General features: G+C 42.3%; 6 protein-coding genes across 8 annotated transcripts; 5 read left to right on the top strand and 1 right to left on the bottom strand.

Annotated features, from left to right (window-relative positions):
- Window positions 1-3,968: 3,968 nt before the first annotated feature.
- Window positions 3,969-22,966, bottom strand: maea (macrophage erythroblast attacher, E3 ubiquitin ligase). Of its 2 annotated transcripts, none has more exons than XM_080774824.1 (9): window positions 22,873-22,966; window positions 18,040-18,222; window positions 14,342-14,545; window positions 13,446-13,568; window positions 11,532-11,608; window positions 11,164-11,272; window positions 10,134-10,267; window positions 7,404-7,599; window positions 3,969-6,123 (listed from the first exon to the last, which is right to left on the bottom strand). In XM_080774824.1, the coding sequence occupies exons 1-9, from the start codon at window positions 22,939-22,941 to the stop codon at window positions 6,028-6,030; spliced, it is 1,191 nt and encodes a 396-aa protein (XP_080630950.1). In that variant the 5' UTR covers window positions 22,942-22,966; the 3' UTR covers window positions 3,969-6,027. The 2 variants fall into 2 exon arrangements, with proteins under 2 accessions (XP_080630950.1, XP_080630949.1); XM_080774823.1 differs by lacking the exon at window positions 22,873-22,966 and adding an exon at window positions 21,485-21,686.
- Window positions 22,967-26,889: 3,923 nt separating this feature from the next.
- LOC308322786 (C-terminal-binding protein 1) lies at window positions 26,890-58,065 on the top strand. Of its 2 annotated transcripts, none has more exons than XM_080774234.1 (11): window positions 26,890-26,929; window positions 44,017-44,171; window positions 46,261-46,405; window positions 46,795-46,898; window positions 47,504-47,606; window positions 48,116-48,240; window positions 48,758-48,847; window positions 49,828-49,958; window positions 51,168-51,295; window positions 51,584-51,698; window positions 54,113-58,065. In XM_080774234.1, exons 1-11 carry the CDS (start codon window positions 26,923-26,925, stop codon window positions 54,306-54,308), a joined length of 1,299 nt encoding a protein of 432 aa, XP_080630360.1. In that variant the 5' UTR covers window positions 26,890-26,922; the 3' UTR covers window positions 54,309-58,065. The 2 variants fall into 2 exon arrangements, with proteins under 2 accessions (XP_080630360.1, XP_080630359.1); XM_080774233.1 differs by lacking the exon at window positions 26,890-26,929 and adding an exon at window positions 31,222-31,536.
- Window positions 58,066-84,706: 26,641 nt separating this feature from the next.
- On the top strand, window positions 84,707-96,481 carry spon2b (spondin 2b, extracellular matrix protein). Its single transcript, XM_080774665.1, has 6 exons — window positions 84,707-84,820; window positions 86,041-86,309; window positions 87,223-87,446; window positions 89,766-89,957; window positions 90,785-90,971; window positions 95,338-96,481. The coding sequence occupies exons 2-6, from the start codon at window positions 86,060-86,062 to the stop codon at window positions 95,514-95,516; spliced, it is 1,032 nt and encodes a 343-aa protein (XP_080630791.1). The 5' UTR covers window positions 84,707-84,820; window positions 86,041-86,059; the 3' UTR covers window positions 95,517-96,481.
- A 1,709-nt stretch (window positions 96,482-98,190) lies between these two features.
- Window positions 98,191-98,463, top strand: LOC308322367 (barrier-to-autointegration factor-like; the record flags this gene model as incomplete). Its single annotated transcript, XM_080773572.1, has 1 exon — window positions 98,191-98,463. One exon carries the CDS (start codon window positions 98,191-98,193, stop codon window positions 98,461-98,463), a length of 273 nt encoding a protein of 90 aa, XP_080629698.1.
- A 3,751-nt stretch (window positions 98,464-102,214) lies between these two features.
- LOC308322446 (transmembrane emp24 domain-containing protein 11) lies at window positions 102,215-105,182 on the top strand (the record flags this gene model as incomplete). The annotated part of the gene is made up of 5 exons (XM_080773723.1): window positions 102,215-102,344; window positions 103,002-103,096; window positions 103,429-103,554; window positions 104,014-104,160; window positions 104,952-105,182. The coding sequence occupies 5 exons, from the start codon at window positions 102,215-102,217 to the stop codon at window positions 105,099-105,101; spliced, it is 648 nt and encodes a 215-aa protein (XP_080629849.1). The 3' UTR covers window positions 105,102-105,182.
- Window positions 105,183-106,084: 902 nt separating this feature from the next.
- On the top strand, window positions 106,085-110,829 carry rnf212 (ring finger protein 212; the record flags this gene model as incomplete). The annotated part of the gene is made up of 8 exons (XM_080773352.1): window positions 106,085-106,193; window positions 106,988-107,049; window positions 107,504-107,578; window positions 108,179-108,235; window positions 108,977-109,077; window positions 109,182-109,244; window positions 110,303-110,352; window positions 110,762-110,829. The coding sequence occupies 8 exons, from the start codon at window positions 106,085-106,087 to the stop codon at window positions 110,827-110,829; spliced, it is 585 nt and encodes a 194-aa protein (XP_080629478.1).
- Between the last annotated feature and the right edge of the window lie 5,106 nt (window positions 110,830-115,935).

Genomic DNA, 115,935 nt, shown 5'->3' with positions numbered 1-115,935 from the left:
TACCAACTCCTACTGTGCTGGCTAATTTGTATATGAATGGTACTGTCATGCAAGGTCCTCACCTGGGACAGATGTGTTTTAGCATTTGATATGCAGAATTGTGTGCCTCAGGAAGAGGTATCAAGGCAATTGACAAAGGTAACCTTCATCTTTCTTCATCATCACCACTCCTTTATGCAACTGAAATAACCCACAGATTGGGTGAAAGTTACAAATGCACACCTGGTTATGAAGTAGTGGGCAGTGGTTACAAAAATATTTGTTGGAACTTTATTTCATGACATACTAGGCCTATTTGTGACTTTATGAATCAATAAAGTGTGCTTATCAAAAATATATTTGTCAATGTCTGTGATGTGATGTGGAGGGATTTTAAGAAGGTAACATAAGATAAGAGCATAAAATGTCTCCAATCTAAAGTGCTACAGTGGGTATGGTTTTGCACACCAAGGTTAAGTTTATGAAGCGGGACACATTTTCCCCACAATAAATACTGCAGCCAAACATCATCCACTAACAGTCTAGAGTCAACATGAGGCCATATTGTTTGTTTATCATAGGATTCGTTAAACGTGAAGCCTATATGACACACAGAAAACTGTACTTTTTAAATTGACATTTGTCTATAACACTGTGGTCCGGGACCCATTTGTGGGACACAGACCAATTTGTATGGGTCACAATTAGAGTAAAAATCCCATTTACTTTTCCTACATTTAAAAATATAAAGTATTTTTTTCAAAATGTTTTTTTTCTTCATAAAATAAATAAATTATTGTATACATTTTAAAACAAACGAAAAAGTAGGGTTAGGTGAAAATAGCCGAAAATATATGACATAGGTATCGGCATACGCTCTACCAAGGACTATTTGCTGTAGGGTAGTTTTTCCAATTAGAGATTAGCATCCTTTCAAAGGACTTGAGTTTGTTGATTAATTTTCACACTTCATATTTGCATGTGATACCTGTAACAAAGAAGAACAGTGGTTTCTGGTGACACTTGTAAACATTTAAATAAACGGGATCGCCCCCCCTGGAACACATGACAATGTTGACTGATTAAATAACTACAGAACAGTGGCAGTAAGGTGTTAAGAATTGGAAATGTATAGCAGCCATTGTGCTTGCTGACTGCAGACTGCAGGTTTCTAACTCACATAATGACTGAACCCTGCAGGGGACGGCCATTGCCATGTTCATTGTTAGAAAAAATTGTTGGACTGACTTCAATCAGTCGGACTGTATTGTTAAACTGAATAAATATCAATAGTTCACTAAATTAACCCAGTTTTACTTGGCAGTCCACAATGACTTGTTCTTAGAAAATCTTATATCAAGTGCACCATCTCAGGAACCACATGGGAATGCCATGGATCCAATTGTGGATCTTGGACTTCATGTGGCCAGCCTTTGACAGTCCTCTACATGTCAGCTGTCTGACTTTATATGTATCTATGACACATACCCAAAATTTGGGCAAGGTTTTCAGCCTGATTAGAGCCCCATTGACTTAGATTATCCATTATTCCCTTTTCAGTTAAATATTTGGAAATGGTAAACATTTGTGAAAAAAGATTATTGTATGTACTTCTGTGGTAGTGTGTTCAAGACATGTGGCACTGATCATTACAGCATCACCACAGACATACAGACAGACAGACAGACAGACAGACAGACAGACAGACAGACAGACAGACAGACAGACAGACAGACACTCCTGCAGAGCCACACAATAGAAAACAAAATCATCAGAGATGGTAATCTATTGCATTGTGTAAGCATCTTTGTTGTGGTACTACTGTAAGTGCACTGTTCAGGCATAACAATTTCCCCTGAGAAGTCCACTGAATACTCTGTTAACTTCAGCATATTATAAGCTGGGTCATAGGTCATTAAATATCAAGACTTGTTCAGTTTACCGAGCAATCTCCTTGAATTGAATTGTCCTTGTCATCTCAACACGTCAACGCCAGAGGCAGGGAGTTCAACAAACCATGTACAACCCAGATTCGGCACAAACAAGGGACTAAATTAATTCCACTCCTATGCCACCAAAATGTGGAACGCTCTACCAACAGTCATTCTTATTATCTATCAATCAAAAACGGTCGGGAACTAACTTATTTTCTAGCATTTTGCCTACATTAAAAGTGGAGTATTCAGCATTCTTCACCATGAGTCCCTCCCTGTTTACAGTCAGGTGCAATTCCTCATATCCCACCCACCCCCCAAAATCTCAAATAAGTGAGCTTGCATTCTCATTCTCCTGACATGAAATGTAGTTAATGATATGTCAGTTTAACATTTAAGACAAGTTCCAATGCATAACTGAAGGGGGTGGTGGGTCTGAAACTGTGGAATTGTTAAACTAGCAATCAACATGAGTCAGTGTGACTGTGACTACATCTGGCCCACCAACCGCTACTGTGCTGATTGATTTGTATACAAGGTCTTCACTTGGGACAGATGTTAGAATTATAGCTTTGTGTATACTGAAAAAGGGTAACCTAACCTAATCTTTTGTATCACTCATATGGAGCTAAAACCTGCACCCACATTACAGATAGGATGCAAGTCACATACTTTGCATCTGGTTATGAAGTCTAAGAAAATGATTTATTTTTTTGAAGTGATGAGCAAGGAAGAGAAGAAATGCAGGGACTTAAATGTCTATCTCTACAATAAGCTTCTTCAGCCTCAAGGAGAAGTTGAACAGGTGCTGGACACTGCTACTAACTGTTCAGTGCATGTGTTACATTTAAGAAGTGACACATTTTCCACTAGAATATTTTATATTGAGGTCTGCAGTCAGAAACTATGCACAAAGTTGTTGTTTTGTATTTTTTTAAATAATAAAAGCTGAGAATTTAACAACATTGTTACAAGAAGGCAAAAGGCTAGACACTGATGATTTGTTACTATTTCACTAATTCTTGGGCTTTTCACTTCCAGTGAAGTCCAGCAGGGTCACAATGGAAATAAGCCTTAGGGCGTTACTGTGTTTTAATCATCGGTGTCTGTCTGCTGTATGTATTGAAGTGCTCTTTCCTGTTATCACCAAATAAATTCAATCATTCACTCATTTTTGTTGTTGCATTGCAGTACTTTCAAAAGAAAGTGAATTTGAATTACAATCACTTCATATTTGCATGCGATACCTGTTCAAAATGTGCTACCATTTCACAAAGAGGAGCAGTGGTTTCTGGTGAAAAGCATACATTTCCATGTCAACTAAAAACAGGCCAGGCCCCTGTGATCACACCCTTGGAGCATGTGTAAATGTCGACTGATTAAGTACCGGTATTCACAGCACAAAGTGCCAGCCCAGTGGCTAGAGAAAGAATCACTGAGATCACATTTCAACGCATATTTCCGATTAAAAGCGAAACCCCATTATATGAACAGAAACACAGTTGGCGTTTCAAAAACACATAATACTGATAAAGAATGGATGCAATTACCTCCATTATAGATATATTTTTAATATATACTGTAAATGTAAGAAGGGATAGTGAGTAGTGACACAACTGACCTGTGCATTTTTCAATACCACTAGGTGTAAACAAACATCTAAAAAGGTATAACCTGAACTATAATATACATGCCAATCTTTTCTGGTATTTTTTAATAAGGCAGATGTTTATTTGCATTTGAGCGGGAGGGTTGTCCGCACGCAAACACGTTTTTGTCCACTGAAAACGTTTAAAAAAATAACTATCCCATACATCCCCCTAAGCCCAACAGAGCATACAACATTGTATTCATGCAATTAATATGGTCAAAATAGCCATATAAAATGATGGTAAATAGACAAGCAGCCCTCCATTGTATTTTGCTGGATATTAAAATGATAGTGTGTAAGGACTGGAACCAAGATGGGATTGAATAGCTGTTATTCCCTTAATGATTAAACCATGAAGCTTGTGACAAAGCTGCCGTAAGAATAAGCAAAATACAGGAAACAACTGACCACAATCCTTCTCTTTATTGTCATGTTCATTGTTGAAAAAATATGTATGAAATTAAAAGACAGGTAATGTGGGACTGACTTCAACAACTCAGTCAGATTTTTAAACTGAATAAATATCAAAAGTTCACTAAATGAACCCACTCTTTTCTGTTGGTTGAGGGAGAGAAATAACAAAGTCAAACCTCACACACACAACCAAGGAAGACCACTTGTTCTTTAAAAAAAACACATCAGAGATGGTACTCTATTATATTGCGTAAGCATCTTTGTTATGGTACTAAGTACACTGTTCAGACATTACCAAGTTCGTCAGCAAACCTAACAATTTCCCTAAAGAAGAGAACTGAATACTTTGTTATTAACTTCAGGATATTTTAAACTGGGTCTTAGGTCACAAAACATCAAGACTTGTTCAGTTCAGAGGAATGTCCTTGGAAGGTTTGTCCTTGTCGTCTCAACACGTCAACTTTTGACGATTATTTTCTAGTATTTACATTAAAAGGGGAGCCTTCAGCACTCTGCCTGGCTTTAGCCAGAGAGGACACAACGCAAAATGGCCACCAGTTCCAGGGTCAATTCCCCAAACCCCACCTTCCCCCCAAAATAACACACAAGATGGCTACACAACAAAGGAAGTCAACAGGGTAGTGCATCTTACAATGAGATGCCACCATGTGACCAGTCAGCCAAGGGTTTTGACAAATAAAAGACAAAATTGTCCAACCCCAAATGTAGTTATTTATTTTAGTCAATGAATGGAATGTACTCTGTTGGTTAAAATCAAAAGGGGTCAAAGTAGCATCAATGCTTTGTTTTAACCAATTAAAACTGGGAAAGCATACGTGTCATTTCAGATTTTAGCTATACGAGTGTCAACATTTTAGGGGGTCCTTGGCATGAAAATGTTTGAGCGCCACTGATATAGCAACATAGGTTTTTGAGAAAACTGTTAGGATTTAAAAGACATGCCTCAGATATTAATGGGTTAATGAAATCAAAAGTTCTACTTTGCTTAATTTGCCCCCTCAGTCCTTTCCTGTAGTAGCTTGCCTTCAGAGATTGATGGCCTGAAGAGTCATGGCGATGCCGGTTAAAACAAATCGTCGCTCTTGGGAAGAAACCTTGTATCTCAAAATGTCATCTTTCTATGATTATTTTTCCAGCTCATAGATCTGCTACTTTTGCCATTAAAGATTTGTTTTCTCTCGCCCTATACCATGCCCAAAATGGGATCCAGGTGTAAGGTGGTTACACATGTCTATGGGCATTTACAAACATTTAACCAAACAAGAACAAGAATTGGATCAATTGGAACACGGTTCCTTTTTCTCCATTTCCTGAAAAGTCAAGTTTTTTGGACATCCAAGGTTTCTGCCCAACACTGATGATGTGCTTCAATGGACAGGGCAAGATGTAATACATCTTTCAGTCTGCTGATGAAAATACATCGTTCAATCTGCAGGCAAGACAAAGATTGAGCAAGGAAGAGGCCAGTTTCAGTATAGTAGAAATGTAGTGTGGGGAGGGAATGGGATTGGTAGGTGTCTACTGTCTAGGTACTTCATTACATTAACCTATTCAGGGCGGGAACCCCTTTTGGTGTTTTAAGCATTTAAACTACTTTAGCTATTGAAGAATAGATATAGATAGCAGATCTACAAGCTACGAGCTTGTAGATCTGCTATTTTTCAAAAAATCTTGAAATGTGGCTCATATCTTTGAATATATATTCTTTCAGAGTGAACGTTTTTAACTCAAATCTTTGCTTCTAGGGGTGACCCTGGAACAACATATTTTCAGATAATTCTGGGGCTCCATGACATGAAATAGTCTGATATAGAACTGATATAGAAACGTAGGTTTTTCTGAAAACTATCATTTTAATTAATTAACACAATTAATTAATGTCCTTGGGAGGCGGTGGGTAGAAGGCAGAGAGCAGGGCCATTGAATTGAAGATTCACAGGCGTCTTTTTGACAAGACCAGGTCACAGGTGACGAACAAGGGGCAATATCTAATGGTGTTGATGCTCAGCAGGAAGGCTATCTGACCCATCACATGATGTACACCTTCTCAGCCTGAGAGAAGTTAAAAACCTCTTTGGTTCTGGGGCAGATCACCTTGTCATCTTGGCGGATGGATAGAAGTGACTGGAGAGAAAGAAAGAAAGTTGTCTTTGGCCAAATTTTTTAAGTAATGAAAATAAATATGTAAAGTAAAATCTGACATGTGGACTAAAATTCCAAATAGTTATGAGCCGGATGGTTTGGAGGTCTGAAGCTTTGTTCATTGGACTGGGATTTGGAAGTGTGCAGAAAGATGCACATCTTTTACCCAGCTATGGGCAACCCCAAAATGAGTCGCAATGCAAATGTCACAGGCCAGAATTAAATGTGTGATATAGCACTAAATCAATGAATATTTCAAAACATCAGCAAGTGAAAGTAAACTTGTCAATATCAAACAAAGGCAGTGCTGAATCAAGTTGTTGTTACTGAACAGCTCATGTCTCAATACAAATGTTTTCAGAAACATATTTTAAGTATGGTCTCTAAAAAGAGATCATTTGTTTACAGTCCACACTACATGCGACACCGCCATCTAGTGTCTAGAATAAAGAATTACAGTTCTGTGTGGGAAATTGATGTGTGGACTGTGGATGTCATGATGACACACCTGCTGGTATAAACATGCATGGTGACGTTTGATAGGAATATTTAACCATTTCCCCATTATGGCCATGACACATTTCAATTACACACTCCATGAAGCCTTGAATGCATGGATTTTTTTTGTTTCAAAGGGTCTCCAACTGACCGATGACCATCAAATTATTGGCTTAGGAATGCGACAAAAACAAAAACAATCGGCATGAATTTAGGGCTTCATTGAGTGTGTAGCTATTTTAAATGTACGCACAATCGTTTCTTGTGCATAGAGTGGATATGGGACAGTGGGGGTCCATTTGAATGAATTTAATATTAATCGTATTAAAATAAAACTGGAAAGGAAGAAAGGTTATATAACTCTGTAATCCTGCTAGTGTATGTATTAACATTTTCAGTTCCAAATATAGCTTTTCTAATTTTATGCTTGTTGTGTTATGAATACCGTTGTGTTTATGAATACCCCAAAAGCTAATTGCCCCACATGGGCTATTAAAAGTAGTACTGAAGTGAATTGAATGACCTGAAGAAAAAAAAATCACGTGGATTTCTTTTTTCTTTTATCTCGATAGGGACAGAATAATTACCTGACCACATGCCATAAACGTTTCCATATTGTACACCATCACTAAAACAATAAAACAAACAAAATCCACGATTTGCCTGCACGCTCACATTTTGGCTACTGTATAAGGATTGGTTTACTGACCACTAACACGGTTATCGTCAGAAGAACCACAGAAGCTTCCACGGTAAAGACTCACGTTGTAGCCGTAGACGTATCCGTTGGGCAGCATCATGGGGGGGTTGTTCTCGTTCATGACCTCCCCAGAGATCTTACACACCAGTCTGGAGTTGGCACAGTGGGCCATGGGCAGAGGCTGTGCCAGCTTGTTCAGAGACTTGCTGCACACTGGGCAGTCGGGGTTCTTAGAGGTCCCGTCCTCCTTGTAACACTGACTGGAAGTAGAGTGGCGTGGTTAAGGATTCAAAGGGTGCAGTAAAGGCTCATACATAGTCTGGATTTTCGGTGGTTAGGTGACCACCGAACTACAACATGACGTCACGAGCCGCGGTGAAGAGCAAACCACCGCCACCGCTCCAGCCCTGTTTTTACTCACCACCACTCAACGTTATTTTGCGGTGGTCAGCTCACCACCGAAAATCCAGACTATGAATAGGCCTTTAATCGAACCAATCGATTTTACTAGGGGTGTGCATCTCTCCTTTACAAGATGATTCGATACGTATCGATATGCATGGGCTACGATGCGATTCAGAGACGATACATTTATACACAGAACGATTCGAATTCGATTCGATTCGGTGGAATTCGATGCGATTTCGATTTTGTGGAATTTCGATGCGATTCGATTCGATACGATACGGTGCGATCTGACACATTTAACCTTTTTTAGATTTTTAATTTGAAGCTAGATCTATAAAGAATAGGGTTGGGACTTTAAAAAAAACATCTAATTAATTGGAGGATTTGTGATTAATTAATCTCAATTAATCACATTTTAATCGCATATCAATAGGCCTATTTGACCTGATCAGTGAGCTTTTTTCAAATGGATTTGGATACGAGTGAATCAATGAATGAATAGGCAATTAAAAAAGTAGTAATAATAATAGTGATAATATTATTATTTATATAATGCTTCTCTGAGTACTTAGACGCTTTTCAAGGGGAACATTAGAAAACTAATAAAAACAACTTTATAAGAGAAAAACTAAGACTATGGAATAAAATAAATGAAAGTGGAATGAGATAGCTGGGGAAAGACATTCTGGGTTTGAATTTATAGGTGGTGGCATATCTCTGAGCTTTGGGAAGTGCATTGTTTTGACAGGTCTGCCTGCTGTGGACAGTGAAACCAGACGCAACGATACAGTCATACTGTCGATGCAAACAGACGTGTACAGTAGCTGCTCGGCCTGCTCCAAATGATATTCCCATTCGTCTTTGTGTCTGCCAGTGTAAACGCAGAATCGAGTGTGAGGGTTGGGGAACGAATGGACCATAGAGTTATTAAGGAGGACTCCTTCTAACGATATGGACCAGAGTTAAACTAATGTTAGCTCCCATGCTAACTAGTTGCTACCCTCGTCAGAAACAACACGACCATCCAGATCGGGTGGAAGCTGTTGATATCACGTTGCTTGTGCCCGTGGATGGGAAATGAAATGTAAAAGGCTATAGAAGCGTGGATGAAAGGCAAAGCACAGATGTGCAATAATGCTGTGTCGTGACTCGTATCTGCGTGTGTATTCCGTCTGACAACAAGTGGTTTATGCTGCTATAGTGCTCGTCTGTTGTTGCTGGCTGCTGATGCATATAGAGCGTCATCATAAGCATGCGCCCGTCCTGCGCTGGAAGTAGCAGATCTACAAGCTATCTACCCGTCGCAATGCACAGCGCTTTGGGCTTGTACATCTGTGTTTTTCCCGCAGTTAGTTGAATTATATCGATTCGCAGCTTTAGGATCGAACCAACGTCCGATGCAGACGCTATTTTGACCGATCCAGACACACGTGCATCGATGTAGTCGCATCGTTAATGTTAAAATCGATTATCGATTCATATCGATATTTTTTGACACCACTAGATTTTACCCATTTTGACCTGGGAACGATTCTATAAATGTCTTCTAAATCTGAAGTTTTCTGAAAAAGCTATGTTTCTATGTCGATTTTTCAAAAATATCAGACCTACAAGCTCGTAGCGTGCCACTTGGTGGCGCGCTATGAGCTTGTAGATCAAACACCAAAAGGGGTTCCCGCCCCAAAATGGGTTAATAGATCATAAATAAATCAAATAAAAACGATTGTTGGAAACGATCGTGCACAGATAAAATAACACAAGGGATCCAGAAACAGTGGATTAATACAGAAGATTTTCCAGCCCAAAAATACAGCACTCCTCCGCACATCTGTAGTGCAGAGGAGCCGAGCGGGGCGCTATTATATATTTAGGACATTATGATCACAAAAGCATATTGCTATTACTGTATAACCGACACGACACTGTGAGAGCCAAACCAGGGCACAGCCAGGACCACCAACGTACAGTAGATACACTGGCAGAGCTCATGATGCTAGACAGGAGGGATTCAGTAGTCTTGAGTTGGTGTTTGTTAGTTCTCACTCTTGCATTGGATAGTGGTCATATCTGAGATACCCCCATTTCTATATTGCAGCTAATTTTTAAATCCGGCCATTTGAAACAGTGTTGTATACAATATTCCTAATAAATCAGGCCATATTTTGTGTAACCTGCCTCTGTATACAGCATCACAGTTAAAGTACGGTATAGTACAAGTGTACGGTAAACCCTACTTATGGAAACTAGTATTGCAATATCCATATTTATCTGTATAATTATGGACATAATGGACACAATTTCAATATTGTGCATCCCTTCTTCGTACTGCAAATATCAAATAAGATAATACATATAATTTACTGTGCGTCATCTTCTGGTGACTTACGGTGTCTTGATGGCAGAGAGGCCAGCCTGTAGGGTTATGGTGAAGACGGAGTTGTTGCCCAGCTGATGCAGCCTATAGTTGTCATATCGAAACTGTTGGATCAACATCTTCCAGCGGGCTGGGTCCAAAAGGTCCTGGATATTAACAGAGAAAAAGAAAGTGTGGCATGATACAAATGGAAAGGAAAAAACAGAAGACAAAGATGTAGACTGAAGAGGCTCCACAAGCTCTATTCGACTGCAAGAATTAAGTGAACCATGCCATGACAGTGAAATGTATTTCACAGGTTCTAGACTTTCCATTCAGATAAGGTTGTCAGAACCTAATCTGGGCCCTGCTCAGGATGCAGTACTAACCCTGAGTTCTGAGAACCCAGAAATCACCACTTCATTTTTTTCCCCTTCAGTAAAATAGCAGATCTACATACAAGCTCATATCTCGTTAGTCCATTTTTGTTTTCTTTTTAAGTTTCTTTTAAATGGCATACCACCCCCTTCCATGAAGGTATTACATGTGGTCCCTGACCATGCATTTAGTAATGTAGGATTTGTTGATATTCTTTTCTTTCCACTAGTTGAGAAACCGTGAACTGAATAATCTGGTGACCTATGATGACCATCCATGTAGTCAAGTTGGAGGTCAAGAAATTCAACAGAAAAAGAGTTACAATATCAAGAGGGCTATAGTTGGTTGAGAAACAGTGGGATGTATAATGGGATGTATTTAGGCCAAATTACTAAATTGTAATTGTATACACATGGGATGCAGAACAAGTGTTACAAAGGCACTAATCTTAGCCCATGCATATCCCCACTCAAAACAGTCCCTAGGTTGATTCTAAGTCAGGGTGGTGGTCCGTCGTTCACAATCAGTTGAAAACCCCTGAAATAGATCATCACAGAACTTCACAGGAACATTTCAGGTTCTGGCCTGGGTTGCCCTCGATACTTGGAACAGAGCCACCCCATAGAGTGGTATAAGTATAGCGGTAAAGATGTTCCCAGATATTTTCACGTGCATATAGTCTTACCTTATAAGGGGAGATATGCGTGTCTGAGGGGAAGGCCAGCATGCCCATCACTTGCCGAACCTCATCCAGCTGTCCTCCCTCTGCTTGGCTGAAGTGTTTCCTTGCATGTCTGGTTGTGGACACACAGGTAATATGTTGGAAAATATGTTTTTTTCTGACAACCACTTGATTAAACCTATTTTGAGAATATTTAGTTAGGTATCAAGGGGCCAATATCTCATATTCTGTACATTTAGGGCTTGATTGGATTCAAGCATTGAGTGTGTGGGGACTCAAATAAAGAAATTTAAGTGTGTGTGTGTGTGTGTGTGTGTGTGTGTGTGTGTGTGTGTGTGTGTGTGTGTGTGTGTGTGTTCTATGACCCATACCTTACAGCGTCCATGCGTTTGTTCTGTCTGATGAGCTCGATGAACTCCTGAATTCTCAGACTGAATTCCAAACAACTCTGCAAAGCAAAGGACGGCACACTTTGTCAGGTATGTTGTGTCACCAGTGTCATGCACATGACATTCGATTCTGTTTGTGTTGTGTCTCCATTAAATATGTTTATAGCCTAGTAGCCAAAAAGTGTACTCAACATTGATTGAGTACACCAAGGTTTTATGTTAGAAATGTTTAGTATGGGTCTGCATGTAGAAACTGCCGGATGCTAACTTGCATATGTTGAGCAATTTTCATAATTGGCATAATATGTGACCATACTATTAACAACCTATAGAAGGGAAAATATTCAAAATTTCATCATGCTTTATCTAGCATGTGATGTGTCAAACTAGGGGGTTTTCATGATGCTGAATCCATTCCAAGCATTAGTTGGGCTTAAAACGGCCATGCCCACTTTGTGATGACGGCATTGGACGTTTTTAGCCCAATGAGTGTTTTTTTTTGCAAAACTAATGCTTGGAATGGATTCAGCATCAGCACCCCTAGTTTGACACATCACATGCTACATAAAGCATGGTGAATTTTTGAATATTTTGCCTTCTATAGGTTGTAATTGGTATGGTGACATATTATGCCAATTATGAAAATTGCCCAACGTTAGCATCCGGCAGTTTCTACATGCTGGGGACCCATACTCAACATTTCTAACATAAAACCTTGGTGTACTCAACATGTCCGGGTTCACAATGGGGCTCTATGGGCTGGCTACTAGACTATTATGTTATTCAGGAAAAATGGACAGAACACATTTTCTTATCCATACCACATAAAATAGTATCAGGAAAAAAATGCTGTCCATTAAAAAGACATGTTCTGTTTTTCTATGGTTAATATTGAATTATTCCATTTTATCATATAGCTGAAGTTGGCTGGCACATTGCCATGGCTCTGAGCTGGTTGAATCATACTGCCCTCTAGTGGATGTAATGTGTGGTGAACCTCATTATATATAGAGCATTATTATATAAAATGACCTACTAGTGGCTATTTTACAATTACACTGTGTGGACTGGATGGCGGCTAATTTCAATGTCAGAGAGCTTGCTTTTCCATGGTAGAATACATTTCAATGTTTCCCCATGGCATGTGGGATCCCTGTTGAAAGCATGCAGCTCTCTCTGTATAATGAATGTCAACACGTGTTACTAGTAACTCGAGTTGAAGGAGTTGAAGGTGTTCCAAATTACTTCTGGCTCAAACAGTACACCATCCTTTACATTCATACAGCTAAAAACATTAACATTACGTGAGAACTGCCCAGTCCAGCTGCCTAGAACTAGGTTCTCAAAAGTATTTTATGCCAACTCTAGGAAATGGAAATAAGCAATCATATGGTGTAATAAGGAGGAACTTACACATGTGTGCTATCAATGCCCCACACAGATTCGAGCAAAGGACATGACAAAAATAACAGATCTACAAGCTAACAACGTATCACAGTGCAACGTGTTATTAGCTTGTAGATCTTGTAGATTTGTCCTGTAGTGTATACATAATGCCACACGTATTTCACGTAATGCTAGACATGTTTTGGTTTTGGGACATGCATATATGAACAAAACCAAAAGCATTCATTCATTCCAAATCTTTTCCAGGCCTGGATTTTCATGACCGTGGGAACCCTGTCAAATAAGACTTCAACCCCGTCACGGCATGGCTCAATTCTGAATAAGCCGCACACACGAGGCTGCATGTACAAAGTGAGGACAACAATTGCATAACACTTTTTTTGGCAGCCATCCTGAAATGCAGCCCCTTCTGCTCAGCGGACATTATGGTTTCACGGGCTCATAAACTTTGCGTGTGCGTCTATTAGAATATATTAGACTTTCACTGACTTTCATCTTGCGGAGACGGGACTTATTGTCATGGCACCAAGCCAGGCAAGTGGCCGTTTCCTGCCTCTCCAGAGACTCCTCCACTTCCTTGGCAGTCAGGAACATCTCAATGTTCACCAGGTCCTAACACACACACACACACACACACACACAGGAAGAGAGTGGCTATGAAGGACTGAAGTCTGTCTACAACGCATGAGGAATCAGGAGACACTGTCCGATACACAGCAAAATTGTATGTGAAAGTTTATAAGGCTGATCCATAACCTATGCAAAGTTTCATGTTAAAGTTCATGTGAGGCAGATCCATAACCTAAACAATGAAACAAACAAACGTAAACAAGCAATGAAACCCATCAACATTTTGTTCAACGAAGTCTTCATCAGGGTAGCTTTGGTACCAGCTACACAAACACGCAATCCATCTCTCTCACATACAGTACATGGCATGCACATAATACTACTACTAGCTAGACTACTAGATTGTAGCTTTGGCTATTCAAAAATAGCAGATATAGGCCTGGGCCGTGGCTCAGCAGTCCAGGCACCATGGCTGGTAATCCAGTCTGGCAGTGTGCCGCGGGTTCGACTCCCGATGGCCTTTACTGCATGTCTTCCCCCCACCCCCCATCTCTCTCCCCATTTCCTGTCAGCCTACTGTCTGTCCCTCCATAAGAAAATATAAAATAAAGGCGAAAGCCACAAAAAAACATTTAGAAAAAAATAGCAGATATACAAGCTCACAGCGTGCCACTTTGTGCCTCAATGCGAGCTTGTACGTCTGCTATTTTTATATTATGTTTTATCTTGAAAGTGTGTCAATTACTGATTTAGAAGTCATTCGTAGAATCGGCCTCAGGTCTTCATTTGAATACATACAGACTGTACAGTCCTACCTCTATGCCACTCTGTCTGGCCAGTTTGACGGCTGTGTTGTAGTATCCACAGCGAAGCAGGTGCTCCACCATCATGCGGTCCATACGTTTCTTCTTCCACAGGCTGACAGAGGCCGGCTGGTCACTGCTGTGCTCCTTTAGGTGCTCAATGCGACGCTTACACAGCTTGGCACTCTCATCTTCAGCTTGAATGGACTCGGCAGCCTGCGGGGCAGACACACGCATGGACATTGAGCACACATTCAAGATCAGGGCTGCACGATATTGACAACAAGACGAGTCATGTTATACTTATGTTTCTGTGCTCTGTTAACATGTGTTGTATGCAATATTCTTGTTTCCTATACAACTGGATAATCTATTCTGTAATGTCCACGCCCCACCACCTGGTGATGTCATCAATTAGTAATTAGAAATTCTCAGCACCTGAGCTGTATTGTTTTGGAGCTCTTTAAGAGCAAGTTCTTTGTCTGTGAAAATCATATAGCACTGCTTTTTAATTGCACTTTGAGCACAGAGCACTTTATGAGCATGATAAAATAAAGGAAAAAAGTTTTACTTCTAGTTTCTATACGGTGAGAAAGTATTTTTCTGTCAAAGAAAGGCGCAACAGTTTTCTCAGTGCTTCATACTTATTTAGCCAAATAATGTAGTTGCAGTATTTGGCATGAGAAGGTGATGAGGGGTACATTGGGAGAACAATGCTGAAAACGGGACAGCCAGGTACGAGGAGGAAGAGGAAGTGCCAAGGAGGAGGTTTATGGATGCGGTGAGAGACGACATGCAGGAGTCACAGAGGAAGACGCAGAGAACAGTGGGGACCCCAGTGGGATGAAGCCAAAAGAAACATAACTTATGTACTATATAGACCTATATAGAAAATGGAAAATGGAATTTTGGTTAACCCATTTTGACCTGGGAACGATTCTATAAATGTCTTTTAAATCCTGACAGTTTTCTGCAAAAGCTATGTTTCTATGTCAGTCGTTCTTCGATTTTTCAAAAATAGCAGACCTACAAGCTCGTAGCGCGCCACTCGGTGAGCTTGTAGATCTGCTATTTTTCAATAGCTACATCATAACATAATGCTAACAAAAGGGGTTCCCAACTTCCCGCCCATGGGTTACATGGAATTTTGGAATAAGGGATACCGTAGTGTAGTGGCTTTAGAATGTAACGGTATATGCTATTGCTAACAGTTTGAATACCAGTATACAAGAATATTAGAAGAATATTTCCTAGTAAACCAGGAATTATCATTTTATTGTATTCTTCCACTTGCAATAATATAGATAATTGCTGACATTATGTCCCTGGTTCCATTTTCTTGGAAGGTGTTGGCTAACATAACAACTTGCCCTGCAGCATTCCACTGCAGACAGACACCAAACATCCCAGGCTGCAGCGAAAGCATGAGCTGGAAGCCACAACAAAAGCGCTGTACTGGAGAAAAAGGCATGTCTGTAGCTGCAGGGGCAGGAATGTTTTTCTTTTTGAATGAAATGAGAACTTGGCTTCCAATATAGCGTTATCCTCAGAACTTTGAACGCATGCTTTGAATGCTCAGGCAGCAAGCCAACATTTTTAATGATCTATTGAAAAATAAGAATTGGTAATCCTCTCTCCCATTGCTTTACATTGAACACGAAAAGGATTAGTGTGCTCTGGGAAAACTAGACACGGCACCAATATCCAGATCACGCTCTTTTCTCTTCTTAACTAATTTACTGCCCGATTTATTTCGCCCCCCCTTCTCCAGTTGCCAAGTTATTTCAGAGCAAGCTCATATTTTCAAGACCATTAAATCACACGCCGTGAACCGGAAGTAAAAACGATAACAGCAATAAAAAGATTTATTCGCCCAAAATGTAAATGTTGTAACCGCGATCAGCCATGCTCTAGTTATGACTGAGCCATGAATAAAGCTTAGTTCAGATCAAAAACACAATCTGGGAAAATAATCAGATAAATCGAATATTCAGTTAACATTGAAGTGGACGGAGGATAACTTTTTCACCGGCGGACCGTTTCCAGTTTCGATCGCCTAGTAGTGGCCTCGGAAACCGCAGGTGTTTTGTTCTGAAACAGAGAAAAAAAGCCTGGGAGAGAGGTCTGTGAAATGTGGCATAGCGCTAAACCCATAGGCCCTCATTTATCAACCGTGCGTACGCCAAAATATGGGTGCACGCCGAAATTGCCGACATTTTCGACATTTACGATTTCCGGCAAAGCTTGAAATTGAACTTGAAAACCCACGTCTGCTCGGCAGCTGGCGTAGCTTTGTCCTTGGCTGTTTTTCTGTCTTACACAAGCGGAGCAGCATTGTCTGAACTGCTGACACGCTGTCACAGGCATCTAAACATATGTTTTCACTCCTAAAATGTTAATATAAAACAGTATGTTTATGTAAAAAAAAACTTTACAAGTAATTAAAATCGCGCAATTAAAAACAATATAACATGTTTACAATGTATTAGTTTGTGCTTAATCAAACAGTGCTTTACTGGCCTTGTTATGCAAGCGCACTTGTGAGATGATTTTGGAGCGCATGCGGTGATGCGGCATGTGTGATTATGATATTATTATTTTTTTAAAGGCATAAATGGACTGCACGCCTTTATTTCCAAGTGACAATGACAAGCATACAGCTTGCCTATTTGTAGTAAGTACTAGCAGGCTATAGGCGTAAGGGGCTTAATCATTCACCATTTAAATAAGTGCTTAGACAGGTTTTGACAGTTCAGATAAAAGCGAGATCATTTTCGGGGGTCGGGAGGACGGGACCGCGGCGTGCGTCACCAACACTTACCAGCACACATGCAAGCGGCAAGCCTTCATCCATATGTTTATGATTCGTTCATCAATGATCAAATCACTACATAAACTTGGATTATGACTGCCTTGACGACATGATAGCCTATCTCTCATGCAGGCATCACTGAGTCATCCACAGGACTTTAATATCACAGCAGTGCGCAGCATCACGCCTTTGCCGTGCACTGCGCACGAATGGGTAAAATGTATATAGGCCAGCCTACAAACTAATTCCATTCATGGCGATGTCGATGTACGTGTCATGTAGGTGCGTGCGTGGACATGACAGCAAGGCAAGCGAGGTGAGAGGGAAACAGACAGGGTAGGCCTACAACTTTATTTAATTCATGCAGGTGTTCGTTCTTTATTTATTTAACAAGACACCAGTTAGTTGGGCTTGCAAGTTGCGTGTGCTTCTGTGTGTGTGTGTGTGTGTGTGTGTGTGTGCGTGTGTATGAGAGAGGTGGGTGAGACGGGCAGCAAGGCACGGGAGAAACTTTTTTCCATGGTTTCCATGGTTCCCACAGGTCGTATTTAATGTCGCAAAAGCGAGGGCGAGGCTTGATTTCATAGGGCGTGCCAGATAGATTTCAGCCGTCACATTTATTAACGTCAGAACGAAATTAAGGAAGGATCAGCTGTTTGCGATCACTTTATAAATGCCGTGGCGACGTGGGTGTACTACGAAACCTGCACTCGAATCTGTGGCAGATTTTACACTCGATTGATAAATGAGGGCCATAGAGTATAAAGAAAGATAGAGACTTATCTGGAGCGAAGCTCCACCCCCACCGCGACTCGGTTCAGTCTTTCAGGTTTCTGTTCCTGTAAAGTGCGTGTGTGTGCGAGTGCATTGTGTGTACATATCTCTGCGTGTAACAGACCTTCCTCTTGAGGGCGCTCAGTTTCTCCACCACGCCGTCGAGCAGCGACACCACCGAATCCACCACTGGGAAGCTGCTCAGGGTCTTTTCCAGCTCAGCGACCACCATGGTCACGTGACTCGTCTCCCGGTCAATGTTCTTCTGGGCCGCCCGGAAGCGCTTGTTCAGGGTCTCGTACGGGACCTGAAACACACAAAGGATCCATGGGAGATTGAATTAGGCATTGGAGGGCAGAATAAGAATATGCATAATGTAGTCTCGACTAGTTCAACGGGTGTCTGGATAATCACAAAGAAACAAAATCAAACCAGACCTTATCAATACACCCATAGATTATATACACGGTTGACAATGGTTGCCCGAGTGCCCGTGGAAAGTAAATAAAACGTTCGGGCAAGTGGAGTTTGCTTTCATGTTGCACGATGGGCAAGTGCGTTTGAGTGGGGATTGGGGAAGCAACTGTCTTTAGTTTGCACACAACAGGTCTGTGGAATTTTAAACAAGTCATATTCTATAGATATTGAGATATTTGGCATAAATATTGAGGTATGTCCATATCTCACAGCCCCAGAAATCACAAGTAAATGATACGCCCATATATGGGCATTACTGATGACATAAGGGAAGTCAAGGATCAAGGATCGGATTATCTACAACTGAAACAACGTAATACTTATACAAGATCATTTTAAGGAACATAGGCCACAAACACAGTCAATGAACAGGACCTCAATTGATCCTGCCAAATGTATTGAAATTTCTATCAACTCAATACTCTTGTTCAAACCAACATACAAAGGGAGAGTGCAACAGCAGAATGCTTCATTTCTCAGATTCCAATCCTAAATAGTAAGGACAAAGGTCAGAGCCACACTGCCCTGGCTACAACATTGCTATGCTCATTTCTTAGCCTAGACCTAGTACCAACAAATGACCCACTTGAAACCTAGCATTCTGGATAACGTAGGATAACATTTGGTAAAAATAGTAGGTCTACAAGCTCACACTGAGCTATTTTTGGGAATGGCAGATATTTAGTGTTGAGTGAGAACAGGTGGGGACTGGGGACCTAGTATAGAGCCCTTGGGAATAGAGCACATGTCTCTCGTTCATCCCCTGGTTCGTGGAAGGTTTTCTCAATGGAGAAAAATATTGGGTTTCGTTTTGGTAATCGTCTCATATAAGCATTGTGGTCTGCGATATTGTCGGGGGGTGGCCCTGTATCGTTTACGATAGTCAAGACTCATATTTGAGTCTGTTTCTTGTGAAAATGTAACTAATGGGCGGCAGTAACATTAGCAATTTATCAGCGTCAGTTGATTTTTTATTTCCATATGAGTGAAACCGCTGGGATCATTTGTTTTTTAGAAGACAGTTCTTATTCGAGGCGAATAGGCTATATAAGAAAAGTGTATGGGAATTCAGAATGGGGGAAAAAACGCAACCCAGTAAGGATGTGGAAATTACTTCGTTGCTCATCTAGTCAATATGCCGGTTTTGTAAAAAGCATTTAAGTGGTTATATGGCATTGACAATTTGACAGTAATTAACAGCTCAATGACTGATTCCAGTAATAATCTTTTATTATTATTCAAATTAAAGTCTTATTTATAACTCTGCGTGGTGTTATGCGATGGATCTGCGGTGGGATGATTAGCCAGTAGTGAGTTGCTTGCGCATACCGTGCGCGAAGTTGCCAAGATGATTTGAGAAATGCCATCAGCTCATGGAAGCCTTTCCCCAACTCGGGGCACACTATGCGCAGGCAGGAAGTAAACAACTGCTCACCTGGTCCGCTCTCTATATATTTTATAATTCTATATGAAGTCCGTGCCGTGCACGACGAGACAGCAGCGTCTGTCGACGTAGCCAGACAGACTATCACTGCGTGGATTATTATTTTTGCAATGTCAGATTCGTCTGGCTACACGAGGCAAGTGAATCCTACTGTTGTAGTCTACGGATTAAACAACGATTCCGTGTTTAATAAACACATGTTTTCAAAATACAAAATAACGTATTTTTTATTCTGGCTTTGATGCAAATTCTAAACATGATGGATGCAGCTGTTGTGCCGAGTGCAGTCAATGCACTGTTGTGCTCTCCTGTCAAGTGTCAACTGATGCACAGTAACAACAACAAAAAGAGAGAAAGAAATATCGATCAACACATCAGTAAATGGCCGCGACACGTCGACTCGCCAAATACTGAGTTTACCCCATCCCTAGTGAGGACATACGGTAATGACAGCAGGAACGCCCACTAGGAGATTTTTATCGCCCAGAGTCGCCGCTGTTCGCCCGCTGTTAAAACATAGGGTTAGATTGGATCAGTGTTTGCCAGTCTGCCATTTATGATGAGCAGAAATGCCTCCACAATCTGTGATGTCATAATAATAACACTGTAGGCCACAGCCCCAAAAAAGGAGGGCTGACTAATGCTACCCATGGTCACGTGAAATATGGAGATATCTTCCTCCTTTCAGTTCTTTGGGGTTCATTAGCAGTAGAATTAATTTAAGTAAATGTGAATGTGAACTAAAGCACTTAATCCCAGCATCCATATTGTGGGGTGCAGCTCGACAAACTCAACTGTTCTATTTTCTGTGAAACTTTCCCCACAATAACAGAAAACACACTAATATAGAGCCCTGGGAGACTCCAGTCAACCATATAGGGTTGAAGTGGTTAAAGGCAACCATTACACTGCTCCAAACACCAAGTCTCAAATACACTGTCAGCTGAGTTGTCAATACTGTATGACTGTATTGTATAATCACCATCACTGTGCCTTCACTTTTCACCTCTAAAGTACTAAAAATGGATGAACTCTAGCCGTCTCTGATTGATTGAAATTTGTATTCACAGTATGCAGAATGGGTACATTTCAAACGAAAGCACAAGTCAATACAAAAACTGTTACTGTGACCTTAATAAAGGCTTGGCTATGCTTGGCCTTTTTCCAAGTCAGCAAACCAGTTCAATTTCAGATGCCCCCAAACTGTAGGACTAACATTGAAATGATTGTAAGGACTACAGTAGATATTACACTTCATGTCTGAGGAAAGGCCATCATTGAGCCACAACACGCAGGCAGGGCATATTTTAATGTAATTAATATCGACCAACAACTGTCTACCATCGTGATTTTACTGATCATGATAGTCCTTTTTTGCTTGATCCCATTTTCTCCACCATGAGCCAATTTCCCCCATCATCACTGCCTCAAAATGGTTCCTTCCCACCAGTAACATCACCTTTACTGCAAAATCCAGGCAAAAAAAGACAAAGGAAATGCTACAAGTTAACCATTTAGCCAGCTATATATATATAATATAACCCTAAACTGAAACGTCTCATTTGAACACCAACAGTGACACACACCATATCAAACCATTCCACAATTACATCAGCATTAATAACCACCCATGTTGCTTGCTACTCACATCCCTGCTTATATCACGACGCCTTCTTTGATGGCTGACAAAGGAGACAGACAGAGACGGTTTAATTTCCACTCGCCCCTAAAAACGGCGTGTCGCAGTAGTCTATCTCTGTAGGTGGAATCACGGATCTATCACAGAGTGTTTATTAATGCGTAATGTGCGACAGCAGCAGCAGGCTGTGGAACAGGAACAGCTCGCTGGCCATTTTGAAGTGGAAAGAGGCAGTCAGTTGCAATGTGATGACACTGCGCTAACTCGGTATGGATGGAGTGCTTCCATGTGCACAGTGCATTCCTACATACCTCAGGTTAAATTAACCCCAGTGTAAAAGCATAAGTCACGGCTGACTACTTCCAACACTGGGTATTCATACTAATGATACATCATAAAGATATAGCTATATGCGCCTATATATGCCAGAGATGCTGTGTGTTTTCGTGTATTAGTAACGTCGTAACATCAACTACGTCTGAATGCCATCGATCCATGTCTAGGCTTTGACGTCGTTGCCTGGATGGTTCATTACGATCACCATTACAAGAATCCATCCATGTCGTGGCACGTCTGCATTTAAAATGTAACAGCAGTTTCGACATTCGTCGCCGGACGACGAATCCATCAGCGCCAATTAACTGTATATAAATACTAATGGGATCCAATCAAGTTGCCATTTCGGTTAAATGCAATGATCGTCCGGCTAACGCCCAGCTAAGGCTACTAATGTAGAAAGGGCAGTTTTAGGCAGCCAGCTGAGCCGTGTCTCCGGGTTTAAAGGGCAGCTGATGATCAGTACTAGGCAGACAGAAGCTAGTCATCTTTAGCCACTCAGCTTATCTTTGCTATTGTTTTCTAAAGAGCTAGCCATGGTTTGGCTGCTACATGGAATTCCAAGGACGGTACGGTGACGTCACAGACGTCCAAAGTGTTCGTCAAACAATGTTGCTCGACGACAAAAAATAAATAAAATAGATACGTGTTTATTTGTTCTTTCAGTTGAAAACTAAGTCAATCGTTCATCACCGTAGATCGGCTAACATAACACTGGCCCCGCCGCGACACCACCGTACGGCCGAATATAAACCGGGCTCTCTTTTTTATTGAGGCATATAAAAGGCACATCTGCTACGGTCAGCTTAGCTAGCTGGGACGTCACGGTCGAATCCGTGGCGATCTATCGCGCTACTACTAGCCCAGCAGAGCTAGTTCAGCTAGCCTAGCCTCCCTGTCAGCTCCACATCTATCTCTATGGTCAGTTCCGCTGGCCGAGTTCAGCTTCATAACATCACCATAACGTCTCACTGATCCGGTCATGCAAACACACAAAGCTGTGAGTTGATCAGCCATGGTCGTATCGCTATCTGCCCGTCGCCACATTATTTGGGGGTTACCTTTAATGTGGGATATTCTTGCACTTTGAGAGCCATGGAGAGTTGGGAAGCTGTTTCTTGCACCGCCATCTTCGTTTTGTGATTTTTCTTGTGGTTGTTTTTTCCCCACCGTCAGTGTGGTTTGGCCTCGGTGCTCACTACTGCCACCCGGTGGGATGGTGTAGGTATTGGTGTGTTATTGAATTAGTATAATACACTAATACCATACTGACATAACGAAGAACTATCAAGATACATGTATTTTATTACACATTTATTTTCACAAACCACAACAAAAGTTGCAAATGTCAAATAATTGTGTATTCAAGTTGGAGTGTCACAGGCCCATTTCCTCCTAAATAATTGATCATTGGATTAATTTGGATACTACTTATAAATCCCAATAATTATAATTGCTTTCTTCCAAAAACTGTACATTCATTCTACATCATCAATTATTCTTTGATCCGGTGTTTTGGTTCACGTGATAATCTATTCTGTCGACCATGGCTTGCCAACTTGGATGGTGCATGCTTTCGTCAATGTGCAAGGTCATCATCGGCTGTTCAACATGGGCAATCGCTCGCCTAGCGCCTTGCTTGGGAGCACTTCACCTTGCATATACATACACCTTGCATATTCACAGGACATTGAGTGAACCAAAACGAGTGCTCTCCCAAAACAATTTCCTTAGACAAGGCATACATGAGTCGGGACAAAGCGGTTTGGTCTGCAAACTTTCCTCTTTCTGTAACTTTCCTCTTCTACCGATTTGAAACCGGTTTCCTTATTCCTGACATTTTTACCATTGAGCTCTATGGAGCCTGCCTGCTTGTTCAGGGGATGAATTGAATCTTGAAAATGCATGTAAAATCCTGTGTCTAGGTGAGACATGAAATTATATTTAATTAATGAAAAAGCAGAGCTACATAGCATTTGTCCAGTGGCTCTGGAGCTGAGAATACTTTGGGCCCGTAAGGCCCCTGTTTGAGTTAAATCTATAAACGTAAAAACACATATTACACTCTTGCCATTTGATAGCATGAGGTGAGTGAAACTTCCCATAATATTGTATTTACAAACTGAACTCCCTGGGCAACCAGTGACCTCCAGGAAAGTCTGGATGGCAACCGAGGAAGGTCGGTGACGCTGGAGAGACAGCTGACCTCCAGGAAAGTCTGGCAGGGCAACAGGGGTTAGTAACCTCTGTTGCAGCACTCGCAAGAGGGCACCACGCAAGCTACAGACCGTACAAACGAGCAATACCCCAGAGTCTCCCGAGAGTGACGAGAGACTCGATAGGACAGATTCAACGACAACAACTATGACAGTGACACAGACACAGAGAAGGCTCCCTTGACTCAAATACACCAGAGTAAGGCCAAGTGTGGACAAGGATGGACGCATGCCCACCGCACAGACGAACAGTCTGGTGAGGCGTAGGAGGACACTAGGCAGGAGGCAAACCATAGTCCTAGAGACCTCTCAGTGCCTGCTATCCCCCAATAATACACAAGGCAGAGAGAGCTTCCTGCTGGTTCTGGCAGGAGAAAAAGCCCTGGGCGCGGCGGTCGCTGGGGTGTGGCCAGCACTGGTTTGCTGCACCTGGCCGGCAGGTTTTGAACCATAGCCTCCCGGTGCTGGTTGCGCCTCGGTGATGGCTGCGCCCGGGGTTCCCCTCCGTGGACTTGTCTATAGAGCGGCGCAGTCCCTCCCCCTTTCAGAACAACGAACGGCCCAGGAAATGAAAACGCAATGCATTTCCCTATAGGCAGTTTTTATTTAATAATTTTATTTAAAGACCTTTTAAGCGTCGTACGAAGCCAACTCTTGTCGTGACAAATCATGACAACACACACAATATTTCGGGCCAAACAAAGAATTAGAAAGTAGGAAAAAACGGCAGGTTACAACACTTTCTTTGTTGTTTTTCTTCTTTGTAATTATTTGTTTGGTCCAAAATATTGTGTGTGTTGTCATAATTTGTCACGACAAGAGTTGGCTTCGTACGACGCTTAAAAGGTCTTTAAATAAATTAAATAAAGACTGCCTATGGGGAAATGCATTGCGTTTTCATTTCCTGGGCCGTTCGTTGTTCTGAAAGGGGGAGGGACTGCGCCGCTCTATAGCTGGAAGCCTGGAGGAGAGGAGCAGTGACTTGGCCAATCACTGCTGACCCGCCAACTGGAGAGTGTAGTGGTTGAGGGTTGAAACACTCTAAGAAGGTTGGAGACCACCTGATGACCTCTCTTCCAGGCCAAGGCATCCATTAGAAATGGATTATATTCGCATCTTCAATGTATTTACAAACCAAACTGATAACTTAAAGGCACGCAGTAGTAACTCATTAAAAAACATCTGTATACATTTCTGTCAATACATTGTCTGTAGGGTACAAAGTAAGAGAGATCCTTTTTAGAAGAAAATTACCAAAGCACTAAGATTTGAAAGTAAAATTCCCATTTAGTAATGTGATTGCAGGTCATAACCTACAATGAATAAAAAACAATGGCAAACAAGTTAACAACCAACACTTTGTGTATCAGGTAGGTTCTACATGATTCACATGCTTGCCCCAATACAATCCTATTTTTCTCACAAGTCATAGTTATTACAACTGTGATAACTGAAGCACACCGACATGGCACAACATCAAGAGAAGCACTCCTTGATTGTCTCTCGCGATAGAGGTTTAGAGGTTGTCTTGTATAAATCTGTTGTTGCGAACGCAGTGAGCACTTACTATGAGACCTAGAGTTTAATCCCTGGCCGAGTCATACCAAAGACAATAAAAATGTTCCCCAAACAATGCATCCTGCTTGGTACTCAGCATCAAGGGTTGGATTGGGCTCCTACAACAGACTCGCATCATGTCCAGGTGGTGTACTTGTACATCAAGCTACCTCATGCTACAGAAACAGGAGAACTACTATGGATCATACTGTAGGCGCCGAGAGGGGGTCATTTGGGTCTAAATATTTGGGAATGACTGCTCTATTTATTTATGTATTTATTTTCCCCCGAACGGCACTGGTGGTCTCTCTAGCACCGTTCCAATTTGGTTGCACAATGGTTGTGTATTGGCTGCCGCTGCATGCTTCCCTCTCACCGCAATGACCATTCGTTATCTTTCACATCACCGGTTTACAGTACACGTGTAAAGAAGTAGGTGAAAAGTGTTTGTGTTTTTTAGGAAGAGAAAAGAAAAGGGGGCAGGAAGAGCAAGGAGAAATAGATGATCAAACGTCAAAAAGAAACATATCGAGGCTATAGGCACAAATCAAAGATACATGCATTATATACACACTGTATAATCCAGATGGTGCAGTACAGTTCTGTGCATGAGGTTAGACAAAAGGTGCATAGAAATTAAGACACAAAGATAGCAGCTCTTTGGTAGGTCCACATAACAGCCGGTAGGCCTATGTACATGACAGATTAGACATTAAACTGCAAAAGAGTGTCTGCACATAATCTCATGTACAATGCAAACAGAACATTAACGTATGGTCAAGTCAACCACATAGTCAACAAGGGATGTAACTTCCACATGGTAGAGATCCACAAGGGAAAGTAAAAGTCCAACTTGGACTTGTATACGAGTACAAATATTTGGTTTTAGTTATAGCAATAATAAGGAAGGAATAATTAAGAAAAGCATGTATGTATTTGTGCAGTGTGTGTGTGTGTGTGTGTGTGTGTGTGTGTGTGTGTGTGTGTGTGTGTGTGTGTGTGTGTGTGTGTGTGTGTGTGTGTGTGTGTGTGTGCGCGCGAGCGAGCAGCCTATAGATAACCAGTTCTCCAACCTGACAAACACCCACCACCCCCACCTCTTCTCTTTCAGTTTCATGCCTGCATTTCTTTTCCTGTGTGAGAGAGCGAAAGAACCCTCCCACAGGTCTGCTGAACATATTACCATTGGACACTCTCCAGAGGCAGCCCAGGCTGATTGGCTGGCATGTAAAGTTAGCTCCTATGATTGGTCAATTCTTTACTGCAAGCCCCCCCCCTCCCCCCCTCCCTTAGCCTTGGAACATAGTGGAGCAGTGGACACAAACAGAGAGGAGGGTGATGCAAGGTTCGTGTTGTATTTTTGCCCCGTATTCGGTGGTTCCTGTGTGTGGTGCGTTCCTGTTGTGTGTTTTGTGTCAGTGTAGCATGCGTGTGTGAGTGTGAGCGTAATAGAGCTGCTCTCTGCAGTGCGTGTAGGTGACGAATAGACAATGCTGACAAGTCAAAATCAGGTGTAAATGGGAGTGTGTGTGTGTGTGTGTGTGATAGAGAGACAGAGAGAGAGAGAGAGAGAGAGAGAAAGAAAAAGTGTGTGTATGTTGGTGCGCATGTTTGCCTTTATGTGTGTCAGTCTGTTATTGATGACTTTGCCGTTTAGCCAGGCTTGAGACTGAAATATTATTGAGCCAATGGATCAGCACTGATCAATTATGTGGGTATCCTCAAAATAGCCTATTTTCATGAATGAAATGCCGATTTTTGTGAATGAAAATAGGCTTAGATGCTATGTCATGCATACATAACATTTCCAAGTATTTACATGCAAGGGAAAATGCTGGAGCCGGAACATTAAGCCTGAATTATACTTAAATTACAAAAAAGTCACTCAGAAGAGAATACACTGTCTGCAATACAATGTTACTTTTTAAAAATCTAGCTTTTTCAAGGGAGCTGTTTTTGTGCACCGCATACCTATTCTCTTTGAGTTATTCACAACTCTGTATGGGAGATCTACAGTCTGCTCCTGTTGGCCATTTAGCAACATCACTGGAACAGATGCGTTGATTAATTGCCTTGTTCAAACCCTTAACCTTAAGCCCTACAATCAATTTTAATGTAAAGGGTCGGTGTGATATGAATTATTATTAGGCCATTGTCCCCATGCATTTAATATGATTTTTATCTCTGGGACGCAATCTACACTGTAAAATCATTAACGATTCAAGTTTTTTTTTGCTTCATTCAGACAATGCGGCAGCATAGCTACTAATACTACTACTAATAATAATAATAATAATAATAGTAGTAAAACAGTAAATAAAAAGATCAGAGAAAAAGAGAATAGGATTCGATAGGGAATCTAAGCTAATAGAAACGGCAGGCTTTCTATTCCTGAAAAGTTGGAAGCGATAATAAAAATCTAAATATAGTTAAAAAATATATTTGGACATAGTTACAAAATATGCCTACAATTTACAATTCAGGCATTTAGCAGACACTCTTAATCCAGAGCGTTTTACAGTAAGCAAGAACAAAAACATCGCAATACATCATATACATAAAAAATAGTCATCATGAATCATATAAGCTAAGAACAGTGGAATATCTATATAATGAAACTATGCATATATAATATACTATATAGTCCTATGTCTAAATAAAATGCTATCTAAGTTACAAAAGTTGAGCCTTTGCATATGCCTGTAAGGTCGTCTGGGCTAGAGCAAGTGCTACGGCAAGTGCTATGGGATAAGATGGAGTCTGAACAGGTGGGTTTTCAGACTACGGCGGAACATTGGGAGTGAGTCTGCAGTTCTGATTGCAATGGGAAGTGCATTCCATGCCTAACGATGATGTCACTGGTGGACGGGTTTCTGAACTGCCCACAGCCCTCCTATGAGACGCAGAAAAATTGTGCTATTTTATCATGAACATTAGTGAGGACCAATTATATGAAGATAGGTTGAAAAATGGTGAAGTGGTCCTTTAAGTTATTTTAACAAATGGGGTCCACTCGAGGAACCCACAAGGATACATTTGGGTCCATTTATACACACTCCAGCCCCTAGGTAGCCCCTAGGTAGAACCTCCTCAAGAACTCATGGGGGTCCAGACCCCATACTAGTCCTTTTCTGCCCGGCCCACTCATCTCACCTGCCCTGCTTCCTCTTTTTCCAACTCATTCCCTTGTTTGTTTGTAGTCTTATAATCTCCTGTGTCCTCCTAGTCTCTATTATGTAACTTGGATCTACATGTCTCCACTTCACCTGCTTATCTTGGACATAGTAATAAAGACTTGTCATGTATATTGAATTCTTTATAACTATAGTGAGGGTGTCTGGGTGGTGCAGGGGTAAAGTTCCTGCCCACCACCCTGGAGACTGAGGCTTGATTCCTATTTCCTCCATGGCAATGGGCAATGCATTCTGTCACAGAACCAGACAGTGGCCTTGTGGTTAGGTTAGAGTGTCCGCCCTGAAACTGGTGGGTCGGGGTTCGATCCCTGGCCGGGTCATACCAAAGATTGTAAAATGGGACCCAATGCCTCCCTGCTTGCCACTCAGCATCAAGGGTTGGATTGGGGGGTCAAATCTACTAATGAAATGATTCCCGAGCGCAGCACGGCTGCAGCTCAACGCTCCTTGGCTGTGGCTCACCGTTCCAAGAGATGGGTCAACTGCGGAAAACAATTTTCACTGCGGTAACGTGTGTGACAAATCGTACGACTTTGACTGTTCTAGCGCCTCCTCCAGGTTGGTTGTGGCGTGTGTTCAGCAGGGAGGGAACTGCAGCGGGAGACATATATTTTGCGTGTCTTAAGTACCAGGTCTTAAGTTAAGTAATAAGACCTGGTACTTAAGAGTAAGACACGCAAAATACAACCCATAGTGTGTTCCTCCACTTCATTGTTTATCTGGTATCCTAGTTCTTAAGGCACTCTCTGCATTCTACTTATGTGATGATGTGCCTTTTTTGTTGTAAGTCGCACTGGATAAGAGTGCAAAATTGTAATTGTTTACTGTTCCACTATGTATATGTGACTACATTGCTATTCAGGACTTTTGAGCCTCGGTGTATTATCAGGTTGTCTGTTAAATACAATAAATAGTAGATTAGGTCCCTGGCTGATTGTTGGACCGGTCGCTCTCCAATAAAGAAGCCTCCACGTGGTTCTACCAATCACAATCCAAAAACACTGCCACATTTGCATCTATGTCCCGTGTTCAGTTTAGTTTAGTTATTTGTGTATCCATACAGTATGTGTTCATCTGTAGCTGACAGTGTGTGTGTGTGTGTGTGTGTGTGTGTGTGTGTGTGTGTGTGTGTGTGTGTGTGTGTGTGTGTGTGTGCTGGGGCAGAGAGGGTGAAGTAGGAAGGACAAAGAGGTGAGATGGGGAGACAGACCGGAGAGAATAGGGTTGAGAGAGAGATGGAGGTAACAGCGTGCAAGGGAGGCAGACAGGGAAATGAAAGACGACTGACAAAAGAGGGTTTGACACCCCCCCCCCCCCCCCACACACACACACACACACACAATATAACAATATGCCCAGCCTTTCGTGTTTGTGTAAAAGCAAGACAAAAGTGAGGACACAAATTGTGATTGGCCAGAATGAGATGACGTATGACGACGTATATAAGAGCGCCCCTCACTTCACATGGGTGTGATTTATTTTGTACTTGCCCAGTTTAGGATTATTATGGCAATTATCAGGACACGTCGGAGGCATATTTTTCAGTGCCGGTAGTGGTGGGCCGGGCCGGGCCAAATGTCAGGGCCCAATTTGTGACGCAGTCCAGCCCTGGCGGAGTAGAGCAGGGCTGGGGGGCGTCAGCCCACTCTCTTCTGGCAGAGAGGTTGTGAACATTCCCTGCTTTGTGACCCCAAGTATTTGAAACACTCCCGTGTGCAAAAAAACAAGCGTTTAATTTCTCACGGGGGAGAGAAATACCATGTCTTCTCCTCTCTACATCTCTGTTTACATCCTCTACCGGCGTCTACCCATTACATGTTAAATGTATTCATTTTTTAAATCAATTTTAAAGTTCATAATGTAATTGTCATTCTGGAAACACAGTGTGAATACAGTACAGTTACAGCTCATTACTTTATATAATCTTGTTGATGCTTGTAATTCATTTGATTTGCGATTTAGTCATTTCAAGCATAATTACACTGATATAAGACCAGATGTGTGACTATTTAAGAATTGGACAAGACTTTGTTAACTTGAACTCCATATAAACAGATATTTCCTAGTGCAAGAACTTTACGAACATATTCTTTATTTAAGCCCACATCCGGATAACGGAGCATATCATATCATAATATGTTTTTATTTTGGTTCACTACGAGGCTTCCAATTTCAGCCCGTCATAACTCCTCTGTTCTTTTTCCGCTGTCTTTCAGGAAACAAAAGATTAATTTCGGACAGATTTAGCTCCTCCCTATTACTGCTTTCTATTTTTTTTTATCTTGCAGCCACCCCTCTCTCTCTCTCTCTTTCTCTCCCACACGCACACAGTCATTCTCACTCTTTTTTCTTTTTCAATCTTGCTCCCATAAATGCAGTGACACTAGCATTCTGTGAGTGCATGTGTTACTGACACAGAGAGAGAGGGAAAGTCAGTGAAAGGCGGTAGGTTAGAGAGCAGAGGGAGTGAGTGAGGGAGAGCAAGTAAGCGAGCAGAAGGAGGCGAAGGGAGGGGGAGTAGAGAGAGAGAGAGAGAGAGAGAAAGAGAGAAAAGGGATAGGGGGAGCACATGTGTATGCTTGTCACTATAAGGGGCTGGGAGACGGAGTGAAGGAAGCGAGGTATAGCTAGCCACAGCCGCCATATGCTGAGTGGATTCCTGTCCATGTCTGCTCTGGGAGGACTGTAGGTTTCTGCGCTGTGTGCTGGGAACACGCCATGGGAAGCTCACATCTCCTCAACAAAGGCATGCCTCTAGGTAAACAACCAGCAATTGCCTTTTATGTCGGAGCAGTGCGTGTGTAAGTGAGTGTGCATGTGCGTGTGTGGATGCCCCCTGTGTGTGTGTGTGTGTGTGTGTGTGTGTGTGTGGATGCCCCCGTGTGTGTGTTGTGAGCTCAGTGTCTCTCCTTCCCCTCCCCCTTCTCTCCCTTCCTCCCATACTTTCTTCCCCTCCCTTTCATCTCCTCCTCCTCCTCCTCCTCTCTCTCTCTCTCTCTCTCTCTCTCTCTCTACATTATCTTCTTCATCTGTGCATTAAATATGCCCCCGACCGACACACTGGAAAGGCTAGGCTTTTCTTTTTTCTTAGCTGTGTGTGGCGTGTGTCAGTGTGTGTGTGTGTGTGTGTGTGTGTGTGTGTGTGTGCGTGCATGTGTGTAGGAGCAAATCTCTTCCATTGACGACCGCTTGACTTGAACACCTCTGTTTGTGGAGACAGAAATAGATCTCTTTCTCTCCGTCTCTCCTTCGAGGGCTAGCAAGGACATGACACATATTTCCCTCATTGTGCTTCATGGAGAGACTGCGCTCTCTCTCACACACACACACACACACACACACACACACACACACACAAACACACACACACACACACGTATAGCCTTTGAAAAATACAGTAAACAGGGAAACTGAAATACATTTTCCAGGAGGAATTCAAAGCCACAAAAAGAGAATTAAAGAAAGAGTATTTATTTACGTAATGATGCTCTGCTGATATTAGATATTTCAGTCACTATATGTGAACATGAAATGTTCTCCCGAATAGAGGCCACTAAGACATTGTGTAGAGTGATGTCGTCAACAGGCTCCAGACTTTATCGCTTGGTGACATCAGATTTAGATTACTTTGTGTTCACAAATAACAACTGAACAGTCCACGGTCACAATAATAGCACAAGGATAGTAACTAGAGCCTGACCGAATTGATGTATCAGTCTGGCTGATAAACTGGTCATTATTATTTATTTTTGAGTGTCCTATGTCCAGCTTTTGGCGTGCGTGTGCAGTGCACCAACGTTGTCCTGCACAAACATTAAATTGCCATCGACAATGAATGGAAAAGTAAACACAAATATTGATGACGAAGGTGAGTACTCAAATTGTGATTGGCCGGAATGAGATGATGTATGATGATGTACGATGATAAGAGCGCCCCTCACTTCACACGGGTGTGATAATTTTTTTTACAGTATAGCCAATAATGCAGCCAATGAGTCCAAATTGTTAGCCACTTTAAACTTGACAAACCCTAAAAACCCTTCAAAAAATCTCAAATTATAACAGGTTTTCAAAAACCATGTTTGAATTGGACTTTAAAAAAATCAGACTTTCCCTTCCAAAATGCTATGGAAACATGAATCACTTTAACTGCCAATGCCAGAACACTGATATCATCTTTAGATCTATTTAAGCTCGCCACGGAGGTCACTGTTTCAACCGTCTGGTAATTGTTAGCTTGTGCCTGATGATTGATGCCTGTTGGTGGCTCCTGTTTGGACTGGCAGGGGTTCTTTGATCTGGGAGCGTTGACTCATGTCTGATCGGATTATCAGGGCCCGCCTAGCGTAGTGACACAGATGCATGTCAATCACCCCCTGCAGAGATCTGGGGTTGGGCTAGAGAAAATACCTCACTGGCTTGGAACCTCGTTGCTCTGCCGTTCAAAACCTTTTTGGGGGTAATTTGATTTGTCTTTTTTAAACCTTGAGAATGATTGGCTGATTAAAAGTGTTGTACTGTATTTTATAAATGCATGTAACCCTTGACTGGCTTAAAACATGGTCAAACCGTTACATTGAACAATGAACACAATGTAATGTCGTGGAAGGATTCATCTCTGCAAAATGTATTTTTAATATCTGGGTATTTGGTCTGGTATCTGGTCTGGTATATTTCCAGGTAGAACACCGCCAGTGGTTTATAAATGAATGTAACATGTCATGTACATTCATGTTGTATTTTTGTATGTTTGGGCCCCACAGTGAGATCCCACATTTCTCTTTTGGGCCTCGATGTGGAAAAGTCTGGGAACCCTGGCTCTGCTCTATACTACAGTCAATAATGCTTATTATATCAGCATAATAACAGTAGGACAAACGTAGTCTTATTACACCTGTAGCTTGATGGCATGTGCTGCTGTAGTGAAGGCTACGCATAAGATAATGATAAATCAATGCAGTACATGGACATACAGGGCACTGCAGAACATACAGTACTGTACAATGTGTACATAGATCAGTAGTCAGCTGTTTCACCCCTCAAAACATGAAATGGAACTACTAGGAAAAATGTACCTGTACCCCTGTTCAGTCTGTTGTTTCTAAGGAAACATGAACAGAGGTACAGATTCCATTTTAGAAAAATAGAATAAAACAAATCACACCCGTGTGAAGTGAGGGGCGCTCTTATCATACATCACAAAAGTCATTCCGGCCAATCACTTTTGGAGTCTTCACTATTCTGCCCTCACTTCCACCCATCCATGCACCCATCTTCAACCGCTTATCCGTAGTCGGGTCGCGGGGGCAACAGCTCCACCAGAGAGCTCCAGACTTCCCTCTCCAGAGCAACATTAGCAACTTCCTCCTGGGGGATCCCGAGGCGTTCCAAGGCCAGTGAGTCGATGTGATCCCTCCACCTGTGCCTTGGTCTGCCCCAGGGTCTCTTCCCAGTGGGACGTGATCCTTGGTCTGCCCCAGGGTCTCCTCGCAGTGGGATGTGCCCCTAGGACTTCCCTATAGGGAGACGCTCGAGAGGCATCCTAACCAGATGCCTGAACCACCTAAACTGTCTCCTTTCCAGGCGAAGAAGCAGCGACTCTACTTTGAGTCGCTCTCGCGTGACTGAACTTCTCACCCTATCTTTAAGGCCACCCGTCAAAGTAAACTCATTTCGGCCGATTGTATTCGCAACCTTATTCTTTCGGTCATGATCCACACTTCATGACCATAGGTGAGAGTAGGAACGAAGATTGCTCGGTAGACAGAGAGCTTTGCCTTCTGGCTCAGCTCTCTTTACATCACAACAGTGCGGTACAACGACTGCAATACTGCCCCTGCTGCTCTGATTCTGAGAATCATGGCCCTCACTTTTATCCTCAATATGTACTCAGGGGGGTGATCAGCCAATCACAAGCCAATGTTTGTGTTCACACAAACCTGGAAAGCTGGGCATAGGAGGGGCAGTTGCCCCTAAAAAATACAGTATATAAAATAAACGCTTTAGAAAGGACTTGAATTTCCCACTATACTTTTTTACAGGTGGGTAATTGTATAATACTCTTACACTCTTACTGCTGTCATACGTAATGGGAACAAAAAGCTGCCAAACCTGAAATGGCTTACTGATACAGTACCTGCAGATTAAGAGCTCTACTAAAAGTGTGTGTGTGTGTGTGTGTGTGTGTGTGTGTGTGTGTGTGTGTCGTGCATGCATGTGCATGGGAATGAGTGAGAGAGAGCACAAGAGACAGCACATAACCTGTGCGTGTGCAACACAGTAAAAGTGGTTAACTCTGAGAGTGTAAAAACATGTAAATGGTTAAATTAACACTAGGAATCTGTCCTTGTGGGTGCCTACATGTACATACAGTCCCTATGTATACAGTAGGCCTACGTGTGGGGGTGAACTGCAGATATGGGTATGTGTTGAATGCACAGCTGCAGTTGTGTGTGCACGGATGGATGGGTACATTGAAAGTGTGTGTGTGTGTGTGTGTGTGTGTGTGTGTGTGTGTGTGTGTGTGTGTGTGTGTCATGAAGGAGGGTAGGAGTGGCAGAGGGAGGTGTGTCCGCTTGGGTGGGAAATGATCCCTGAGCAGAGAGGGGAAAAGGGAAGACACTGTAGACGTTGTCAAGACTTATCTGTTACCAAAATAAAAATAAAAAACAAGAACGGTGTCTAACGCGCTTTGTTGCCAGCAGGCTAGAACCGGTGTGTGCCTGAGAGAAAGACTGGGGAAGGTAGGAGATAGGATGATATTGCAGAGAGAGAGATATTGAGTCAGACATGTGTGTAAAAGGGGTAGGCAGACAGAGATAGGCCGTGCCACACCATGCAAAGCCCACGCGATGCGAGTACTGTGTGCCACAGTAGCCAGGCCCATCATAATCAATCACAGTCGCAGTCGTTCTGTGGCTGGCCTGTTGCTGTAGCAGCCTGTCGACTGATCACAGGTGTTGACAGCAGTGTTCTCCTCTCCTCCTCCACTCATCTACTCCCCTCCTCTCCTCTCCCCTCCCCTCCCCTCTCCTCTCCTCTCTGTCATAGTGGATGTGGAATGTGGGTTTGTAGTCTGCTCTGCTGGCTTTCATTCTCGACAGTTTCACTTCCAATCACCCCAAATACACAAAAAATAATAAAGCAGCAGCTCACTACCCAAAGACAGGCAATAGGGGAAGTGTATTTTCAGTAAAATATACACTAGTTACCATATACATTATTTCCGTTTCTACTCTGGCGAACCATGTTGAACCAATTGACAGCAAGCTATCAACAGATTTCATTGTAAATATGTATATGCCTGAAGAAGGTCCGGAGGGACCGAAACGTTGCATTATTAAAAAGATAATATTCATGTACCGAGCAAATACACAGTGTGCGGGTGTATTCTATTCCTTTCATAGAAATATAAGCTACTGTACATGTGCACATGTTTGACTCTGGAGTGTGATGATAGTACACTTGACAGGTCTACTGTAGGTCTAAACCAATTGGCTTCTACCTTCTTTGGCAGGTCACCTGCTACTGAAGTAGCGTGAATTCCTCTTTAGTAACCGCACACACTTAAGACACATGGAAATGATTCATCTTTATTATTGCCTACTTAACATCTGAGACTGTGAAGTGTTCAGATGTTGTTAATGTCATTTTAACATCGCTGGCAGGTTTTCAGGGAACTCTGTATCATATTGGTGGATCCCATCTGGTGTTCTAGACCAGGTGTTCTCAACGTTTTTTGGCTGGGGACCCCCGGAAATGCTTTGGCCATGTTTCACGACCCCTGTCACCCGTTCGTCATGTCAAGTGACTACTCAAGTGACTACTGGCCAATCACAGCGCGTCCTTTCCGGGACTTATCAATTAAATCCAAGGGAGCTTTATTGCCTCTGATTGGCCTAGTGAACGTCCTCGACCGTTACAAAGCTTTGCTTCCGTTATGCTTCACAAGGAATCTCGGGAAAGCGTGCCTCCATATTGCCTCCAAGAGAGACACACGCCCCAGAGCCGAAGGAGGCGTTTACCTTTTATGTCTATGATTCCAACCAGTTCCTTTCCCCTCCATCAGGCTCCAGGATTACTGCATGTTTCTTTTGTGAGGATAATTACCCTACCCTAAGGGACATACAGTAGGGAGAACATGCAAACCCCACACAGAAAGGCCCTTTCACCAACCCCACCTAGGGTACGGGCGCTGATGGAGGAGAGAAGACGCCCACAGCGTCCCCAGTGGGAATTGAACCCGAGACCTTCCAGTGCTACAGACTGTGGCACCCTGAGAAATGCATGGCGTTCTGATGTTGATAGTAAATGGCATACACGTCCTCAGCTGATAACGTCATGTTACTCACACAGATGGGCTGTATCGTGGCCATTGAATGGTCATTGCATTAAGCCTTAATGCAATGACCCTCACCATTCACACACAAATGCTCCTGGCAGAACTCAATCCACATTTATTTTTGCTAGTGTTGAAACATTATCCTCACGGACCATAACAAAAGGGTAACATACACCACAAATAATTGATTGCTTATAGGTTACTCTGCTTTTCAACACAGTTGCAAAGGGTTAGGGTTTGCAAAAAAAATATGTTAATGACGTTTAGAAGATTTAGAACACTTTCCTGAGGGTTTTTATGTGCAATATGTGGTTTTAGATATTTTAGCAGTGTATCTGATGTCATGGACACTGGGCTCCCCCTATCCACAAGGAGGAGCAGTACACCAAAGCATTATGGAAATTGACGATATTCAGACCGTGGCCATCTTGCCAGCAAGGTGCTAACTAGGTGCAACCTCCCATTGGCAGCCCATTCATCCAAACAGAAAGGTCCTATCGGATTGTATTAATCAACATCAAACTCACCCACATTGCAGCTGTGCGAAAAGCTTGAGGTGTTTAATTTTATTTATTGGAGTTTGGAAGCACTCGTTTTTACTTGTTTTGGCTGCCTCCTGCATTATGTGCAAATTCATAACAGGTGGTACCCAGGACTGTTGAGTGATATCCAATGAGCACTCTGACACACATCATGCACAGAATCTATTGACAGGAAGTGGCTCATAAGGTCTACGGTGGATTTTTATGAAAAAAGAAACTACAGATTGAGAGAGGATAATTCAAGCTTTCCATATAGCTGCTATGCTGGTGAGTTTGACGTTGTTTAATACAATTAGATAGGACTTTTCTGTTTGGATGAATGAGCAGTCAATGGGAAGTTGCACCTAGTTAGCACCTTGCTGGCAAGATGGCCACAGTCTGAATATCGTCAATTGTAGTCCAAGGAAGCTCTGATAAGGAAGAGAAGTGGTCACGTGAGTGGGCTGCTCCATGACACTTTCATGGACACTTACATGGGAGCCAAACTCACACCGGAAGTGCAATGAATACATGGCAGTGAATGGAGCCGGCTGGACCAGCTCATCTAATTTAACATTTGTGGAGTTGGTCACCTGACCAAAAGCGGTTAACAGAAACTGGTCGACATGTTCTGTTGCCCCAACACGGGCAGAAACAAGGCCTTTTAACCAGGCTACTTACACACACTACAACTCCCTTACAATTCGCAAACCTGGCAACACTGTTCCGTGTTCTCATAGGCCCTCCAGGCCCGCCCCCACAGCTACTTTTCAGTCTCACAATCGGCCATCTTGCTTTTTACTTCGATGCGCGAGTGGACATTTAATGCAAATACATTAATTATAGCTCCAGCAAGCAAACACAAACACCTCAACTCCATCTCATTGTGAATAAGAATTCCGAGGGGAAAAATATTTTTTGGAACGCCACTTTCACCCAGTATGAAGCTAAATGTGGAAGCCGTGTGTGTCACACCAACACTGGTGACCCAGAGAATCCTGTGCCGATTCTCAGGCATCTGGCCTGAGGCACTGCCTGCGAGTTGGCTCTGCGTGCGCTTTTTCCAACTCTCACTGATTTATCCAGCTCACACGTCAATCACAGTCAGCAGCTCTCAGCCTGCACACACACGCACGTCTGTCTTGCGCACACGCGCACACACACACACATACACACACACACACACACACACACAGAGACACAGAATAGGCATGCAGGCTAAGGCGAGTGGCAATTTAATGCAAATAAATTATTTATAGGTCCAGCAAGCAAATCATGATGGTCTGTAGGTCACAATCACATTCCGATTTGAGGGGTTGTGTTTTGTATGACATTTTGGCCAGTAGTTTTATATCTATCTCAGCTTTTGCCTGATAGCACACATGCTAACAGTGCTGACCACAACGTTAGCAGCATTTGATGACAGCTTGCCATAGCAACGTACAGTGTGCGCAGACCTAACGTGAGCTTCTGGGACAGAAACTTGCGTTTTCATGACAGCAGCAGCTGCTGCACCCTGTGATAGATACTGTGCTAAAGATGCTAAAGCAACACAAAACAACATCCACACGCAAAACAAACCAGGGACCAGGGTTGCCACATATCGTGGATGTGAGAGTGAAACAAGCAACCAGGTCTATAAAAATGTTAATAGGCCAGTTCAAAGTAGGTAAATCAGAAATGGTCCGGAAATTAGTCTTAAAATAATCAATTATAGTGTTGACTGTCACACTTTGTTGTCTAATGTTGGTTCAGAGCAGTGGAACTCAAACATTTCCATGTCAAGGACTACCAATAGATAAACAAGTCCAAAGTAGCTTATAATGATCAGACTTGGCAACACTGTCTCTAGGTTGAACGTTCGACTTTACAAGCTCACACATATGAAATATGTTTTTTTTAATCTTCAAACTGAGACATATTTGATGATAATACTGTTAGCACAGTCATCATACTCCAAGAGCATACAAATGGAACCAAATGGACCCTGATTTTCCCAGAGAGCAAATGGTATCAAATGGGGGTCTGTGGCCTAATGCATTTCAAACTGGGGCTTCTTGCTATTATATTCTCTGCATATCTTATCAACTTGGGGTGAATATTTCACCACAATACTTTACTGAATATTTCACAAGAATATAACACAAGAGTCAAATGTACGGTCAAATGTAATCACAATATAGGCTACAGATGTACATATTTATGACACAGTAAAATGTCGAAAATTAGTGCTATCCCCCCCCCCCACACACACACACACACACGACAGGCAAGGCTGTTGTTTGCATCGTTAGCAGGCAGCAGCTACCTTGCCACTGCTCTCTGTGACTGTAGTTGTTTCACCATGTTTGCGTATTTATGAGAAATAAAAAACACTTTCTGTTATTGCAACGACACTGGGATGAGCCCGGCGAAGCCGGGCGAAATTCTAGTAACAAACATTTATGAACAATTGAGAACTTTGTCATATAATCGGTTCAGGAATATAAATGAAGACATATCAGAGGTTGTTTTCTAATCACTTACTTTTCGATGTGCACAGAGTGCACAGTATATAATTTTATCTGAGGATCTAAACAGCAACAGGTATCGTTTCTGGCTCCCAAGTATCGCAAGATTTGGCTGCCATGCAGGAAACGATGGGAAGTCTTGCAATATTTGGTACATTCAGAAAGGTACTTTGTGCTCTTTAGATACCATAGCTCTATGAAAATTACACAGTGTACACATCGAAAAGCAACACAGCAGACAATAATGTGTTACATGTCTTCTGTTATTTTCCAGAAGTGATTACTTTACAAAAAGGTCTCAGTCATTCAGAAATAATGTTTGTTCATGAGCTGGTCACTGAGCTCTCATTGACTCCAGTGCATTCTGCCAAACTTCCAGGTAGTTTGGCTCCTATGAAAGTGTCCATGAAAGTGTCATGGCGCAGCCCAATCACGTGACCACTTATTTTCCTTCTCAGAGCTTCCTTGTTGTAGTCCAGGAAGGAAGTGAGCCCAGTGCCGATGACATCAGAGACACTGGGCTCACTGCTAAAATCTAATATCTAAAACCACATATTACACACATAAAGACCCCCAGGAAAGTGTTCTAAATCTTCTTAACGTCATTAACATCTTTTGTTTTGTTGCAAAAAGGGTGAAGTGTCCCTTTAAGATTTTGGCATTATTATCTGACTCAGCTATTGTTCCCAATTGCATCCAATAGCAAAAATGTAATATGAATAAGCTAAGCAAGACTGTAGTGTAGGTCAATAAACAGAAAACACAAGGACAGAATTCAACCATTATCTTCACTGCCACCACCTCTTGGACTGTTGCGTGCTACTGTCCCTCTGCATTGTCGCCCATGTATCTTTAACTGCAATGTGAATCAAAGGGTGAGTGTAACACAACCCCCGGGGGGTGGGGGGGGGGGGTGTCAGATATAACCAGGGGGTGGTGATGGCACTGGTATGGTACTTTGGTATTTGTTTTGTTTTTGTTTTTTAGAACTAACCACAGAAATGAACAGAGGGAAGAGGGAGCGGATGTGTATTTACAATATGGCAGTCCGAGAGAGAGAGAAAGCGAGAGAGAGCGAGAGAGCGGTGATGGCCATGTTGTTTTTACATTGTAGCACCAGCTGGAAAGAAACCAGAGTGAATATGAGAGAAAATAAATGAGCAGTGAATATACAGTTGTGACAGTGAGACAATGAATTGCAATAGACTACTTTGCTGCGCGCGTGTGTGTGTGTGTGTGTGTGTGTGTGTGTGTGCGTGAGAGAGATGGAGAAAGTGACTGGATGAGTATTTTAAAATACAAGCAGCACTCGGTAGCGCTGGCCCTCCCAAGGTCAGGCTTGGTTCTGGAATGAGAGCTATTTCCTCTCTCTGTGTGTGGCTTAGAAATGTCTGGAATCCCTGAATCATTCCCAATACTGTTACATATATGACTGCCTGGTAACTTGTAAGGCATAAGTACAGCCAAGCTTGTTATCTGTAGTGAAGGATAATCAAAATTGGGTGACATTTTAGTTTACCATGGCCTTTTTCACACTGTATTAAGCTGTGCATTGCTAGTAAGTGATATAAGGGTCCAATAACACACCTGATGAAATATATATATTGTGGCAAAACCTTGGACAGGAACGGAACTGGTTGTGCAAATACAGTTGTGAGCTTGTATCTATACCTGTAGCTCTGCTATTTTTGGATAATGTTCCCCCCAGAATATGGATGCTGGGGTTCAAGTGGTTAATAATGGGCTACACAGATAAGGCTCAAAGTTGAAGTGTGATTTTGTTTTTGTGTCTGTCTGTCTTGCAGCCCGTGCCGATCTCACATCTGCAGTTTTCTCAGTGACCATTGATTTGTACTGGTGTGCAGATAGAAGTGCCTTGTGGCTGATCATGTTACATTATAGCTAATGTTTTACCAGGCTCTACTGGGCCAGTGAACAGGATTGGAATTTCACCTTAATGGAATAGTATAGACCACGGGACTGGAGTTGCAATAACTTGCTGTCGATATGTTTCTTTCTGTACGTATTGGATCACAAGTTTAAAAAACAATTAGTAATTTCTATTGCTTGTTTGCGGACACTTGAGAGTTGAAAGATACAGAGAATGAGAGCTATCAATTTGTTTTAGTTTTTGTAACTTTAATTTATCCCGCAAATGTCTCTGCCATGCATGCATGTCGTTTGTCATCTCTTGCTTCAGCCTATTGCCTTTTTTGGTCACCGATTTTGGTAAAACCTTGTGTGAAATGGACTAGCTTGTGGGATCTGCTGACAACACTTTAAAAACAAATGTAATTCACATTGTAACCATTCATTCATTAATGCTTCACATACTGACCTGGGAGCTAACCACCAGGTCAACTACATTACACACACTGTACAGTGTTGTCAGTCATTGAGCAGCTCCACCGGAGCATACAGTACAGTATAGCTCGACAGTTCATTCACTTTCCCAGAAGGTCAAACTGCCAGCCTCTTTGTCACAAGGCAAACCTTGAAGCGATCACCCCCACCTGGCGTTTCTGAGAGACTCTAGACTGAGGCCGACAATGACTCAGCAGCAGGGACTACTACTCCACTTCGTCATGTCTGATCGTGCAACTGAAAGCTATAACACAGAATGAAAGGGAAAACACTTACATGTGTTATCTACTTGGAGAGCTTTGCCATGGTTTTGTTTCGGTCTCGAAGAATAATTGGAGTATTCTAGGAGTAATGGCTATTTAATCATGTGGTCAACATATGCTGTCAAAAATGAGAAACGCTTGCAGAAACGGGAACACAAACACACATCTGTCCTTATCTCGCCTTAACCACTTAAACTTAAACCCCAGATTCTTCACTGACCGGCGTCTCCCTAGCAGTCTCCCAAGCCTCTATCCTTGGCACGAGTTCAGTGTGTTTCCAACTGAGAATTAACTGGTTCAGAACCCTAAAAGTTGGTTCGGAACTAGAAGCAAAAAATGGCCACCGGTTCTGTGAAAGCACCAAGATTTCTATAATCTACAATGGAACCAGTTATTTGTGTGGACCTCCTCTGTAGGTGGTGAATGTATAACAGTGTGATGTGAATGTTTCATTGATATGAAGCTGTCATTCTGAATACCTGTCAGCTGTCACCCTGATTCCTGCTGCACTGCCTCAGACACTGAATATTATTATGATTCTATCTCACCTCCTATTTTTCGGCTGGACCGTAACAACGTGAATATAGACACGTGGCAAAGGCTGTCGGGATCGAGAGTCAAACGCCGTCAGGCTTAAGGTGCCCAGACCGTTGAGCTAACCATCTGGGCCAACGTGACTATTTCTGACTGAGTCACTGTGATGAAGTTACACTATTGTTCGGGCTGACAAGACTGCTAGAGTTTCCCCATTTGGCCATGCAGTACTCTTTCAAAATGATTCATCGCAAAAAGCAGCTCTACAGTCTTCAGTTACCAGACGAAGGAGTCTTCTATTTCGTCCTCAGCGTCTTCAGAAGGTGAGCAATAGTGTAACATCATCATTCGCCTCGGCCAAGTGGCTAGAACCGTAATTTCAAATTAAAAGCTCTCCTGAGTTTCACGCAGGGTGCAAAGGTGCACCCACATAAAAGGTTATACGGTTTCACCTCGTCTCTGTCTTGGTCTTCATCTTCTCCTCTTGTTTTGCAAGAGTACAAGCTTTGCCTTGTACTCTCGTCTCTCCATCTGTTTGTCTTGTTTTCTTTTGGCTTCTTGATCTCTATTATATCCTTTATTCTGTGCCTCTCCTTCTCTCACCATTTGTTACATGCATGCACGCATACCGGTATACACATACACAAAACCTTATTTGGATCTCATGTTCATGTGGGTGTGTATGGCTGTCTTGTTGTTGTTTAGGCATCAGGCCGCCCATCATGAACGGGCCCATGCACCCGCGCCCCCTGGTGGCGTTGCTGGATGGGCGTGACTGCACGGTGGAGATGCCCATCCTGAAAGACGTGGCGACTGTGGCCTTCTGTGATGCCCAGTCCACACAGGAGATCCACGAAAAGGTAACACACAACAATGTACGCACGCACGCACGCACGTGTGGTGTATTATGAATCATATAGCATATTCATAACTACCTGGTTAGTCATAATTGTACAACTTTAACTCTGTATTTATCCCTGATCTCACTCCAGTGTCTCACCAAAGTGACCGACTAGAACTGAAGGTCTAACAAAGGCTATCGGCAGGTTATCTCTAAAAGTTGCTATAGGCAGCTGTATAAACACATTGTGAGGGTTTATCACTCAGGAAGACCACCTGGGGCTATCCCTGGTTGATCAGAGCCATCTTTATGACAGGAGGCTCAGATATTCAGATATTTAGCTATGCATTTTATTATACTAGAGTGCCTGTCACAGTTGGGGGTCTTTGACTTAGCTGTTTCCCCTGACACACACACACGAGGTAACCTGCTGGTTTGATTTTACCACCTCTCTTTCTCACACACACACACACACACACACACACACACACACACACACACACACACACACACACACACACACACACACACACACACACACACACACACACACACACACACACACACACACACACACACACACACACACACACACACACACACACACAAAAAGGGACAGAGGTGTGGAGGAAGGGATCAGGAGTTAGAATTGAGGGAGAAGCTAGTGACCACCAGGCTCTCTGCCTGGACGAGGAACGAAGGCCTCAAAATGCTCTAACTGTACTGTACGGAACGGATGCTTGTAACCTGTAACTATGGAAGATGCCTTGTTTGAATAAATGATGGACTTTGCCTGGGAATCGCAACTCATTTCGTGCTACATTAGGAAAATAAGGAAATAATCCACAGACCCCTGTAAGAAAAGATACTACACACACGCACGCACGAGAATGTTGTGGGATGGAAAACTACAAGAAATAGAAAATAGACCATCTGCAAGCTCACAATGCCCCAGGATGTACAACTTGTAGACTGGATATTGTGGCTATTCAAGTATTCATCATATGACAAAATGTAAAGGGCTTATGTGGTTAAACTGGTCAAACATGAACATTTTTCAAGTTGAAACAAATTGACTAAAAGAAAGAAATGAACATACACGATAACAAATAACGGGACAAATTAAGTGAATTTCCAGCAGCGGTCACAGCATAGCTCCCAGCTACTGTGGACTGTCTCAGCCAGGGCTTGTTTGTTTGTTTGTGTGTCTGGTTGGTCTCATTCTGGGTGCCTGCCAGACACACTCCCTCTGTGAGCACACTCACTGGGCCACGGGGTGCTACAAACAGATGGTACCGGCTTTCTCCCCCTGATTTGTCTCGCCCGGTTACCCCCCCCTCTCTCTCTGCCCATCTCTTTCTCCCTCTGCCTCTCCCTCTGTTAAGCAGCCAACTCATTGCCTAAATAAAAAGGAGCTCTTTAATTGTAATTGAACCGCATGTTGCTTTTGCTGGCGTGCACGCACACAGAGGTGACAGAGCAGAAGATGATTTTCCGGCGTGTTGAACAGTTGAAAGATCAGCGCACGTGTGACGACGCCACATGCACATCGTTAGGATAATATCTCCTTTCTAATAATAACCAACCGCATAAGATGTCATTGTAAAAAAGACATCAGATACTGCATTGTGATGTCCGCCATAGGATCAGTCGACTTGATTCTGCCTCGGTTGTTAGTATGTGCTCTGTGCCGGCTCACAGTGACATAGGGGCAGGGTTAAGTGCCTTGCAGAGTCGAACGTAATCGACGCAAGAGTACAGGGTTTATTATTATTATTAGGGTTACTAACTTACTATACTTGTGTAGGCAAGTGTAGTAGAATTTGGGAAATATTTGAGAATAATTATGATTGTTTTATGGTTGAAAATAAAGTGAGAGTTACTGTAGTACAGAAGGCTTACAAGTCAGAGATTCAGGTCGGGGTAAGAGTCAGGATTAGACATTTAGAGGTTAGGTTTATGGGTTGGGTCAGATTATGCCTGATTTATACTTAGGTGTCACACAGATCTACTAGCTTGTACTGTAGATATAATATTTATGTCATGAAATTGCTGTTTTGAAATGTTGTTTGCTTCAGTATGTTTTTGTGTTCTGTGATTGTGTTCAGGTATTGAATGAAGCAGTAGGGGCGTTGATGTACCACACCATCACGCTAATGAGAGAGGACCTGGAGAAGTTTAAAGCTCTCCGCATCATCGTTCGCATCGGGAGCGGCTACGACAACATAGACATCAAGTCAGCTGGGGACCTGGGTGAGGCGCACGAACACGCTCTGTGTGGAGTTTGCATGTTCTCCCCGTGTCCCCTAGGGTAGGTACCCTCACAAAAAACATGCAGTAATCCTGGCCTCTAAACTACCTCCCCCTGGCCAGCCAGGGCGCCTGATGGAGGGGAAAGGAACTGGTTGGAATAACATGTTCCTTCCACGCGCTACGTCCAACCAGGGTGTAATAGAGCAACTTGGACACTCATGCATGAAGTGAGTTCAAGTCCGTTGCTCTCCCCAGGTTGGCGGAGGGTGTGTAGAGCCCAGGATCACATTAGATAATTGACACAGGGGTGAAAAATGGGATAAAACATTTGGAAAAAAAACTAATAGCCAGCGGTCTTGCTCAGTCACCTCTACTCTGGTCCAACACAGGCATTGCTGTGTGCAACATGCCAGCAGCCTCTGTAGAAGAAACGGCTGATTCCACGCTGTGCCACATCCTGACCTTGTATCGGCGTACCACCTGGCTACACCAGGTAAGGAGGGGCGCGTACGTTTGAAATGTAGAGGAACTTCCGTGAAAGAACGACGATGGGTTCAGTCTTTTGTGGAAAGAGAAAACCTTCACCTATAGCCTTGTTTTATTTGAACTCCTTATAGATGGTCATCTTAATACCGTATGCCAAATCTGCCCATTTAGTTATTGGTCGACACTAAATATGTGCATTTCATGCAGATACTACCTTCTGTATAGCTCTACAGATTACAGAGATAGAGACTATATGCCATTTATTTTATCCAATGTTAGAAACAAACATGAGTGCATATAATTTTAGGATGGAAGGCCTCAGGATGAACCATGAACAGAACCCATTAACCCTTTATAGTCTATATAGTTCTAGATCTTCAAGCTCATGATGTGTTGCATTGCATTGTGTTATGAGCTTATAGATCTGCCAATTCTTTCACAAACCGAATTTAACATACACAATACTATGGTTAACTATACCCACTGATCCCACACAGAGAATACTGAATAGCGACCTCAACCCTTGCAGGGTGTTGCCATGCCCTTCCTCACTGTGTGTATAATGTTTAATGGTGTGTGTAGTCAGTGTTCATTGTCCGCTCTGTGCACCAGGCTCTCCGGGAGGGCACGCGGGTCCAGAGTGTGGAACAGATCCGAGAGGTTGCATCAGGAGCTGCCAGGATCAGAGGAGAGACACTGGGACTCATAGGCCTCGGTGGGTACATTAAAAGAGAACCACAACGGTATTGACGTTGAATGTCTAACTATATTATAGTTTACTGTATATGTTGTTGGTGTCTGTCTGTCAGGCAGACACCTTGTATGTCCAACACAGTTACTTTGTTATTTAGTCACGGGCTCTTCATTGGTTCAATATTTATAAAACTCACAGACAAAAAAGAAAAGAAAGCAGATCTACAAGCTCACAATGTGAGCTTACAACGCTTGTAGAGCGTGCGCACACACACACACACACACACACACACACACACACACACACACACACACACACACACACACACACACACACACACACACACACACACACACACACACACACACGACGACTCAGAGCCTTTTCACTAATAAATTGCTCGGGCTTATTCTCATTATGTAATACACATGGGAGACTTAAATGTAATGAGGGCATACCGTGGGATGCATTTAGTCTCTATAAAAAGAACGTGGTATAACTAATGGGGGGTTTGTGTAATGTGTGTGTAGGTCGAGTGGGCCAGGCCGTAGCCCTGCGGGCCAAAGCATTTGGCTTCAATGTGATTTTCTATGACCCATATTTGGCCGACGGAGTAGACAAGTCCCTGGGACTACAGAGGGTCACGACGCTACAGGTATAGCACGCACACACGCACGCACGCACACACGCACGCACAGAAAAAAACTAACCTTGCAGGTTTGTTACACTTTCAGAGCATTAACACTTCGCTTTTTACTGTTGATTTTCCACCACAGAAGTTATGGTGAAAATGGCACAAGACTGAATGTAACATGGGTGGGGGGGGGGATTCCATGAAATAGAAAACAGGCGTTTAATAAGTTGGTAAAATAGCCCGATCTACAAGCTCATAGCGCGCTATGAGCTTGATCGCTTGCGAAGTGACACGTTGTGAGCTTGTAGACCTGCAGATGTTCACTAGTAGTTTGGGTCCCAGGGAGACGTCACATTTTTCTTTTGGGTCTCTTGAGCTAAAAGGTTTGGGAACCACTGCACTATACTAATGGAACTATACTACGTTAGTTCCTATGATCTAAGCTGGAACACAATAAAATCAATCAATCAATAAAATCATTTCCGAAAACAGATGGGTGGGCTGCCAACGCTTTCAACATTGTCTCTTCTCTCTTTAGGACCTGCTCTTCCACTCTGATTGTGTGTCTCTACACTGCAGCCTGAACGAACACAACCACCACCTCATCAATGACTTCACTATCAAACAGGTGTGTGTGTGTGTGTGTGTGTGTGTGTGTGTGTGTGTTCGTTCATATTGGCTTGTGTGTATACTACACTGAAATCCTCACTCCTCAGTGTTCATTTAACTCAGAGTGCACAAATTTGTAGCCTACAAAAAAGGTTTTCATGTCAAGGACTCTGAAAAGGTTTTGTTTCAGCGGCCGCATAATAGAACATTCGTCCGTCAAATCCATTCATCCATCTTCAACCGCTTATCCGTAGTCGGGTCGTGGGTGCAACAGCTCCACCAGAGAGCTCCAAACATTCCTCTCCAGAGCAATTAGTAACTTCCTCGTCTCCTCCCAGTGGGACGTGCCTCGAGGACCTCCCTACAGGGCAGCGGCTCTACTCCCGAGTCTCGGCTGCGTGACTGAACTTCTCACCCTATCTCTAAGGGAGATGCCAGCCACCTGTCGGAGAAAACTCATTTCGGCCGCTTGTATTCACAACCTTATTCTTTCGGTCTTGACCCACACTTCATGACCATAGGTGAGAGTAGGAACAAAGATTGCTCGGTAGACAGAGAGCTTTGCCTTCTGGCTCAACTCTCTTTACGTCACAACAGTGCGGTACAGTGACTGCAATGCCGCCACTGCCGCTCCAATTCTCCGGCTGATCTCCTTCTCCGTCCTCCCCTCACTCGTGAACAAGACCCCGAGATACTTGAACTCCTTCACCTGGTGTAATGTCTCATTCCCTACTTGGACTGCACTATCCACCGGTTTCCTGCTGAGAACATTGTTTCACAATTATTCAAAATGTCCCACGATTTCAAAAATATCATATATGTATCCGATAGCCAAAGTATAAAATAGGTTTGCAGTGGACCCCCTGAAACGCCTTCAAGGTCACCTGGTGTTCCCCGGACCATATGTTGAGAAGCAGTGAGCTACACATGTATAGGTCCAGAATGTTGGTTTTCATGCATCAGTGTGTGTGTGTGTGTGTGTGTGTGTGTGTGTGATAGATGCGTCAGGGTGCGTTCCTGGTGAACACAGCCAGGGGAGGCCTGGTGGATGAGAAGGCTCTGGCCCAGGCCCTGAAGGAGGGCAGGATACGTGGAGCTGCTCTGGACGTGCACGAGACTGAGCCCTTCAGGTAACACTGTGAGAGTAATGAGAGCTTCATTTAATGTTGTCTTGTTGACTCCACCAAACTGCTGGTCTGACCGCCTAGGCGAGGTCAGTGGATTTCTAGGTCAGTGGGGACCACCTGTTGGTCCTTTAGGGCGTTCCAGGTGGTCCCCAGCTAAATGATGAAGTTAGTAACCAAATGGGCCCTTATTAAAACTATAATCCACAAGAGATCTCAGGTTACCAGGTATTTTATAATGGCTGAGAAGCGTGGTGAGACGTCGTGTCTCACCACGGAGTGCCTCCAACCCTCTCAGACATTATAAAATGCAGGTAGCGTGGGACCTCGCGTGGCTTATTGCTTTTCTAACAGTTTCAAATATTAGCATTATTAACATCATAAAACTATTCCTAATTCACAAAAGTAGTTACAATTTGCGCCCACCAGAGAGCCGCTTCCTTGTTTACTCAGGGAGTCCAGCCTGGCTTATGAAAAACCTCGCCAAACAAACAACTTATGTGTTAAGGTCAGACGTCAGTCTCATGGTACCTAACATATTCGATGGAAATTCATAATTATTTTAATCCAGATTTAGCTGATATGTCTGTGAACATCACGTCAAAAACGGTACCATAGCGAGCTAGCGAACAGCTGTTCTCAGTGACGGGGAAATAGGAGGCACTTGATGTCTTTACAAGGCCAACCCGGAGCTACCCATTCACAGTCCTATGAGCGAGGGTGGTGCTTAAACGGCCAGGGTTTTTAAGGAAATCAAGCGCTCACCTTCCCTAGTAGAACACTTCCCTAGTGACAATAGTACAATATCCAGTAATATCATGATATGGATATAATATTGACACTAGGGATGTCCCGATCACGTTTTTTTTTTGCACCCGATCCGATTCCGATCATTTGAAAATGGCATGATCGGCCCTGATTCCCAATCACGTGATCGGATCGGGACAACCCTACTTGTGAGAATAAAATGCATTTTATGCTCTCAAGAGTTAAATTATTGTTAAACATCTGCATTAGTTAATTTACAATAAGTCTACACAATTAGAGAATGTAGAAGAATTGTTATTCTTGATAAACATTTGCCTATATTTTTGGGTCTGAGAGGCTAAATCTCATCAAATGGTGGTCTGTGGCTCAAATGCAGAATGAATAATGGCTCTTGATCCTGGCCCAGGTGGATAAAACTGTACTTATGAATGTGTGCATGTGTCTCAGTTTCAGCCAGGGCCCGCTGAAGGACGCCCCCAACCTGATCTGTACGCCGCACGCTGCCTGGTACAGCGAGCAGGCCTCTCTGGAGATGAGGGAGGAGGCCGCCAGGGAGATTCGACGAGCCATCACTGGTAACACACACTAACACACACACACACACACACACACACACACACACACACACACACACACACACACTCGTACACTGCATGGCCTCTTTCGTGTACAGTCCAAGTTCGGTTCAAATCATGTCTAATTATGTCTCTGGCTCCGTTTCTTTGTCACTGACTCTCACACACTCTCTCTGTCTGTCCCTCTGTCCTCTCTGTCCCTCTGTCCTCTCTCTCTCTCTCTGCATGTCCCTCTGTCCTCTCTCTCTCTCTCTCTGTATGTCCCTCTGTCCTCTCTCTCTCTCTCAGGTCGTATCCCAGATAGTCTAAAGAATTGTGTGAATAAGGAGTTTCTAACACAGACCAACCACTGGGCAGGAGTTGACCCTGCTACCGCTCACCCTGAACTCAATGGGGCTTACAGGTAAGGGGAAAAAAGTCCAGTGACAACAATAAACTTGCTGTCGGTCATAAACCTCCTATCTCCATATTCTAAATTAACGCCTTACTTGATCACACTACAGCTTCGCACAAAGTCATCAAAAGTATAGCAGATCGTAGCAGATCTGTTACTTTTGAATTTGTATCATGAAAAGTAACAGTTTTGGACAGGATCGATATCACAGTACACAAAAGATCCACACAGCCAAATAACAGAGTCAACAGCAAAACAAGAAATTCAATGTAATTCACACACACACACACACACACACACACACACACACACACACACACACACACACACACACACACACACACACACACACACACACACACACACACACACACACACACACACACACACACACACACACACACACACACACACACACACACACACACACACAATCTGCCAATCTGTTTTTGTCTGCCACGCCAGACTTCATAGATCATAGATTTCACAATGCCACGCCAGACTTCCCGGGCCTTCATTGCCATCCCCAGTTCCTGCTTACATCCTATAGCGATGACATCAGGGAACGACAGTTTTCTACCTCTGGTCTGCTTTGAGGCAGCATTCCAGAGAAGGAGGGAAGATATAACCTCATGATCAGCTCTGTATCAGTGGCCACTGGCCAGCAAACTGTGTTCTTCTGGATCGGACTAGTGAAGAAACACAGGGAAGGTTGCCGTATAATACAGTCGATGGGTGGCTTTTCCAAGAGAGATTTTGCGCTCTAATTAGAAGGCGGGTGCCATTAGAAGGCAAGTGCCATCCAGCCGTTTCTCTAATTTCTTTGAAAGTGTCCATGTCATCCAAAATATTTTTTACTTTGAACCACTTACTTAGCTGGGATGACCAGATCTTATGCATGTCATTGCAGGCTGACCAGGCCATACCCTTCCTAGTTTGAAAGTCCTTTTGGGAAGAAGATCATTGACAGTTTGCCTCTGGGTGTTTGCTGACACCTCTAAAAAAGACTGAACAGCAAACAAACACACCACTAGAAAACACACCTTGTCCAAAACATATAATATATGTTTTGGACAAGGTGTGCACTTCAAGGTGTGCACTTCAAGATCAGAGGAATATTATTCCTCTGATCTTGAAGTGCTTGGATCAGGCTGAGCCTAGAAGGGTTTTCAGCTTTTCACTGTTCAAACAAGGATTTGACTAAATATATTGATGAGGTGTATTATCATCCCACAGGAAAAGTTCCACTTCAGCTGTAGCCTTAACGATTTGTTGCATTTTGTATTCTTTCACCCTTAAAAGGTAGGGTAAGTGATATCCTTTGGAGAACTGAAAACAAAAAGTTCTATGTAAAATAGTTAAAGCGGCACTTTGTAACTTTTTTTAATGAATACAATATAATTGTGTCCAATCTGTATTTATTTTAGTTATTAAAATAAATACAGATTGTCTCCCTGCTCTTTCATTGAGACATTTAGATCATGTCAAAGGTCATGTTGTACCTAGACACAAATTCTGACCTGATGGTCAAGATTCAAAATGTCCCCTGAGCAAGCAGGCAGGCTCCATCGCCTTCCAAATTCACTTGTTTAATCTACATGTATCCTGCGTAAATTCCCTCACTTGATTAGATAAAATTGGTATCCCCACCTGAGATACAATTTGTGTTTACTAAAGAGCTGGAGAAGAGAGGGTAGAGGGTATGCGTATGCATACAGTTGTGTGTAAAATAATGACACCAACACTGCTTTACTTAGTCTCTTGTCTCAGTACAGATGAATTGAACAATGTGGACCCTGTTGTAAACAAGTGTAAGGCTTAATTGGGTCGTCCACTCACAGTTAACAGTCTTTGTATTGAGTTTGTGCTTGAAATGTACTGTAATTCTGCAAACTGTTAATAAAGATTTCAATCAATCAATCAATCAACAGAACTTCCTTGTTATTTCGCACGCTCTGTGTATTACGTAAGCATCCCATAATAACCAGTCTCTTAAAGGCATCTTAACCATTATCTGCAAACAACCCCACCCCATATAACACAGTGTCCATGTTATTAGAACATAACAAAAGTGAGTGGCAAATCGAGTGGCAAAGTGAGTTTAACGTTGTTTAATATTGTTTAATGCAATCAGATAGGACTTTTCTGTTTGGATGTACAGTATGGGCTGTCAAGGCCAGAAAGTAGGATTTTGTTTTCCTGCATAACTTCCGGGTATGACGATGATGTCACGTGCATACCCTCTATACTAAGCAATAGCAATGAGTACTATCAGAATAGAGAGCTACAGTATACAGTATTTAACATGTAACACAAAACCAGTGGAAATTGGAAAAGCCCTCTTATTTTAACAAAATAATATAACATACTCCATCTCTCTCTCACCACCCTCCCTACTTCAACTCCTCCGTGTGTTTCTCCAGGTACCCTCCAGGGATAGTCAGCCTGGCCTCGGGCGGACTCCCCCCCTCCGCGGAGGGCATCATGCCCAGTGCCGTGCCAATGGCACACGCACTCCCTCCCGCAGCCTCACACCCTCCCCACGCCCTGTCGCCCGGCCACAACACCATCAAACCACCAGAGGGTGACCGAGAGCAGCACCCCAACGACCAACTGTAGCCATACACGAAAAGCACGCACATGTGCAAAAAAACGCATCCACGCACGCACGCACGCACGCACACATTCACACATGTCCATGTTGCCTGGTGGTTTCCACAGCAGCCAGTGTCATAGCGATTAAGTTCCTTCGCAAAACAAGTAATCCAGAGGCGGGATCGGTAGAGTGAGATAGATTGATAGCTTGAATTCCCAGTAGCGATTTTACAACTCACTGGCAAACAGTTCACAAGTGGCCAGTTCAAACCCCAAAGATGAGGAAGAGAAGAGGATGATGGGATAGCTGTCATAGGTGCCCCAAGGCAGCTGACGACCAGAAACCCTGAGACACAGCCCACTTCTGGGATCAAAGTTCACCGGTATTCTGCACCTACGACAGCAGTAGTTGAGTTCTGTCTCAAAACAAAACAAGAGAAAATAATAACCTCTATCAATCTGGAGGCGAAAAAAGAAGAGATATATAAATCCTGCTGTCCTTAGATTGTAGTTTGTCCAAAGTTAGGAGGGTGGGTTTCATGTCTTTCTTTATCTATTTTCCGTGTCCTTCCGTTAGTTTGATGTACAAGCAAAAGTAGTAGGTTATCAAACGAATGTAACCTGTCTATGTACAGTTTTTAGACTTAGGAAAAAAAGAAAAGAAAAAAACAATATTTGTATGCAGTCTTAAAAATACATGGGTGATGTGATCTCTCAATGTAGCCAAACTGGTTAGAAAAGTAATACAATATATTTTTTTGTGTGTGTCTCCATGAATTTACTTGCCCCCCCCCCCCCCCCCGCCCCCAAAAAAGAGGCAGCTTTTTGCACACCTTCTCAGGAAATTAAGTTTCCCGTGTTTTTTTTTATTTCAAATTGATTTTAGAGTCCTCTCTATGCCAATTAGTGCATTGTTTTCTTTTCTACCTGCTTGCCTTTTCATGTCCCGTTACGTAACAAGATAACTTTAACAAGAGCTAAAGTCGATTACAATTTGACTTTGTTATGTTTAATAAAGAGCATATAAATTTGCTCTTCAGACTGTGTACTGTAAGTTTGACCCAAACTAAAGGGTTTGTTGACTGGCTTAGCGGTGGTGGCAAAATGGTATGTTTGTCTGGGATAACTTTATCCTAAACCTTGCCTGGCACAACATATTTTAAGATGGGGGTCCTTTGTCCCTGACGAAGGTTTGAGAACCACTGGTATAAAGCATTAGCATGCTCAGACAGACAATGCTATTATGTTGGTGATTAAAAACTGAGTTTGCTCCCTTAGAGTGTAGTATCTTTACTTGGCCTCTGCCAATCTCTGACAGAAGTTTAACCACAAACTACAAAACTATTACTGTCTACTTCAGGAACACAATAACTTCCAAGGGTAGCACATAAAGAACATACTGTAGTACACTATACAAACGGTGCACATGCAGCCAAGAAACTCAACTGAGCTTTTAGCTTCATGCTGCTTTGTTTGTTGCTAGATTAACCTTTCTAGCTATGGGCATAATAGAACTGTCTAAAAGACATGGCATAAATCTGAATGCATTTCAAAGACTAATTTGCTACTTTCACGTATACAGCATGTTGCATCCCCAGTTTAATTAACCACTTGAACCCTAGCGTCCCCACTCTGGAGTGAACGTTCAGTGAAAATAGTCGTTCTACAAGCGCACAATGCACAGTTAGTAGATCGGCTATCTTCTGAGAATACATTTAAGTTATATTTAGTGTGCGAAAACAGAAGGGCGCCGAGTATAGAACCCTGGGGTATTCCAGTCAACTATGTATAGGGTTTAAGTGGTTGAGTGGATATCTTACTCAGACGGAGGGATGCAAAGCAGTAAGTGTAATAGTCACAATGGAGCACTGACATCAGGAGTAGGTACAGGGAAAACATTGAGGCATTATAGGTTTATAATAGGGTCAGCTTTAGGCTGGTGTGCGCGTGTGCGTGAGTGTGTGCGAGCGAGTGTGCGTTTGCGTGTGTGATTAAGCCAAACATATGTTGTATATTTTGGTCTGCTGCCAAACCAACCTCAAAAGTTTAGTTTATTCTATGACATCAGGCTGTAAAAAAAAGCCAAAAGCTCAATTCCATCAATTTTTCCAAAAAAAAGGGAGGAACGAACCACTAGTGAGAGCAACAAGCAATGGTTGAATACAACAAAAGAAAGTCAAATATGCACAATGATTTTTTGTTTTGTTTTTCCTTTTGACCAGGATTGTTGTCTTTCCTTATAGCATGGCCAAAATGTACTGACTTGGAGCTGAACCATGTGGTTCTAGTATGTAGCATCCCTTTAACATTTCACCGATCTCCGCTAAGCCTCATTCATACTTTTACGGTGCGTACGACGGTGTCCAACTACGAAAATATAGCTTCTAATTTTGGGCACGGGACACCGTCGTACAATGTGGAGTTTTAAATGAAGCCTTAGAGCGTGATGGGTCCGTCAGTATGCCGTCGATCCACCCCCGTGGCCTCTGTGTCTATGTGTAAATATGGTGTTCTGCCTGCCTGTGTCAATGTGACTTGGTTGTATCTGTGTCTTTGGGGGGACGCTCTACAAAAGCACCATTACAAAACACTGCCAGCTAAAATATACAACTAAAAAGTACTTGACACAAAGTCCAAAAGAAATTGTGTTGAACCACAGGTTTCGTGTTCAGACCTCGAAATAACTCATGCATGTCTTTGAAGGAACCGTGCCACCAATAGTGCCCTCTCGTATACCTCGTCAAATTGATTATTTCATCGGGCCAGGTCAAGAAACCAGTAAACATCTGAAAACAGATATTGTTTTGTTCTTTTAATTAATTTTTTTTAAACCGACTTCCTGAATAAGTGTGGTTGAGGTGAGCAGGCTAGTTGGGTGGTGGTGCTTTTGGGTCAGTCCTGCCAACCGCTGAGTAGTCCAAACAGAACCCTGTTGACTACCAGCTTCTTCATGGTAAACTAGTAGACGTACCGTAGCAACCAGGGATGGAAACGTCACTAGAAAATGGACAGAAACATTACGTTCTTTCTATTGAATGGTTTCTGGACATGGTACTTAATAGCCAAACATTGAGGCCAGGGCCCTATTTTATCTACCTTGACCCTTATGCTTAACCTTTTTGGCATTTCTTACTATTAAAAAAATTAAAAACGAAATAGACGATCTACCAGCTCACAACGTGATCAGCCATTTTCATTATTTTACATGTTTTTCAAATTAGTGAAGAATTCACAAGTCGTTTAGGAATAAGGGGTAAGGCGGCGCGCAAGATTGGGCCCTAGTTACTCCGAGTCCAAAGAGCTCGAAAGCATGCACTGTAAAATCCAGTGAGTGTTCAATTACCTCTGAGAGTATACCAATAGACAGTATTAACACTTACGATTTGACTGTGTGCTGGGATATTTCCCAATTATAGTCCGTTATTTTTCCTAAAAAATGTCATAAAAGAAAAACTGCTTAGCGTTCCAACATTTGCTATTGGAACCAATGGCAACTGCCACTGTAGCTACAAGACAAAACAGCAGAGTAGAGGATTCGCAATGTTCCAGTTTGAGTTGAGGTTCCATCCCTGGTAGTAATAAAACTGTCCACTGTTACCTACCGTTGTCCCCATTACGGTAAAGTAGTAGGTGTAGCAATATACAGTATACATATTCTATATTCTCTAAGGTAAATATCATTATTTTTGGTCAAAAAAACTGACAACCTGACAAAGATATGTTTGTGACTGTATGCATTTGTATGAATTATTTTAAAAAGAAATAAAACTGTGGAAAGGTTGTCTTGGTTCAGATCTCATTTACATGTAACACAAGTTTGTTATCGTCCAGGTCTAAATATCTACAAAGGCCCAGCCTGGGATTGTTCTGAACATATACATTATGGTTTGATTGGAAATATACTATTATGAACATTCTTATCACATCATAGTGATCATACAATCAACATATAAGTTTTATTCCAATGTCTACAAAAACATACAAAACAAACATATTTACCAAATCAATTACCTGTACAGCCGCATACTACAGTATATGCAGTTTAATGTGTCTGAATCTGTTCATTTTAGTCTTTCTATCAATAGTTGATCAACTAGAGAATAGAAACCACAAATACATGACATAGTTGTGGGAGTAAAGCTTAATAAAAGCAGTTACTTCAAGAGTGTAAAAAATGGTGGTGGGGGTTGTGTCAATGTACTCTCTAGTCTAACTGACTGCATATTAATGCCATCAAAACTAAGAAAATATAGAAAGGAAAAATATGTCACCCTCCAGTTCTAAATATGAAGTTATGTTTCTGTCCACTAGATGGCACAAGTGCAGCTGTCAGATCCATAATGAGAGCAAGTGTGCAAGCCTAGAACTGCAAAATGTTGCTCACATCTATTTTAACTGCAAAGTTGTCAAAGAAATACAGATCCATGCAGTGAACGATGGAAGTTGGAGATCCATTCCCCACCCGGCTATGGTCCAGGGCCCGGGCAGATGCCTTTTGTGGCGGTTCTGGACAATCGTGGGTCCAACAGACTCGACATGGGGCCCTGTCGTGATGTCAGAACAGGCCAGCTCCATATATGGAGCCTTGGCAGGGGCCCTGTCCAGAACCCAGGCAGAGGCCTTTTGGGGCGGTTCTGCTCAACCGTGGGTCCGACTTACTCGACACCGGGCACTGCACTCCCTGTGGGGGTGTGGAACGTGTGTGTCGATTTTGAAGTCGGTGGGGTGAATGGTAACACGAGACTATTATTTTTTATATACTGTATATTAACACCTTGAGGGCCCGGGCCTATTTAATCCATTAATAAAATGTGCCCATCGTCAGCAAGCACCTCTAGGCTTGCTGACGATGGATCAGTTTTCATAGCAATAATTTGACGGAGATTATCAATCTCCGTCTCGGGCACATGACACTTGACGGTGTTAATTAACCACTTGAAGTAGTTGACGGTGTAAGCGGTTAAATATCTAAAACTAGACATTAACATGAATCCAGAATACACTGCTGTCAAACAATGAAACTTTATGAAATCTATGAAAAGGTTATGTGGTTATAAGGTTATTGGCCTGGAAAACGTTGAGGACCCCTGCCCCACAGGCTTAGAAATAAAGAACTGGGATAGATGATTTATACACAGGTACATAAATCACATGAAACTACTGTATGTCTCTGCCCTGAACATTTGTATATTGTAAAATATGAATCATATTCCATTGATGCCAAGACTGACTGCTCACTTATGAAACACCAAGAGGCCTAAAAACATGTGGTCACTGGTCAGGGTTGTCTATGGTATACATATGCTATTATATAACATGTGGTCACTGGTCAGGGTTGTCTATGGTATACATATGCTATTATATACTGTATCTTCATGAATCCACTGCTCAGGTTACTTTAATGTACTAGTGCTCTGGTTATCACAGTGATAATAATAATAATAATAATTATATCATACATTTATATAGCGTTTTTCTGAGTACTCAAAGATGCTTCATGTTCTGATGTTGTTGTCTAAGGCCGTGTTTCCCAAACACTGGGGTACGCGGTACCCATTTTAAGGCTCACGAGTACATATCCCCTTTCTTTTCTTTTTAGTACAAACTAACAAAACAAAAAAAGATGTAAAACAAATACAAAAATGTCAGAAATTAAAAGGGATTTAAAAAAAAGAATCAAGACAATGTAATACATTTCCAAATGCGACACGTTGTGAGCTTGTAGATCAGCTATTTTTCACTAGTATGGGTGATATCCCATTTGATATCAGTGATATTTATCTTTAGGGTCTCGAGCTAGAGAGTTTGGGACCCACCACTGGGATAACATAGCAGTGACTGCTAGTCTTGGACCGGCCGTACCCGTCCGTCCGCTGGCACAGATGGCGGAAAAGACATCTCTACCTCTTTCTGCTACTCTTCACTCTCTACCTCTCTCTCCCCTTCTCGTCTTTCCATCTCTTGTCCTTCCTGCACACTCCTCTCTCTCTCTCTCTCTCTCTCTCTCTCTCTCTCTCTCTCTCTCTCTCTCTCTCTCTCTCTCTCTCTCCTTCTCGTCTTTCCATCTCTTGTCCTTCCTGCACACACTCCTCTCTCTACCTCTACCTCTCTCTCTCTCTCTCCATCTTGGTCCTTCCTGCACACTCCTCTCTCTCTGACTGCTCTCTCGCTCTCCCTCCCCCGTCCATCTCTCGCTCTCTCGCCGCTCTCTGGTTCTTCCATTCAGAGTTACAGTCATTGGAGCAGGCTCTCTGACAGCTGGAAACTCCAGGATAGTTAGGCTTCAAGACGTTCAACAGGATGGGAACCAGATGCAGTGAAAAGGGCCTAAAGCAAGGTGCGTTCCAGTGAGCGAAAGTCACTGAGACTTTTAGGAAAATAGACTTAGTAGTCGTAGTAGTTATAGTTGTGAGCTTGTAGATTAAAAAAGGGTAATTGAACACCATGCACGCACGCACGAGCACACGCACACGCACACACACACACACACACACACACACACACACACACACACAGTTTAACCATATTAAAAGGGGAGGGGATCTATCTAAAATCAAATATCTAAATATTGAATCAAGTTAGTTAAAAAACGGACAACAAGCCAGAGTAAGCGGTTAAAAGGACCCCATAAGTGATTTAAAGTCAACTACCCTTTTAAATGCAGGTCATGTCATCCCCGCTCTCTAATGCGCTGCCAAACATAGAGAAGATAGCCCTAGATACTAATAAATTAAACGTGATCGGAAATGTAAAATGTTAGCATTTAACAGATGTTCTATCCAGAGCAACTTACAAAGGTCACAAAGGGTATAAGTAGCCGAGGAATTAGAATGCTAAGAAAACGAACCCATGCTGCAAAGCAAGTAGGCCTACATGATTAGTAGCACTGCCACATAATTATTACATAGGATTTATTTAAAAATGAAATTTAAAAGTGTATGACTCAAAATAGTCCTTTAACCACCAGTATGATGCCTGTTGAGAACGGATGCCAGGCGCGGCTGCACTAATAACTTTGGGGCGGGCCCGTCTAGAGTTTGAATGGACAGGTATCAGTCAATAGGAGACATCAAAGAGGAAGGACGGGTGGGGAAGGATCAACATAATTGGAATGTCAGAACAGGTCAGCTCTCGGCCTGGGCCATGGCTCAGTGGTCTAGGCACCTTGGCTGGTAATCCAGCATGGCAGTGTGCCGTGGGTTAGACTCCCGATCCCGACGGCCTTTACTGCATGTGTCCCCCCCCCCCCCCCCCCCATCTCTCTCCCCATTCCCCAGAACGGTCAGAATGTCCCCACACTTTTCAGCCATTGCCTTTTTTCCCCCCGACCGGTGCGGGTGTTGCAGTAGCACCACCCACCCACCGTTCCCATTGACTTGCAATCGTTGCTTGCTGTGATCAACTGGCCAGACATGCTAATTACTTCTAATAAACAAGTTGGAATTATCCGTCCCTTAATTATTCAAATGCCTGTGAGCGTGACAAGCTGTGTGACTGTCCTCTCGTCTCGGAAATGAAGCAAACGATGTGGCGGGTGAGGAGCTGAACACAGTTGGAGACGGAGAAGGCATATTTTGTGCTGTCACTGTGTGGGGACTGGGGAGTAGGGACTTTCATCTCGATAAACTTGTACACAGTTTGCGCTGCTGTCTGTTATATCAGTGCGCTCAGCGCTGTGCCTCCATGCCCAAAAGAACAGTGCGTGGCTGCGTGCGGAGAGGGAGAGAGAGAGAGAGAGGGGGGGGGGGGGTCCAGTCCCAGACGGCACGACACATGCACGTTATGAGTATAATTCTATCACCATAGATTTCACTGTGTAGGCTAGTTTATGAATGGAACACATTGATAAAGGTCCCCCCTGCTGCGTTTCCAATTGCTGTGGATGACAGTGTGAAGGCAAACCGCAGCAAATTAAATATGCAAGAATCCCAATTTCTCCAGCCATTCGCATTGAGTCTACCGAAGTATTAGGTGGGAATGTGACCCAAGTCAAATTAAGCTCTAATCAAGCCCTGAATATCGCATTTTGAGCAGATGAGCCATAATGCAAATAAAGATGGCGTGCGTGCGTGCACGAGCGTGCATGCGAGTATCTCGGGATCTCGGACAGGGCATCGATTAATTCATATTGGGATCTCGGGGGTGGCGCAGAACCTTAAGGAGGATGATTAATACCCTGTGAAATTATAGTACCTTGTGATAGAAATATCCGACCGTTACAGGTCTACACATCAAGGTTAGGATAGTCTCTATACTGTATCAGTGGTTCTCAAAGTGGCCTCCAGACTTCCCTCATCCCTCAAAAATTGGTATAACCACTTTAACCCTATTTGGCGCTTCAAAATTCAAAATTAGCTGATGATTTTAAACAACACACAACTTCTCTTATGGGGCATGGGGGTCCCTTCCCTGGAACAAACTCTTTTCAGATGGGGGTCCACTCACTGCCAAAAACACAATCATTTCTCCACTCCCTCCATTGGCTCCTAGTTACTGCCCACGCAAAACAGAGTGCAAAACACTGATGTTGGCCTGCAAAGCAACCACACTTATGTCACCCTATATAACTTCAAAGTCTGATCCAACCTCTACAACCCTGTTACGGTATATGGACTATTGGACTTAAGACACTCAAGAAGCTCGGCCTGAGTCCACAAATCATCAGGGCCTTCTACTGATGGTGAGCCAGCTGGTATTACAGCATTACCTAGCCTCCACAACATCTACACCACTCGCTGTACGAAAAAAGCCCACAACTTCATTAAAGACACCAGCCATCCCACAAATACCCTGTTCCAACCACTCTCTACCAGAGCATCAAATCTTGTACCACCTGTCTCAGTAACAGTTTCTTCCCCCAGGCAGTCAGGCTGCTGAACAGCTGACCCTGAACTGTATTGCACTGTCACTTCACCTTGCACTTTTTTGTGTTTGTGTTCTGTCTTTGCACTATAGATGTTTGTTTTTGTCCTGCAAGACTGAGAGTGCTCTGAGCAAAATAATCTCCATTGTATTTATACTCTGTATCAGAGCTGCACAGACGGGGACCATAAAGCTCTTAGAAGGGTGGTGCGAACAGCCGAGCGCATCACTGGATGTTGGCTGCCCAGCTTGGATGAGCTGTACACCCAGCGCTGCCTCAGCAGCCGTTTCGACCGAAAATCAACCGATAATTCCCAGTAGGTTACTTATTACGCCGATTACACCTAATATTAACGCATGTTGCCAACCTTAATCCTGTCGGGGGTTTTTTCAGTCGGCAGAGCATGCCCATACTCGTCAAACAATGGTACTGATACTAAGTGATCACTGCGGTCTTGTCGATTAATATCAGTCGAAACGGGTGGCCTCAGGAAGTTCCTGAGGAACATCAAAGACGCCACACACCCCCGTAACAGTCTGTTCTTACTGTTGCCCTCAGGGAATTTGTCAGAATTGTATTGAGAGGATGGCCCTTGAGATGCAGCATCTCGTTTTAGAGGAGGTCCTATAAATACCACTACAACATTACAGCAGTGCAAGTACACATGTACAAAAAGACACATACAGTACAAATACACAAGACATACACATACAGGTACAGTTAGCTTCCTCCCCCACGCAGGCCGTAAGACTGCTAAGCAAGTATAGGACAGTAGTTCTCAACCTGTGGGAGGGGGCCCACTGGTGGGTCACCTGAAGGTGGGCACCTTCAAAATTGGCACAATGGTTTTAAAGATAATAAAATATGATTTAAAAATAGTAATGTGTGTTTTCATAGTGACGCCAACATATAAGAATGTAAAGTATACTACAATGGTTCCATTGATCAAACGTGGGGGACTCCATCGATTGACCACTAAAATAAACATTCTCTGAAAATGCATATACGGCCCATCTGACCACCTTTCAGCTGTCACATTAAGTGGTCAGATAGATGGTGGGACGCTAACGTTTTTGAGATTTTCAAGTGGTCCCTGTCCACGGCGTGGACACGGAGCAATGGCCAGGCTGTCGCGTAGGGACGGTCACTGGAGGGACAGACGACTGGCGTTTGCTGACCGTAGTCGTAGTGTGCAGGAAGGAAACGGTGTGTCAGGTTGGGTGGAAGTGGAACAGTGCCTTCTCAATTACAGCAATGACATTTGAGGTCTGCACTGTGCCTTGTTCTTTCCATACTAAAATCACGGTCTTGAATGTCATGTACTGTTCGTTCCTGCTTCACTGTGTGTATGCGCCGGTGGTGGTACTGTACCATATGGATGTATTCAGTCTGTGTGTGTGTGTGTGTGTGTGTGTGTGTGTGTGTGTGTGTGTGTGTGTGTGTCTGTCTGTGGGTCCAGTCGGGTTAGTTGTGATTGACGTGGAGGAAACCAGTAGATTTTCAGACATCCCTTCTGGATCTGCTTAACTTCTCTCCCTTCTTTCCTCTTCTCACATCACAGCACCTCTTTATTCATCCCTACCCCTCAACCTTTCAGATCTTTTTCCTCTCCTCGCCATTCAAATAAACCCAACAAGAAGCAGACTGCTGTCTATGTTTTTGACCACCCTGACGGACTGCGGGGTTTACCTTTTATGGGACATTTTTACACTCGCAGAGTGAAATTAACACTCCATAATTGACTGGGCAGAATCCATTTCAGTGGAGACTTTTAGGATGGAATGGCCTACATGCTCTTTCATGGGACATTTCCTCCTTTCCAAGAAAAATGACTGGTGGAGACTCTGGAGAAAACTCTGGCACTGGTTTATAAACACCAACCACATCTGTAGAAGTTTGGCTGATGCTTTTTTAAAAGGTACCACTACCAACTCTACCAGGCAGTCACAGTGGCAGTTCACCAAAACTGTGGCAGTGGCAACTCACCGACAACTGTTACTTTGTGCCTGCAATTAACCCATTCTTGAGCTGCAGTACTGTAGTTTAAAGCTTATCATTCTCAGCTCTAACACTATAGAAAGATCACACAATCAAACCGAGTCATTGGAGCAGTGGTTTTCAACCAGTGGTCCAGGGACAACCAGAGCTTGTATTTTCAAATATATGCTAGCTAAAATAGGGCTGAAGTAGTTGATGTATGTTTTGTAATATAATAATAATAATCAAAGTCTACAAAGTAACTAGTAAGTAGTAACTACGGTAATGTTTTGAAATAAATGTTTGAGTAAAGTATGCGTAAAATTACAATATTTGGATTAAAGGTAGAAGTAAAGGTATTGTAAATATTTAAAACTATACAAATACCTCAAAATTGTACAGTACTTAAAGTAAGTAAATGTAGCCTATACTTGTTTACTTTCCACCACTGCAAGTGACCATGAGATAAACATGAGTTCCTCCTTGATTGTTAATCAGAGACTTTTGTTAATCCGGTGTGGTAATAAATTCAGTTTCAGCTTCACCTACTATGGCTGTATATGGCTCACGTGGTCTGTCTGTGGTCATGATGAGTGCAGGGGGAGGAGGGAGGGGTTACGGGTTAAGTGTCTTGCTCCGGGAACACTGGATACGTAGACATGGGTGGGGGGTCAGGAGGCCACCTTCTCATTATGAGACGGCCTCTCTTACCCACACCTCATGACCTCAAGACCCGGAAAGGTCTCGAGGTTCTACAGTATTGCTTTGTAATAATGGTCACAAATTAAAAGGGAGGAAAACTACAAAAGGGACAACAAAATGAATAGCCAAGGTCACTGGCAGTTCAATTGGCAACTTTCAAATACACAAGGATACAAGTAAATATATATTTGATTTAAGAGTAAAAACTTTGCACAAAGCACCTTAAGTGCACAAGGACCAGCATGATGTATGAGGAACCAGAACAAAAGGACTTTTATTCTTATGCACCTGTACACGAGCCCACGATAAAGAAACCGCCATCCTTTTTAATTCATCAACCACCCCTTTGTCTGGCCGTCTGGGTTTAGTTGCTTTCATGCCTTTGAATTCCTCGTGTTATAGTCAAAGCTTTAACGAGGCAATAAGACTCATTCTCACTGTTGACCTGACTCTGTAAAATGGATTATAATCCATGTTATCTCTGGCCTACTGGCTTTATGTGAGATCAGACACAGTGTAAAGTTGGAGGAGACTGCGATATTTTATATAAAGACTAAACAGGCCACTGGAAAGAGAGGATTTGTCGAAACTAAGAGATGAAAGAAGGAGAAAGATAGAGAATAGGACAGAAAGGTTTATAAAATGGAGAGGGAGAACAATGGAGTAGAGACAAGGGGTATTCAGACCGCTGTGATTTTTCCCTGCAGATTTAAAATTTCTAAGTGACGCTTCTAATGAGCGTCACTTTGGGTCCTCAACTGACCTGCATCAGACTGCGTCATACGTTATGACAATAGAGCGTCGCAGTCCCGCCCCCTTTCATGACGACGCCTGGCCCAGGAAATTAATCACAATGCATCTTTCAAAAAGTATTTATCTAAAGCCAACACACACAATATTTTGGACAAAACTTTCTAATTCTTTGTTTGGCCCGAAAAATTGTGTTTGTTGTCATGATTTGTCACGACAAGAGTTGGCTTTGTCCACAACGTAAACGTCTTTAAATAAATACTTTCTGAAATGTCTATGAGGAAAATGAACGGAGAATCATTTCCTGGGCCATGGTAGGGGGCGGGACTGCGACGCTCTATATCCCTGTGGACTGCACTGATTGGTTGGTTTATTGATTGATTGAATACATTCTAGTTAGTTAACAGTACAGTCAGGTAGTAGTCAAATTCATTCAATTCATTCATTCAAACCTATATTTATTCTCGAAAGACATTGAGGTCATCCTCATTTGCAGTGTCGTCGAATACAAACGTTATGCTAAAAGTGTAACACAAAAAGTCCCAGGGGGCTTGTTTCATTGTGGTCCATTGTACTCAATTCATCAGTAAAATACATACATTATAATATACATAACGGTAAAAGCTCCAGTAGCAGCAAAAGGTATTTTTACAGAAAAAGGATGGGTGGGGGTTGCTGCTACTGCCAAATTGTTCCAAGTTGTTCAACTAAGCCCACTTGTATTGAGATCTTTAAGGCTCAGAAGGCATCACAACGTGGCACATTGTGAGCTTGTCAATGAAGTATGCATTGTTGCTCCAGCTTTCACCAGGAAAGTGGATGTAAATATTACTTTTCCTCTTCTATGCTTGTACAGTTGTACACTCACTCCCATCCCTACCATAGTGGGGACACACCGGCTGCATAATTGCCAGTAGCAATGTTGCCAGTAGCAAATAAAAAGTCTAATCATGGCCTATATACTGTATATATATATATATATATATCTGCCAAATATTGGTCTGGCTGTTTTTCTTGGGATTTGTTCCTGGCTCCATTGAGGGTCTAAGGACCGGGGGTGTTGTCGTCTGAATGATTCCTTGTTAGATGGAGGTCTGTATAGAGCCCTTTTTAATTGAGTTGAACAGAGACAGAGCACAAGGGACAGAAAGAGGGATGGAAGCAGGAAACATTGAGATTTCCTCCACTTAAATCATCTCTTAATTCTACTGTTAATGCTGTGCATTCGGGGTCACACCGTCACATTTTCCCCCAACACGTGTTTCCCCCACAAGTCTGTGGAGGTGGTGACCCAGTTTCAGTAGCCAGGTTGCTGCATGGGTGTTTGTGTGTTTAGTCTGCCCACATGTGTCTGGGATAGGAGGAGCTGACAGCTGATGATTGCCATGTGGTGTACAGCACGCGCACGCAAACACGCACACGCACGCACATGTAAAGACAGACACGAATACACAGTCAGTCAGTCACTCTCTCTCACACACACACACACACACACACACACACACACACACAACTCAGATTATGAATAAAGCATGTTGTCCCAATGAATCTAGCAACATATTTCTACAGAGATGGTTACTTTGCAGAATATTATACTACACTAAACAATGACCTCGCATTGCATGACTTGTGCTACATTGTGCGTCTTATCTAAAAATTTCCCCACTTTCTGAATAGAAACATCTGCATTCTTCTCACGCCTTTTGACGGCAATTGAATGATTTGAGGCATTTTGTTCCAAAAATGTGTTTAGCAAAAATACACCTGTTGGTGGCGCTATAACAGACCAATGTGAAAAGGGTGGGATATATTTCTCAGCCTAGTAGGAAAGTCTGTGAAAAATTTCACGTAAATTGCACGCTGCGTTCACAATTTGAGGCTTTTTGTTCAAAACGGGCCAATCCTGCAAACTTTGAAAGCCAATGTTAGCCAATTAATAATTTGGATTGGATGGAATATTAAATATCGGACAATCCGTCTTGAACACATGACTATAGAGATGGTGTGTAACAATTTGCACAGAATCTGGAGGAGTAATATTAAAAAGAATGTTTTTCAAAAGTCGGCCGACTTTTGAAAAACATTCTTTTTAATGTAATCAAAGAAAAGTTGACATTTAAGTGTGCAAAGTCTGCCATTTAACAGCTAAAGTCTAATTCTAAGGCCATGTAGAGATGTTTACCTCAAGCTAAACTGAGTCAGGCATCAGCAGTTCCTCATAATGAAGAAGCCATATGTATGTAGTGTTCCCATGAAGCAAACTGGATGCTTGTTTACATACTAGAAAAAAACAGGCTATATCGCAAGATTCGCAAGACAGAAGTCACCGTTTCTTTTAACACTCTGTGTTTCCAAGTTAAAACCACAGCGGCACTTTAAACTCCACTTGACCCTCACTCGGCTCCTTGCAATAAACATTAAATAATCTGGAGATGTGGCCAGCATTGTGTATGAGAAATCAGAATGACCCCGTTTTCTTTTGCTAAGGGAATAAGTGGAGGACAAACACAGATGGCAAGGGAGGATTCCGTCATAGACTAGATTAATAACAGACTGTTTCCGACCAGCTCTCAGAAGGACGTTTCGGGAGACACTCCTATTATGTGACTTGTATCATAAATGCCTGTACAAATACAATTTACATTTGGATGTTGTTGTTGCTAACTTGCATTTACTTACTTGCATTTCAGTAACAGGACCATAATGGAAACAAGCCCCTAAAGGCCCACGCATACTACAGTTTTAGATGAAAAGCTACTGCATTTTCCTACTGGAATAATAATCTACAAAAAAGATCTCCGATCGGACTCCACTGAAGTATTTATGGACATCGTAAATGGATGTTATGAAAGAGCCAAGAGGCATGTCAATGGTTTTCCTGAGGCCAAATGTTTGAATACCGCTCTTATCATCATACATCACATACTGTGCTCAACCAATCAGCTGAGCATATTCTGTGCTCTCTCTCTCTCTCTCTCTCTCTCTCTCTCTCTCACACGCACGCACGCACACGTTTTTGAGTGCCCCTCAAAAAATGTGGATGCAAAGGCAAACAAGTAATGACGCATAATCTCACACAATACATTGTCCATCAGCCTCCTCTATTTGACTCATATTGGGATTGGTTGAAGAAACGGTAGCAGTCTATGCATTTCATTTGGCCATTATTTCCATTTAACAATTGGCTTTAAAGGCACTGCAGTGAGTGAAGAGAAAGAGCTGGCCATGCAACACCGAGTTCTCCCTGACCTGACCTGATGCCTCTATTATCCACGGCAGTAGTACAGAAGCAGATTTATGGGAAGAATACTGGCAAAGAAAACATGCTGTTCCTCTCAAATGGACCCAAAAAGAATGATCTGCCAATGCCAAAAACTGACACGCATCAGTGAGGTGCAGTGTGGAAGAGTCAGGCATGTTATATCCACTTTGAATAGGACAACTTATAAAATATAGGCGCTGATCGTCAATGCTGACACTTCAGTTGCTTGCTGATATTAAAGGGGGTATATGTTTGTGACCATGCGTGTAATAGCCTGGACGCTCTCCCCTGCTGCAATTGGCGAGTTCTGTTCCATATCCTTATACCATAGCCTGTAGGGAAGATTGCTCTGTGTCAAATTAAATTACATACCGGTAGTTACATTAATTACATTTTCTTTTGAGGAATGAGGTCCTTGTAGTAGTTTGAGCCGACAGACTCACAAACAGAACTCAGCAAAATGCAAGACTCTCCTTGTGGAGAGCAAAGATGTCAGCAATAACAATGTCTAACCTGTAAACCAGACAAATCTGCCAGAGCTAAAATCATATACAGTATATTAGTATATATGTCAGGCTTAACAATGACATGCATGGGACCTCTTACATTGAGATCTAATCTATCTATTAATCACCCATGCAATAGGCCCCCGTTATTAACCATCCCACAGGCCTCACAACTCGTGAAAATGACATAAAATACTCTGCTTCTGCTCTGTGTCTGCACTCTGTTGAATGTCAAACAGACTACGGTTCTGATTTTATTTCCATCATGACATTACAGTGATCCTATCTCTCAACCAACTCATGGACAGAGATGTGCACTTAAGATGAGATGACAGCATTATTTATGTTAAGTCGCTCTGCTCCTCCAAGAGATCTTCTCTTCGGTTCTGGTGAATGTCAAATGTGGAATGAGTTTCTGATTCCAGCAGACAGACATGACGCCAAAGATACAACACCCAGAGATGCACTGATGCATGCAGTACAGTAAGGTGCACGTGTGTATCTATGTGTTGGACCCCTTGAGGATAGCACAATATACTATACTAATTAAAATAAAATACAATCTCCCCAAAATGGGCACAATCTCCAGTCCTACACTTGAAACGTGGCCGTTTTGGTTGTGCATGAGGTGTATATGCACAATGCAGTAGTGATGGCTACATGTTGGCTATTTTGGTAAATGGTACATTGACTGTAAATATCACATTTCTCTAAAACAAACCATTTACAGTTTTATGTTTTGGCAAGTCATACTGTAGCAATATCATCAAAAGTAAAGCAACACGTGTGTGTGTGTGTGTGTGTGTGTGTGTGTGTGTGTGTGTGTGTGTGTGTGTGTGTGTGTGTGTGTGTGTGCGTGTGTGTGTGTGTGTGTGTGTGTGTGTGTGTGTGCGTGTGTGTGTGTGTGTGTGTGTGTGTGTGTGCGTGTATTGCATAACTATGTCTGATTATCTGTATTTTTGTTGCTACAAATTCTACAATATAATGGTATAATCTTAAAACAAAGAATCTTGTCCTGGTAATTTGTTTCCACATGTGTAGCCAATCACACAATAACAAGTTGATGCCTGGGGTGATTCATTTGGCTTAGTAGCACACGCACTAGGGAGATCTGCTAAAGATTAAAGTTTCTAAGACTTTATGCGCGCACACACGCACGTGCATGCACACGCGCACACACACACACACACACACACACACACACACGAGAGAAAGAAGAGAAAGCAACATAGCAGACTGTGATTTTATTGTCTCCACCAGGCCGAAGGCATGGGGAGAGACTATGTTATGCGTCTGTATGTCCGTCCGTCCGATCAGCTATTCCCTGGCACCGTTTGCTTGATCGCAGCAAAACTGTGTACAGCCACACTCACCGGATGCCACAGCTGAACCCCTGCCCTGTTATAGGGCCACCAGGAGGTCGACTTTTGCAAAACACAATTGTTGACAGTGCACCTACAGATTTTGTCCAAAAATCACACTAATCGCTACTCTATAGCCATTAAAACGAAACAGGTGTTCCAGTTTTCTCATACTCCATCCTTATTGGCTAAGATTGGCTTCCAAAGTTTGCAGGACTGCTCCCTTTTGAACAGAATGCCTCAAATCATGAACACAGCGTGCGATTTGTGTGAAATTTTGAACATTCCCACTAGGCCAAGGAAGAAATGCCCCTTCTTTGATGCGATGCATTGTGAGCTTAGATAGATCTGCTATTTTCAAAAGATTTGTATTCATTTGAAAATGTGAAATTCTGCATAACTAGTACTTTTACTTTTGTACTTTAAATACATTTTGATACCAATAGGCTACTTGTAGTTTTATTCAGGTACATTTTGAATGCCAGGCTTTTACTTGTAAGAGCGTATTTCTATATTGCAGTATTGATACTTTTATTTGACTTAAGTTAAAAAATGCGAGTACTTTTTCCACCGCTGACTGTTCCTAAGCGGGGGACAGTGAATCCCTGGACACTCAATAACTGGCAGCCAATTGTGTGTGTGTGTGCGTGTGCGTGCGTGTCTGTGTGCGTGTGTGTGTGTGTGGCTGTGTGCGTATCTTCATGATCTGTCAATTGCACGTGTGTTCTTATGTTGTGTCTTTTCATTTGTCATTAATGTGATAAAAGTACACAGTATGTATCTTGTGCACGATTACAGAGTTCCTCAGGAATAAATTCCTGTTTGATAATCTAGTAGACAGAGACGTCAGTGTTCTGATCTGTGCACGACTTTGTGCAAACGGTGTGTGTGTGTGTGTGTGTGTGTGTGTGTGTGTGCGTGTGTGTGTGTTCTGATCTGTGCACGACTTTGTGCAAACGGTGTGTGTGTCTATATCAGCAGACACGGTTTCAGCAGACACAGATTTCTCTTGAACTAACGTGATGTCAAAAACAGAACCACTAAAATAAAAAGGAGAGGTCGGGTCGCACAGCTCGTAGTGATAGTAGCTGACTGATATCCTGTCTGTGTGAATATTCCCCAGTTTAATTTGTACATGTGCGTGTCTGTATGTGCGTGAGATTATGCACGAGTGCCCAGATGTATTCCTACAACCCTGTGCATGGGCATGCATAATGTTATGTTATGTCAAACTGCATGTGTATATATGTGTGCGTGTGCGTGTACGTACGCGCGTGTGTGAGTTATGCGTCTCCCGTCCAAGTCCCTCTAAGAGACCATTAATCAGATGGTGATTTACAGCAGCTGACTAAAGGGAGGCTCATTTATATGCCATCAGGGGATCCAGTGTGAATCATCTCGGCCAATAAAATCTATCACTGTCCAAGTGTTATTACACAACGGTGTCTCTTGAATTTAAACATTTACTTGATCCCAAATGTGCCAAGTGAGTTCTGTGACTTTTAGGTTAGTGGTTTAAATAGGCCCATCGACAGTGTTTTAAGTCAAGTCAAGTGAAACCAAGGGTATTGCCGTGTGCTTTCAGTCACTGGGCCACTCAACCGTAGTAGCATGTACAAAACTCAACACTTTTAATCCATCAGTAGATTAAATCAATGAGTCATACAAGCTTTCTTACTTGGCCAGTACTGTATATTTCATGGAGAAAGCAGGTGCAAATAACAAGTTACAGTATATGCTAAGTTGTGTGAGAGTGTGTGTGTGTGTGTGTGTGTGTGTGTGTGTGTGTGTGTTTCCTTAGAGCCTTGGGCAGTATAATATATTCATGGAAGATGTTCCATGAATGTTTTATAGTTTTTTTCCAGAGTGTTTTATAGTCTTTAACTTTTAAAATCTTATGTGTGCAGGTGCATTTATTAGGAACACATTGCTATTACAGAAACAGCCAAGGCACAACTACAGTAGGGGTGTAACTTTACATTTTAACAGCGATACGATACGGTTCACGATACATGGTTGACGATACGATACATGGACGATATTGGTTCATTATGGCGATACGATAAAATACAATGATATGAAATCCATACAGTAACTATTTAGCAAATACATTAAATATGTGTGAAACTTGTGGATAGTGCAGGTTTTTTAAGGGAAAGATTTATTATTATGGATATAAATAAGTAAACACAGTGATTCTCTGGCAAATAGATAGACATTGTGTTTGAACCCATATGGACAAACCCATGCCTTGACATGAACACAGAGAATACACACATGTACTATCAATAGACCAAGTGTAGCTATGGAAAAAGTAATTACACCCATCTTTTTCTTTTTTCTTCTTAACACATTCCGTGCGTTATAGCCTAATTAACATGTCACGTTCACTGCCGGTGTTTACAGTTACCTTTGAAGGGTCAAAGCTTTGTAATTCTACCTCCTTATGATGAAAATCCGCTTGTTATTGAGCCGCTAGAAGCCGCTTCTGCGATCCGACTCACAGACAAAGAGCAATTCTTACGCCATCAATTACGCAGGGAAGCTGTTAATTTGCTAAATACAATGCACAAGTACTTCAAACGATTCAATACTGATTATTTCCATTGCAAAATGATACGATACAAAGTCTAATGATACGATATTTACTGTTTACATATCGATATACTTAGCTTTTTTAAATTAAAATCGATATTTCGATAGTTACTATATTGTTACACCCCTAAACAGAGGCTTGCACAGACTTTTAGAGTGGCAGGTGCTCAAGTGAAAAAATGGCACCTTGTGCAGCCTAAATAATATATTAGAAGCTTTTTATCATGAATTGATCAATGTCACCATGGTCCACATACTGTACAGTGTACACTGTACAAGAAAAAACAAAAGTATATATTTTTTTCAAGAGGGCACATTGTCACATAGACGGCACCGAATGCCCACAGCTTAATGACCACCATAGTAAAACCTTCACTGGAGCAGTTATAGGTTGAGTATCTTGCTCAAGGGCAGCTTGATGTTATGTGCTGAGGGAGGATGTAACATAAGGCATTCATTCCCCCAGCAAAGATAAATTAAATCCACCGTAGTTTAATGTTATTGTTATATATAAGGAGACCAATGCTATGTAACTGACATACCTCCCAAACACTGACCCCACCTGTGGGTTGTATTGATCAAAGGATTTATGCATGCATGCTCTGGCAGAGCCTCGATGTCAAATATGAGCCCTCTATATTCTCTTGTTTGCATTCCATCATTAGACACAAGCCAAGTCCCCCAGGAGGCATAATAGGTTTACAGTACAGGTGCTTGCCAGAGACACACACCAGAGTGTGAGTAGATAATATAGAGCCATTCTATAGTGGAAGTGTTTTGCCATTCATTTGGAGGTCCACGTGCAATACTTTCACGGCCCACCAGCACTCAAACCGTTTAATTTCAAGGACCACCATAACTCTGAGACTTACATACCTGTAAGGCTCCATTTGGAACCCCATGAAGGAAGCCCGTGGGCCCCTGCAACTTTGAGAGCCACTGCATTACAGGCAAAGGTGTCTTTCTTATTAATATATTGGACCTCATCTACAGGAAGACAAGGCCATTATGCAAACCTTTCTTTGCCATACGGAAGCAACGGGGTGGGATCTAATGGTCAATTGCAATTGCTCTTTACAGACATGTTTTGTCTTTCAGACTTGAGTGTGTCATGTTTCTAAAAATCAGTTACTGTATAGAACGATACACAATATCGTCTCAGCATAGCTAATCCTTATAATAATTCAGCGAATCTCTGAATGTCTGAATGTCTGAATGTGTGTCACTGACAGCGAATTATCTCATCATTAACTGCACGAATCACTCCCACTTTTCACACAGGCATGGACCATAATTATATGGAGGTCTTAACGGAGCCTTTATGAAAATGTTAACAGGCCAGAATAAGTCAGAAAATCCGAAAATAAATCTACAATAAGCAACAATATAGCTGACTGTCAAACATCATTGTCCAATGTTGTTTCAGAGCAGTGGTTCTCAAACATTTTCATGTCATGGACCACTAATATTCTATATATATATATATTTACTATATATATATTTGCTGTTCATATATTCAGAACGGGTAAGGACTAGTCCTAATAAATCAATATTGCAAACATTCTTTCACAGAGAGTCTGAGATTTGAAAGTTTGTAGCGGTCTACAGTACTTGCACGCTCTGCTTGTGCACTAGTAGGCCATTTATGGCCTACTAGTGTGCAACAAGCAAGTAGGCACTCGACAGTACAGTTCTAGTTAAATTTAAAATCTGCTTACAGTAAACAAAAAGGTACACCGCACACCAAGAGTAGGGAGGTGCTGACCACGGGAGACAAACTTTAAAATAGAAAGGAGAGGTCGCCCAAACCCGTCGTCCCGATGCCAAAAATACTTTACAATACAACTTGTTTTACCCTGAAGGGTATTATCATACCCTGAAGAAGGCAACATGTTTGTTTGAAAAAACAAAAAAACATTTTCATCTGAAAGAAGTGTTGACGTGTCATGGACAGGTGTCCATTAAACACAAATCAGTCTTAATGGACACCTGCTGAGAACATTCTTTTCATTTACACGTTTGCACTCTTTTGGACACGTTATCTCTCAACCTACGCAAACTTTGTGTTTTCTCCAAGCCATTCCATCAAGAGGCCTGTCAACAAAACACACCTGCAGACAGGCCATGTCCATTTTATCACTGTTTTCAATTCCAGTGGAAATGGATTTTGGAACTTTTGCACTTCGACAAAACGAGACCACTACGGTTGTGCGGGGTGCCAGAGTCATATATCAAGTCGAAAAGGTTTTAGGGGGCAGAACTCACAGTGAAATGACAAGACTACCACACTGGAAATGGATCTCTCATTTCATTTTTTCTGTTTGGTTGTGGAGAGGCCCTGTAAATCATGTTCTTTATACCTCCGGCCGGGGGTTCACCGCAGGGCGAGAGGAGAGCATGATGGGAAAAACAGAGGGATCTCAACTTAGTGGGTCAGGGATAGAAGAGAAGAGAAAAAAGGAAAGGGAGAGAAAAGACAGGGAGATCTGAGAGAGCTGGGGCAAACGGGCAGGAGAGAGTGTTATCTGTCTATTGGGTCCGTCTATAACAATGGAAGCACTGGGTCGGGACCAATTTGTGAGTCGCCGACACATTATGGGTCCATTTATTTCTGGTTTCCTACATTTTGTTTCTAATCATTATTTCAAAACCTTTTTTTTTTTAAACAAACAAAATGAAAATAAAAATCAACAATTTCATGAAGAAATCAAAGAAAATGAAATTCCATAAATTAGAAAACAAGTGCTTAAGAAATAGTGAAAATAGCCGACCTACAAGTTCACAACGTGGCGCGAAGCGATGTGTTGTGAGCTTGTAGATCTGCTATTTTCATTAGTTTGGGTCTCAGGCACACATCTAGTTTATTTTCCGGGTCTTGTGCTGAATTGTTTGGGAACCAGTGACTGGTCTATAACACGCAACGCATGCATGCAACCTATATTTTACCAGGAAAATCACATTGAGGTTCAAGACCTTTTTCAGTGCAGCCTAGTCAAGACGAGGCCTAAGCTGTATAAAAGCACAAAACGATGAACAGAAATATGCAAAAGATACATAACAAAATACAAATATAAAACAACGAACGTTATTTATGGACGTCTTCATTATCCCCCTGAAAAGTGGAAAAGATGACGACAAGGAGTATGGCAGCAGAGATGAAAGCACATGCAGGTAATGGGAAATAACTTAAGAATAAAAATGAACGAGATACGATAAATTCCCAAGGATGTTTGCACACGTTTCCATAACTACCCAAATTTCCAAAACACTACAAAGCAACAGACATAACAAGAGGAAGAACAGAGGAAAACATGCACCATAAATAATGTCATGAGTGAGGTAAACCGGTCCGACAATGATGACTTTTCTCCGCACAAATTGGTTTTAAAAGAACTACAAAACTTGAAGGTTATACAGTAAATAAATACAAATACAAATGCACACTTTCTACGTGCAATAACGTTAAAGCTACCTTCCAGCAAGAGGCAGTGATCTAATAAATCTAATAAAGTAAATGTTATTATGCCCCTAAAGACCCTGCACTTAATGTGTACTATGTACAAGTGCAACAATTCAGTCATTGGTTCATACTACGCATTGTGGGGTACATATATGCTACTACCCTTCATACTACGCATTGTGGGGTACATATATGCTACTACCCTTCATACTACGCATTGTGGGGTACATATATGCAACTACCCTTCATACTACGCATTGTGGGGTACATATATGCTACTACCCTTCATACTACGCATTGTGGGGTACATATATGCTACTACCCTTCGTGTACACTTTCAACATGCACCGCTATACTAGCCTTTACACTCTTTATGCAAATAGTATAATGCATATTGTATATGGTCAATAGCTTCTTTTTAAGTTAATAGTTGTTATAATCTATGCTGCTAGGAGTGTGTGTGTGTGTGTGTGTGTGTGTGTGTGTGTGTGTGTGTGTGTGTACGCTGTCAATAGGCAAAGGACATCAATTCCCTTTCTAATTGGTCATTAGTCCGTATCAATACTCTCAGAGCTACAAGCTCACAAGTATTACATTCACTGGCACAAGCCAATTATTACATCAGATTCAGACATAAAGGGCTGAAATGGCAACTTGTCATAGCTGCCATTGTAACCGATAATCTATGCATTTAAAAATCATATATATTCCTGCCTAGCCTTACACTCAACTTGAAAAAGGCTGTACTGTTGTACTTATGTCAAGCTGTTTTTCTGTTTACCTTTGTGTCTGTGCGTTTTTGTTATGTTTTTTGTTTTTTCTTCCGTTTTTGTTTTCTGGGATTCATGTGTTTGATTTTTGTTCATTTATTCATTATTTGGTGTAAAGATACTAATAATACTACTAATAATAATACCTGGGACTTATATAGCGCTTTTCTAATACCCAAAGACATTTACATGCTTCTTTCATGCTTGTACAGTACGTACAGTAGACGATCCACTGCACACAATGCTATTATTATTTGGGTATGCCTCCTGGCAGAGATTTGTGCTATCGTTTAGGGCTGCAGCATTGCAACCAATCAGCACAAAATAATTCATAAATACTAATAGAATATTTTTTATAATCGACTAAATTAACCACTTAAGCACTATTTATTGTTATGGGAAACAAGTCTGTGACCATTACAGAAGGGACTAAGAATACATGTAGGCCTCAACCACGGGGTCACCCAGCCTCTCTTACTGTATGTACAGTATGTCTCATACATAACTATCAATGTGCAATGCTGCACATACTGCGTCTGCACTGGTTCTCAAACGTTTTCATGTCAATGACCCCCAAATTGACACTTATTAGCCCGAGGACCACCATTTGAAAAGATATGCCAGGGACCCTGTTCAAGTTACAATCAAACACCAGTGAGTAACAGAAGAGTCCCGACAGGGTCATACAGTATAAAATGTCAACACGTTGGCGTCAGGCCTACCAGACATCTGATAAACATTATGGCATCTGAATTCCACATCATGTGTTGTAGTTAGGCGTTTTGCTCAGTGACGATGTAGCAGTTAAGACTCTCAACTCATGTTGAGAGAGAGAGAGAGAGAGAGAGAGAGAGAGAGGATGGAGAGAGGGAGGGAGCAAGGATAATAAGATGATAATGCAGCGCTTTGTATGTAATACATTCATGAACTATTGTGCAGCAGTAGAATAAATTCCTACAAGCAGACAATAGTAAGACAAAGGTCAAACAAAAAGAAAGGGGATTGATACCAGTTGGAGTTGGAGACAGTCCACTACAGTAAAGAGCAGTGCAGTGTGGATATCCAATATCACCACAATGGACTGAAGCCCACCTGCCTGACATCTCCTCTTTCTGCTCCAAGCTGGAGCTTCCATTAGCTTTACAGGACACACACACACGCACGCACGCACAACACCTACACAGTGTGCACACACTCATACACACAACACCTACACAGTATGCACACGCACGCACAACACCTACACAGTGTGCACACACTCATACACACAACACCTACACAAAGACTTAAATCGTGAAAAAGTCGATATGCACATATGCACAGAACACTGCTCCTACACACAAGGATATGCATGAACACTTTGAATTTACATACAAACTTGACAAACGCACACTTATACATATACCTATTACGCACACGCACACGCACACACACACACACACACACACACACACACACACACACACACACACACACACACACACACACACACACACACACACACACACACACACACACACACACACACACACACACACACACACACACACACACACACAGCACATCTCGATCTCATATAGCAAAAGATTTACGCACTCCCGGAAACACACACATGCACTTTCAAATGTGCATAACATGTTCAAGTACGAGCACACAGACTCACGCACGCACGCACAGATTGCTCCCACACAGTAGAGGAAATCGTCCTCGGAAATCATTGGTGATTATTGGCTTAAGCAAGCCTTGGGGAGCCATTGGGCAGAGGCTAGGTGCAGCCGCAGTGTGAAGGGAGGTGAATGTCTTGACCAGGTGTCAGAGAGAAGTGTGTCTGAATGTGAGTTCATACGTTTTCATATGAATCGTACGTTTTGTGTTAAACTGAATATCTGTGGTACTTGCATGTCTGTAGGTATGCTCATGAATGTGTGTGCATGTGCACATAATATCGTCATATCGTCGCATGCCAAGTTGAGTCACAAGAAAATACGTTTACTGTATAAAAACAGTAACTGTTTTTATACAGTAAACGTATTTTACCGAACTCATGAAGTGCTGCTGAAGTGAAAGTGTAACTGTTACACTTTCACTTCAGCAGCACTTCATGAGTTCGGTGCGACGCGTTTGGAGCTTGTAGCTCGGCTATTTTCTCACGTCACTCTTTAACAATGAAGTAAGGCGTTAATTCTACGAAGACATGAATTGTTTAATGGAGATACAAGGTTTCTACCAGACTATATGCAATATATCACATTTTCTGCATGTCTGTGGCCCCTTTTCCACCGGGGTTGAATTGGTCCAGTTATTTCTTCCCGCCCAACAGTGAACCAGTTCAGAGTGGTTCCACTGAAATGAATTGTTTCAGAACCCTAAAAGTAGTTTTGGAACTGGAACAAAAAAATATGCCACCGGTTCCATGAAAGCACCAAGAATCTAGAACCGAACCAGTTCTAGAACCAAAGGTTGTTTGGTGATAAAGGGGCCTGTGTGAAGGTGCGAAGATACGGTAGTACTGTATGTGTATGTGTGAAGGTGCGAAGGTGTGAACATAGTACTGTATGTGGGTGACGGGGTGACCCGGCTGACGCCGCATATGGTCCCCAGTGCCCTCCGGGCCTGGAGCTTCCTGGCTGGGCTAGAGAAGACATTCATCCAGAGAAGATGCTGTGGTTAGATTTAATCTCACTGATGTTGGTTAATCGATTAATCAAGAAGCAGTTTGTTTTCGACAACACATCTTTATTAGTATTTCGAATTTCGAATTTTTAATAGACTAAATTGATTATTCTGATTAACCACTTACCACTGTATTATACTTAGTTGTACATCGGTGGCGTATAAAACTGCAAAAATAGCCAATCTAAAAGCTCACAAATAATCACTCGTTAACCATTATCGAGGCAAACAATTTAAATAAGTGTGATACTGATTTGAAGTCATATCGCCCAGGCCTACTGACATCAACAACGCTTGATGTCATAATTGCAATAGTGGTCCACAGTCTCCCGCCTTGTAGGGGAAAAGGGAGTTTTACATTTTACAAAACACCTGTGCCTGTAATGACATCGGATCACAGCGGATCAAACACTAACACATACAGTATACTAATGAAGACCACCCACCACTCCACCTGAGGATCAGCTTCACCCTATGACCACAGGTCTCCTTTGGTTATTATCTCAAGCCCTCCAGCCTACTGTAACTATTTACTACTTCCTTCAAATCATAAACAGGGCTAGTTCAGGAGCGGGAGTCTGCTGGGCCCTCCCCTATGCACCGCTATATCTGGGATCCGGGTGATGGCATCGAAGGAGAGGACCTACCACGCCGGCAATGGACCCTACTGAACCGCCTGCGACCTGGAGTCGGCTGCTTAAAGTCAGCTATGAAGAAGTGGGGATTGACAGACAGCATGAGAGTGTGGCGAGCCTGAGCAATCTGCGGAACACATAATTAACCACCATAACACCACTTAACACCTGCCCCCTGTACAGACCTGACCACCTTCACAACACATACTAATTAACACCTGCCCCCTGTACAGACCACCTTCACAACACATACTAATTACACCTGCCCCTGTACAGACCACCTTCACAACACATACTAATTACACCTGCCCCCTGTACAGACCACCTTCACAACACAACACCTGCCCCCTGTACAGACCACCTTCACAACACAACACCTGCCCCCTGTACAGACCACCTTCACAACACATACTAATTACACCTGCCCCCTGTAAAGACCACCTTCACAACACATACTAATTACACCTGCCCCCTGTACAGACCACCTTCACAATACATACTAATTAACACCTGCCCCCTGTACAGACCACCTTCACAACACATACTAATTACACCTGCCCCCTGTACAGACCACCTTCACAACACATACTAATTACACCTGCCCCTGTACAGACGTGACCACCTTCACAACACATACTAATTAACACCTGCCCCCTGTACAGACCACCTTCACAACACATAATAATTAACACCTGCCCCCTGTACAGACCACCTTCACAACAACACCTGCCCCTGTACAGACCACCTTCACAACACAACACCTGCCCCCTGTACAGAAGTAAATTAAATAATCAATATTTGCAGCCGTGGAAAATTACAAATAAAATGTCAGCACAAACCATAGCCTGTAAATTAAGCTTCCTGGTAGGTGTTCTGGACTCAAAGGATCAGGAAAAACAATGCATGCTGCCAATAAGAAAATGAAATGGGATTTCTGGAATTACAATCACTGTAAACAATTGTTATTGTGTGCTTGTGTGGTCCTGGACAGTACATAGGAGGGCCATAGGCAAAATTACTTTGAGCAAGTATATGAATAGGCAATTGGCACAAAGCCAATATGGATAGAACAAGTGAAAACAATTAGTCATAATGGCCAAACATATGCATTGCCTTATACTGCAGACAGAGTAATGGTTGTGCCATGAACTCAGGAAGAACCGTGGTAGAATTCATCGACATAACACAATTCCACACATCCTGATACGTCCATCAGCGGGATTAAACACATAAAACAAAAACTACAGTTTTTGTGTCAACATTACTGGGTTCTGGAAATCAGATAATAAAATCACATCACAAGCATTAAAGGTCGGCTGGGTGTGTGTGTGTGTGTGTGTGTGTGTGTGTGTGTGTGTGTGTGTGTGTGCTTGTGCACACGTGTTTCTGTGTTGTACAGTAGGTGGGAGTGATGTGTTATGAGAAAAACGTGAGCATATGGAAATCATTAGATGTGGGCAGGACTTTAAAAGCTGATTCAGCAGACAGTGTGTGTGTGTGTGTGTGTGTGTGTGTGTGTGTGTGTGTGTGTTCTTTCTTCTAGAGCTGGGCCCTCCAAGGTAAGTGGGTCAGATGGCAGTTGTGTGCGTCACAGCAGTCTACGGGCGGGACGGGTCGTCTGCCATCTCCAACCACTTGGCATTGCCAACATGTCTGCAAGCTAATTATCAAGTATCCCCCTCTAATGCCTTGGCAGGTAAACCGAGATGCAGCCCACATAGCATCCAGGACAAACTACTGTAGCTGCTTATTCTACAGTAGGTGCTCCCCCCGAACACTAGTTAACACCCCATAAAACATCATGTGACAAACACAGTATCCTCTGTTTCTCGTCTTTGCAAACTGTGACACAGCTTGGTCAGTCGTCAACATGTGACTTCTGCACAGAGGTGGGGTTTGGCCCCAGTGGGGCATCACGTCGAGAGTTATTTCCCCAAGAGGAAGGGGACAATTAACAATATCACACAGACCCTCCTCCGCGTCCCCTAGGGTAGATACCCTCACAAAAACATGCCGTAATCCTGGTCTCTAAAACTACCTCCCCCTGGCCAGCCGGGGCGCCTGATGGAGGGGAAAGGAACTGGTCGGAATAACGTGTCCCTTCCACGCGCTACGTCCGGCCGGGGAAATTCCCCTCTGTCAGGTGAAAAGAAGCAGCTTGGACTCCTCATGCATAGAAGGAGGCATGAGGTCAGTCCGCTGCCCCCCCAGGTTGGCAGAGGAAGTGTAGCGCCCAGGATTACATTAGATAATAGGCACTGGGTGAAAAGAAAACTGGGTTACAAAATCGTGGGATAAATATTTATATCACACAGAGAGGTTTGTTAGAATATATCGCGTGCACCCACCATACAATACCCACCTACCAGCCAGTTTGGCACAAGAGACTTCTAGACAGTTCTATTAAAGCGCTCCCGTTTGTCATAATTGTGTGGTGGTAGGGAGCAGACGGAAACCCTGCATATACTGTGATCTGTGACACTCGACCCACTGAGCTACACATGACCCCTGTCTGTGTCTCCAGACCTGCTCAACAGATCAGCCACTCAAACGATAGCCTTTCAAACGGAACAGGGAGAGACAGGGAGAGGAGACCAGCAAGGGGGCAAAGACTGAGAAGAAAAAAAAAAGATGTCTCAGAGATAAGACAGAGAGGAGGGGAAAGTAAAAGACAGGCGAGGCAGTGGAAGGGAAGTGAGAGGGGGTGGACTGGGTTGGGTGAATGAGGAAGACAGCCAGAGGAGGGGGTGGGCGAAGGGGGAAGTAGGTTAAGGGAGAGGGTAGTGAGGTAGAGGGGAGAAAGAGGGTGACACCTCCTAGAAAGTATAAAAGAGCTGAAATTGGACTTGTGAAATCGCAGTCCCTCTTCCAGACAGCCACACGCCCTGCTCTCCTCCTCTCCTCTCCAGCAGTCCATCTCTCCACTGCTCCTCAACCCTCTGCAATCACTACATCTCTCATCTGGAACCCTGGGCAGAACCAGTGAGTAGTTTCTCCATTGTATCGCCTCCCATCTCGCTAGAACAGCAGGCATGATACTGGTTTTGATGTGATGTCTGATGTCTACATCATGAATGAATGAATGGATGAATGACAACATCATATGTGTTGCAGGGCACTGCAAAGCATGCATATAACGGTAACTTTAATTCTGCAACAACAATTTCACGCCAAAAACATGTCCTGTATATTTAAAAGAAAAATGAAGTCAGTAGTGTAAAGGCATAGGAGCCATTTATCAGAATTGCTGAGTAGTCAGTATTGTACAAATTGCCACATTTTCAGCAATGCAAGGCCTCCTCGCACATGATGCGTCAGCTACTGCAGGTCGTCTGACTGCATAGCCAACCTGGCAGCCACAGAACATTGTGAGAGTCACTTGAAAGTAGCTGAATTGAATTCACGTAAAAACCCCATGCGACCAATCATCCTCTCCAAGACGGTCTTTATAGCTCACAGCCGAGTTGTAGAAAATGAGGTGGTGTGAGATTCTTTGCCTGTGACTAACGGGGCATGCTTGTTAAACACTGATGCTGCAGCCAGACGTCTGCCCTTCCTCATCTGTTCCCTCAACACTCGCTCTCCTCCTGTCAGATATGAGTGTGGTTCGGGCAGCCAAGCGGCTTCGGTTCAACTATAAGCATAAAGCAATAAAGCACAGATGCAGCTCTCATACTGTACACCCAACTCTCGACCAAGAAGAACAAGACGGCATCCGTGTGCATTGCATTATTGTGTAATACTGTACATAAATCAAATATCATATAACTCACACATAACTGAGCAGGTAGGGCTTTCCAAACAGTGCAGGTTAAAAGTTATTGCACATACTCCTGAGTGTAAAGGTGCCACAGTAGACTACGGTAGGTACATTTCAGCAATATAATTTTCTCATTACATTTTTAAGGCTTTTATGCCTCTATTGACAATAGGCTGACAAGAAAGCGGGAGAGAGAGATGGGGAGTGACACGCAGCAAAGGTCGGGATTCGAACCTGCGACACGCTGTCAGGCATTAGCCTGCCTTATACTATAGCCTGGGTACCCGGACCACTACGCCAGCGGCCTGGGGCCCCGGGCCAATTGCAACAATATTTTATAGCAAACTCTCAGCTATGTCCGACTGTATATTGCATCATGGCATACATTCTGAAATGCCCCGCACTGACTGCTCTCTCCCTGTCTTTGTACCACTTAACCTAGACCTTGGACACCGCCTGCCATGGACACCACAAAGCCTCTGCGTTTGGTCTCTGGAGCGCTCCAGAGTCTCTCCAGTGTGACCTGGGTGCTGACATTGATCCTCATGGGGTACGGCGCTCTGGCCATGCCTGTACCCACTGACACGCCCCTCTGCACCGCGTCCGACATTGCTCACTACAGCCTCAGCTTTACCGGAAAGTGGAGTCAAAGTGCCTTCCCCAAGCAGTACCCGGTCTACCGGCCCCCCGCACAGTGGTCAAATCTGATTGGTGAGTATAGACAAGACAAGTGTTCCGATTGGTTCAGTTACCGGACAGTAATGTACGGCCATTTCGTCAGCCTTTGTTGTGCACACTGCACGCCGACTCGACGAATAGCCTTCACAGTGAAATCTTGAAATTACTTTTGATTGATTGAAATGTTTATATTTGAATATAAAGCATTTTTTGAGGGGCCTATAATATACAGCTTTTGTGCACACATACACACGTCTCAATATTTGCCATTGACAATGAAAGGAGAAATTAGGTCAAATGTCCACCAAATATGGACATTTGTGGCGACAAACATTAAATGCCATTGACAATGAAGGGAACATTTACGTCATATGTAGACGAGCAAATGGGCTAACCAATCACATAAATTCAGTTGTTCATAAGATGATGTATATGATGTATATGCCCCTCACTTCACACAGGTGTGATTTTTTTAACAAATAAAAGCTAATAATTCATAATAACAGTACCAAAATAAAATAAAAATGTATATTCAAAAACGAATGGAAAGAAGCATGGCTTATAGCTCCCATCCCTTCTCCATCAATGCTAAATATCAGTCAACCCTCCAATAATCTATCCCTTCATCCCTGTACCTAATTAAAATCACATATTTGTGCTTAATTTAAACCGTTTCATGTTTGCACATTGTTTTAACTCCACCGTAAGACCACTTTAACACTGATTGTGTAAAGATGGGCGTGTCTACACTAATGGGTCAATTTATACAATCAGCATTAATAATGCACAGGATGTACCAATTTGTTCAGCTAAAAGTAATGCACACCATATGTATGTACTTATATAATGCTGGCTATTCCTCCCTCATTTAGAAGTTTAAATCTTTTCTATCACATTGTCTCTCTCTCTCTCTCTCTCTCTCTCTCTCTCTCATCTCCTCTCTCAGGGGTGACCCACAGCACTGACTTCCACATGTGGCAGCGTAATGGCTTTGCCAGTAACGGAGTGAGGGAGTTCACGGAGAAAGGCGAGGCCTGGGCGCTGATGAAGGAAGTCCAGGCGGCCGGCGAGCGCATCCAGAGTGTATACGGGGTTCTCTCAGCGTCCGCTGCCATGGGAGGAACGGCGCAGATGAACACCGCGTTTGAAGTCTTTGCCAGGCACTCATATGTAAGCTGCTCCAACGCTTTGGCTTCTTTCCAGACAGTGAGCGGAGACCTTAATGTGTGTTATCTAAACACTATATTCACATGGGGGCCATTTTGGTCTTACATCATCGTGGGGATTGTGAGAGCCAACGGAGTATGAGGTAAGAGCAAATTGGCCTCCAATGTAAATAATGGTCAGCTGCAGGTTAGATTTGAACCATTATTTCATACTTTGGCTATTCACAGATAGCAGCAGATAGCATAGCAGATATAGGCTTCAAACTCACTTATATATTTTTTTTAATATTTTGAGATGCGGGTCCACGGCCAAATACGTATCATTTTGGGGGTCCTTGACATGAAAAAGGTTTGAGAACCACTGACAAAGAAACTTTTTTTTAAAGATTTAAAAGGTTAAGGTTAAAGGTTAAGATTTAGAAGACATTTTTTAGAATCGGCCTCAGGTCTTTGTTAAAGATATCATTTATTATTTTGGTTCCGGCCGGAACAACTTGTAAAACCTCAAGGTTTATCCCCTAGACTAAGTGCTGGAACAAGGCTTTAGTATCCCACTGTTGTTTCAGCCTGGCAACAACTTAGTCTACTTCTATTCCCAGTTGAAGGTGAAGCCCACTAAAATGGATGGTACAGCGTATTACATAACAATGCTAAACTGGCGAGAGGGATTTCCACAGTGTCTCTAGTGGCAGGTTGAATTACTATACTGGTTTTCAAAGTGGAGGCCAACACTCGCTCATCCCCTGGTTCATGGACGTTTTTCTCTGGAGAATAACATGGGGTCATCTTAAAGTCGTCTCAAAAATAAACAAAAACTAATTGTCAGGGAGGTGTCTGTATCGTATTTCATGTAGTAGTTTCTAGCAGAAATGTAAAGTAGTAACAGTATAGCGTTTTCTCTCAGTCAGTTGATTCTTCATATCCATATGAGTGAAACGGCCAGGATGATTTGTTTATTTTTCAAACACAGTGAGGCTATCTAAAATCCCCTATGGGGATTACAATGCAAATAAAAAAGTACATGAACCAGTGGACTAACTTAGCCCCCTCTACAGATATTGACGTCAGACTTCGGTGCTCTATTGGAAAGAAAGGAAAGACAAAATGTGACACAACAATGAAGAATTGTTGTGAAAATGACAAAACAAACAATATGATAAATAAAATGTTTCATTTCATACCATTATTCTCACATGTCATGCTGCGACACGTTATGAGCTTGTGGATCTGTTATTAATGAAGCACAGCGTTAAGTTTATACAGGGACATGTGAGTCGCATGCCGAAGCTGTAATCAGCTGTCAGTCAGTTTCATACTCCAATGATCAGAGCTCACACTCTTAGCAGAACGTTTCTTTCTTTAAATACGGCTTCTGCTTCTCTCTAGCCACTTCTTTGATTCACAGGCAGCTGCCGCGCGGCTGCTATCAAAGCTTGCCTCCTCCACCCCAGCCTCCGCCTTTTGATCTCGAGTCTGGCATAGGCTCAAATACTTGGGAGATACTGTACGTCTGCTGATTCAGGCTAAATATCAATGTCAATGTACGGCTTACGTATTGCATGGCTCTAAGTAAACTAGAATTAAAATATCGATAAAGTACTCTAGAATTCAATGTTGATATAGCTCTAATCCGATTCATGGCTTTAACGTTAACATGCATTAGTTGTATGCTTCAAGTTTGAATGATTCAAGTTAATCTCATTAACTGTCTTGATATGTGCTCTTCTTGAGGGGGTTTTGCAATTGCTCTCTGATTTTTGCTTAGCATGCTGCTTTGACAGTCTATAATTCAGAGAATATCTCCCAGAGTGCGGAGCCTTTAACGCCAAGTTTACTGTATACTTACTTATATTTATTTGTTGCAATAAATGGTGAATGTACTTTGACATGAGTGTTTCCTGTCTAAAATGCTATTTTCAAACATGCAAAAACTATTTCACGATAGGGGCGCATGTTGGTAATACCTGGTTTAGTACAAAATGGCATAAAATTTGAATTACGCTTGCATTACATCTTTATGCCGTAAAGATGGGGGATACATCTGAGCAATGTTAGTGTTGGAGAGGAGCAAAGGATTTGTCCTTTTTAGAGATTCTCCTTTTAGAGTGGGAGGAGATGATGGACACAGAAGTGAAGCAGAGTTTGGAGGACTCTTGATGAGTGATAAATATGGATAACCAGAGGAATGTTCACATGTACATTTTCTCAGGTGAATTCTTATGGTGAGAGGTGAAAGAGTTAATTGAGGCTCTTGTTTAGCCAGCGTTTTTATTTTATTTTAATTGAAGCAAGTGAAATCATCTCTCACATCTATTTTCTCCAGCTCTCATTCATCGTGCGCATCGTGCCCAGTCCAGACTGGTTCGTGGGCATGGACGGTGTTAACCTGTGCGAGGGCGACCACTGGAAAGACAATGTTTCTCTGGATCTCTTCCCCTACGACGCCGGAACGGACAGCGGGTTCACCTTCTCCTCTCCTAACTTTGAGACCATCCCTCAGGACAAAGTCACACTGGTGAGTCAGCCTGGGCAGAGAGCAATGCCCTTCACTAGTTATGCCTTACAAAAGGCAACAGGTCTCAGTTGCCACTTTACATGAATTTCACAATTTCAGTATGGTTATGTGGTCAGTGTTTGAATTTAAGTTACAAAATGCTATCCACTTTACTACCAACCATACGTATGGTGGGACAGGAGTTCCTGTATATAGTATGTGTTCTGTCAGCTTCACTTATTACTACTCAGTACTCGCATGGTCAATGCTGTTTGGCTATAATGTGGTAGTATTGAGGACATTGCCTAAAGGACAACAAGGTGTAGCACATTCATGGGAACATAGCATGTTGTCTGCTCGGGGACTTCACCGTGGTTCGACCTCCTGTTAAGGTTGCATTAAGGTTGGCGAACATGCATTAAGGTTGGCGAACATGCATTAAGGTTGGCAAACACGCATTAAGGTTGGCGAACATGCATTAAGGTTGGCGAACACTCATTAAGGTTGGCAAACACTCATTAAGGTTGGTGAACATGCATTAAGGTTGGCGAACATGCATTAAGGTTGGCGAACATGCATTAAGGTTGGCGAACATGCATTAAGGTTGGCGAACATGCATTAAGATTGGCGAACATGCATTAAGGTTGGCGAACATCCTTTATAGTAGATCTGTGATTGTTTTCATTAACTGAATAATTGAGAAGTGAATAATTTATTGCATATATTTTTTCAACAAACCGAGGTGAAAAACCCTTAATAGATTTTTTTAATAATTATCTAAATCGATTGATTAGTCACGACTCACGAGCCCACGGTTTGTTTTGACTTCTTCACATTTCCCTCATTAGATCACGTCTTCCTTCCCGAGCCACCCTGCCAACTCTTTCTACTACCCGCGTCTCAAACACCTCCCCCCCATTGCCAAAGTGACACTTACCAAGATCAAGAAGACCAATAATCTCATCAGCCTCCCTGTGGAGCCCACCCAGTCCAACCTACTGCCATCGGACAACGACATTGAAGACAAGCTCATAAGTAAGTTGAACTAAAGCTCTTAAAAAGGACCACTTCACCATTTTCCACCTAGCTTCATATAATTGACCCTCCTTGCTAATGCTCATTGTAAGATGGCAAGATGGAGTGCTGTGGACAGTTCAGAAACATGCCTGCAGAAACAGCATCGGTAGGCAACGATTTGATGTTTGTTTTGATGCAAGAACAATGGCTTCTATGTCAGTGTACTAAAGGCCTATTCATAGTCTGGATTTTCGGTGGTGAGGTGACCACCGCTCCGGTGGTGAGCTGACCAGCGGAGCTGAAATAACGTTGAGCGGTGGTGAGTAAAAACAGAGAGAAGGACTGGAGCAGTGGCGGTGGTTTGCTCTTCACCGCGGCTCGTGACGTCATGTTGTAGTTCGGTGGTCACCTAACCACCGAACATCCAGACTATGTATGAGCCTTAACCTTCCAAGAAGAGGAACGCTGCACTTTCTATTGGCATAGACAGGTTTATGGACTGTGCATAGACAAAGAGACAAAGAGCAACTACATGTGCTTGCTTAAATTATTGTGGCATCTTATAATGATGAGGAGATAAGGTGGAAATGCATTTTCAGTTTCCTAATGAGATCTGAGAGACAGGGTGACTCATGTCACTGAACAAACACTATAGCAGGTAAATAATTCCAAAACATGCTACAAAGGCTTTGCAGAACAAAGATTGTTCCTTCAAATGGAACAATCTAAACACACCAGAGAGACAAAAAGAGAGAAGAACACAAAGCAGATGAAAAGGAGTCATACTGAACAGTTGGGTAAGAAAAAAAAGAGAAAGAAAAAAAAAGAAAAGCCATAAAAAAAGAAAGTATATTTAATATTGTGTAGAAGCAAAACACAGACTAGTGTACTGAAAAATAATGCCGGTATACTTAATATGAAAGGGTCCAAAAAGCCCACCCTGCCTGTCTAACTGTGAATAGTACATGATATTCATTGCACGATGACTGATGATGACACATCAAAAGTAATGGGAGCAGGGAGTGGGAAGAGGATTGGAGTTGTGAGTCCATTATTGTGTTATATGAAAACTTTTACCCATTCAGACCTGAGGCCGATTCTACAAATGCCTTCTATATCAGTAGTCCTTATCACACTTTCAAGATTTAAAAAAAATATGTTCAAAAATAGCCAACACTAAAATCTAAAATGATACACTTTCTGGGTTTTAATGGGGTAAAAAAAACCCAAAGAAAAATCCAGCATCATACAGTATGCTGCCCTGACAGTACAATCTTAACCCGATAATTGGGAGTGGTAGAAAACTTCTGGAAAAAGCTAGCAGAGAGCGCACGTCAGCCAGGCAGTAAAGCTAACAATGCCATAATCAGATCCATTGTATGGAACAACTGTAAAGATTTAACTCGCCATCACATTAAGGCTGTGTAACCCTGACTACGCGTCAACAAACAAGACGCAGGGGCCAAGAATCTGTTGTGGTTTCCAGGATGTCCGTCCTTCCTTCAATCTACCCCTCCCTCCAATACTTTCTCCTCTTCGTCAATCTCTGTCTCTTCTCTTCAGTATGTAATATGACCTGATTGGAACTATTTCAAATAAATTATTGCACGCTCAATTTTGGAATTAATGGCATAAAACACAGAAAATCTGAAAAGAAGAGAGGATTTGTCTTTGTAGTAATCAGATGACATTACGTATTCCCCGCAAAAAGTGATCCATTACTTCTCTACTATTCTCCTACCAGTCGTCCCTCCTTGCCCACACTCTCCCATCCCTGCTTCCCCTCTCTCTGCCATTACCTCCCAGTGACCTGTTTATAATGGAAGCACAAGACGACCAAATATGCCAAATTCAGCCTTGCCTCGACTTACGTGTTCCATCTGTTCCATGTCTCCATCCGTCCTTCCGTCCGTCCCCTCCTTCAGACCCTCTGCTTTTCAAATCCTCTCCCCAACAAATTCAGTCTGTGATACATATCATCCTTTTTACAGGCTCATAATAAGGTGGGCTGATATGGGCTTGACGCACAGAGTAAGACTAAGCCAGGGTTTAGAGGGAGAAGTGATGGAGGATGAAGAGGACAGGTGGGAGGAGGACAGAATGACAGCAATGACAAGAACCACGCGTAAAACATTTCAGGTTTCAATAGTCACAGAGTCACTGGTTTAAATCCACAGATCAGCTGGGAGAAGCTTTTAAGTGGTGAATTAATGCACTCTTCTTAGAACTACAGTTAACCCCGTAAGTCCTACAGTAGGCTATGCCAATTCATTAATTTTCATATATATTCATATGTAACATAACGAAAATAGCTGATCTACCAGTAAGCTTAATAACGCGTCAGGGTTGAATGGCGACACGTTGTGAGCTTGTAGATCAGCATTTTTTTGAAAAACAATTTATATATTCATAAATATATATTAAAATTTTCCCAAGATAGACAAGCCAGGGTTAATATGGTTAACCCATTAAAACCGGAAAACCATGATTTTATACTTTGGCTATTCAAAAATAGCATATATACATATCTTGAACAATTATGCGAATCTTTCTCACACACACACACACACACACACACACAAAATTAACAAAAAATTTCAAAGATTCGACCAAATACACATTATTTTGGGGTCCATTTTTGTGCAGCACTGATATAGGAGTTTTTCAGAAAACCGTTTCTTGCATCTGCCTCAGGTCTTAACGTGGTATACGTTGAGCAAGGCACTTACAGTATTCTCCAACTGTTCCCTGCGCACTAAGCAATATTTAGAAGAATGTGGTTGCACTTTACTGGCCAGCTCTCACTGCATGTGTGTGCAACCATTATGTCTACGGAGCAGGGTGGTGCTGCTGGAAAAGTATACACCCCAGCAAACCACTTAATTTAAAAAAAAAAAGAAAAGAAAAGACTGGTCCACATTTCGGGGAGTTATATGGCAATAACAGCAGCTGCCAGAATATTTTAACAAGACGCGGATGCATATGGTTCTGCATGTGCAGCAGGTCACCACTTAGCCTAATGGGATTCCCTTTCATTATAACGTTTACTTTGGCTTGCGTGAGAATACGGACGGGTTGCATTTATGGTGCAAGAGTGTTATTATATTACAGCTACAGTCTAAATACACATATGGAAATCTCATATGAATCAATTTATCCATGTTCCTATACCAGTTATTAACAATTTTAACCTACAGTAGTTGGCCAGGGTCCCTCAAGGCTCTATGCCACATACTGTACTAGTATTTCCCTCTACACCAAATCTTTGCCGAAAATAGCCGAGAGACAAGCTCACAACGTTTCATGTTGCAATGTGTTCTGAGCTTGTACATCTGTACATCTATTCTGTATATCTATTCTACGAACGTTAACCACAGTAGAATAGGGATGCAAGGATTTAAGCTAAAATATGGACACATATAACCTAAAAATAGATCTCAAGTTGTCATCAGTGTTCCTTGAGAGGGTGACAAATGGAACCTCAAAGATGTGTACACTCTAAGACAGTGGTTCCCAAACTATTTCATGTCAAGGTCCAAGGACCCCTAAATTGACACTCATTAGCCTGCAGACCCCCATTAGAAAATATATGCCAAGGACCCAGATAAGAGAAGATTGTTATGGCTCTAACAGTGATTCTCAACCGTTTTCATTTCAAGGACCCCCAGTTTGACCTAAATTAGGCTACAGACCCCCATTTAATGGCATTTTTTTTAAATCTCTGGGACCCCCAATGCATATTGTAATATCAAAGTTAACTCTGAGAGTGTACAAATGGAACCAAATGGACCCGTTAGGTTCCATACTACGGTTCCATACTCAACCGAGTGCTTGCTTTTGCTTTCTTCTTCAAGGTTCCATTTGGTTCCATTTGTACACTCTCAGAGTTAAATTAACTTTGATTTTACAATGTACAATGTCTCTCGAGTTAGTGTTACAGACCCCTAAGGGTCCATTTGGTTCCTATAATTATCATTTAGCTGGGGACCCCCTGGAACTCTCTCAAGGACCCCTAGGGGTCCCCGGACCCCATTTTGGGAACCACTGCTCTAAAGCCTTAACCACACCAAAAGGGTCACCATGCAACAACTCCTTGGGTCCAAACGGTTGCAAGGAGTTAACGCTAAAACCGTCTTGACCCTTTGGTGTGGTTTGGGCCATTTCATTCCATGCGTTGAATCACTAGGGTCAACGACAACGTGCAACAAGACATATCACACCACAGGGACAACGCTAGAACCATCTTGACCCTTTATGGTGTCTTGACCCTCATGCAGGGCCTTGAAATCAAAAGGTTTAAGAACGACTGGTATAGATGATGTGATGCATTTGGTTATCAGTGTAAACTGTAAACTAAGCATGCTCTCCCCCTCTCTCCCTGCAGATACCCCACTGGACTGTGAGACGTCAGTGTGGTCCCCCTGGGGCTTGTGCAAAGGCAAGTGCGGAGACTCAGGCGTGCAACACCGGACTCGCTATGTCCTCATGCACGCGGCCAACCATGGAGTGGCCTGCCCCCCGCTGGAGGAGGAGAAGAAGTGCACCCCGGACAACTGTTTATGACTAGGCCAAGAGCAGAGAGCGCGGAGGAAGAGGAAGGAGAGGAAAGAGAGGAAGGAGAGAAAACAGAGGAAAGGAAGAAAAGGACGGAGATTGAGGAACAACAAAAAGAGGTCTACCGTGTATTCACGTAAAGCCTAATGCACGAGGCGTCACGCGCCGAAAATAGCAGACCTACAATTTCACAACACGTGTGAGGTTCTTCGTTCCGCATCGCCACGGCGGAGCATCCGTTTTCCGAGTCTCCCGTCACTGCTCTCTCAACCCCTCCTCCCTCCTTTGCACGTGATCGTCCAAACCAACTCATCTCAACCTCACATCTCTTGTTTCATTCCCAAACTTGCCAACCTGGGATGATCCTCTTAACATTTCTGATCTTGTCCTGCCGTGTCACTCCTAATGACTGAAACCTCTCATCTTTTCGTCAGTGCCACTATTTCCAAGCTGAGGTTGTACAGTAGGTCTGCTATTTCTGGCGCGTGGCGCCATCGCGTGACAAAGTATGAATCAGGTTTCAGACAGACTATGGTTGATGGATTGACTGATTCATTGACCAGTGGTATTGCAAGAACGACTGTCTTGACTCTTGAATACACTGCCTTGAAAATCAGAGTTACATTTACAGATCTAGCACTAATGCAAAACTGTGACATTAAGTAGAGTGCAAAGAACAACTATTTTGTGATTCAAAGAAACTAGGATATAGCCTACAAGGTAAAGCTCAGTCCTAGAATGTGTCTAATAAAACAACATTCTTAGCATTTGTGGTCGAGAAAAAACAAATCTAAAATAACAAAACCTATGTGAACAACTGAGTAACAACATGTACGCAGTGTGTACTAGCATCTATCAAACTAAGTGACAAGAAGGGATACACGGAAAGAGGAGCGATGGGTGTGAAGTGCAGTCGTCGGAAGAGGCGAGTTTTCAGACTGCGGTGAAAAATGAGGGATGAGTCTGCAGTTCTGACTGAGGGGGGGGGGGGGGGGGGGGGGGGGGGGAGTTCATTCCACAGCCAGAAGCCAGGGAAGGGAACATAAATGGAGGGGGGACATCGGTCAGCCAGCAAATCAGACAGAAAACATGTCGCTTCAATGACATGTGTCTGAAATGACAATGATTCCCGCCCAACTACATGTGTCATACAATATTATTCTATGACACACTGTTCTAACTATGTTCAAAATGTAGTGTTTACAGAGCCATTGTTGTTTCTTTCCCACAAAGACAAAGGATATATTTATAACAGGATTTTAACCTGTAGTGTACAGTATATTAATTTTGACAGTAATATCTATTCTTTTATGATGTTCGGGTATTAGTACAATCAAAGTGAACTCTTTGTGATGAAGAAGATGTACCTTTTTGTAAAATAGTTGGTGGAACTGCATTGGTGTTCCTTCATTGTGTGTGCTCTGTATGCTCAATAAAGTGTACGTAAATACATGCAAACAAAGTGTTTACAGATATGCTTTGAGAAGGGAATACATATTACACAAAGAAGCAAACATTCACAAGGTGAACAAGTAAACATTTATCAAATATACAATCTATCAATTGGGGGGAGAATCCAAAAAATTACAGGAGTCCGATGTTAATCAGTTGTTTCAGGTAAGCATCACCCTCGAAACGAGACAAATCTGCCATTGCAAAAAATAAATAAATGCCCTTGTCAGATTTGATCTGGCCCCGCTCAGTTGCGATTGGATTTCACTCCCTCCGAAGTACTGAGGGACCAATCAGGAACCAGTATGCAAATATGGGGCAGCTTCATCAACAGAGGCATTTTTTAAATCCACCCCTTGGAAATGCAGGTTCCACACACAGATTCCAGACTAATGTCTACGCAGTCCTTATTAGTCTGGCCAGGCTATAGGCAAATATGCCCATATTAGATCTCTAACTCAATATCCGACATGCAATTTGGTAGTCCCAGGTCAAGGAGGTCAATGGGCAGAAAAATTACACACAGACACACAACACACACATGCACGCACGGCCACATGCACGCAGAGGGTTATAGATAATCCATCCTAATCTACCCAGAAATCCAGGAATCCAGGAATCATGGCTGTTAGAGCTTGGCCTACAATACAATGCCTTGCTACAAATCAAATCATGTAATGTGCAGAAAAATGGATACAGAACATCCCCGCCAACTTCCCACGGTCTATCATGCAAATCGGATATGCCACAGGTACTGTACTACATTATATACTGTATACCTTTACCAGGGAACATACAACATAGCATCGGATGCAATGAAAAACATTCATCTAATGACAAATGTCTGGCCTCACTAAGATTTACAGTGTTAGGGCGTTTGTCCATAATGGTCCATATGTATCTCCACCAACTCTTTGTCTGCCTGTTATCAGGCCGCGGCATCACACGTGTCTGTCCACTACACCAGCATCACATTTCATGGCCCTCTGCCAGTACACAAGGAAGTCAATCTCAAAATATTTGTCATATCTTGTCATATTAGCTCAGATCCACCATCCAAATATAGAGTTCAACGCAACTCCATATTTGGGCAAGACTGACATCATCAATTTGACAACCATGTTTTGAATAAATTAAGGACAGCTAATATATTATATAATATATAGTTCATTACTATCAAAGGTCCTTTTAGAGAGAAATGCACGCAATTTACAAGCAACTGAAGGCAGTCATGTCGTCAACATCCCAGAAACACAGAGATTTTGTGGCAGAACCAATGGGGGACAAATCTGTCCTGGCACTAGCAGGCATCGGGGACGCACTTGGGAAAAGACTAGAAGAGAAGCACTTTGACAAGGCTTATGTTGTGCTTGGGCAGTTCCTGCTGCTGAAGAAAGATGAGGAGAGCTTTCGGGAGTGGCTGAAGGACACATGCGGAGCAAATGTCAAACAGCAAGCTGAATGCTATGGCTGTCTTCGGGAATGGACTGACGCCTTCCTGTAACTAGTCATTATTGTCTCCACCAGGCCGGAGGCATGGGGAGAGAGTATGTTTTGCACTCCGTCCGTGTGTGTGCGAGTCCGTCCGTCTGTTACCAGCTAATCTCCGGCACCGTTAACCCGGTCGATGCCAAATTTTGCACGCACACTCCCTGGATGCCGACGATGAACCTCTGGCCCAGATTTTCCAGAACGGCTTGTTATAGCGCCACCAGGAGGCCAACTTTTTAAAAACATTACTCTGTCCAAAAGTCCCGCAAATCGTTACACACTATCTCTGTAGTCATGTGTTCAAGGCGGATCTGTCTGATATTTCAGATTCCATCCTAAGTGGCTAACATTGGTTTTTCAAAGTTTGCAGGATTGGCCCGTTTTGAACAAAAAGCCTCAAATCATGAACGGAGCGTGCAATTTACGTGAAATCTTTCACAGAGTTTCCTACTAGGCTGAGGAATGTATCCCACCCTTTCCACATTGGCCTGTTACAGCGCCACCAACAGGTGGATTTTTGCAAAACACATTTTTGGAACAAAATGCCTCAAATCATCCAATTGATTGATGAAATGGCACCCTTTTCACATTGGCCTATCATAGCGCCACCAGGAGGCCACAACCTGGTGGAGACCTGTGCCCACGAGACATGGCCAAAGCATTTCAACGTTGAGAACCCCTGCTCTAGCAGACAAGAAGCCCAATGTTGCTCTCAAACATGATCACCTCTTTCAATGAGACGAGAAGGACCAGCATTCGGGTGGAGATTTCTTTGACAGTATCGTGGGTGTGGCAGCCTTGAAGCCTCTCCTCCAGGTGTAAGGGTTATCAATTATCATTAACAATTATAATATCATAACATCAATAGGGTAAGTGATCATGGAATTACAGTGCTTGCCTTAAAGGTATAGTTCACCCCAAAATGATTGATTTATTAATTTTATTTACTCACCCTCTGAGATCTTAATTCATGGATGTTTTTTAGTTTTTGTCTCATTCCTAAGCCAATAGTTCATCCATCTTCCCTATGGAGACACAAAGAGTCCCCTGTGTGTCTCCATAGGGAAACACTGCTGGACATCAAATTGTTGGCTTAGGAATGTGACAAAAACAAAACATATCCATGAATTCAAGTCTCCATGGGGCGAGTAATCGAAAAAAAAGGTAATTTTTTTGTGAACTGTCCCTTTAACGAGTTAAAGAACAACGACAAAGTACAAAGTAATAACTACAGTATAGGACAACACAACCCACTACCAAAAAGGTAGTAGGTTGTACCTGTACCTTAATTCAAATAACTACAACTTGAATACGAAACCTATAGAATGTTGTCATATCTGGTGTGGGTCTGTAGATGTTATAGACGTTACAGTGCGTCACCCCCCCCCCCCCACCCCTGTTATTTTTTATTATTCTTTATATTTTTTCTTGTACAACATTCTCGTGGGACTGTGTTGAAGTAGGTCTTTTTTTGAGAAATTGTTTAGATTTTGTGTATGGATAGGCAATATATAAAAGATATACACACTGTATAAATATCATGTGACCAATCTGAACAAACAAATAAATCAGACCCATCTTTACTGTACTCGTGCTGTACTGTACTCGTGCTGTACTGTACAAGCGTGTGTGTGTGTGTGTGTGTGTACATGCGTGCGTGCGGCTGCGCAACAGTGACACTTGGTGGTCAACAAACGCTATTTCCATGCTCGGACGGACGGACAGACCCAGCCAGCCAGCCAGGGACACACATTGCTTTCCACGATGTGGAAAAAGACAGCATCTACCTAAATGACTAGAGTTAGAGTCATGGTACACCGTGGTACACGACACATTCTTACTTCTACGACACCTCAGATGAATCTACCCACTGTGTATTTACAAATAAATGGTATCTAGCCTTTTAATATCTGTATAAGAGCTCTCTCCACTGGCAGAGCCTACCGGTTGACATCCACAGCTGCCCAGTAGTACTGCACCACCCACACTAAAGCACTTTCATATGATTCACATAACAGACACCCGAGTCACACATTCACATTGTTCTGACGTTTTTTTTTCTTTTTCTGGTCAACATGGTTAGATGTTAGAAGATAGTTTCAAACATTTGAGCACATGGTCTTCTCTGATGAACAATGTATTAAACAGATACATTTGCCAATGATTTGAGAAATTCCCTTGACTTGTGACAGAGAACACATATTGTATAATATTTCAAGGGTTTTCAAACCGAAAAGTCAGTGCATTGAATTATAGCTAAATCAACCCACTCATTTGGCTGGAGCCTTCCTGAAGGACCCCTGGGGTTCTCCAGACTCAAGTGAAAATCACTGCTATATCTCAAAGAAGAACAGGGACTAAAGCTCTGACGGGTTAGAATGCTCCACGCCCTAGTGGTCGACAAACAGACAGACGGGATATAAAGGGAATTGTGCATTTCACTTGGTACCATAACTATCAGAACATTCAGAAAATAGCACAACAAAGGCATACCTATTATATACAGTAGCTTACAACTTGTAGATTAGCTATGTCTCTGCACAACACATTCATACAGTACACAAGTCATACAGTAGATAAGGGTTAAGTGGTTTGAGGGCTGATAGCATTTGCAGATGCTAAATGTGAGATGGGTTCATTACAGTCGAGTGGGAGTTCTCTTTATAAGTGACCTCATCCAATGTTGTCAAAGGGGCCATGTTGTACAGTATGTATTTACCGTATGTTAAGCTTTTGTCCACACACGTCTGATTTTTGCCATTGACAGGAGAAAGTAGGTCATTAGGTCAAATATGACGGACATTAAATGCCATTGACAATGGAGGGAAAATGTAAGTCATATGTAGGTGAGCGAATCGGCTAACCAATCACATAAATTCGGTTGTGCATGAGATGATGTATGATGATGTATAATGATAAGAGCGCCCCTCACTTCACACGGGTGTGATTTTATTTAATAGAGAAGAGTAGGAGGAAAAACGAGATCCTTGAGGTACTACACATTTGCAAATGCTATGAGAAGGATTGCTTGCAGTATAGTTAGTAGTTTACTTTATGAGTGGCCTGTTATGGTTGGCAGATTGTATGTCTCCTATGCATGTGACAATATAGAACATATTTTCAAGAGAGAGTGCGTGAGAGAGAGACACCCCACTTGCACCCTGTCTCAAAAGGGAGTATTGACAAATTTCAACCAGAGGCCAAATAATCTGGCATGTTTGCTGAATCAATAATATTCAAAGTTTCAGTAAATTCAATTTGTCTAAAAAAAAAAACCTACACAAATCATAGTATGGTAGGCATACTGGAGAACTCTATTGTGTACTCTGTATGTCAATACTATCAGTAGTCAGTTTCTGCCTTTTTAAACAGCTAGCGCCACGTCTTCTATTGGCTCCTGACGGAGTGAACCAGTTACAGACACCGTTGTCACTGAAAGCAACACCTGCCATGTTCTCACACATCAGTAGTATTTTTTTCTTTTCTTTTCGGTCAGCCTCATATTCCAGGCAATAGCCTCCACTGCATTGACTACGAGGCACTCGACAGCAAACAGCATACAGCTACTTCTATCTATACCCAAGGCTTTTATTGACCAGATGGCTAGGAGTGAAACAAACAAACAACAAAGCAAATATCTAGCATAGCACATTTTGGACACAGCAGATAGTCCTAAGAGGAACAGTTTGTGTAGTGTGACGTGTAGGCTAGTAATTTAGGTGTATAATTCTTTGTAGTGTACTCATTCTTTCTAGTGCATCAGAATGGGTTTGCGAGGCATTGGTTTTGTACTTCAGTGTTACCTAGTGCTGACAGCAGCCATGTATTTTGATCTGGGAGAGCAGGAAGAGAAATGTATCATTGAGGAGATTCCTGAGGACATGCTGGTGACGGGTGAGTCTTGGGGGTGTATTTTGCACTCTGCATGTTTCAGCAATAACACCATGTGTCATAATAATTGAAAGCACAGCACATTGGTGTACAGTATTACACAGACTCCATTACGTCTACAACTTGTACATGTATTAGTGCTATCATGTGCAGTACATTTAAAAGTTGCACAGTCCTGTGGCTAATACAATATGAAATTTGGGCTTTGATATATCTTTCAGAGTCAATCTATACAAATGAATCAGAACCAGATCCATCCCAGGTTTACAGGTGTAAAGAAGTGGATGGGGGTTTTTTTCTCTCTCTTTTTTCCCCTTTTCCCCCCATATAAATGCAGCATACTTTAATGTAATACCATTGCTGGTTTGGTTTGGCTTGTCATTTATTTGGTGTTATAAATTGCATACAGTTACTTAATGCTGTATTCCGGGACCATGACCGGGACCAAGACTGAGTCAAGACAAAAACAGAGGGGGCCAGACTGACTCGAGATCGAGACTGAGGGAGGGGGGATAAGACTGAGACTTATCGTGGTCTTTGATTCCATGTTGACCATCAGTATCACACTGGTGTGTGTGTGTGTGTGTGTGTGTGTGTGTGTGTGTGTGTGTGTGTGTGTGTGTGTGTGTGTGTGTGTGTGTGTGTGTGTGTGTACCTCAGGGTATTTCTTGCTGGAGCCATGGGATTTGACGAGGACGAAACTCAACACCCCTCACCTGGGTGTGACTGTGAGAATTAATGACCCAAACCATGAGGTACAGGGATGAAAACTGAAACATGAAACTTGTCTTATTATTTGTATATACACACAAACTGTTCCACCCATTCAGATAGATAACCCAAACAGAACTTGTGAGTTATTAATGTTGGTACCTAGTAGTAGGTTTGTGAGCTGTTAAGCCGGTAATTTTTGCATTAAAACTTTATATGTATATTCCCTGCTGATTTTACTTATCGTATTTATAGAATGTTTGAAGACCAACAGGTGTTGAAACATTAGTTTTTAGTTTTTTTTAATTAATTCTTTAAAGAAATGCACAAACATGGTTGTATAACAGTATCTCCCCTGTCTCCTTTGCTTCTTCAGATGCTGATGTCTAAGCGTTTTGGTAAGAATGGTAAATTCACCTTCACCTCTCATGCCTCCGGTCAGCACTACCTCTGCTTCCAGACCAACTCCACCAGGTTCTCAGTCTTTGCGGGAGAGAAGCTGGTGAGATCTATGGACAGACACACGGACACGCACACAATACAATAAAAAAGTTAAAAATAATGCATTTATCTGTATGCATACAGACATATACATTTCCTGCACACAAACAGCTGATGTCTCAGCCTCACTATATGCAGTATACTGCATACTGTACATATAGTTAGAAAACTAATAAACAGTATAAATTTGGGAAAAGTGCAAAATCAACTTCCTCACTCTGCATATACCAATGCCCATGTGCAAGTTAAGATACAGTAGATTTGTCAACCCACTGAGAAGAAATGGAGGAACAAGGATGGACGGCATTTTTGATAATTGTATAAGTAGGATTATAGTAGGATTTGTTCACTGTGGAGACAATCTGTCCAATTGGGAATACACCGAGAATAAATACATTTCATAATAACATTTCTGATACTATGCACAGCAAACACCCTCTTCTATCTCAATCATGTGCAGAAGCTTCATCTGGATGTTCAGATGGGAGAGCATTCCATTGACCCGACTGCCGAGAGGGCCAAAGACAATCTAGCCACCATGGAGAGCAGTCTCACTCATCTCATAGACCAGATCACGTACATCACGAGGCAGCAGGGATACCAGAGGGTAAGGAGACATGTCTCATATCCTGATTGGAACATAATGTTTTCTTTTCTTTTCTTCAATAGGAGAGTAGGGGGACAGGAAACTCAGTGCAGAGGGAATGACATGGGTGACACAGGTCTCCAGCCAGAATCAAACCTGGGAGGGACATGGCAATAATATGGCTGAGGGTAGACTACTAGCCGGTAGACTAGGCTACTGTCTTGGTACAGTATGTCAAAACTGTATTTTGTTCACAAAACATAAATTAAGAGATGAAAGCTAAAACTGTTACCATAAATGTACACTTTCAGGTCATGAGAGTAAAACTTGGGACATTAATATGAATACAGGACAGTCTCTATTTGACTATGGAAAATGGCTCTTATGACTCAGGCTTTGCATCTGACAGACTGAGTGCTATGGCCTTTACCAAAGAAAGCCATGTATGATTTGTGTTGCAAAAAATACCTTATTTTAATTGGCCTCAATGAGCTGTCCAAAACAGCTGAATGTGTAAATACTAAAACACAAAATTCAATCTAACTTTCACATTTTTATAATATTAGAGGGGGAAAAAACCGAAAAGAAAGCTATCCTCAAATTCTGCAAAAGCCGATCTGATGAGGCTGTCATTGTTGTGTGTGTGTGTGTGTGTGTGTGTGTGTGTGTGTGTGTGTGTGTGTGTGTGTGTGTGTGTGTGTGTGTGAGAGATACAACTTAAACTTAGTTTCCCATCCCAGTTGAACAAATCTGTCTTGGACCACGCCATTATCATTCAGACCCATACTTTATTTTCCCTTCATTACATGTAGGAGAAAGAGGAGAAGTTTCGTCAGATCAGCGAGGACACCAACAGCAACGTGCTGTGGTGGGCTGTGGTGCAGACATCCATTCTGCTATCTGTTGGCTGCTGGCAGCTGAAACGACTGAAAGACTTCCTCATAGCCAAGAAGTTGGTCTGATGAAGACCTTTAACTTGTCGACACTGTCTCGCTTTCCAATTCAATGCCTAATGACTTGACAGCATGACTGCATGAGATGCATGTAAACCAACAAGCAGTAATAAAAAGTCAAATGAAAATGCTGCTGATGGCTGGAAGATTCCTCATACATAAAACAGGCTCCAATCTTTCATTCTTATGATGCACCTCCACTAGTATCACTTTAGTCTTATCAATGGCCAATGTCTATTTTGTATTTTATAAAGTGCTCCATGGGGTAACACACATTGCTAGTTTAGTGTGATAAAATATGACTAAAAGTTAAATGAATAATTGTCACTAAATGAATGAATATGGAAAAATATACCACCTAATGTGATGATGTAAACATTTCCCTGCCCTGCCCCCCCCCCCCCCCCCCCCCCCCCCACACACACACACACACACACACACACACACACACACACACACACACACAGAGTAAACAGTTTACTAATGTTAGGTACTGTACAGACTACACACAGGTCAAGCTACGCCATTAGGCCTTGTTGACATGACGTAGACAGGCTAGTAGGCTACTGCCCCCTACGGCTTCACTCAGGCACGACAGGTGAAATATTTTTGTTTACAATAAATAATTTAATAAATTTAGCTCTTTCTGATTGATCGATAAACACAAAAGTTTGCTACTTCGGCACAGAATGATGAATGCGGTATGTAAAGCCTGTCAGAATTCATCAGGCAATGTAGGTTGTCTACAAATAACTCTTGTTCCCTTACCTTGCAGAAGTGAAGCTAGCTTTAGCCATAATCAGGCTAGCATGTTGTTGTGCACGTCAGTTGACTTGACTTAACTTTAACATGACATAAAATGGTAGCTTGATGGTTTCACCACACGTGTATCGATCATTGAGCAATTATTATATAGTTTAATCCCTGCAACGCTATCCACGTGTTGCTCTTCATTACAACACCATATCAGGTGTTAAGTGGGTCTAGAGGAAATGTCATCCTGGATCTGCTGCAACGGCTGCTTCCATCCGCCCAGTGGTGACCGCAAACTAGCTGTCACCACCTGTGGCCATATTATCTGCAGCACCTGCTTTCGGAAAGGTAAAGACAACAATAGGACGACATATATTATGCCTACTGAGTTGATTATGATAAACTACTCTGAACAGTTTACTCCTTGTTGCAGTGGGGTGGGTGTGTGGGTGTGTGTGATTATGAGTAGCTGACAGGAAATAAACTTGGACCCTAAGCTGTTTCCTAGCAATCAAATTCCACTGATGTCACAATAGTTAATTATTAATCGATCATTTGTTGCATCCTCTCAAGTCTAAATGAACTGAAGCTGTCTCAGTGGTACTTAATTGGCACAGCATCAATCAGGCAGATGAATGAAAACTTGAGGATGCAGGGATTCCAGGGACATCTGTTGGACATTATATGACATTGCAGACCCACAAAGAAATGTCTTTATATCCTACTAGACTAGTACAGAATTTATATCAATGTTTCTCAAATGTTGGTCCAGGGAAAGGGATAATTAAAGAACACACCTCATGCAGTGCCCACATCGTCCCCAGTGGGAAAGGAATCGAACCCAGGACCTTCTGTGAGGCGACAGCACTAGGGAAAAGGAAAATGAATAACCTTTTAAGTGATTGAACCTTAATTTGTACGTTGGTTATTTGAAAATATCCTATCTGCAAGTTAATAGATTGCAATACAATGTTCTGAGCTTTTACCACCCCCTCTGGCACACAATATTTTCAGATGGGAATACATCAAGTACACATCATTTAGGGGTCCTTAACATGAAAATGTTTGAGAAGCACTGCTTTATAAAATTATAAAAAATTATAAAAATCTCCACGTTTATATAATTGTCACTTTTCTTTCAGGCAAGCAAGGGGAATGTTTAATATGTAAAGGCAAATGTAATGTCGCTGCCCTGACTGACAAAGTAAGCAATTTTAATTTGATGACACAGTTGATGAAATCTGCATCCTTACTGTTTTAAGGCACTACCAGGCATTGAAAAACACTTCTACCCAGTGGTGGAAAGTAATTAAGTACAGTAGGCCTACTTAAGTACTGTTACAAGTACTGTACCATTTTGAGATATGTATACTTTACTTGAGTACTTCCAATTTCATCACAAACACGAAATATACATTTTGGCCATTTGAAAATAGCTATTTTCTGCATAGAGATAATTTCAAGATGCCAATACATTTGTACTTTTACTCATTAATTAATTTGTAACAGAGTAGTTCTACACTGCAGTATTGATACTTTTACTTAAGTAAAACATTTAAGTACTTTTTCCATCACTGCTTCTACCCTGCTTAATAGACCCAAAATAATTATAATTCTAACATGAATCAAATTATCATGAAATATATTTGTTTACACAGAGCAGCGCTGAGGTGAAGGCCCTGTTCATGGACATCAGCACAGTGGCAACCAAGCACTTCACAGAAATCAGCAAGGTTCTGTTCTGGCTCCATTCATTGTCCCTCTATTAGATTCTCACACAGCTGTGCAAAATACAAAACAAGGGTGCAGGACTTGCTATTTAGGGCTGGGCAATTAGCCGTACACAACAATTGTACAATGGTGGTGTACTAAAAATAGCCGATCTGCAGGCTCACAATGCATCGTGATGCGTTGAGCTTAAAGATCTGCTATTTTCACAATTGGAATCGAGCCAACAGTTTGAGATAATCGTGACATTGAGTTTAAGAGTATCGCCCAGCCCTAATGCCAGTATTTGCATGCTGTGCTCTAAAGTGATAGGTACTTTGATTCAAGTAGTTACGTTATCCCTGGAGGCTCAGGGTAGTGCACACACTGCGTAGGTAGTCATTATGTCTTTGTGAAGTAGACAATCTTGAAATGTCAATGTCTGCTTTAAGTGGTGATGTATAGAAGGGTTTGGCAGTACTCTGACACTAGGTATACTGTATACATTTTGACACATTACATGGCATTGCATCAGTCTAGCAACTTCAACCAGTCACAAAAGAAAAATGGTTTATATTTTTAATACAGCCTCTAATATTTTGCCCTTACTGTACCTGCTTCCATAGGTGCTAATGTTCCAAGCTAGGCATTACAAGAGGCTGTTAAGTCACTACCAAGAGAGAGTAAGTCGAATCCAAGTGTATTTATTTATGAAGTACTTCGGTTATGATTTTGTCACAAAGAGTTTTATATTGTATACAAAGGACTCCATTAACTTAGTGTTAATCAGACTCTTTCTTGAGTGTAAAAATAGAACCTCACCAGTCAATTTTGATACTCCCAGAGCTAAAAGGACATTGAGGATTTTACTGTACGGGTGTAACGGTACAAGAAAAGAAAGGATTATACACGCCATTTTGTGTGGATACCTTTTCTCGTGTGTTCTGTTACTGTATAACCTTATCATAACATAATAAGTTGTTTTTGTTGTTTTTTAAGCAGCACTATGTAACTTTCTAAATTAAAAAAAGTCAAATCAAATCTGTATGTTAGACACAGTTAGAGAGTATGTTAATAAAATATAACTGGGGTGGTTGTATTTTGTCTCTCTGCTCTTCTATTGAGACATTTCGATTGTGTAATCGAAATGTCTCACCTAGACACAGGATTAAAAATTTGACCTGATGGTCAAGATTCAATTTATCCCATGCGCAAGATCGAGCCTAGGCAGGCTCTATTAGCTCAATGGTAAATATTTCACTTACGCAGGAATCCGGTGTAGAAGACTAAACTTACATAGTGCAGCTTTAACTGACAAGCCGCTGGTACAATACGTACAGTAGATGGATGGCAGGACTTCACTATCACTGAAGTTAAATGAATTAACTTCAGTTAATCGTTAATAATATTGCCATCTTCCTCAGAATCAGAAACTAGAGGAAGCTTTAATGAAAATGAAGCAGGACATGCAACAGATGAAGCAGGACATGCAACAGATGAAGCATGAAATGCAGCAGATGTCAAAGTAAGTAAGCATGTTTGATGGTTTGCAATACCTTAATCACAAGTATTCCTTAAGTACGGTTTGTCAACATCCTGCTATATTTCTATTTGCTTGGCCTTTCACAGGAAGTTGAGTGAGCAGAGTGTCTATATTGCCAAGCTGGAGAGAGTTCTTCAGCAGCATCAGAGGTATGGCAGGCAGGACTTAATTATCAGAGACTTGCAGTCTCATTACATTTAATTAAATCTCATTTTTCTTTTCCCTCAGCATTGGGACTTTGAATTGTGACTCCGAATTCTGAGGGTATATTTTTCTCGCAATTGACAATCTCATATTTTGTGGAAAGAAAAGTAGATGTAAATGAAAGTGGGTGGAAACATACTTCACAAATCACAATTATACCTGTCACAACTGACAGGTAACTGTGGTGGATAACCTGTGCCCTTGGATGATAAACAATTTTTTTAGATTAACCTATACAGGATCTCACTGGTCAACAATAACACCTTGAAGACCCTAGCCAAACAGGTCTTCCTTAATGTCAACGAAGTACACACACAACACCAGAGGGAGTTCAACAAACCATGTGCAACCCAGATTTGGCACAAACAAGGGACTAAATTAATTTCTCTCCTATGCCACCAAAATGTGGAACGTACTACTAACAGTCATTAAGATATGTGAATCCCTTGACTTTTCAAAACCGCTCTCAAAGGGCACCTACGGGCGGCTGCAATTTGAAATTGGCCCCCGTAAAAAATGTCTGAGTCCCCCGTCCACCCCCTTTTTCCCCTCACTGAATATTTTTATTTTCCCTTTTTACCTCCTTTTATGATGATTTCCTGTTTTTGTTATATAGAAGTGTATATTTGTACGTCTCTAAATGTTCTGATGAATTGAACATTTTGGACCATATTGTAAACAAGTGTAATGCTTTATGGTGTTGTGCACAGTTAACAGTTTTTGTATTGAGTTGTGCTTGAAATGTACCTATTCTGCATACTGTTAATAAATACTTCAATCAATCAATAATGAGACCCTACAGCTGTATGAAGTAATTTGCTATTAGCTTGCAATTACCACTCACTTCCCACTAGGTGTCACTCTAGACACACTGTGCTGAGGTAAAAACCAAGGCTTCCAGAGTAGTTGGTCTGTGCAAGTTTTAAGAAGTTTTGGATAAAAGGTGCAGTAAGTGTATAGTTCTATATTCTGATATTGTGCAATCTCTTCTGTTCTCATTCAGTGCCAAATCCCATTCCATCAGTCCCCATACCCCGTGTGGACCGAATTCAGGTAGACAGTTGATTTTTTAAAACTTTCTCTAACCATTATTTGACACTTTTGGTTGTTGAAAAACAGCTTCTAACCCATTATTTGACACTTTTGGCTGTTGAAAAATAGCTTCTAGCCATTATTTGACACTTGTTTCAAATTTAAAAAAAACATGGGCTATAACCCATCGTTTTTTTCATTTTTTAAAATCCTCAAAAATGATGAAAAACGGCGTGCTATAGTATGCCGTACCATTATGGGCTATAGCCCATGGTCCAAAATGATGAAACGAGGATAACTCTTTTTTTTCAAAATTTCAAAAAACATGGGCTATAACCCATCGTTATTTTCATTTTGTCATTTTTGTCAAATCCTCCACATGCTGTTGCACAGATGCTGTGAATGTTTTTGTTTTCGTGTATGTTGTCAGTGCTGCAGATCCCATTTAACTCTCCCATGTCCATGGGCCTACTACACTCATCCTCCAGCAGTCTGTGAGTATGATGATCTATCATTTACCCTTATGGGTCCATTTGGTTTGGTTGGTGCCTTGCATGGTTTCCTCCGCCATCGGTGTATGAATGGGTGAATGCAATGCACTATCTATTATATGTAAAGCGCCTTGGATAAAGGCGGTATATAAATGCACCATTTACCATTATTTAATTTACAAGAAGTCTACGTCATTTGAGAATGTAAAACAATTGTAGACAAAATCTTATCTAACAACAACAAAATATTCATTTGTTTTGGGTCTGAGAGGCTAAATCTCATCAAATGTGGCTCAAATGTTGTATAAATAATGGGCCTTGAATGATATGTAAAGGGTTGAAAACCACTGCACCAGCTTTTCATCGTCCCTCTTCATCTCTGAAACACACACACACACACACACACACACACACACACACACACACACACACACACGCACACACACACACACACACACACACACACACACACACACACACACAGGTGTGAGAGTGATGACTCAAGTCAACACCCACCCACACTGACTGTACACACAAGACAAATACAGCTGTCAACTGGAGCCAAAACTGGTTTCTTTAACGAATCATTTAGTCCAAAAACGACTTATTCTTAATTACACACCCCATGAAGCTTTGACTTCATGACCAGACAAATATCACAAGGCCATTTCTTTCCCCTGCATTGTCATCTGGTTTACAGACTAAATACTTTGATGACCAGAGGCCATCAAACCAGAGTCTCCGGTAGGGGACTACTGAGTTTCCTATAGGGCATAGCAGTGGGAGTGGTTTTCTGGTTCCACTGAAAAATCGGCCATTCATTTTTCCCATAGTTACAAAATATTGCCTTCAATTATTGAGGGGCACTAGCCCCTCCTATATTCAGCTATTAGTGTAGATTTTTGTCTTACACAAACATTAAATTCCCATTGACAATAAATGGAGAATTTACGTCATGATGATGTACGATGATAAAAGCGCCCCTCACTTCACACAGGTGTGATTTTTTTAAGCCTAGAATCAAGCCATCCAGGATCCTGGTGAATCATGCCCATAAAACCTTTGATTCTGTGAAAAAACGAAAAAACGCTAGGAAGTAAAAAAAAAAACATCGCATGGATGCACCTGGGACGTATCCTCAGTGATGTATCCCAAGGTCATCGGGATTTCGGGTCTCCCAAAATCATACGTCACGGTCGGTCCCATTAGGGAAAGACAGGGTCACACAGTCCGCCGCTCCCGAACTACTCTGCCGGGACTGGGAGGTCTGGCACGTGGAATGACTAGGCTCTGTGGGTAGACTCCTGTCGGGGCCCCTCCTACGTCTCACCAGGTGCAGTGCAGGACCTGTGTGTTGCACCAGACTGCAGGCTAAACAAAGGGTATTTATTATTAACAGAATCAAAGGTTTTATAGTCATGAATCACGCAATGCGTTGTGAGCTATAGTAGATTGGCTATTTTCACCCAATCTTTGTCTATCATGCCCAAAATTGGGATTTGAAGAACTTTGGCAACGAAAAAAAAGGGTATTCGGTTATAAGTCGATTATTGGTTCTAAAAATCGGTTTTGATATATTTTCTGTTAATTGCCTCACTCTCACTCTGCTTTCTTGTTCATTCTCAGCCCACTTTCCCTTTTCTATTCCCCATAATAACAACAACAGAGAGAGAGTCAGAGTAGAATGTTGGAGGTATTTCACTACGCAAACAGCCTATATCCTGAGTTCAGCCCCAATGGCTTATGTTAGCTTTAGCTGCTGTTTAGTTTTGCCCTGCCCTGAGGCGAGCTGCACACACACACACACACACACACACACACACACACACACACACACACACACACACACACACACACACACACACACATAAGCTGAGTACTGAGTAGTTTTGCTTACTGCTTTAGTGATAAAGCCCTATTAGGTTTCCCAGTCACCGTTTACACAGGCTTGATTGACCGGCTGGTATTAATGGTGTAAATGTTATTGTTTTATCTAAAGTGACTCTTGGTACTAATAAGTGAAAACAGTGTCGATGACCCATTGAAAGACGAACCCCTTATCCTAGCAGGGTCAGAACCACACCTGCGGGTTTCCATTCATTTCACCAATAGCCATAGTACTGTAGGTGTTCCCATTCAGGCATTCATCCTCCATCTATAGGCTGTTTTAGTATGGTGTGCCTATTTATGTTGTGTTATTTTTCATTGTCATTTGTAGCTGTCGGGTGGAAACCTTGTACGGGTATGTCTAAAACCGTTCCTTTAAAAAATATATTAACGTTTTTAAAATAGTGAAAATAGCCGAGATCTACAATCTCACAACATTGTAGCTTGTAGATCGGCTATTTTTACTACTTTACACAGTTCTTGGAGTAGAGCATGGGTGCAGCAGTAGTTCAGTACATATTTAGCACATCTTTCCCATAAAACCTAAATGTGTGTTTTCTCTGTCTGCTACAGTATGAGTGAAAGCATGGAGGTGGATGGAAGGAGCCCCTTCCGGAAAGTAAGTTACCGTACAAAGCAAATACCACAGCAGTGGGGACAGAGTAAAGTAGAGTATTGTACAAAGCAAATAGCACAGCAGTGGGGACAGAGTAAAGTAGAGTATCGTCAGTCAAATCACAGCAGTGGGGACAGAGTAAAGTAGAGTATTGTACAAAGCAAATAGCACAGCAGTGGGGACAGAGTAAAGTAGAGTATTGTACAAAGCAAATAGCACAGCAGTGGGGACAGAGTAAAGTAGAGTATTGTACAAAGCAAATAGCACAGCAGTGGGGACAGAGTAAAGTAGAGTATCGTCAGTCAAATCACAGCAGTGGGGACAGAGTAAAGTAGAGTATCGTCAGTCAAATCACAGCAGTGGGGACAGAGTAAAGTAGAGTATCGTCAGTCAAATCACAGCAGTTTGAAATGTTCATCTCGGCCAGGTGTGTTTGATTTTGGTAGAAGCTAGTTTATAGGAAAGGATCTGATTTGAACTGGGGGACATTTAGTTTTACACGGGTCCACAGATAAATATTGTGAAAATAGAGGGTATGACTATGCACGTGACATCATCATCAAACCCGGAAGTTATGCAGGAATGAATGCCTACTGAGTGGCAAAATAATACTTTCTGGCCTTGACAGCCCATACATCCAAACAGAAAAGTCCTGTCTGATTGCATTAAACAACGTTCAACAATGTTAAACTCATTTTGCATGTTGCTTTGCCACTCGATGTGCCATTCACTTTAAGCATGCGCATACCCTCTATAGCCGATCTACACTATTTTCAAAATGTTTGCCTCTTTCAGTATATTATTTGACAGTATCTTATTTTGACACATTTGTTTTTATAGTACAGTTTGTTTGATTACTTTTGATGCAGTAATGGACTTTTTTGTATTATTAGTTTTTAGGCATTAAATTGTCATTTCACTGGTATCTGTGGTATCTATCCCTCCCCCCCCCCCCCCCCCCCCCAATCACCACAGGTTGAGAACACCTGGATAAAGTAATAAGGAAATGAAATGTCTTATTTACTCTCTCTCTCTCTCTCTCCCACCCACCCAGCCGTCCCCAGTCCCCAGACTGTCTTATTTACTCTCTCTCTCTCTCTCTCTCTCTCTCCCACCCACCCAGCCGTCCCCAGTCCCCCCGGTCTCCAGACTGTCGTTAATCAGTCCGCCAAAGGATGGCCGTATGGGTATGCCCTTTCTTGCTTTTCCCAGAAGACTTTGTGCTTTATCGCTGACCCTTGCTATGGTTGAATGTATACCTTGTCACCGACCTTGTCAGATAGAGACCATTAAGTTGGGTCTGCTATGGTCATAATCTGAGTCTCTCTCTTTCTCTATTGCTCTCTCTCTCTCTCTCTCTCTCTCTCTCTCTCTCTCCTCTGTTAAGGCAATCTAATATACAGCTCAACTAACCATCTCACTGACTCTCCCTCACTTTCCCATCACTCAGTCACTTAGCAGTTATACAAGAGCTCGTGAAATTTAAAGAAAATATATAAACTAATCTTGAAGGTATAGGAAGATTTTCATATATTTTTAAGATTGGGGTCCGTGGCCATATACATTTGGGGGTCCTTGATACAACGTTTGATAACCAGTGCCTTATGTTTTGGTAGCCAGCAAATGCTGTTTGGTAATTGTGTGTTTTCTTGGTGGCTAACCACATGAACCCCAGAGTTACCCATTCTGAGTAATATGTCATGATTTGCGAAAACAGCCGATCTAAAAGCTCACACTTACACAAGTATGAAGCCGGGGCAAGTCTGGTCAAAAAATATATAGGGTTTAAGTGGAGAAGTTAATGTGGTATGAGACATAATGGTTGTAGTGATAATATGTACGGTACAGAGTAGATGAACAGATCAACGCATGTTGATTTCAACGATTTTAACTGATGCTTGAAGACCATAATGTGTGCTGCCATGTCTATGCCATGTCTATAGAGCCAGCATCTGTAAGTGATTTCACGTTGTGTTTATCCAATTAATTCGTCCATTTTGCTTGAGCACTGGAAGATTGTTTTATAAACAATAAAATGTGCAGCTAGAACATCCTTCATAATGAAGAGGCCCATTACCAGGGCTTCTATCAACTCTTCATCCAGAGGGCAGATCTGTTCCAAGAGGCAGATTATCCCCATTTAGGGTCGATTCTACGAATGCATTCTAAATCAGTAGTTCTTTCTCTCGTGCCAAGGACCCCCAAATTGATAGGTATTTGGCCGCATGCCCCCCCGCCCCCTTCATCTGAAAACGTTTTGTGCCATGGACACACCCTCCCCTAGAAGAGAAGAAGGTTTGTGTTAAAGGGATTGTGACAATTTATCTTATTTTCTTTAGGTTTTCTGAGCACCAAAAACACAGGCGGGTGGTCTGGGTTTTCTGGCTCAAGCATTAATAACAAGCATTAATAATATGTTGTATAAAAGTCATGAGACCCTTTTGGATGTTTAAGTTGTTTAAGATTAAAAACACTGAAGTACTGCCAGCGGTACTGGTTTTCACCCTGGCTGTACCTATTGCATCATTGCCCATAATTAACCCATTAAGTACCCATACTTCCAGTAAAAAGAAATCACATTAGTGTGAAGTGAGGGGCGCTCTTATCATC

The sequence above is a fragment of the Protomyctophum bolini genome (assembly GCF_963924005.1).
Source record: "Protomyctophum bolini genome assembly, chromosome: 10".
In the NCBI taxonomy this organism is placed as follows: Eukaryota; Metazoa; Chordata; class Actinopteri; order Myctophiformes; family Myctophidae; genus Protomyctophum; species Protomyctophum bolini.
The sequence above is the reverse complement of the archived record's forward strand: the minus strand, read 5'-3'. Positions and strand labels throughout refer to the sequence as shown.

Excerpts from the sequence above, each read along its gene's own strand:
- maea (XM_080774824.1), bottom strand. The coding sequence starts at position 22,941 with ATGGCGGTGCAAGAAACAGCTTCCCAACTCTCCATGGCTCTCAAAGTG. Across the intron at positions 18,223-22,872 it reads AAGAATATCCCACATTAAAG|GTCCCGTACGAGACCCTGAA; the intron begins GTAACCCCCAAA and ends TGTGTGTTTCAG. Across the intron at positions 13,569-14,341 it reads CCAGACAGAGTGGCATAGAG|GACCTGGTGAACATTGAGAT; the intron begins GTAGGACTGTAC and ends TGTGTGTGTTAG.
- LOC308322786 (XM_080774233.1), top strand. The coding sequence starts at position 31,497 with ATGGGAAGCTCACATCTCCTCAACAAAGGCATGCCTCTAG. Across the intron at positions 46,406-46,794 it reads CAAGTCAGCTGGGGACCTGG|GCATTGCTGTGTGCAACATG; the intron begins GTGAGGCGCACG and ends GGTCCAACACAG. Across the intron at positions 49,959-51,167 it reads CACGAGACTGAGCCCTTCAG|TTTCAGCCAGGGCCCGCTGA; the intron begins GTAACACTGTGA and ends CATGTGTCTCAG.
- spon2b (XM_080774665.1), top strand. The coding sequence starts at position 86,060 with ATGGACACCACAAAGCCTCTGCGTTTGGTCTCTGGAGCGCTCCAGAGT. Across the intron at positions 89,958-90,784 it reads CTCAGGACAAAGTCACACTG|ATCACGTCTTCCTTCCCGAG; the intron begins GTGAGTCAGCCT and ends TTCCCTCATTAG. Across the intron at positions 90,972-95,337 it reads CATTGAAGACAAGCTCATAA|ATACCCCACTGGACTGTGAG; the intron begins GTAAGTTGAACT and ends CTCTCCCTGCAG.